The sequence below is a fragment of the Malania oleifera genome, chromosome 6, assembly GCF_029873635.1.
Source record: "Malania oleifera isolate guangnan ecotype guangnan chromosome 6, ASM2987363v1, whole genome shotgun sequence".
NCBI classification, from domain to species: domain Eukaryota; kingdom Viridiplantae; phylum Streptophyta; class Magnoliopsida; order Santalales; family Ximeniaceae; genus Malania; species Malania oleifera.
The window spans coordinates 54595521-54739699 of record NC_080422.1 but is presented as its reverse complement, the minus strand read 5'-3'; the positions used below and the strand labels follow the sequence as shown (position 1 = coordinate 54739699).

The following is a 144179-nucleotide window of genomic DNA, read 5'->3' as shown; positions in this document are numbered from 1 at the left end:
CAAATTTAACTTTTAGTCACAAAATACAAATTCCAAATAACTAGATTTAACTTACAAATTATAAGAAATTAACATGAAATTACAAGGAATTCAAGTTTATCAAAGTTCGAAAGAGGGTAAGAGTAAGGAAATATTAGGGGTGGCAAAATAGGTTAAGAGAGTGGGCTGGGGCTGTGTCATAAATGTGTTGTGTTTAGGTTGATCCATTCAAAATGAGTGAATAAATCATAAACCCATTCATTCTTTTTGCATCAAAATCTAAATGTGAATTAATAATGTTTATTTATTATTGAATTTATTTTTCTCTAAATACTAATTGGGTTGGGTTTGAATTGACTTGTTTATAAGTGAGTCGCCCCTCTTAGGACCAAACTCATTTTAAATAGGCGAATAACAACTCACCCATTGGGTTGTGACCTATTTTGCAACCCTTATGTAAGATACTTCATTTTTGTGCTTAAACAAATGAAATGCAATTAGCCAATGTTCATTGATGGCTAACAACTTTCTTTTGTCATACACTTAAAGTTAGATTTTTCTTTTTAATAACTCCTTTTTAACAAGACGTGAAACAAATTTTACAACAATTTCAATTAAAACTAACCCTAAAAAGTGTGGAATCTTCGCTTGAGTTCTTAATCTTAATTACTTTTGAAATTAAGTTTAATATAAAATATTTTTTGAATAATATTATTCTAGGAAAAGCTCAAATTTATACAGTTGGGGTTTTTACAAAATATTAACAATTGTATGACATTTGGCCAAAAATGTATCGAATTGTGCTAAAGCATCACCGCCTTTCTAAAAGTCGATGACAAAAGCATAACTTACTTTTGGAAAGTTGGTTCTTGTGGGGTCAATTAGCCTAGCCATCCATGGTTTATGCAAGTCCATAGGCCACCTTGAAACCAACTTCCAAAAGTTGGCGTCTTAACAAATTTCACCCCCTCTTCATGTAATTTATATAACAAATCGAGTTTCCATATGTCTAGGCTAGCTCAATCTAAATGTCACTAGTATCTATTGTTGTTATGTTTCATTACAACTATTAAATGTTTAGGGATAATAACATTACTACTAATAAATTTAATTTAAAATATGTTGATTTACATTTAAAGTGTTTGACAATTATATACAACAATATATAATGAATAAAACGGGAAAGAAACCAGCTCCTAACTAGTCATCATCTCTTGTCTTAATGTGATAATTATCTGATAAACAATCAAATATCTTATCCGTTCGTGGCATAATAAGATGCAGGAACAGAGGTAGAGGTATTGCCATGGTAATTGTGAATATACTTTGTTTCAATATCAATACCTTTTCATTTTCCACATTGATTGCCCATACTACCCTTGGCTTTTGTGGCCCATTCTTGATACAATATAAGTCGTTGATCAAGTGTGATTTGGGTAGTTGGTGATGAACAAAAGGACCTAATTTGGAAGTTTCTTGGGAAAGTGTGTTTGGCCACATGCAATGGCATGAATAAATGAAGTGATTTGTTATGATATGAATCCAATATATGATTATCTTTTTGGAAGGAAAGAAGTTAAAGAACATGTTTTGGTTTTGTTTTTGTTTTTTTTTTTTTTGTTCTTTTTCGGTTGTAGAGTGTTTTGGGGTTTTGGTGAGCAAATAAGCTCAATATTTTAATTAGGGTATATGGAGATTGAGTGTAAATACATGTAGACAGATGATTTTAGAGGTTTAGTGGACTTCTATTATGAGTCTTTACAGTCATAATTAATACCAATATTTTCTGTATTTTAGATTGCCAATTCTCTAAAATTGTTTCAAGGACTCCCTTGCTATGCCATACTAGGATGATATGTTTGATTGTCTTCATGACAACTATCACAACCATGTAACAATGAGACTTATGTCAAGGTCATTGCACTTAGGAAGATGTTCTTCAAGACAAACAAATGATGTCATTGCGTCAACTTAATGCATGATAACTTTAGCTGCAAATTATATCTTGGAAGATGTTCTTCATTGACTATTCCTTGAAAATTTGCAAAAGTAAATGACTCGTGTCATGGTCATCCCACTTGAGAAGATGTTCTTTAAGACTAACAAATGGTATGCCACTGTGTCAACCAAACTCACACAATACAAAGGACAGGACTGTGTGAGTTAATTATTTCTTTCAAATTTCCAAATGAGAAGTCAAATTCTTCATAGTATACTCATAATAACTATCCTAGGAAGATGTTTAACCTAGTTACTGCTAGCAAGATCATTGCAAATACTCCCTTACATGCCATATATGGACGAGATGTTTGATTGTCTAGTGACATTTATCACATATTGTAACAACAAGACTTATGTCAAGGTCATTGCACTTGGGAAGATTTTCTTCAATAATAAAAAATGGTATGTTACTATGTCAACTTAAAGTACAACGAATTTAATTGTAGACACCACCCTAACCCCCACTATGCAAGAGATATTGTTGTTGAGTATTTCTTACAAATTTGTAAAGGTGAATGACTTATGTCAAGGTCAAATCAATCTCTACTTATTTGATTGCTATTAGCAAGATCATTGTAGGGACCCCCTTGCTATGCTGTAGATGGACAAGATGTTTGATTGTCATTCCACTTAAGAAGATGTTCTTCAAGACTAACAAATGGTACTTTACTGCGTCAATTTAAAGCAAGATAATTTAGTTGCAGACTTATGGTCAGGGTATGCCACTAACTATTCCTTGAAAATTTGCAAAAGCAAATAACTTATGTCATAGTCACCCATTTGGGAAGATGTTCTTCAAGGCTAACAAATCATATGCCATTTGTTGACTTTACTATAATCCCAAGAGGGGAGGGGGTGAATTGGATTTTTAAAGTTTTTCTTACCTAGGTCAAATAGCCAACAACAGTATTTCACAAATCTAGGGTCAATCTAGAGCAAATATAAAATGAACTAATAAACACAACTAAATTAAATTTGCACAAGTAAATCAACCAAGCATGCACAATATAGTAAAGTGAGTAAAGTAAAGATGACACTAGATATGTTTTCGAGTTTCGGAAAATGTACCTACGTCTCTGCCTCAGCTTGCAAGCCCGATGATTCCACTACAACTCACTTAATGGATGGAGTGGCACTGGTTACAACCAGGTCAAATTACTAGGCCTGACCTCAACCTTTACATACAATCCTTCTGGGCTAGATTAACGCCCCCTCAGACCAGTCCTGGAATACAGCAAATACGCAATGCAACTTTCATGTACAAAAGTACGTGCTTCTCTAATAAGCAGATTCGTACCAGTATAACCAATGCACTTCAAAATAATAAGATCTATAAGCTCAGTGAAGACAACATTATTACAACTCTTAAGATAATGTCAGTGCAGCAATCAAAGTGTGAGAGCGTGCTATGATAATATCTTTGAAACAATATATATAAATATATCAACTACAAATAGGGTTTCAAAGATTTCAAAAGTATAATAAAATATCTCAAAAAGGTTTCCAGAAACTCAAGCACAAAAGATATTTAGAACACAAGCTTGTCAAAAATATTTTCCTAAAAAAGAAACAAGACAGGCTCAAGAGTCTTGCAATAAAAATGCAAAGACTAACAAGCTTATAAAGGTTTCCCCACAAAATAAATTTATGGATTAAATCAATGGGGAAAAATTTTGGGCTTAACTCTCTTTAAAATCAACATTCAATTACAAACATGAGAGTGTAAGCTTGCAATGGAAGTGTAGGTAATCTCAAAATACTCTCACTCAATATGATTTTGCAATACAATGAGTAAAAGTGAGCTATATATGCTTGTATAAGAATGTGTAGCTTAAAGAATTTTAGAGAGAAATTTTCTTAATCAAGGCACTAATTAATTTTTTAATCTTTGCAAATGAGGGTATATATATAGCCTCTACCAAAAAATTGACCATTGGGACATAGAGGGAAATATTAAAAGTGTTTAATGAATTTTTAATCCAATTTACCCTTAATTAATCTCAGTTACGGCAGTTAAAAATATGGCAACCTAAGAGTTTTAGTCGACCATATTCATGGTTCGATCGACCCAATTGTCAAGTTCAGTTGACCGTGAAGATTTTAAACTACGAATATGGTCGACCGTATTCAAGGCGATTTTGAAAACGTTTGAGGTTCAATCGATTATATCTAAAATTCAGTTTGCTATTCATATGGTTTGGTCGACTCAATCATGAATGAATTAGTTTTTCAGTCGACCAAGTTGTTGGGGGTCAGACACGTGCCAGTTCGATTAACTGTGGAAGATACATTCAAGAACTGAACAGTCGACCGAGAAAAGTCAACAAGTTGACTTCTGGTCAGTTCGATCAACCGAGGCATTTTTAATGCGTTAAGTTCGGTCGGCCGAAGCCCTATCAAAGTGATGTGTAGGGACCTAGGGTGGATCTAAGGTCATTAAGCTTATAGTCCTACCATGCATGCAGTGTATTAATTATTACAACCCTTTGATTATTACAAACCCAAATTAATTTAAACATAAAATACAAATATAAACAATTTGAACTTCATTTCCTTAGAGTCACCATACGCCACCAAGTGATAAGATTCTTTTCCATTTCATGCGTAGAGTGATCCTGCACACAAACTCAGGGCATAGGTTAAGTACAAAGATATTTGTCATTATCAAAATGAGATATGACCAATAAGGTCAACACCATTACACCAATCAAATCAAAATTATGAAAGGATAGGACTATGTAAGTTAATTATGCCTTTTAAATTTCCAAATTAGAAGTCAAATTCTTCAAAGCATACCTTTAATAACTCTCTTCGAAAGATATTTAACCCTATTGATGCTAGCAAGATTATTGCAAGGACTCCCTTGAGAGAGGTTCCAATCATCAAGCTTTACTTAAAGTACGTGCAAGCCATCTAGTGCCTCTCTTTGTTGAGGGGAGTAGCCTCTTGATATATTTAAATTGGTAGTAGTAGCACAGTTAGTGGCAATTTGTTAGTCTCGAGAGAGGTTCTAATAATCAAGCTTTACTTTAGGTATGTGTTTGAGTCAACTAGTATGTCTCTTTGTTGAGGGGGACTAACTTCTTGACATAATTATTAGGGTTGTTTATCTTCTAATCCATCTTGGTTCATTCGATTGCTAGCTGCAAGATCATTGCAAAGACTCCCTTGACATAATGGCGTACCATTTTTCAGACTTAAAGAACATTTTCCCTTGTGGAATAACAACATTGTCATAGATTACACGCAGTATGATCTTTCTTTAAATTGGCTCAGTGGCCTACCATTTGATAGTATTAAAGAACATCTTTCCTGGTGGAATGACCACATTTTCTATTTTTTACACAACATGTTATAACTTCATCAGGCTGAAGATGCACAACATTATTTCTTCTATCCATAATGGTTTTCTTTGCCACGATGTTGCTAGCAATAACCAAGTGAACCTAAAACCATCCAATTGAATCGAGACGGATTGGAAACAAATAACCGCAAAACTGTTTCCACTTTCAATTTTATTGGTCATACATATTTCAATTTGTTCCTTACCTTCCAGTCATTGAAATCATGTTTAAATACGAAATGACAATAAAGAACCTCTCGCAACATAAATGAACTAACAACAAGAGTAGATGATGATTGCTCCTATTTATTCCACCTCCCTAGAAAAATACGAGGGTAAAATCAATGATGTAAGAGCTTTTTTTCCAAGTCTCAAGATTCTTCATCTCTAAAGTATGGTGTTCCTTGATGATGACTTGGTTAAATGACTATTTTTTGTTGACTTGTGCTTGAAGATCTTAGTCTAAAGTAGGTAAGGACATTGTCTTTCATGACCCCAACTTTCTGCTATATATATATTTATCATAATAATAATAGAACTCTGATACCATAAACATAATCAAAGTCAACCCGGATCTCAAGGAAATCGAGGATACATCTGTTTATAAATACATGAAAACTATGCAACAGAAACCATAATATACTTAACCTTGTACACAATACTAGAGTTTTACTATTTCCAATACATATATATACCCCAAAAAGGACCATAAATCCTAGAGTCATACCCAAAAATTCATCTTGCTCCTGACTCAACTACTTACCCTACAATTAGGGTAGTACCAACGAACTCCTTTATCTCGAAGCTCGCTTCACTTGTCTGTCAGGGTTTCTTGAAATGTTTATAATGCTGAGGTGAGAAACCTATTAGTAAGGGAGATAGACTAATATCAATGTGTGGCGACATGAGTATTATTGTTTTATAAACATATGTTGTACATGTTAAAATGTATCTGATAAGTAAGGAAATTCTGTACATAGTTTAACTTGCATTTGACAAATCTGGTAAAACTGTTCCGTATAAAAACTGAATAAAACATAATTCAACAAAATATATTGTATCATACTAAATTTCTCTATACATACAATTCACTTGTTATATCCGTATATTACTAAAATCATACCCTGGATGGATAGCTAACTGATGTCATGTATTACCTCCACATGACTGGGTTGTGCATCCCGTATGCGGGATCTAGCAATGGTTGGCATACCACGCTAAGCCAAATCTAATTAGTATGTAAGTACGATTGGTTTGCCCAGCCTGGTCCGGATTGCCAGGGGGGCACACTACACTTCTCTGGGCTCAATCGACTACCTATCTTCCACACTCTATCTGAGATGTGTGGTAGCATTACCAGATCTAAATAATTACGGTACCGTGCTCTAAAACTAAACTAAGCCATTTGGGTTCTACTAGCATATAGTAAACTTTCATAAATACTATATATACTGTGTTCATGATCCTGTATAAAATCTGACATAATAACATTTCTGATTAAACTGTTATATACTTATAAATGTGTTCACGGCATCTGTGTCGGCTGAAATATTACGGCATCTGGGCCAACTGAAATATCATGGCATCTGAGCCGGTTTAATAATCACGGCAGCTGTACCGGTTGAACAATCACGACATCTGCATCAGCTGAATATAATAATATACTGAAAATATAATTTCTGTACTGTTTATAGTTTTTCTAAAAATAAACTGTTATCAAATCACGTTTGTTATGAGAAATCATAAAATATTCTGACAAGCTAATAATGCTGTAAAATATATACTCATGCCACACAAGTGAGTGTTACTATATATATCATGCTCTCTGTCTGGGAAAAGCATATTTTGCTAAAAAAATATTACTAGATATGTTTTAGGGCTTTCTCAATTCTACATCAGTATTCCCAAAAACTATACCAATCACATATATAAATTTCTGAATTAAATACTATACATTCAATAATTAATTTTCTGAAAATACCTGACTTAGTCTATCCCCTTACCTGTTTCCTGAGAAGCCTGTTGAAAAACCCTAATTCACGCTTGTGGCATTCAGAACTCCAAGTCCTGAAATTGCATTTACCCCTAGTTCAATAAACTCAACCCAAGAATATTTCTCAATTAGCATCTCCTAGGCCCTATATACTCCAAACAAGCACTTAAACCCTAAAATACCTTACTTACCCTGATTTTGGGGTGGTGTCCAAGGACTCCAAATCAACAATCCACTCCAGTTAAGTTATAGAGAATCTCCCTACGAACCCCGTGGTGGCTTCTGATCGTCGAAACAAGTTGAAACAGATCCGAAATCAAATAGAGAAGGTGGGCTGGCCGAACCTAGAGAGAGAGAGAGAGAGAGAAAAAGAAGAGTTTTTAGCTGAAAAATATGATTTTTAACATATATATATATATATATATATACAGACTGCTGGCCACGTGGCTTTGTCAACAAGGCACGTGTACTCATCGACGAACCACGGAAGGGCGTTCATCTACGCATGTAATGGGTTCATCGACAAACCCTTAATAGCCTGAAATTCTCTGCTCTCAGTATCTCCTTGTCGATGAGACACATGTACTCGTCAATGAGACTTAGAAGGACATTCGTTGACGAAGACCATGGGTTCATCGAAGAATCCTTGCTGATGCCCCTCATTTTCCTTTTTTTCTTCCACTTTATTCTCTTTCCTTTTATTACTTTAAATTTTTTCGGGTCTCTACATCGTTCCCTCCTTATAAAAATTTTGTTCTTGAAATTTGCTATTTATCTCATATATCAATCTCTGAGGAAAACCCGCAGTAATTTTATTAATTACTCTCACTTATGGCGAAAGAATACCGTGGTTACATTTATGGTTCTAGGAGATTACAATAACAAAAAAAAACTCTCCCAATACTATGAAAACTAAAAACTATAACATACAACTGATTAACTTGCACAAAAATCTACTCACTTACATGATTTCTTACCTGAACATTTTCTTCCTCTGACTAATATTGAATCCCACTAAAACATATATGGGTACTTCTGACACATTTTGTAAAGTCCTGCTTATTTTACCATAATTTTTTTTCTAATAATATTCAATATAAATATCCTAACAAATCATAATCAACCTGATAAAACATAACCCACCTGGACTCATGAGCACCAAGGGTACACCTGACATACAATATTGATACCTACGCAGCGGAAAACGTAAAATCATATACATATCAACTTACCCATCCAACACAATACCAGAGTTTACTACAAAAGTCATATGAATAATTACATCCCAAAATATCCAAAAAGTGTCCTAGGGTCGCCACCCAAAATCCGTCTGACCCTAGCAAAATGACTTACCCTTCAAATAGAGTAGAACAATCGAACTCTAACACTGCGGAGCTTTATCCACTCTTCTATCTGGGGCTCCTAAAATGTTTATATGGCTGGGGTCAGGCACCTCTAAGTAAAGGAAATAAACTAATACCAGTGTGTGGCAACATGAGTATTTTGGTGTTATACATATAACAATACAAAAATCATACTTGAAAAAACCATCTGTATCATATCTGGAAAAACATATTTTATCATAACATGGTATAACATACTGAATTTTTATGCATATAAATCATCTCATATAACTGTACATGAAAAACACCCTGGATGGATAGCTGGTTGGTGTCATGTCTTACCCCCACATGACTAGGTTGTGAGGCCCGAAGGTGGGACCTCACAATGGGTGGCCGACCATGCTAGATCAACATAAGTCTGTAAATACTATGGGTCTACCACTCCTGGTCTGGACACCAGAGGGATGCCTACGCTACAATAAACCACATTGACTGCTGATCTCCTACTGCCCCTTATGGCAAGCGGTAGCACTAACATAAACATCATCGTGATCATATAGCTACGGTACCGTGCTTTATGAAAGCCTAAATTAAATCAACCAAGTTCTGATAACATATAATATATTTTAAAATAATGATACATGACTATTTCATAATAATATCTGTCATATTATTATTTCCATAAAACTTTGCATAACATATCATATAAAATTTATGGCCCTTATGCCGGTATTTGTATCTCGTAAATCACGGCCCTTACGCTGGTATAACATATCATAAAAACCTTCGGTCCTTACACTGATATTTTATATAAAATCTCGGCCCTTACGCCAATATATCATATAAAATCCTCGGCCCTTACGCCGGCATATCATATAAATCCTTAGTTTGAAAATCCCTGTATCATTTTAATATTTTCCTGAAAGCAGTAATAACATGCTTATGTTGAAAACATAATGTTTCATCATCATAATTTCCATGATAAATGTTACTCATGCCACATAAAAGGGGTAATACTCAGATCATAAAACTTGTTCTACAATCATATTTCTTGATATTATACATGAATACCATATTTTTGATCAACAACATATTTTCCAACATAATTCTACAATATACATATTTACCTGAAATTAAATGCTGTAAAATAATAAATACATTTTCCTAAGAAACCTGACTTAGTTTATCCCCTTACTTGACTTATGAAAAAGCCCACAAAATAACTAGCCTTGCACCCGCAGGGTTCCCCGTTCAGCACCCTGAAAACAACATTGCCCCAAACAAAACCTCAGTATTTCTTCAAATGCTACCTTTTCTACAATTGTAGGAAAGCCAAATACTCAATATATAACCTTACCTTAAACTTGGGATGGAGTCCAAGTTAGCCTCACCATCGATCTACTCCAGCATACTTGAAGAGAACTTCCCTAGGAGTAGTGTGGCGGCTTCAAATCGTCGATCCGATGAAGAACAGACCCAAAATCTTAGAGAGAAGGAGTGGGGGACAAAGAGAGAGAAAGAGGAGGGTTTGAATTCCATTTTTGTCATTGAAATCCAAATTTGGCATACTTATACACTGGCCTTCATGGACGAGACACGTCACTTCGTCGACGAGGTCAAGAAGGAATTTTGTCGATGAACTCATAACCTTTGTCGACGAATTTCAAGTCTTGGAATAGCCCTCCCGGTAACTCCTCATCGACGAGACACGTGTCCCCATCGATGATCCCAAGAAGTCACTTCGTCGACAAATGCAAGGACCTGCTGTGACCCTATTTTACAATTTCCTTTTTTCTCCTTCTTTTATTATTTAAATACCATAATTCTTCGGGTCCCTACATTCTCCCCTCTTTATAAAAATTTTGTCCTCAAAATTTACCATCCATATGATTCACCATCCCTTAAAAGGCAAACAATCTACTTATTTTATTAACTACCCTCACTTATGGCGAAAGAATACCGTGGTTACATTCAGAGTTCTTGGAGATTACATATATAAAATAAAATTCTCCCAAAACTAAAATACTACTTACTAACTACTACTACATATGCTGACTATCCTACAAAAGAAACATTTCACAACCACTTACACTTTTCTAATTATAACTGAACCTTGCTGAATAAATGCGGATATTTTTGCCTTATTTTGTCCTCGAGCTCCCAAGAAGCTTCTTCTATTGCTTGATTTCTCCACAGGACTTTCACTAGAGGAATCTTCTTATTACGTAATTCATGTTCTTTTTCTGTCTAGAATATGTGATAGTATCTCCTCATAAACTAGTGAATCACTGAGCTCTAATTCACCATAATTGATTACGTGAGAAGGGTCTGAGATATATTTCCTCAACATGGAAACATGGAATACGTCGTGTATCATGGACAATACAGGTGGTAATGCTAGCATGTAGGCAACCAACCCCACTTTCTCTAGAATCTCGAGCGGGCCTATGAACCTAAGGCTAAGTTTACCTTTCTTTTCTAATCTCATAACCCCTTTTAACGGAGCTATTTTCAAAAACACATGAGCACCGATGTCAAACTCCAATTTCCTGCGGCGGGTATCGGCATAACTCTTATTTCGGCTCTGAGCTGCACTGATTCTATTTCTGATGAGCTGAACCTTATCATATGCTTGCTGTAGTAACTCTGGTCCCACAACTCACCGCTCACCCATCTCATCTCAGTATAAAGGAGAACGACATCTCCTACCATAAAGCGCCTCATAAGGTGTCATGCCAATGCTGGCCTGGTAGCTATTATTATATGCAAACTCTACCAGCAGTATATACTGGGTCCAACTACCCCCAAAATCTAGCATGCACACCCGTAACATATCTTTTAATATCTGAATCATCCTCTTAGTCTGGTCATTCATCTAAGGATGGAACGACGTGCTGAAATATAACTAAGACCCTAGAGCCTCCTAAAAGCTCCTACAAAATTGTGACATGGATCATGGGTCTCGATCTGATACAATAGACACTGGCACTCCATGTGATCATACAATCTCTTGAATATATAATTCTGTTAGTTTGTCCGTGGATTATTTGATTTTAATAGGAATGAAATGAGCGGTATTTGTCAGTCTTTCAACGACCACCCAAATAGCATTCTGACCATACGGTGTCGGCGGTACACCAGTCACGAAATCCATGGTTACATGATCCCACTTTCACTTGGGATGTAAAGAGGCTGCAACTTGCCCGCTGGTCTCTGGTGCTTAGATTTTACCTGCTGGCACGTCAAACACTGTTGTACGAACTCGGCAATTTCCCTCTTTATGTCGCTCCACCAGTAAGACTCTCACAAATTCCTGTACATTTTTACGCTACCGAGATGAATTATGTATAAAGATCTATGAGTCTCCTCTAAGATGGTCTGCCTAATATCAGCATCAGCAGGAACACATAATCTAGAAAGGAACCGTAAAGCTCTGTCATTTGTAATACAAAATTCCTCTCCCTAACCACCCTGTACTTTGACCATTACCTCTGCTAATTCTGGATCCTCCTTCTAAGCAGCTTTAATGCTTTCCTGCAGAGTAGGTTGCACCACTAAACTGGCAATACATGCTTAAGGATAACTTTTAACCAACTTTATGCCGAGTCTCTCTAGATCCATAATGATCGGATACTGAATCTCTATAGCTACCAGCGCTGCTCCCATAGACTTCCTGCTTAGCACATTAGCTATCACGTTTGCTTTTCCTGAGTGGTAACTAATAGTACAATAAAAAAATTTAATAAGCTCCAACCACCTTCTTTGCCTTATGTTCAATTCCTTCTGAGTGAAAAAGTACTTTAAACTCTTATGGTCGGAGAAGATTTCGCATCGCTCGCCAAACAGATAATGCCTCCAAATCTTCAATGCATATACTACTGCAGCTAATTCAAGATCATGGGTAGGGTAGTTCTTTTCATACACTTTCAACTGCCTAGAAGCATATGCTACCACCCTACCATGTTGCATCAATACACAGCCAAGTCCCTTCAAGGACACATCACTGTAGTTAACATAACTTTTACCCCCTGACAAGATGATCAACACTGGTGGAGTGACAAGCCTCTATTTCAGTTCCTGGAAACTCTACTCGCAATCCTCATCCCATTCAAACATGACATTCTTCCTGGTTAGCTGCGTGAGAGGTCCCGATAAAGCAAAAAACCCGTTAACAAACTGATGGTAATAACCTGCCAGTCCCAAGAAACTCTTAATTTCCTGAACATTCTTCGGCCTTTGCCAATTCAACACTGTCTCAATCTTGCTAGGATCCACTGAAATACCATCACCTAAAATGACATGCCCCAGAAACAACACTTTCTCTAGCCAAAATCCACATATATTAAACTTGGCATACAACTTCTTTTCCTTAAGCATCTGAAGTACCAGCTATAAATACATCTCAAGCTCCTCAAAACTCCTCGAATAGACCAGTATATCATCAATGAAAACTACAACGAACTGGTCCAAATACTGGTGGAAGACTCTATTCATCAAGTCCATGAATACAGCAAGGACATTCTCCAGACCAAACAGCATAACGAGGAATTCATAATGCCCATATCTGGTCCTGAAAGCTGTCTTCGAGACGTCTTGTGCTTTTACTTTCACTTGATGGTAGCCTGATCTAAGGTCAATCCTGGAATAGATCCGCGTACCCTGAAGCTGATTAAATAAATCATCTTTACGGGGTAGAGGATACCTGTTCTTGATCGTCACCTTATTAATTTCCCTATAATCTATACACATCCTCAAAGACCCATCCTTTTTCTTTACAAATAACACGGGAGCTCCCCATAGTGATACACTAGGCCAAATAAAACCCTTACTCAACAAGTCTTGCAATTGATCCTTTAGCTCTTCCAACTCTGCTGGAGCCATTCTGTAAGGAACTTTAGAAATTGGTGTCATCCCGGGAAGTAGATCAATAGCGAAATCTACTTCACAGTCGGGAGGTAACCTAGGTAGATCTTCTGGAAAAACATCGGGAAATTGCTTAACCACTAGTATATTGCCCATCCTCAATTTATTTTTTGACACCTCCTTTACAAAATCCATAAACACTTGACAACCATCCAGGAGTAATCACCTCGCTTGTAGAGCTGATACTAATTGTGGCGAGGATTGCACACGCGACCCTATAAACCTGAATTCTGATCTTCCCAGAGTTCTGAATATCACTTCTTTCAAATGACAGTCTATATTGGCGTAATTGGCTGCGAACCAGTCCAGACCAAAAATACATCGAACCCATGTATATCCAATACTATCAAATCAGCTGGCAAGACTTTCCCCTAAATATCAAATGGACAGCCTCGGAGCACTCTACTACACGTTACTACTGACCCTATCGGTGTAGTGACTAACAATTCGATGTCTAACAACTGTCTTTCTCTCCCATATAATCTAATACACTCCATAGACACGAACGAGTGTGTGGCTCCTGAATCAAATAATACAATAAATTTAAATGAAAATAGGTTAATTATACTTGTCACCATATCGCCGGCTATCTTAGCAACTCCAGGCATCAAAGCATAAACCCTCGCTGGAGCTACATTCCTCTACTGGCCTCCACGAGGCGCCTGATAGCCTCCCTGGTATAGTCTCGGAGCATGAGCGGTATCTGGTGGTGTAGGGAAATCTCGCACCAAATGTCCCTGTCTACCGCAGGGATAGCAGACAGCTCTCACCAGTCGACACTCTCCCAAGTGTCTCTTCCCACAAGTCTGACAGACAGGAAAATTCTACACCGCCTGAACCTCACGACCTCTAGTCTCCTGCCTCTATCCTCTACCTTAGTTTCATCTCCTTCACTAACCCTTCCTAGGTCCCTATTGGAAGCCTGAAGGAGCAGAACTCTTCTTCTGTCCTTGCTCCTCTGCATCTATGCACTTACTAGCCTTGGCCAAGGTTGCTCTGTCGACTAACTCAACAAAGTCCTTTATCTTCAGCACAACCACATGCTTGTATATGCTTCACCTCAAACCTCTTTTGATCTATCTCGCCTTCTTTACTTCATCAGGAATAATATATGGAGCAAAGCGGGAAAGCTCTATAAACTGTGTCGCATACTATTGGACCGCAGGGTTCCCCCGTTCAACACCCTGAAAACAACATTGCCCCGAACAAAACTTTAGTAGTTCTTCAAATGCAACCTTTTCTACAATTGTAGGAAAGCCAAATACTCAACATAAAACCTTACCTTAGACATGGGATGGAGTCTAAGTTAGCCCCACCAACGATCTACTCCAACAGGCTAAAGAGAACTTCCCTAGGAGTAGCGTGGCGGCTTCAGATCGTCGATCTGATGAAGAATGGCCCCAAAATCTTAGAGAGAAGGAATGGAGGATGAAGAGAGAGAAAGATGAGATTTGCATGCCATTTTTCTCACTAAAATTCAAATTTGGCATACTTATACATTGACCTTCGTCAACGAGGTCAAGAAGGAATTTTGTCGACGAACTCATAACCTTCGTCGATGAATTTTAGGTCCTGGAATAGCCCTCTCGATAACTCCTCGTCAACGAGACACGTGTCCCCGTCGACAATCCCAAGAAGCCACTAATTCTTTGGGTCCTCACACATTTCCTCCTCAAACTCCCACAAAGCTTCCTCAATTGCATGATTCCTCCAGAGCACTTTCACAAGTGGAATTTTTTTGGTGCACAATTCTTGCCCTTTATAATCCAATACCTGAACTAGTATCTCTTCATAAGATAAGGTCTCACAAATCTCCAATGTTTCATAACCTATTATGTGAGATGAATATGGGATGTCTTTCTTCAACATGGACACATGAAATACATTGTGAATTCTGGATAGCGCTCGGGGTAACGCTAACATGTAGTCAACCGGCCCAACTCTTCCCAATATCTCAAACTGCCTAATATACCTAAGGCTAAGCTTACCCTTCTTCCTGAACCTCCTTACTCCCTTCATTGGCGCAATTTTTAAGAATACTTTATCACCCTCATCAAATTCCAGCACTCGTTGATGGGTATCTGCATAACTTTTCTGTTGGTTCTAAGCTTTTTTAATCCTTTGCCTGATAAGATTGATTTTCTAGGAAGCCTGCTATACCATTTCCGGCCCCAATATTAGCTTCTCTCCAATTTCATCCCAATATAACGGAGAACAACACCTCTGTTCATACAATGCCTCATACGGATTCATCCCAATATTGGCCTAGTAGTTGTTGTTGTAAGAAAATTCTGCTAATGGCAAATATTGGATCCAGCTACCACCAAAATCTAGCACACAGGTAGTAGCATATCCCCCAGTATCTGAATAGTCCTCTCAGTCTGTCCATCGATTTTGAGGATGAAAGGTAGTGCTAAAAGCCAACTGGGATCCCAAAGCTCTCTGCAAGCTTTTCTAGAACCGTGATGTGAAACGTGGATCCCGATCGAAAGTGATGGATAGAACCATTTCATGCAATCTGATTATTTTCCAGTACATATAACTCTGCCAATCTACCCATGGAGTAGTCAACTCTGATGGGGAGAAAATGGGATGCCTTTGTCAGTCTATTAAAGACCACCCAGATGGTCCCCTATCCATGCTGCGTCGGTGGTAACCTCGATACGAAGTCCATAGCTGTATGCTCCCACTTCCATTCGTGAATGTGAAGTGATTGCAGTGGTCCTGCCAGTCTCTAAAGCTTAGCCTTCACCTGCTCGCATGTCAAACACTGCTCTATATATTTCGCAATTTCCCTCTTCATATTGTTCCACCAAAAGGATAACCTTAAATCCCTGTACATTTTTGTACTTCTTGGATGTACCGTGTGGAGGAAACGAAGCGCCTCTTCCAAAATGATTCTTTTAATCTCATCATCCACAGGCACACAGAGTTTGGTACGAAACCTCAAAGCTCCATCATATGAAATACTAAACTCTGCTTCCTGCCCATTCCACACCTTTTCCATAATCTTCATTAACTTTACATCTTTTACTTGAGCAGCTTTAATTCTTTCTAGTAATGTGGAGTGTACCACTAGATTAGCAATAAATTCCTGATGATTACCCTCTACAAAATCCATCCCGACACTTTCCAAATCCATTCTGATATGATGTACAATTACTATCGCTGATACAGATGCGCTCCCTGATTTACAGCTCAACGCATCAACTACCACATTAACCTTCGCTGGGTGGTAACTATTGGTGCAATCGTAGTCTTTAATCAGCTCGAGCCACCTCCTTTTTCTCACATTTAATTCCTTCTATGTGAATAAGTACTTTAAACTTTTATGATCTGAAAATACTTCGCACCTCCCACCATAAAAATAATGCCTCCAAATCTTCAATTCGTGCACCACTACTACCAACTCTAAATCGTGTGTAAGATAATTCTTTTCATATTCTTTCAACTATCAAGAGGCATATGCTACAACTCTCCCCTGCTCCATCAGAACACATCCGAGCCCCGTTAGAGACACATCGTTGTAGATTACATATTCATCACTTCCTGATGGAATAATCAATAGTGGTGCAGTGACGAGTCGCTACTTCAATTCCTGAAAGCTCTGCTCACATTCATCATTCCATTCAAACCTAGCATTCTTCCTAGTTAGTCGTGTTAGAGGCATTCATAGCATAGAGAATCCCTCTATAAACCGGCGATAATACCTCACCAGTCCCAAGAATCGTCTGATCTCTTAAACATTCATCGGTCTCACCCAATTTACCACTGCCTCTATTTTGCTAGGATCTATAGAAATTCCATCTACTGATATCACTTGCCCAAGGAACGCAACTTTTTCTAATTAAAATTCACACTTTTTAAATTCTGCATACAACTTCCTTTCTTTGATTATTTGAAGTACCAGCCTTAAGTGTGTCTCATGCTCCTCGAAACTCCTCGAATAGACCAATATATGATCTATGAAAACCACTACGAACTGGTCCAAGTACTGATGGAACACTCTGTTCATCAGATCCACTAATACATCCAGAGAATTTGTTAGTTTGAATGGCATGACCAAAAACACATAGTGGCCATACCGGGTTCACAATGCTATTTTGGAGATATCCACTGCCTTGACCTTAACTTAATGATACCCAAAGCTTAGATCAATCTTGGAATAAATTCGTGTACCCTGGAGCTGATCAAACAAGTCATCTATATGAGGAAGAGGATACTTATTTTTAACAGTTTATTTATTTCTCCGTAGTCTATACACATTCTCATCGTCCTGTCTTTTTTCTTTATGAATAGAACTGGCACTCCCCAGGGTGATACACTGGGTCTGATAAAACCTTTATCTAATAAGTCCTATAACAGATCTTTTGACTCTCTTAATTCTACTGGAGCCATTCTATAGGGAGTTTTAGAAATTAGTGCCGTCTTAGGAAGTAACTCAAAGGAAAACTCAATCTGACGGTCGAGAGGCAATTCGAGTGGCTCCTCGAGAAAAATATATGAAAATTCTCTCACCACTTGAAAATCAGTAAGCTTCAATTCTTTTTCTGACACTTCCTTTACACAGGCTATATACCACTGACATTCGTCCAGGAGTAGCCTTCTCTCTTGAATGGTTGACACTAGTTGTGGTGAGGAATGCACGCGCGACCTTTAAAATTTGAACTCCTGCTCTCCAGGAGGTCTGAATATCACCTCTTTTTTATGACAGTCAATGCTAGCATTATTAGTAGCTGCCCAGTTCATTCCCAATATCATATCAAATCCATGCATGTGTAACACTACTAGGTTAGGTGATATAACTCTCCCTTGAATATCTATTGGATTGCCTCTAAGTACCCTTCAAAACCTCACTTTTGATCCTGTCGGTGTAGCTACTGATAACTCAGTGTCTAACAGTAGTGTTTCTACTCCACATAACTTAATATACCCCACAGACACAAACGAGTGTGTTGCCCCTGAATCAAATAAAACAACAACTTTAATTGAAAGTATATTAAGTGTAACTGACACCACATCGCCAGCCGTGTCAGTGTGTAGACCCATGCCTAAGCATTATTCCTTTGTTGACCACCTCGAGGCGCATGGATATTTCCTCAGAATGGTCTGGGAGTGGGCGCATTATTCCGCCATGCAAGACAGTCTCATGCCAGGTGACCCGGTCTACCACACCGGTAGCAAACATTTCTCCTCACTTGGAACACTCCCATATGTCTCTTACTGCAACTAGAACAAACTGGATAAGTTTGCTCGCCCTATATTTCTCGGCTCCCCGTTTCCTGCCTCTATCCTCCGCTGTATCCACCTCTCCTCCATGGGCCTTGGCTAGAACCTGCCTGAGATCCATGAGGTGTGGGTCTCTTCCTTTGGTCCTGCATCTCAGCACCCCTTTGCCTACTCGCTTCAGCCACGGCAGCCCTATCTACATGTTTTGAAAAATCCTGTACTTTCAACACTACCACTTGTTCATAAATTTCTTGCCTCAGACCTCTCTTAAATTACCAAGCTTTCTTTGCCTCGTCCGGGACTATGTACGGGGCAAAACGAGACAGTTTAATAAATTTCGCTTCCTATTGTTGGACTATCTGATGCCCCTAGTTCAAATTAAAAAATTCCTTCCCTTTTGCCTCTCTAGTGGTGATAGAAAATATCAATTGAAGACATCTCTTTAAACTGACTCCAGGTTGTGGCTACAGGCGATTTTTGCTCCTCTTCGACTCTCATAGTAGACCACCAATGCTCAGCTTCCCTTATTAGTCTAAAGGTGGCATACAATACTCTCTGCTCGTCGGTGTAGCATAGTACAGTCAATATCTTTTCTATTTCCTGCAGCCAGTTCTCTACTGATTGGTTTGTACTCCGTGAAAAAGTCGGAGGCTTCATTTTGGTGAACTGTTCTAGAGTGTAGCCTGGGCCCGTTGATGGGCCTCCCTGCTCCCTAGAGCTCCGTGCAATTTCAATCATAAACTACTGAGCTACACTACACAGAACTGCATCTGAATCACTGCCGCCCATACTAAAGGGCCGTTGCACCATTATCACCACTGGCATGAGCACTGCTACCCCCAAGGTCCATCCTGATAAGAGAATAAATATAATCTGAGGACCCTATCTTCATAACATAACTATTATATTTATCAAACTGAAATATCATATCATCAATTAACCTAATGTCCTTATTTTCAATTTAAGATTCACTCCTAGCAATTTAGAAACACAACCCTATAATAGTTTGCTACGCTTTCCTGAAATTGTCACCCAGGAAAGACACAGAAACTACTACAGAAATCCTACTACAGAAATCCTAAATTCTCATCTCAACTTCCCAACATTGACTCACTAAAATTATGATCCACCCCATTTCCTATCCTCTTCCAAAATCTATTCCTATACTCGGGTATTGTTTCTGCTATGCAGTAAAGTCTACAAAACCTAGCAACCTAGGCTCTGAGACCAAATTGTCACGACCCCAAATTTTTGCTATATATATATATATATATTTTATCAAAATAATAATAGAACTCTGATAACATAAACATAATCAAATTCAACTCGGATCTCAAGGAAACCAAGGATACATCTGTTTATAAATACATGACAACTATGCAGTGGAAACCATAATATACTTAACCTTATACACAATACCAGAGTTTTACTATTTCCAATACATATATATACCCCAAAAAGGACCATACATCCTGGAGTCATACCCAAAAATTCATCTAGATCTAGACTCAACTACTTACCCTACAACTACGGTAGTACAAACAAACTCCTATATCTCGGAGCTCGCTCCACTCATCTCGGGTGAGACACCTTTCAGTAAGAGAGACAGACTAATATCAATATGTGGCTACATGAGTATTATTGTTTTATAAATATATACTATACTTGTTAAACTATATCTGATAAGTAAGGAAATTTTGTACATAGTTTAACTTGCATTTGACAAATCTACTAAAACTGTTCGATCTAAAAACTGAATAAAACATAATTTAACATAACATACTGTATCATACTAAATTTATGTATACATACAAATCACCTGTTATATATGTATATTACTGAAATCATACCCTGGATGGATAGCTAGCGAACGTCGTGTATTACCCCCATATGATTGGGTTGTGCGGCCCATAGGCGGGACCTAGCAATGGTTGGCCTACCACGCTAAGCCAAAGTTGATTAGTATGTAAGTACGATTGGCCTACCTAGCCTGGTTCGGACTTCCAAGGGGGCACACTACTCTTCTTTGGGATCAATCGACTACCCATCTTCTGCACTCTATCTGAGATATGTGGTAGCACTACCTAATCTGAATAGCTACGGTACCGTACTCTAAAACCAAACTATGCCATCATGGTTCAACTATCATATAGTAAATTTTCATAAATACTATATATACTGTTTCATGATCCTGTATAAAATCAGACATAATAATATTTTTGATTAAACTGTTATATACTTATAAATCTATTCATGGCATCTGCACCGACTAAAATATTATGGCATCTGGGCCAACTGAAATATCATGGCATCTGGGCCGAAAAAATAATCATGGCATCTGTGCTAGTTGAATAATCACGACATCTACGCCAGTTGAATAATCACGACATTTGCGCTAGCTAAATAATTACAGCAGCTGGGCCGGCTGAATATAATAATATACTAAAAATATAATTTATGTATTGTTTATAGTTTTTCTAAAAACGAACCATTATCAAATCACGTTTGTTTTGAGAAATCATAAAATATTCTAACAAGCTAATAATGCTGTAAAATATATACTCAAGCCACACAAGTGAGTGCTACTATATATATATATATCATGCTATTTGTCCGGGAAAAGCATATTTTGCTAAAAAATATTATTAGATCTGTTCTAGGGCTTTCTCAGTTCTATGTCAGTATTCCCAAAAACTATACTAATCACACATATAAATTTCTGAATTAAATATTATATATTCAACAATAAATTTTCTGAAAATATCCGACTTAGTCTATCCCCTTACCTGTTTCCTGAGAAGCCTGTTGAAAGACCCTAATTCATGTCTGCGGTGTTCAGAACTCCAAATCTTGAAATTTAATTTACCCTCAATTCAATCAACTTAACCCAAGAATATTTCTCATTTAGCATCTTTTAGGCCCTATATACTCCAAATAAGCACTGAAACCCTAAAATAACTTACTTAACCTGATTTTGGAGTGGTGCCCAAGGACTCCAAATCAACAACCGCTCCGATTAAGTTGTAGAGAATCTCCCCACGAACCCCGTGGTGGCTTCTGATCGACAAAATGGGCTGAAACGGAGCCGAAATCGAAGGGAGAAGGTGGGCTAGCCAAACCTAGAGAGAGATAGAAAAGAGAAGAGTTTTTTCGCTGAAAAATCTAATTTTTAACATATATATAAATATATATATATATAGACTGTTGGCCACATGGCTTCGTCAACGAGACACGTGTACTCATCGACGAACTACAAGAAAGCATTCGTCAATGAATGTAATGGATTGGTCGACGAACCCTCAATAGCCTGAAATTCTTTGCTCTCGGTATTCCTTGTCGATAAGACACATGTACTCGTCGACAAGACTTAGAAAGACATTCATCGATGAAGACCATGGGTTCGACAACGAATCCCTACTGATGCCCCTTCTTTTCCTTTTTTTCTTTCACTTTATTGTCTTTCCTTTTATTACTTTCATAAATTAAATTTTTTTGAGGGTCTACACCGTTCGCTCCTTATAAAAATTTTGTCCTCAAAATTTGCTATTTATCTCATATATCAATCTATAAGAAAAACCTACTGTAATTTTATTAATTACCCTCTCTTATGGAGAAAGAATATTGTTTTTACATTTTCGGTTCTGGGAGATTACAATAACCAAACAAAACTCCACCAAAATCATGAAAACTAAAAACTATAACATACAACTGATTAACATGCACAAAAATCTACTTATTTACATGATTTCTTACCTGAACATTTCCTTCTCTTGAGTGATGCTGAATCCCACTAAAACATATGCAGGTAATTCTGACGTATTTCCTCCTCTAACTCCCATGAAGCTTCCTCAACTATGTGATTTCTTCAGAGCACTTTCACTAGTGTTATTTTCTTGGTGCGCAATTCTTGCTCTTTATAATCTAAGACCTGAACTAGTATCTCTTCATAAGATAAGGTCTCACCAATCTCCAGTGTTTCATAACTTATTATGTGAGATGAATATGGGAAGTATTTCTCCAACATGGACACATGAAATACATTGTTAATTCTGGATAGCGCTGGGGGTAATGCTAACCTGTAGGCAACAGGGTCAACTCTTCCCAATATCTCAAAATGCCTAATATACCTAGGGCAAAGCTTACCCTTCTTCTCGAACCTCATTACTCCCTTCATCCGCGCAATTTTCAAGAGTACTTTATCACCCTCATCAAATTCCAGTGCTCGTCAATGGCTTTCTGCATGGCTTTTCAGTCGACTCTGAACTGTTTTAATCCTTTTCTAGATAAGCTTGATTTTCTAGGAAGACCGTTGTACCATTTCTGGCCTCAATATCTGGTTCTCTCCAATTTCATCCCAATATAACAGAGATCGACACTTCTGTTCATACAATGCCTCATACGGAGCCATCCCGATACAAGCCTGGTAGTTGTTGTTGTAAGAAAATTTCACTAATCGCAAATACTAGATCTAGCTACCTAAAAAATCTAGCACACAGGCATGCAACATATCCTCTAATATCGGAATAGTGCTCTCTGTCTATCCATCGGTCCAAGGATGAAAGGTCATGCTAAAAGCCAATTGGGAACCCAAAGCTCTTTGCAAGCTTTTCCAGAACTGTGACGTGAAACGTGGATCTCGATCAAAAATGATGGACACGGGCATTCCATGCAGTCTGATTATTTTCTAGTACATACAGCTCTACAATTCTACCCATGGAGTGGTTAACTCTGATGGGGATAAAATGGGCATTCTTCATCAGTCTATCAACAACCACCCAGATGGCGTCCTGTCCATGCTGCGCCGATAGTAACCCTGATACAAGTCCATAGCTATATGCTCCCACTTCCATTCAGGAATGTGAAGTGATTGCAGTGGTCCTGCCAGTCTCTGATGCATAGCCTTCACCTTCTGGCATGTCAAACACTGCTCTACATGTTCTGAAATTTCCTTTTTCATATTGTTCCACCAAAAGGATAACCTCAAATCCTTGTACATTTTCGTGCTTCTTGAATATGCTGTATACAGGGAAGGATGTGCCTCTTCCAAAATGATTCTTTTAATCTCATCATCCACACACACACAGAGTCTAGTACGGAACCTCAAAGCTTCGTCATCTAAAATACTAAACTCTGCTTCCTGCCCGTTCCACACCTTATCCATAATCTTCATTAACTTTACATCTTTTACTTGAGCAGCTTTAATTCTTTCTAGTAATGTGAAGTGTACCACCAGATTAGCAATAAATGCCCAATGATTACCCTCTACAAATTCCACCCTGAGCCTTTTCAAATCCATTCTGATATGATGTGCAATTAGTATCGCTGATACAGATGCGCTCCCTGATTTACAGCTCAATGCATCAACTACCACATTAGCCTTTGCTGGGTGGTAACTAATGGTGTAATCGTAGTCTTTAATTAGCTCAAGCCACCTCTTTTGCTCATATTTAATTCCTTCTATGTGAATAAGTACTTTAAACTTTTATGATCTAAAAATACTTCGCGCCTCCCACCATAAAAATAATGCCTCTAGATCTTCAATGCGTGCACCACTACTACCAACTCTAAATCGTGTGTAAGATAATTCTTTTTATATTCTTTCAACTATCAAGAGGCATATGCTACAACTCTCCCCTGCTCCATCAGAACACATCCGAGCCCCGTTAGAGACACATCGTTGTAGATTACATATTCATCACTTCCTGATAGAATAATCAATAGTGGTGCAGTGACGAGTCGCTACTTCAATTCCTGAAAGCTCTGCTCACATTCATCATTCCATTCAAACCTAGCATTCTTCCTGGTTAGTCGTGTTAGAGGCATTGATAACCTAGAGAATCCCTCTATAAACCGGCGATAATACCTCACCAGTCCCAAGAATCGTCTGATCTCTTAAACATTCATCGGTCTCACCCAATTTACCACTGCCTCTATTTTGCTAGGATCTATAGAAATTCCATCTACTGATATCACTTGCCCAAGGAACGCAACTTTTTCTAATTAAAATTCACACTTTTTAAATTCTGCATACAACTTCCTTTCTTTGATTATTTGAAGTACCAGCCTTAAGTGTGTCTCATGCTCCTCGAAACTCCTCGAATAGACCAATATATCATCCATGAAAACCACTACGAACTGGTCCAAGTACTGATGGAACACTCTGTTCATCAGATCCACTAATACAGCCAGAGCATTTGTTGGTTTGAATGGCATGACCAAAAACTCATAGTGGCCATACTGGGTTCGGAACGCTATTTTGGAGTTATCCTCTGCCTTTACCTTAACTTTATGATACCCAGAGTGTAGATCAATCTTGGAATAAATCTATGTACCCTGGAGTTGATCAAACAAGTCATCTACGAGGAAGAGGATACTTATTCTTAACAATTACTTTATTTATTTCTTTGTAGTCTATACAAATCCTCATCGTCACGTCTTTTTTCTTTATGGACAGAATTGGCGCTCTCCAAGGTGATACACAGGGTCTGATAAAACCTTTATCTAATAAGTCTTGCAACAGATCTTTTGACTCTCTTAATTCTACTAGAGCCATTCTGTAGGGAGTTTTAGAAATTGGTGTCGTCTTGGGAAGTAACTCAGAGGAAAAGTCAATCTCATGGTCGAGAGGCGATCCGGATAGCTCCTCGGGAAAAATATCTAAAAATTCTCTCACTACTGGAAAATCGGCGAACTTCAATTCTTTCTTTGACACTTCCTTTACACATGCTATATACCACTGACATCTGTCCAGGAGTAGCCTCCTCGCTTAAATGGCTAACGCTAGCTGTGGTGAGAAATGCACGCGTGACCCCTAAAATCTTAACTTTTACTCTCCCGGAGGTCTGAATGTCACCTCTTTCTGATGATAGTCAATGCTGGCATAATTAGCAACTAACCCGTCCATTCCCATTATCATATCAAATCTATGCATGTCTAACACTACCAGGTTAGATGATAATACTCTCCCTTGAATATCTATTGGATAGCCTTTGAGCACCTTTTGACACCTCACTACTGATCCTTTCGGTGTAGCTATTGATAACTCAGTGTCTAACAGGTGTGTTTCTTCTCCACATAACTTGACATACCCTACAGACACAAATGAGTGTGTGACCCCTGAAATAAATAAAACAACAGCTTTAATTGAAAGTATATTAAGTGTACCTGACACCACATCACCAGCCTCCTCAGCATCTCCTCGTGTCAGTGTGTGGACCCCCGCCTGCGCATTATTCCTCTATTGACCGCCTCGGGTCGCCTTGATATTTCCTTGGAATGGTCTAGGAGTGGAAGCATTATTTAGCGGTGCACGACAATCTCATGCCAAGTGACCCGGTCCACCACACTGATAGCAAACATTTCTCCCCACTCGGCACTCTCCCATGTGTCTCTTATTGCAATTGGAACAAACAGGATAAGTCTGCTCGCCCTGTATTTCCCGGATCCCCATCTCCTACCTCTGTCCTCCGCTGTATCCACCTCTCCTCCATAGGCCTTGGCTAGAACCCACCTGAGATCCAGGAGGTGTGGGTCACTTCCTTTAGTCCTGCATCTTAGCATCCCTCTTCTCGCTCGCTTCAGCCACGGTGGCCTTATCTACCAGTTCTTCAAAATCCTATACTTTCAACACCGCCACCCGTCCATAAATTTCTTGCCTCAGACCTCTCTCAAATTTCTTTGTTTTCTTTGCCTCATCCGGGACTATGTATGGGGCAAAATGAGACAGTTCAATAAATTTTGCTGCATACTGCTGGACTTTTTGATGCCCCCGAGTCAAATTCAAAAATTCCTCCATTTTTTCCTCTTTAGTGGTGACAAGAAAATATCGATCAAAGATATCTCTTTAAATCGACTCTAGGTCATGGCTATAGATACCGGTCTTTGCTCCTCCAAAACTCTCACAATAGACCACCAACACTTAGCTTCCCCTATTAGTCTAAAGGTGGCATACAATACTCTCTGCTCATTGGTGCAGCATAGTACATTCAGTATTTTTCTATTTCCTACACCCAGTTCTCTACTGCAATCGGGTCTGTACTCCCTAAAAAAGTCGGAGGCTTCATTTTGGTGAACTGTTCTGTAGTGCAACCCTAGCCTATTGATGGGCCACCCTACTCCCTAGAGCTACATGTAATCTTAGCCATAACCTACTGAGCTACATTGCACAAAACTGCATCTGAATCACCACTGCCTATATTAGAGGGCCCTGCTCCATTATCACCACTGGCATGAGCATTGCTACCTCCAGTGTCCATCCTGGAGAGAAAATAAATATAATCTGAGGACCCTTGCTCGGCCGGTGAAGGAGTATCTTAGTGGATTGTAGAATCCTTGGCTTGGTGCTAAGGTGTGGATGTAGGCTTGGTGTCGAACCATGTTAAAATACCGATGTTAAGCTTTCTCTCCTTTCACTCTTTAATTTTTGTCTTGTGCTTGATTTTCATTATATATTGTGATATAATTGCTTGCAATCTTGCCAAGAGTTTTATTTTGTAGAGAAAGCCCAAATACGTCAAATGTAGAGACCCAAAGAATTATAAAAATTAAATAATGAAAGAGGGAGAAAAAGGAAACTGTAAAGGGGGTTCGCGTTCGTCGATGAAATGGCTTATTGGGATCATTGACGAGGACACACCGTCAATAAGGATTTATCAAGAGGGCTATTTCAGGGCCTAAAGTTCGTTGACGAAGGTTATGAGTTCATCGACAAACTCCCTTATTGACCTCATCAACAAAGTGACGTATCTCTTCGACGAAGGCTTGTGTATAAGTACACCAAATTCGGATTTCAGCGCAGAAAAATTGCATGCAGCTCTTTCTCTCTCTAGATTTCCATCCCTTTACCTTTTCTCTAACTTTATGGCCTAATTCTTCACCGGATCAATGATCCGAAGCTGCCATGCTACTTCTGGGAGGTTTCTCTTCATTTCTACAGGAGTGGATCGTTGGTTAGGCTAACTTGTGAACCATCCCAAAATTTGGGTAAGTTAGTTAATTTCAATTTTATTGGGAATTTGGAGTTTCTGTTCTGAAGAGAATATGTTAAGAAAGCAAATACTGAAGTTTTGTTGGGGAAAATGTTAATTTTAGGGTGTTAAGCTGGGAACACTGCAAGTGTAGGAATTGGGTATTTTGTGGGCTTCCCAGTAAGCCAGGTAAGGGGATAAACTAAGTCAGAATTTTTCATGAAATTATTTATTATTTTAAAATATTAAATTTCAGGAAAGTACGTATATTATATAATTATGTTTGGGAAATACTGTTATGAATAGGGATATGATTTAAACGTGTTTAATTAGAAAATATGATTTTGGAATAGATTTTACATTTAGGAGGTTAGTTTAATTTTGTGTGGCATGATTTTAATTTCCATATAATTGTGTATATCAGAATAGAATGTTTTTCCCAAATCAAGCATGATATGATTGTTTTCATGGCAATTATTAAACAGTACAGGAATCATGATTTTACTTATTAAAAAGTACAGAAAAATTACGTTCAGTATATTATGTTATGCCAGTGTAGATGTCGTGATTCATGTTATGTTATACCAATGCAGATGCTGTGTTTCATGTTATGTTATGCCAGCGCAGATGCCAAGGTTCATGTTGGCACAAATGTCATAATCAAGTATGATCAAACATAATTTATGAAATATGTACATGACAGTTATTATTATGAAATACAAAACAACTATGTTTAGTATATGAAACTTATTATATGTTATCAGAACCTAGATGGTATGGTTTAGTTCAATTTCAGGAGCATGGTATCGTAGCATTATGTTCAGAATTATGATACTGCTACCACACGACCAGTAGGGTGGGAGATGGCAGTCGATGTGGCTTTAGTGTAGAGTGGAGTAGTCCCCCTGGCAGTCTGGGACTAGGTAGGGGAGGGCCCATCGTACTTACAGACTTATGTTTGATCTAGCATAGTCGGCCAGCCATTGCTAGGACCCACCTTTGGGCTGCACAACTTAGTCATGTGGGGGTAAGACATGACATCAGCTAGCTATCCATCTTGGGTGTATTTCAGTATTGTACAATTACATAAGATGATTTTCATATGAAGCAATCTAGTATGCTTTATTATGATATGACAAATTATGTTTACCCAATTATGCTACAGATAGATTTTATCAGATATGCTATTTATACTATTTATATGTATAACACGAAAATACTCATATCGCCACACACTGATATTAGTTTATTTCCCTTACTAAGAGATGTCTCACCCCAGTTATATAAACATTTCAGGAAATCCAGGTAGAGGAACAGACAGAGTTCTGCGACAGTAGAGACCGGTGGGGCTACCCTGTCTGAAGGGTGAGTTGTTGAGCTAGGGTTAGGTTTATTTTTTTGGGTTATGACCCTAGGGTACATTTGACCTTTTTGGTGGATGATTGTAAATATAACAGGTTTAGTTGAACTCTGGTATTGTGGTTGGCTAGATGATATGTATGTGATTACGTTTCTTGTTGCATAGGTATCAAAATGGTGTTTTGAGTATATCCCTAGTACCCATGGGTCCAGGTTGTTTATGTTATTTAGTTGAATAGGATATTAGACTTATTATATTAAATGAATTATGAAAAAACATATATATGGTAAATTAGGCAGGTCATTACATGAAAAGAGTCCATTCACCCCTATTTTGGACTCTATATACTGCCAGGTGGAACGATTAACAAGTGGTATCAAAGCGAGGCATTTGCATTTTTTAGAGTAAAATTTAGTGCGTTAAATATCAAATGGTGTATTTGGTAAACACCTCCACTTCCATTGGATGATCCATTTTTGCACCACCATTGCTCGAAGGTACGAACTACCACATGTGGAAAAATCAAATGGTCGTCTTCACTCAAGCATAGGACTTGGATTTGTGGGAGATCTCTCCAAAGGAGACTTCTCAATCACAAAGAAAAATGAGGATATTCCAAAGGCTTTATTAAAACAATCACCAAGTGAAAAAAAGTTAGTTCAACTAAATTTTAAAGCAAAGCATGTTATTTTTTGTGGTTTGAATGATGATTTACATAGTCTTATTTGCGAATGTCAAACTGCAAAAGAAATGTGGGATGTACTTGAAAATATCTATGGAAACACATCACAAAATGAACAATCAAGAATATGCATGCTAGTTAGAGATATGAGATGTTTAAATTAAATGAAGACGAAGAAATTTCATTCATGCTCGAATCACACACCTCATGAACAATTTAAAAGCACATGGTAGAGTTTATTCATTGGACGATTATATTCAAAAAATTCTCCAATCTTTACCCACGTCATCAATGACCATTGAAAAGGCTAGAAATATAGAAAAACCTATGATAGAAAATGGTCTTGCCTTAGATACACTTTGTGCTAATCACCCAAAAATAGGTGAGGATGATATTGCATTCTTCACAAGAAAATCTTAAGCAAAAGAATGCAACAAAAAGAAAAAGAATAATCATGCATTAAATGCCATTTTTGCAATAACTCTAGGCATGATATGATAAATTGCCCCCTAAATCAAAATGAAGAAAATTTTCTAAATGGGGATCATAATGCTATGAATGATGCTACTTGGGATCAAATCGATTGATTAGCCACCGATGATGAAAATGAGAAAGAAGCACATCCTTGCTTCATGGCAAACGAACAAGAAGAGGAATTAAGGTCGGAAGATGAAGATGTTTACACTCCTTCTTATGATGAAGTAGTTGAAAATTGTACTAAATTATTTAATGAATTAGTCTTAATAAAAAGGAAGAACACAAATTTTGATAAACAACTTACTTTGTCAAAACAAAGGGAATTCTCCTTGAAAGAAGAAAATGAGTCCCTTAAAAAGAAAAATGAAGAGCATTAAACCTTAGAAGTAAAAATCAAAAGCTTCGAAGATAGATTGTTAAAATACAAAGGAAAAGAACCTTACCTTTGTCCTTCCTTAAAAGAGGAAATTGGTTTCCTTAAAAAGGAAAATGAGGAGTTTAATGAAAAAACTTGAAGAGACCATAAAATTTTTCAACAACAAGTAGAAAATTTGAAAAATCAAATTGGAAATATTTTGAAAGAAAATACTTTCTTGAAAAAGAAAAAGAAAGATTATGGTAAAACCATTAAAGGAAAAAAAAACCTTAAAAAATTTTGGGAGTTAAGAAAAAAGGTTTTTGCATAAAGAATTTTAAACCACATGGTCATGCCTCAACAAACAAAAATAATACAAATAAGTCAAGACCCTCACACAAAAAGAAATATTGTTTATATTGTGAAAGAAAGGGTCACGTACGATATTTTTGCCCTTCTAGAGGAGCTAGAGGCAAAGAAAAGAAGCTTGAATGAGTTGTAAAGAAGAAAAACCCCTTGTCGCCCAAGGAAGGATGGGTACCAAAAGGAAACACGTGATTTTTGAACAATTGCTTCCTTAGGACCTAGGATTAGAAAATAGGATTTAGGTAGACTTTACTTTACCTAGGTAAAAAGAATAAGATGACTAAGATATGCTCAACGTATAAAATCCCAGATTATGCATCTTAAATTGTTTAATTACTTTGCTAGGAATTTTTAGAAGTTCATGCCAATGTTGATGAAGTTCAAAATTAAACCAATATGATGCTTTAATTTCCTAATTTGATTGGTTTATGTTTTTTTAAAATATTGGCTATTGTTTATGGGATGAAATTGCATGTGCTCAAAACTTATTTTTTAAGGAATAAATTTTTGAGTGGCAAATGGAAAAATCTTTTTTTTCTCTTTGAATTACTAAGGTTTTGAATATAAGTTCAAACGCATGCTATGATAGGTTGAAGTCAACATAGGTAAATTCATCTCTTTTGAAAAAGTGATTTATTTTGATGATATTCACTTAATTTGGATACATAGTAGAATATCTAAAACATCCCATATATGAATATGAATTTTGCATATACTCACCTCACCATCATGGAAACTAATCTTAAGGGGGAAAAAAAAAATTTAAATGAATTGTACCTCTATTTTTCATGATGATCAAAGTGGGGAAGGTTTGTGGTGTTAGGGAGAAATATGGGTGGAATGCATGTGATTTTATGAAAGTTCAAATTGCATATTGTTTTATTCTTGAATGAACTGTCTACCTTTTGAATTGCATGATAAAGCTCCAATAGGTATAAATATCTTCATTATGACTTATATGCATAAAGTAGGGGGGAGCAAATTATAGATATGCACATAGTAAGGGAGAGCATATTTTAGTCCCATTCTAGAATATGCATAATTTGAGGGGGAGCTTTAAATTATACCCTATAAAGAACACCAACGGTTTGCCATCATCAAAAAGTGAGAGATCGTTAGCCTTGCAAGCTATATGTTTTTAATTGTCATGTTTTGATGATAATGAAATTAGAATAGTTTTCCCAAGAGAGGGGGGGGTGAATTGGATTATTTAAATATTTAACCTCTTTTTAACTTTTTACTTGTTTTAATAAAACAACAAGTAAATTAATCTAATGATCACAACTAAATCTCACCACAAAGTACTAAAAAATTAAAAACACAATCCAACCAACCAAAGTATTCAAGAATTTTATACTTTTTGGTAGCAACCCCGTAATTGTTTGCAAACCTTGTTTTGAATGGAATTTTATTGTGCTTCTTTTAATCAAAATTTCCGCAAATTAACCAACGTACTCCCCTATGGGTTTCCGCAAACGGTTAATTAAAACGTACTTTCTAAAATCAAGAGTCTTCTTTGAATTTAGATTTTAAGCCCAGCAACCTGCACTTAGCATACACAAAATATATGGTGCAGAAAGTAAAGAATAAGGAAGAGAGAGGAACATCGAGATTTTACGAGGTTTGGCTTATCCATAGCCTACATCCTCGCCTTTGGCAAACCACCAAAGGATTCCACTAGCTTAGTTCCTCTACCGGGCGGAACAATACCTTTACAACCACTCCTTCAAGTAGGCTAGAGCTCGCCTCTCCAAACGATTTACCCTCGTTCGGTCAACGATCCAACAAGCCTGGAATCGTCCAATAACTACAAGAGAAACACCAAGTAGATGTGTACAAAGAGTGCTTACACACAAAACTGATTAGTACAATTCAAATCTATATACTTCATAATTTAAATATCAAAGATGAAATACAGTTCAAAGCTCAAGATTAGAATTCACCAAGTCCCCTTTTCTCCAGATGAGAAATCAGTATGTAGAACTCAGGGATTGATGTTCAATACTTCCAGAATGTCAGAACTTTCAGATTGTAAGTGGTTGAGCAAGTAGGGACTTTGAATGCAAGAGAGTTTAGAGCAGATTTTTCAATTCTTGGTGTATTTTGATTTGAAAAACCATGTATTTATAGGCTTTCAAAAATGTTTTCGTATTGCCCAAGTTTGCTTGGAGTATTTCCCAAGTTTTTAGAAATTTTGGGGCATAAGCAATTGATATTTAAAATTTAAAACATTTAAAATATTTGCTCGTTAATAGTGTTCGGTCTTCTGAAGTATTGGGGTTAGACGACTGAAGTTCCTTAATGCTTTGAAAATATTGAACTGGACAAAGGTTCAATCGTCTAAAGTTAGCGTTCAGACTTCTGAAGTTTTGAGTTTAGACAACTGAAGTCAGAGTTCAGTCTTCTGAGGTGCTTCTGCCAGTTTCTATGTTTCACTAATAAATCTTCAGATGACTGAACTTAATCTTCGGTCTTCTGAAGTAATTCTTCAGACGACTGAGCTTAAACTTTAGTTTTCTAAAGTTGACACTTTAGTCTTCTGAGCAGTAACTTCAGTCTTCTGAGCAGTATACTTTCTGGTTTTTTTATTTCCATTTCAAAAATATGTTTTGCTCTTTTTTTGTTCTTTTATAAAACATTTTTTGGGGTTTTAAAATAGGTCTCTAAGTCCATATATTTCCAATAAAGAGCTTCAAATGATATTTCAATAGATATTCAACTTTGAATTCTTACATTGCTCATCTTAAAACCTTATACCCTAAACTTAAAATCTTCCATTTCATGGTGACTTTGAAATCCCTTGGACTTTAGCTTGAGTTGGTTTTAGTTTCCCCATGCATTGATCAATCTAGTGTTGCTTTGAGCTTCTTTTGGATCACTTGCTAATGAATGTAGCTTGATGGTCCATAATGATTCTTGTACTATTGTCAAACCTGAAACATCAATACTCAACCATTCCAAGTTAGATTATCCTTTGTTTGTTATCACCAAAACTGATTGAAGTCCAGTTAGGCCAACAATATCCCCCTTTTTGGTGATGACAAACAAGGATCAAAGATAAGAGTTCCTTTAAAAAAAACTCCCCCTTACAATAAGCATCCTTTTACCATTTGATGAGAATAATGATAAAAATTTTAAGTAAACAAATAGCTTATCATCCAACAAGTAGTAATATTTAACAAGTATGTCACACTTTATTCAATATGAATCTGTTTAGCTCATAAAGTATGATTTCTTACTTGCATATTTGTATAACTTATTTATTTTTACTTGCATCTTTACAAGTTATGTGCCATTTACAAGTTAAGTGCCATATTTTACTTCACTTTAGCATATTACCTTTTAGCTTTTAGCTCTCATTTTGTATTATCTTTGCTAACAATATTTTCTACCCCTTTGTCATTATTCAAAAAGAAGCAAGGAATAGGAAAGAGAGTTATATTATAACAGCAAGGATACATAGAGGGGATTTACATTCAAAAAGTGTCAAAAACAAACAACTCAAAAACAAAAACATTCAAACAGTATCATACAATGCAAACAACTTATAACTACATCATCAGCTAGCCATCTATTCTCGTTTCTTCATCTTCTTGTTGTTCTTCTTCTTCACGACTTTCTTATTGACCTTCTTCTTCTTCCTATCCTCCTTCTTCCTCAGATCCTTCTTCTTCATCCTCAGTTTCTACATCAGAGCTATCCGCTTCACTACGAGGAGCTGAGCTGATGTCCATGGGATCACCATCCCAATAGGATTTTTCCTGATGTTCCTCAATTTCAGTTATGCATTGATCAAGTGAGGTAACTTTCTCCTTGATACTCTGAATCCCAGATCGCACTTTAGATGAGAAAATGGAGAAGTCTTGCTGAAAGGATAAAAACCACGAGGGTGCATCGTGTGAAGATCCCTAATCATGTGTAGGAGGAGGATGAGCTGCTGCTGAGGCTGCTGGAGCACGTTGAGGTCTACCAGTTTTAAAGTACCAACCCATATTGCCTTTGTCGCACCCCATTTGTTTTAAGGTGGTAATATTGAAAAGATCATATCGGGTTCTTTTAACAAAGAATTTAGAAGCACTTAAGATATGAAGGTGAGCAAAGAGAAGGGTGAGAACACCACCATAGGGGAGAACAACTTTGGTGGATTCTAGTTTGGCCCACATCCATTTTATAATCAAGCTGGCCAAACCTAGTTTTTTACCTTTAAATGGACATTAAAGAACAAAACATTCCATGTATGAAAGATGTTCGAACGAACCTTGTTTGGGGAGAATATTATAGGAAATAATCTTATATAGAATTTGAGCTTTTAAATTGAGTTGCTTATATAACAGAGGATGCCCAAAGTATACGGGTTCGTTGTCCATAATTAATGGGAGAAAGGTTTCAGGAGTACAACCTTGTTCCAAAATCTAGGATTGAGTGGGAGTAGGACATTCAAATTCTCCTGGAGTGATTTTGAAGATAGGAGATAGAATTTTAGAATTTAAAATAATTTTCTTCCCTTTAACTTTAGATGAAAAAATGCCATTTTCATAAATCAAGTTTGCATAGAATATTTTGACGAGATGAGGAAAGATACCTTTGGGTTGCTGAACAATGAAATCATACCATCCTATATTTTTAAATAATGGGAGAATTTCAGGAAATTCAGAAGTGAAGAATGAGATATCTAACACCTTACCCAGAATAGGATTAATGGTGCCAAGAGAGGCACAATAATGGAGTTTGGCTTGTGGTGCAACAAGCCATTTTTCAATATTTTGTTCATCCCTTCCTGAAGAAGATCCACAATTTGTTGTTTGTTTGGTGCGAGACATGATTGGAGTAGGCGAAAAAACTTGATTGGAAAACCCTAGACTACGTGAGATTGACTTTTGAAGAGTGAATGGAGCTTCAAATTGAAGGATGTTTGGTTAAGAGTGAAGGGAGATAGAGAGAGGTGAGTTCGGAGGAGTGATGAAATAGATCTTAGATGTCTAAAATTAGGGTTTTGAAGGAGTTGTTATATTTAAACTCCACAACTTTAAAAGATTGAAGATTATCTTCAGTTGTTTGAAGATTTCTAGATCCTGAATTTAAAAAGTAAGTTGCCTCCCAGACGTCTAAAGTTCCAAGTTCAGTCTTTTGAACCTACAGTCTATAGTGTTGAGTCATCAAAGGATTTTGGTTTAGACAACTGAAGTTCAGAAAAATTTTATAATTTCTCTCTAAAACAATTCTGTTATGTATTAATCCAAGTTCTCTCCTTATGGTTATAAATCTTTCGTCACTGAGAGGTTTTGTAAATATATCTGCCCATTGATCACTTGTATTGATAAATTCAAGTATTATATATTCTTTTTTAACATGATCTCTTAAAAAGTGATGTCTTATATCAATGTGCTTAGTTCTTGAGTGTGAAATAGGATTTTTAGAAATATTTATTGCACATGTGTTGTCACACTTAATTGGTATTGTTTGGTATTCAAGATTGAAGTATTTTAGTTTTTGTTTCATATAAAGTGTTTGTAATAACCCAGGGAATTTTTCAGCAACTCATCGACGAACACAAGGGATTCATCGACAAGGATATAAGAGGAGCTCATCGACAAGAAAATAGCGAGAGAGGTTTTTGGGGCAGTCTGAAATTCATCGACGAGGGAGGAAGTTCATCGACTAAATGATGTGTCTCATCAATGAATTTGGGGCTATAAATAGTGAAAACCTGGATTTTTCAGTAGAAAACTAGCACAAAAATTCCCTCTCTCTTTCTAAAACGTATCCCACTCCTTCTCTCTTCGATTTCGGGTCCGTTGCTTGCTAGATTGAAGATCTGAGACCACCACGACGCTCCTAACGAAGTTCTCTACAAGTCTGATAGAGCTTATCGTTAGTGGAGTTAGTTTGGTATTCATCCCAAACTCAGGGTAAGGTGTTTTATTTAGAATATGCTTTCCTTGCAGTTATAGGAAATGTTGTATACAGGAAAATACTGATGTTTTGTTCTAGGCGATGTCGTTTTCAAGGTGTTGAGTGAAGAACCCTGCAGGTGTAGGGCTAGAGTTCAGTGAAGGTTTTTCAGAAAATAGGTAAGGGAAATATGCTATGCTAGGCAATTCTAGTAAGTTTTCAGCATAAATTATACGCTTTTACCATATTATTATTTACATTAGAAATTATATATATATATATATATATATATATGCATGTATACGAGTTATTATACAGAATATGAGTTTTTAAAGTATGTGTGGCCTGAGTAGATATTATCTAATATGGAGTTTTCATACAGTTTTTCAGTATATCAAGTTATACAGATATAGTTAGATATCTATTGATTTTTATACAGACAGAATATGTATACATATACAGTTTTATTCAAATGACTACACAGACAGATATATACATATAGCAGTATACAGATGTTTATTCAGATCAACATATACAGAGTATATAGAAAGCTATGCTTTCCTAAATTCCATGAAATTCAGAGTATACAGATAGATTATATAGGCAGAGTATACAGACAGATGATACAATTTTAGCATCAAGATGCTACAAATATTACAGTATTTACAGTACAAAGTTATAGTGTTATGGTTATTTTGGAAACATGATCAAAAAAGTAAAACAATATATATGTATATATATATAGTATCAAATCCTTATGAAAAGATTACAGATAGATACAGACACAAAATATAGAGCACGGTACCGTTGCTAATACAGATATAGTGCAACCACATATCTCAGATAGCGTGTGGGTACCGTCAACTGTGCTCGAAGAGTATGCAGCTCCCTAGTTCACTGGATTGAGGGGGCCAATTTGACGAGGTAGTAGCTAGTCCCGCACCTAAGAGAGTATGTAGTTTGGCCAGGCTGAGGTAGAGTAGAGTATAATGACTTTCCAGGAGGGCCGACCAGGTTAAGTCCTGCCTACAGGCTGCACAACCCTATCATGAGGGGTCAAATCATGACATATAGAGTTCCAGGGATAAAAATACAGTTATGTATATATATATAGTTTTACAGTATTTGATAAATATAGTATGATACTAGTAGTATGAAAAGTAGAAAAATTCAAATGATACAGTTGTGTTCTAAACTACGAAAAATGTAAGATATGCTTTATAGACTTATCATTTTATTATAGCTCAGATGTTATTTGAAGTGTAACTTAGTCGCCACACACAAGTAATAGCATATCCTCACTTACTGTGCATCGACTCACCCTATTATTCTAACATTTTTCAGGTGAGCCAGTTAGCGAGCAGATGAGGCTCGTGAATAGAAATTTCTTGATTTCCTTGGTTGTAGGGTGAGTTTATGACAGAGTTTTGTATTTTTGGGTTAGATGATACTAGAGGGAAATGTTTTATGGCTATAGTTTGTATGTGCTGAATTCTGGTATTGTATAGTATATGTGGTTGTATGACTTATGTTTCTGCTACATAGGTATGATTGTGTGTGTGTGTGTGTGTGTATATATATATATATATATATAAATGATATAATTTTGAGGTCGTTACATTTTTGGTATTAGAGCCTAGGTTGCTAGGTTCTGTAGACTCTAGAGTGCAGCGGAAAACAACATCAGAATTCAGGAAAAATGATTTGAGGTTTTGTTTTGTGGTCTAGATACAGGATTTTCGTGGTGGTTTCTATGTTTTTCCTGGGCTGGCAATTTCAAGAAAACCATAGTAAACTATCGACGAGTCGTCTGTTTGGGTTGTAGGATTGGATTTTCGGGCTAGGATCAGGGGAATGATTAATAGAGGATTTAAAGTTCTGGTTAATTGAGATAAGTTAGGTCTGTATAGGGACTAGGATTCTAAAACGGTGTTCTATATATTTGCAAGATGGACCCAGGAGGCAGTAGTGCTCACGCCAGTGGTGATGATGGAGCGGGTCCTTCTGGAGCAGGGGGTGCAGATTCAGATGCTGTACTACGTAGTGTGGCTCAGCAAGTTATGGCTGAGATAGCACAGAGTTCTAGAGAGCAGGGAGGTCCATCTCCAGTTCAGGGATGTACCATAGAAAAATTTATGAAGATGAATCCGTTGGCCTTCTCTAGAGCAATTGACCCTGCAGTTGCAAAGAATTGGATGTAGGAAATGGAGAAGATCTTGAAAGAACTTCATTGTACGGATGAGCAAAGAGTCTTATATGCTATATATAGGCTGGCGGGGAAGGCCGAGAGATGGTGGATGGCCACTAGGTTGTTGGAGGAGCAGAGGATGATTCTAGTGCCGATGACCTGGGCACGATTCAGGGACGTGTTCTTTGATAGATATTATCCTTCCTCGGTTAGGGAGGCTCGAGTACAGGAGTTTCTAAGTCTGTTCCAGGGGTCGATGACAGTCCAGCAGTATGCTGAGAGATTTATCGAGCTCTCACATTTCTGCCCATATATTGTCCCCGGTGAAGTGAAGAAGGTAAGAATGTTTTAGAGGAACCTGAGGCGAAATATTTATAGACAGGTGGTAGTACTAAGGATCCAGGATTTCTCAGAGTTGGTTGTCAAGGCTATTATAGCAGAGGAAAGTTTGTTGAGGGAGAATGAGATGCAGATTCAGAAGAAGAGGACCGCACCCTTGAGTTTTCAGGTGGGTCCTAGTTGAGGCCCTTGGAGAGAAGGTAAATCTGGCAGAGGCCAGAGGACATTGGTAGAAAACGGGGGATTTTAGGGCAGACAACTTCCTGCCATTTGTCCTTGATGCGGACGAAGGCACCCTAGTGAGTGCCGGCTGGGGGAGAATGCCTGTTATCATTGTGGGAGGCCCAACCATATGGCTCAATCGTTTTAGATGCTATCGAATTATGCATCGGCTCCTAGGCCAGTAGAGGAATACTAAGCCGACGAGGGTCTACGCGTTGACGTCGGGTGACGTTGAGATGGTTGGAGACGTGGTCATAGGTACAATTATTGCTTTCCCATATAAAATAGTTGTTTTTTTTTATACAGGTGCCACCCACTCTTTTATATTAGGGGGGTATGTCCGAATAACAAGGGTAGATACTCAGCTATTAGATGTAGAATTATTTGTGGGTGTGCCAATGGGATTTGTGGTAAAATGCAGGAAGGTGCTTCAGAATTTTCTAGTAAGTATTCTGAAGAGAGTGTTGCTAGCCGATCTTGTGGTTCTAGATATACAGGCATTTGATGTGATACTGGGCATGGATTGGCTAGCAACTCATCACGCCAATATAGATTGCCACCAGAAGGAAGTAATTTTCAGACCCCCGGATGAACAAGAGTATAGATTTTTGGGTTCACATGTACATGCCACACCACAGCTGGTGTCAACCATTTAGGTGAGGAGACTACTGCAAGGTGGTTGCCAAGGGCATGTCGCATACATAAAAGAATTACCAAAAGAAGAATTGAGACAAACTGACATACTAGTAGCGAGAGAATTTCCAGATGTCTTTCTAGAAGAATTTCCTGGTTTGTCGCCTGACTATGAGATTGAGTTTACTATAGATCTGTTGCCGGGATCTACACCAGTATCTAAAGCACCATACCGTATGGCTCTGGTTGAACTGAGAGAATTGAAAGATCAGTTATAGAAGTTGCTGGATAAAGGTTTTATCAGGCCCAATGTGTCGCCCTAGGGAGCACCAGTTTTATTCATAAAAAAGAAACATGGAACCATGAGATTGTGCATTGATTATAGGGAGATAAATAAACTGACAGTCAAGAATAAATACCCTCTCCCTAGGATCGATGATTTATTTGATCAACTTCAAGGGACCCAAGTTTATTCTAAAATTGACCTGCGGTCAGTTTACCATCAGGTGAAGGTTAGAGCAGAAGATATATCGAAAACCGCATTCCATACCAGATATAAGCATTATGAGTTCTTAGTGATGCCGTTTGGGTTAACTAATGCACCTGCAGTATTCATGGACTTAATGAATTGGACGTTCCATCAATACATAGATCAGTTTGTGGTTGTGTTCATTGATGATATACTGGTCTATTCGAGAAGTTTTAAGGAGCACGAGCATCATTTGAGACTAGTGTTGCAGGTATTAAGGGAAAGAAAATTGTATGCAAAATTCATGAAGTGTGAGTTTTGGTTAAGGCAGGTTACCTTTCTTGGCCATGTGATCTCTGAAGCGGGAATATCAGTTGATCCGAGTAAAATAGAAGCAGTACTGAATTGGGAAAGGCCTAGAAATGTTCAAGAAGTTAGGAGACTTCTGGAATTGGCAGGCTATTACCGACGCTTCATAGATGGCTTCTCCAGGTTGACTAGTTCGTTAACACGACTTACGAGAAAAAAATGTGAAGTTTTATTGGACTGACGACTATGAGCACAGTTTTCAGGAGTTAAAGCGGTGGTTAGTTTCAGCTTCAGTATTAGCTATCTCGTCAAGGGAGGATGGGTTTGTGATATACAATGATGCGTCCTTGAAGGGACTTGGGTGCGTGATGCAGCATGGTAGAGTCGTTGCATATGCTTCTAGACAGCTTAAAGAATATGAGAAATATTATCCTGTCCATGATTTAGAACTAGCTGCAATGGTGTACGCTCTCAAGATCTGGAGGCATTACCTATATAGTGGAAAGTGCGAGATTTTTATGGATCACAAGAGTTTGAAATATTTCTTCATTCAGAAAGAGTTGAATATGAGGCAAAGAAGATGGTTAAAGCTTATTAGAGACTATAATTGCACGATTAGTTACCATCTAGGGAAGGCAAATGTAGTGGCAGATGCTCTGAGCAGGAAATCGGGGGGACCTGTACTGGCAGCAATGGAAATTTAGCACTCAATTCTGATGGATTTGGAGAGGCTCAGCATAGAATTGATAGAGGAGAGTCCTCAAGCAGTCATTGACAGTCTAGTGGTTCAGCTTACGTTATACGAGAGAATTAAATCAGTTCAGGGTGATGAAGCAGAGTTAGTAGAGGTAATGACTAAGGTACAAGATGGTTAGTGTGAGGAATTCAACATGTCAGATGACGAAACCCTGCAGTTCCGTACGAGGCTCTGTGTTCCTGCAGATACCGAGATCAGGAGAACTATATTAGAGGAGGCTCATAGATCCCTATACATCGTACATCCATGTAGCACTAAAATGTATCGGGATCTGCGATAGTACTTCTGGTGGAGTGGAATGAAAAGAGAGATAGCCGAATTTGTACTACCGTGCTTGACGTTCCAGCAGGTTAAAGCTGAGCACTAGAAATCGGCAAGATAGTTGCAACCATTGTTCATTCCAGAGTGCAAATGGGATCACATTTCAATGGATTTCGTTATGGGGTTACCACCAATGCGACAGGGGTTAAATGCAATTTGGGTGGTTGTTGATTGTCTAACGAAGATCACTCATGTCATCCCTATTAAAGTGGGTTATTCCATGGATAGGTTGGTGGAGATTTATATTCAGGAGATAGTTCACGTCCATGGTGTGCCAGTATCCATAGTCTCGGACCGAGATCCTCGGTTTACTTCACAATTCTGGAAAAGTTTTCAGGAGAGTATGGGTACACAGTTAGCATTTAGCACTGCGTTTCACCCTCAAACAGATGGGCAGACCAGGAGGACAATCTAGACTTTAGAAGATATGATTCGTACTTGCGTGCTTAATTTCGGGGGTAGTTGGACCCAGTTTATGCCATTAGTCAAGTTTGCTTATAATAATAGCTACCAAGCTAGCATCGACATGGCACCTTACGAGGCATTGTATAATAGGAGATGTCATTCTCTTCTCTTCTGGGATGAAGTAGGTGAAAGGCAAGTGTTGGGTCCAGAGATTGTACAACAGGCGTGTGATAAGGTCCGACTAATTAAAGAAAGAATCAACACTACGCAGAGTTGGCAAAAAAGCTATGCAGACACTCGCCGCCGGAAACTAGAATTTGATGTGGGAGATCGAGTATTTTTTAAAATAGCTCCTTTGAAAGGACTTATGAGATTTGGAAAGAAGAGCAAGTTGAGCCCTAGGTATGTTAGCCCTTTCAAGATACTAGAAAGAATAGGGTCAGTTGCCTATAAGCTAGCTTTGCCGCCAGCTTTGGCTAGAATTTATGATGTGTTTCATATTGCTATTTTAAGGAAATACGTCTCAGACCCATCCCACATCATTAGCTATGCAGAGATAGAGCTTAAGGATTCACTAGCTTATGAAGAAGTACCGATACAAATTTTAGACAGAAAGACACAAACACTGTGCACCAAAGAAATTTAGTTAGTAAAAGTTTATGGAAGAATCACACTATAGCTTCTTGGGAGCTCGAGGAACAGATCAGACAGAGATACCCGCAATTGTTCCAAGAGGTTTAGAGGTAATTAGGTAAAGTATAATAGTTAGATAGTGTTTCTTTTGCAGGTACATGTATTTATTTTAGATAGTGGATAGTTTTTAGTTTTATATGTGTAATCTTCCAGAACATAGAATGTAACCACGATATTCCTTCGCCATAAGTGAGGGTAAGTAATAAAATAAGTAGACCCTTTTACTATTTATAAGATGGTAGAGTGTATAATGGTGTTTAATCCAGATAGTAAATTTCGAGGACGAAATTTTATAAGGAGGGGAGAATGTAATAACCCGAGGAATTTTTCAGCATCTCATCGACGAACACAAGGGATTCGTTGATGAGGATATAAGAGGAGCTCGTCGACGAGGACAGGTTTTGTCAACGAGAAAATACCGAGAGAGATTTTTAGGGCAGGCTAAAATTCGTTGACGAGGGAGGAAGTTCGTCGATGAAATTCCTTAAAGACTCGTTGACGAGATGACGTGTCTCGTCGACGAATTCAGGGCTATAAATAGTGAAAACCCGGATTTTTCAGTAAAAAACTGGCGCAAAATCACCCCCCTCTCTCTCTCTCTCTCTAAAACGTCTCCCACTCCTTCTTTCTTCGATTTCGGGTCCGTTGCTCGCCGGATTGAAGATCTAAGGCCACCACGATGCTCTTGGCGAAGTTCTCTGCAAGTCTGCTAGAGTTGATCGTTGGTGGAGTTAGTTTGGAATTCATCCCAAACTCAGGGTAAGGTGTTTTATTTAGAATATGCTTTCCTTGCAATTATAGGAAATGTTGTATGCAGGAAAATACTAATGTTTTGTTCTGGAGGATGTTGTTTTCAGGGTGTTGAGTGGAAAACCCTGCGGGTGTAGGGCCAGAGTTCAGTGAAGGCTTTTCAGAAAATAGGTAAGGGAAATATGCTATGCTAGGCAATTCTAATAAGTTTTCAGCATAAATTATACGCTTTTACCAGATTATTATTTACAGCAGAAATTATATATATATATATATATATATATGCATGTATACCAGTTATTATATAGAATATGAGTTTTTAAAGTATGTGTGGCCTGAGTAGATATTATCTGATATGGAGTTTTTATACAGTTTTTTAGTATATCAAGTTATGCAGATATAGTTAGATATTTACAAAGTTTATACAGACAGAATACGTATACATATACAGTTTTATTCAAATGACTACACAGACATATATATATATATATATTGCAATATACATATGTTTATTCAGATTAGTATATACAGAGTGTATAGAAAGCTATGTTTTCCTAAATGCCATGAAATTCAGAGTATACAGATTGATTATATAGATAGAGTATACAGACAGATGATACAGTTTCAGCATCAAGATGCTATAGATATTACAATATTTATAGTACAAAGTTATAGTGTTATGGTTATTTTGGAAACATGATGAAATAGCAAAAGTATATATGTATATATATAGTATCATATCCCTATGAAAATATTACAGACAGATACAGATACAGAATATAGAGCATGGTACCATTGCTAATATAGATAGAGTGCAACCACATATCTCAGATAGTGTGTGGGTACCGTCATTTATGCTCAGAGAGTATGCAGCTCCCTAGTTCGCTGGGTTGAGGGGGCCAATGTGACGAGGTAGCAGCTAGTCCCGCACCTAGGAGAGTATGTAGTTTGGCTAAAGTGAGGTAGAGTAGAGTATAGTGACTTTCCTAGAGGGCCGACCAGGTAAAGTCCCGCCTACGGGCCGCACAACCCTATCATGAGCGGTCAAATCATGACATACGAAGTTCCAGGGATAAAAGCACAGTTATGTATATGTATACAGTTTTAAAGTATTTGATAAATATAGTATGATACTAGCAGTATGAAAGGTAGAAAAATTCAGATGATACATTTATGTTTGAAATTGCAAAAAATGTAAGATATGCTTTACAAACTTATCATTTTATTACAGCTCAGATGTTATTTAAAGTATATATGTTACTTAGTCGCCACACACTAGTAATATCATATCCCCACTTACTGAGCATCGACTCACCCTATTATTCTAACATTTTTCAGGTGAACCAGTTAGGCGAGCAGATCAGGCTCGCAGATAGAGATTTCTTGATTACCCTAGTTGTAGGGTGAGTTTGTGACAGAGTTTTGTATTTTTGGGTTAGATGATACTAGAGGGGAATGTTTCATGGCTATAGTCTGTATGTACTGAATTCTGGTATTGTATAGTATATGTGGTTGTATGACTTATGTTTCCGCTGCATAGGTATGATTGTATATATATATATATATATATATATATAAAATTGTAACGACCCAAAGAATATTGGTATTTAAATAATAAAAGAAAGGGAAATGGAAACCAAACACAGAAGGAGGCAGTCGACTTCGCGTTCGTCAACGACATTGTATTTTGGGAAGGATAAATCCCGAGGAATTTTTCAGCTCCTCGTCGACGAATACAGGGGACTCGTCGACGAGGGTATAACATGAGCTCGTCGATGAGGATGGGATTTGTCGATGAAAATATAATTGGGCTTGTCAATGAGGTGACGTGGTTCGTCGATGAAGAAATACCGAGGGGATGATTTTGGGGTTTCTGAATTTTGTCGACGAAGGGGAGAGTTCATTGACGAATTTTGTATTGACCTCATCGACGAGGTGACGTGACTTGTCGACGAAGGCCACAGTTTAAATAGGGTTAAAAAGTGATTTTCAGTCATTTTTCAGCGCAGGAACTCCCTCTTTCTCCTCCCTTTGGTCCCTCTTCGTTCTCTCTTCAATTTCGGGCTAGATTTTCGCCAGTTTGAGGATCTGAAGCCACCATGACGCTCCTGGAAAAGTTCTCTGCAAGTCTGCCAGAGCGGATCGTCAATGGGGCTAAGTTGGAAACCATCCCAAATTCAGGGTAAGACATTCTACTCAATATTTGGATTTTTGGCAGTTGTACAAAGTGTTATACACTTAGAAATACTGAACTTTAGTTTTGGAAAATTCCGTTTTTAGGTGTTGAACGGGGGACCCTGCGGGTGCATGACAGATTTTTTTAGGGGCTTTTCAGGAATCAGGTAAGGGGATAAACTAAGTTGGTTCTTTTAAGAAAATGTATATATATATATATATATATATATATATATAGCATTCGATTTTAACAAATAAATTTATTTATATATGATTTATATATTTGGCAAAATACTGTTGAAAATGATGGTATGTTGAATATGCGAAAACTTGTTAGTGTGGCATGAGTAGAAATTGTTATGAAATACAGTTTTCTGGGAATGTGTTAATGATACAGATTTTATAATGGAAAACCGTCGTACGGGCCGAGATTTTTATATGTTTTGCCGACGTACGGGCCGTGCTATGTGTATGATTTGCCAGCGTACGGGTTGAGCTATGGATATATTTTGCCGGCGTATGGGTCGTGTTATGGATGTGATTTGCCAGCGTACGGGTTGTGCTATGATATGATTTGCTGGCGTACGGGCCGAGCTATGGATGTGATTTGCCAGCGTACGGGCTGTGCTATGATTTGCCAGCGTACGAGCCGAGTTATGATAAAATGTGAAATACCGGCGTACGGGCCGATGATTTTTATGATATACGTATATATGCAAAATGATGTGATTGATTTGTTAACTAATGATATGAAATATCCATTTATCACAGTTTTAGTATATGTTATATGATATCAGAACCTGATTGGCTTGGTCAAGGCTAGCACTTGCACGGTACCGTTGCTATGTGTCTATGATCTTCGTGATCATGATATTTGTGTTAACGCCACTGTATGGAGTGGTGTGAGATTGGATGGCCGATGTGGTTTTTAAGAAGTGTGTGAGCGCCCCTGGTGTATGGACCAGGTCAGGTAGACCCATCAGACTTACAAATTGTACTTTTGACTTGGTAGTAGTCGGCCAACCATTGTCAGGTCCCGCCTTCGGGCCACACAACCCAGTCATGTGGGGGTAATACATGACAACAACCAGCTAACCTACCAGGAATGTTTTTGTATTATTATTATATGAGATGAAATATGGTTATGAAAATGCAGTATGTTCTGCCATGATTTGATGATATATATGTTTTCTGAGATATATAACAGTTATTGAATATGTTCTGTATGGTATATGTATGACATGGAATACTCATGTTGCCACACACTGGTATTAGTTTATTTCCTTTAATGAGAGGTGTCTCATCCCAAATTTCATAAATATTTCAGGAGCCCCTGATAGGAAAGCGGGTAAAACCCCGCTAATCTAGTACGGTAGATCTGCCCTTCCAAAAGGGTAAGTATTTTGATAGGGTCAGATGGATTTTGTGGAAATGGCCCTAAGACATCTTTTTGGGTTGAGTGTTGTGTATATATATATACAATAATTGTAGTAACTCTGGTATTGTGATGTATGGTATGATGAGACATATATGATTGTATGTTTCCTGCTGCTTAGGCTTCTGCTCTATGTTCTGATATATCCCTCGTACCCACGGGTCTAGGTGGGATTATGATCTGCTGAGATTTGTGATATTGATTTATTTATAAAAAAAATGTGAAAATTAAGTAGGTCGTCACAATAATGATATAATTTTGAGGTTGTTATAGTGTTTGTGCACAACAACTCCCGGCAACTATGTATTCGACTTTGGCTATGGATAAAGCTACGAAATTTTGCTTTATTGAAAACCAAGATACTTGTGAGCGTCCTAGAAAATGACAAGTGCCACTAGTACTTTTTCTACCTATTTTACATCCAGCATAATCCACATCCGAATAGCTAATCATTTCAATATTAGTCTCCTTGGGATACCACAATCCTACATCAAGAGTGCCTACCAAATACCTTAGTATTCTTTTAACCACGACTTGATGAGACTCCCTAGGTGCTGATTGAAATTTAGCGCATATGCATACACTAAATATGATATAGGGTCTGCTAGCTGTCAAATACAATAGGCTTCCTATCATTCCTTGATAATGTTTTGTGTCTACTGAATTTCCCTTTTCATCTTTATGAAGGCTTGTTAAGGTGCTCATAGGAGTTCCTATGGGTTTACTTCCTTCCATGTCAAACTTTTTCAACATATCTTTAATGTATTTTGTTTGATTCATAAAAGTTCCACTTTTGGCTTGTTTGATTTGTAACCCTAGGAAATAATTCAACTCTCCCATCATACTCATTTCGAATTCTTTTTGTATGCAATTTGCAAATTTTTTACATAATTCTTCATTTGTAGTTCCAAAAATGATGTTATCCACATATATTTTTACTATTAGCTTATGTTTGTTTTTATTCTTTACAAATAAGGTGTTGTCAACTTTTCCTCTTGAAAAATCATTATTAAGTAGAAATTTGCTTAGTCTTTCATACCAAGCTCTAGAAGCTTGTTTTAAACCATACAAGACTTTGGTTAATTTAAATACATAATTGGGATGTTGTTTCTTCAAAACCTGGTGATTGTTTTACATAAACTTCTTCATTTATATACCCATTTAAGAAAGCACTTTTTACATCCATTTGATATAGCTTAAATTCTTTAAGGGCTGCATAGGCTAGCAGCATTCTAATTGCTTCCATTCTAGCTACATGGGGCAAAGGTTTCATCATAATCAATACCTTCTTCTTGGTTAGATCCTTGTGCTACTAGCCTAGCTTTATTTCTAACAACTACCCCATTTTCATCTTTCTTGTTTCTAAACACCCATTTAGTTCATATGATTGAATGATCTTTAGGTTTGGGCACTAGTTGCCATACTTGACTTCTTTCATACTGATTTAGTTCTTCTTGTATAGCCATAATCCAAGAGTCGTCATTTAAGGCTTCTTCAATGTTATTGGGTTCATTTTGAGATAAAAATGCATAGTGGTTGCATATATATTTCAGTGATGCTCTAGTGGTTACTCCTTTTGATGGTTCTCCAAGAATTTGATCTTTTGGATGACTTTTAATATATTTCCACTCTTTTGGTAGTTCTTGGTTTTCTATGGAGTTTTCATTTGAAGTTTCATCATTGTTTTCTTCTTTTATTTCAAGATTTTCTTCTTTTTTGTGAGATATCTTCCCTTTCATCATTCTTACTTTCTTTGACATAGTGATTTGATTCATCAAAAGTTATATGTATGGATTCAACAATAGTCAGAGTTCTTTTATTAGAAACCCTATAGGCTTTACTATTTGTGGAATATCCTAAGAAAATACCTTCATCAGATTTTGCATCAAATTTACCTAAATCATCTTTAGTATTGAGAATAAAGCATTTGCATCCAAATACATGGAAGTAGGATATGTTCCTTTTCATAGTTCATAAGGTGTTTTATCTAGACTTGATCTAATAGATACCCTATTTATAATATAACAAGCTGTATTTAAGGCTTCCGCCCAAAAGTACGTAGGTAAATTATTTTCATTTATCATGGTTCTTGCCCTTTCTTAGAGGGTTCTATTTTTTTCTTTCTACAACTCCATTTTGTTATGGAGTCCAAGGTGCTGAAAAGTTATGGTTTATTCCATGATCATCACAAAATTTATCAACATCTTTGTTTTTGAACTCTCTACCTTGATCACTCCTAAAGTTAGTTACATTATAGCATTTTTCATTTTGTAGTTTCTTGCTTAGAGTGATTAGCATGTTACAAGCTTCGTCTTTATTTGCTAAGAACAATACCTAAGTGAATCTTGAATACTCATCTACAATTACAAAGGCATATTGTTTGCCTCCTAAGCTTTGGGTTCTAATAGGACCAAATAAGTGTAAGTGCAAGAGTTCTAAGGGTCTACTAGTTTATATGTATTTCTTCTTTTTGAAACTTGTTTTCACTTGTTTTCCTTTTTGGCATGCATCACAAATCTTGTCTTTTATAAATTTTATATTTGGTAATCCTTTTACTAATTTTTTCTTGGATAGTTTAGATAATAGGTCCATGCTTGCATGTCCTGGTTTCCTATGCCAAAGCCAACCAGTTTCATTCATGGCAACCAAACAAGCTACATTTTGATTAACTAGGTTATCAAGATTTATACTATATACGTTATTTACCCTATGAGCTGTGAATAAGGTTTCATTATTCGTAGGATTTTGAATAATACATTTTTCTTTCTTAAAAATTATTTCAAAACCTTTGTTGCTTAATTGACTAATACTCAGAAGATTATGTTTTAAACCTTCTACCAACAACACATCATCAATTGTAAGAGGGGGTTCTTTATCTATTTTACCTTTGGCATTGTCACCGAAGGTCACGTATCCCCCATCTTTTTGTTTTAGTGTGGTGAACTTGGTCCTATCTCCGGTCATGTGTCTTAAGCACCCGCTGTCCAAGTACCACTTTTCCCTTGATGGTGTTGCCCTAAAACACACCTACAATGTAGGATTCATGGTGTTAGTTTTTGGAACCCAAATTTTCTTAACTTTATTTGAATTATTTCTAGTTCCGTTGTTTACTCTCCATTCACCTTGAACTTTAACATGTTTTCTTTTGAGTAGGAAATTAAACATCACATGTCCTTTATTCTTACACATGTAGCAAGTAGTATGTTCATGCATATTGGTTGAGGAAGTACTAGCATAGTACTTTGCTTCTTTAACAAAATATCCCATGAATAAATTCTTACTTCTTTTATTTGTTTTTCCATTGTATCCGATTCCGTCTCTATTTCCATGTAATCTTTGTTGTCCAATCATCTTTTCAAAATTTTCTTTACCTTTAGTAAAGCTATAAATGATTTTCTCTTTATCCTCTATAGATTTCTTGAGTTCAATCATTTCTAAATCCTTCTTATTTAGATTATCTACTTGTATTTTACCTATTTCTTGAGTCATATCTTTTATTTCCTCTTCTAACTTTTCAATACGAGATTCTGTCTTCTTTTCAATGGATTTAGAAGATTCAAGTTGTTTTATTAGTTTTTCATTTTGCTATTTCAAAGTTATGTTTCTTTTGGAGACTTTGATAAATCTTTTATGTAAGGCAAATAACTCGGCTTGTAGTTCTTTATACGAGGGCATGCTATCGCAATATTCATCACACGATTCATTACTAGATTCCATTGAGGAGTAGTAAGAATTTACCTCTTCATCATTTTCCATGAAGCATATATTCGCTATCTCTTGTGTACTTGACTCATTCTTTGTTTCGCTTGAGTTTGAATCATCCCAAGTAGCTTTCATGGCTTCCTTCTTCTTCTTTTTATCCTTCTTGAGTAAAGGGCAGCTTAGTTTAATGTGTCCTGGTTTATTGCAATGATAACATATAGGAGGATCTTTTTTACTTTTGTTTTCTTTCCTACTTGTTTCCCCTTTTTCAAATTTCTTTTTACTAAACTTTCTAGGGAACCTTTTATTTCTCCTATAGAACATGCAAAGTCTTTTAGTGATGAATGCTAATTCATCTTGGTCAAGGTCACTTGATTCACTTTCATCTTCACTTGAGCTTTTACTAGATGCTTTTAAGGCAATGGACTTCTTTTGCTTAGGTTCAGGATTTCTTTCTTTTAATATCATTTCATAGGTGAGTAGTGAACCTATAAGTTCATCTAGTGAGGCGGTCTTAAGATTCCTACCTTCCGTAATTGTAGTGGCTTTTGGTTCCCATATGGAAGGAAGGCCTTTTAGTATTTTCCCAATCATTTCATAGGTAGTGTGGGTCTTTCCTAAGGCATTTAAAGAATTTATTATGTGAGTAAATCTAGTATGCATACTAGTGATTGTTTCATCTGAATTCATTTTGAACGCTTCATACTCACTGGTTAGCATGTCTATCCTATTTTCTCTAACATCTACCGTTCCTTCATACGTTACTTCTAACTTGTCCCAAATTTTTTTGGCCATTTTGCAGGCCATGACTATATTGAATTCATTAGCGTCTAAAGCACAATACAAGCCATTCATGGCACTTGAATTTATTTGAAGCATTTTGTAGTCTATATTGGTCATATCCTTTTTCTCCTTAGGAATTTGTTTTCCATCCACTATTTTAGTAGGAATTAGATCTCCATCCATGACTACTTCCCAAACTTTCCAATCCATATGTTGAAGATAGATTTGCATTCGTTTTTTTCCAAAAAGTATATTTATGTCCACAAAAGATTGGTGGACGAGTTGAGGATTGGCCCTCTCCGAAGGGAGCTACTTCTATATGTGCCATCAGATCTTTTTATAGCTTCTTGTTAAGATTTACTATAACCTTGCTCTGATACCAATTGAAATTAGAATAGCTTTCCCAAGAGGGGGGGGGGGTGAATTGAATTATTTAACCTCTTTTTAACTTTTTACTTGTTTTAAAGCAACAACAAGAAAGTAAATTAATCTTATGATCACAACCAAATCTCACCACAAAGTAAATTAAAAACACAATCCAACTGACCAAAGTATTCAATAAATTTATACTTTTTGGTAGCAGCCCTGTAATTGTTTGCAAACACTACTTTGAATGGAATTTTATTGTGCTTCTCTTAATCAAGATTTTTGCAAATTAACCAACGTACTCCCTTATGGGTTTCCACAAATGGTTAATTAAAACGTACTTTCTATAATCAAGATTCTTCTTTGAATTTGGATTTTAAGCCCTGCAACCTGCACTTAGCATACACAAAATATATGGTGCAGAAAGTAAAGAATAAGGAAGAGAAAGGAACACCGAGATTTTACGGCTTATCCATAGCCTACGTCCTCGCCTTTGGAAAACCACCAAAGGATTCCACTAACTTAGTTCTTTTATCGGGTGAAACAATACCTTTACAACCACTCCTTCAAGTAGGCTGCCCACCTCTCCAAACAATTTTCTCTCATTTAGTCAACGATCCAACAAGCCTTGAATCATCAGATAACTACAAGAGAAATAACAAGTAGATGTGTACAAAGGGTGCTTACACAAAAAACTGATTAGCACAATTCAAATCTATATACTTCGGAATTTAAATATCAAAGATGAAATACAATTCGAAGCTCTAGATTAGAATTCACCAAGTCTTCTTTTCTCCAGATGAGAAATCAGCATGTAAAACTCAGGGATTGATGATCAATACTTTCAGAATGTCAGTACTTCCAGATTGCAAGTGGTTGAGCAAGTAGTGACTTTGAATGCAAGAGAGCTTAGAGCAGATTTTTCAATTCTTGGTGTGTTTTGATTTGCAAAACCATGTATTTATAGGCTTTCAAAAATGTTTTCATGTTGCCCAAGTTTGCTTCGAGTATTTCCCAAGTTTTTAGAAATTTTGGGGCACAAGCAACTGATATTTAAAATTTAAAACATTTATAAAATTTGTCTATTAATAGTGTTCGGTCTTCTGAAGTATCGGGGTCAGACGACTAAAGTTCCTTAATGCTTTGAAAATATTGAACTGGACACAGGGTCAGACGTCTTAAGTTAGGGTTCAGACTTCTGAAATTTCGGGTTCAGACGACTAAAGTCAGAGTTCAGTCTTCTGAGGTGCTTCTGCCAGTTTCTGTGTTTCACTGATGAATCTTCAAATGACTGAACTTAATCTTTGGTCTTCTGAAGTAATTTTTCAGACGACTGACCTTAAACTTCTGTCTTCTGAAGTTGACACTTTAGTCTTCTAAGTAGTAACTTCAGTCTTCTGAGCAATATACTTTCTGGTTTTTTTATTTCCGTTTCAAAAATATGTTTTGCTCTTTTTTTTTGTTCTTTTATAAAACATTTTTTGGGATTTTAAAATAGGTCTCTAAGTCCATATATTTCCCTTAAAGAGCTTCAAATGATATTTCTATAGATATTCAACTTTAAAATACTTACACTGCTCATCCTAAAACCTTATACCCTAAGCTTAAAATCTTCCATTTCACAGTCACTTTGAAATCCCTTGGACTTTAGCTTGAGCTGGTTTTAGTTTCCCCATGCATTGATCAATCTAGTGTTGCTTTGAGCTTCTCTTGGATCACTTGTTAATGAATGTAGCTTGATGGTCCATAATGATTCTTGTACTATTGTCAAACCTGAAACATCAATACTCAACCATTCCAAGTTAGATTATTCTTTGTTTGTTATCACCAAAAATGATTCAAAAGCCTAGTTAGGCCAATAGATAACGACCCATTAGTGGTTTTAGGTGAGCTTATCTTTACATAATAAGCTATGGTAAGTCAAACACAAATGCAAAGATTAAGTAGATTAGTAATAGGTTAGACATCATCAAAAAGGGGGAGATTGTTAGCCTTGATGGCTATATAATCATATTTGATATGTTTTGATGATATTCACCTATTTGTTGTTTCTAGTGCATTCCATATTTGCAAATCATATTTAGTATAGGTAGAAGTGACAAATTCATGAAGTACTAGATCAAAGGCAAAGATCGGACCAAGTTGACGTTGAGAAGAAAAGATAAAAAGGACACTCAATCGGATGGACTCAAGCATAACCAAAGCTTATTGATTGTGTTATTTGTAATGTGGGTTGTGTGAGGTAGTATATTTTGTAACTCTTGCAGTTTTGTTTCTTGCATGATTTCTGAGCAAGAGTTGAGCAAATAAATGCATACTAGGACACATGAGTTTATAGGATTGCACCAAGAGGCTTAAACTCAACTTTTATGTTGATGACATTTTATGATTCAGGATACTAGTCGATGAGTAGGGTAGACCAGTTGACGAGACGCATCGTGAACAATGCACCAACGACTAGAAAACAACTAGTTTCTTTTTGAAATTGCTCCCAACATTCCAATAACGGCTAGTAAGGGTTTTTGGCTTTAAATACAAGCCCATAGACTTGTTTAGTATGGTTTTGGTGATTTATGCAAGTCCATAGTGAAAAAAAAAATATCATTTTATTCAAAACCTAACACTTTGCATTTTAGTTTTTCATTCAAAGTGCTCAATCTCTCTTGCTCACTTATCTTGTTTGAATCATTCCTTAAGAGTGTAGTGTGAGGTTTGATTGTATTTGATATCAACTTATTGTGAGGAGCATTCCTTTGTATTATTCATCATCTTGTAAAAGGTTCTTTGTGAACCGTTGTTGGTGAAAGTTCTTTGTGAATCGAAGGCTCTTTTTGAGTGAGTAGGGATTTGTTCCTAAGTGCAGGGTTTGGTACCCGAGTTGTAAGGCTTGCTCCGCCGGTGAGGGAGTATATTAGGGGATTGTGGAATCCTTGGTTTGGTGTTAAGGTGTGGACGTAGGCTTGGTGCCAAACCATGTTAAAATACCGATGTTAAGCTTTCTCTCCCTTCACTCTTTAATTTTTGTCTTGTGCTTGATTTTCATTATATATTGTGATATACTTGCTTACAATCTTGCCAAGAGTTTTATTTTATAGAGAAAGCCAAAATACGTGAAAAGAGTCCATTCACCCCCCCTTTGGACTCTATATACCCTCGGGTAGGACGATTAACATATTCATCTTTTAAATTTCCAAATGAGAGCTTAAATTATTCAAAACATGCCCTTAATAACTATCCTAGGAAGATGTTTTTACTTCCCTACATGCTAGATGTACATCTTTTTTATTTGCCTTAATCCGTAATCTCGGCTTGCTTGACAGCTAGTGACACTTATATTCTAATGGGGGGAATTTGGTGAATGGTTGGCCATTGATGGCTCAATTTATATTGGATATGGTTGGCATGACTTCTAAGTTGCAAATGACCTAAAGAGTGGAGACACTCACATATGAGATTATTAAGAAAGGAGCCAAGCTCATTATTACATGTTGACATATGGAAAGTCAATTTTACTTTAGGTATGCGCGAGCCATCTAGTGTGTCTTTTTGTTTTAAGGGAGTAACCTATCGATATAATTAAATTGACAACAGGAGCATAGTTAGGTAGGTTTGAGCTTTTTTGACTGTTTACTTGACAACTATCATATTGTATAAAGAGATGACCACATGGTCATTTCATAAGAAGATGTTCTTCAAAAGTATTAAATTAAGTTGGTGATACTTTAACATATTCACTTGGCCAATTGTCATACAATATATTTTTTGAATAAAAAAAGATAATATTTCTATGAAAAAGTTATACTTGATTTGATTTAAGAAAGTTTGATTGAATTGTGGGAGAATCGTTCTTTTTCACATAAATGAGAGAACTAGAGGAAATTGGTTAGTTTTGAAGAACATTTTCTTTGGTGGAATGATCGTGTTGTCTCCTTTCTTTAGGTTGACATAGTAGCATACGAGTTGTCGGTCTTGAAGAATATCTTCCAACAGTGGCATACCATGTATCCATTTCAATGTAATTTATGAAGGTTGATTTCTCACTTATATGTATTGTATGAAATGTATTATTGTTGTTTGCATATTCTAGTACTTTGTCCAACACATTTGTCTTTCAAATTTCCAAATGAGAAGTCAAATTATTCAAAACATGCCCGTAATAACTATCCTAGGAAGATTTTATTACTTCCCTGCATGCTAGAAGTAAACATTTTTATTTTCCTAACTACTAATCTCGACTTGCTTGATGACTAGTGACACTTATATTCTAATGGGGGAAATTTGGTGAATGGTTGACCATTGATGGCTCAGTTTATATTGGATATGGTTGGCATGACTTCTGTGTTGCAAATGACCTAAAGAGTGGAGACACTCCCATTTGAGGTCATTAAGAAAGGAGCCAAACTCATTATTAAATGTTGACATATAGAAAGTCAATTTTACTTTAGGTATGTGCGAGCTCTCTAGTATGTCTTTTTGTTTAGGGGGAGTAACCTTTCGGTATAATTAAATTGACAAGATGAGCACAACTAATCAGATTGTATAAAGAGACATGATCATTTCAATGTTCTTCAGCAGTAATAAATAAAGTTGGCGATACTCTAACATATTCGCTTCGGCAATTGTTATACAATATATTTTTTTAAATAAAAAAAATAATATTTCTGTGAAAAAGTTCCACTTTATTTGATTTAAGATGTTTGATTGAATGGTTCTCTTTCACATAAATGAGAAAACAAGAGGCAAATTATTATTTTTTGTTTCCTGTTTTTTAGGGTACCCTGGGAGAGGGAGAGGCAACTTAGAAGTCACTCTGATTTGAAGTTGGAAATTAGAATTAGAAGCGGCGAAGGCAGCAGCAAAGCAGAAGATGAGGGTGGGTGCAGTTGCATCCTCTTTACCTCCCAGTGGTCCATTCTTGAAACTCACAAAGGCTGTCTTTCACTTTCACTTTCACTTTCCCTTGAGGATTGCCCCGCGACTTCCTTCTGCTTCCCAGAATCCCAAATGCTTTGTTGCCGTTTTGCAATCCAAGAGGCTGAACCAGAAGAAGAGGAAGAAGAATGGGAAATGTGAGGGTCTCAGATGTGACTGTGCTAGTTCTGCAAACGGAAGTGGCACAGAGGCTTATGATGATGACTTTATTGTTGTGAATTTCTACAAGTTTGTGTTCATTTCAGATCCACAGGGGGAGGTTTCCAGGCACCTCTCCTTCTTGCAGGTTGGATTCTCGTTCTTACTTCCTAGTTTCAGCTGTGCGTCATTGAACTTCTTTTCCCCCCCTATGATGCTTGCTCTGTATCACATTTAGTGAGCGAATGATTAGTAGATTTTTGTTTTTTCCACAGGCAACCGAATACCCCCTGGAAATATGATATTTCATGCTATGATTGGTATGAAGGGAGGGAAATAAAGGGAGGAAGGAACGAAATAAATCCTGTTATTTGGTTGAATGAATAAAAATAGAGGAGAAAAATTATTATCAGTCAATTTATTGGAGAATTTTTTCACTCATTTTTTACCACTTTTGGAGGAATTGGTTTTGAAAGAAAACAAAAGTCCCCTTGAAACATCTATTCTCTTTCCCTTTCGCTTCGCTAGATTTCTTCCTTACCAAATGAAGGGAATATAATTTTGCACTATCTTTTCCTTCTTTCTTCCTCCCAGTCCCTTTCCTCCTATCAACTATGCTGTAAGTGTAAATTTAAACTCATTCCTCAATGGATGCAGGAACGAACCTTTAAGCATTCTCAGCCCCCAGGATAATGTGTTTAACGACCTATGAGTGATCAGTGATACAGAACTGCTAGATGGTAGAGCTTCTACGAGACATAGTATCATATATAAGAAGGATCAAGAAACTCCTGGCAAAAGGCCTATCAGTAGTTGCATGGTTCTGTGTTTAATGGCTCAAGGCATGGATGGGGGATTAAGATTCTGTTTCTGCTGGTGTTTATTTTTCTTTTTTCTCTCCTTTGTATTATCTTTTCTTTTGTGTTCCTATTTTGTTCAAGAGGATTTCTTATCCTCATTGCAAATTCTTTTTCTTCTCTTCATGAAGTTTCTTCTTCTATCCCCCAAAGAAAAAGAAAAACAAAAACTGTGCAGGGTCAACTCCACCTGTGATGCACTTAATGTCCTAATTTTTTCACACACAGTCGGTCCCAAGCCCGAGTTAAGGAGGAGGGTTGTGTTAGGTAGCTGACAACCAGCATAAAATTTGTCATATTATTATGATATGAATCCTTACCGAATATTTGTTGGGGCGTCCCCTACGAGCGACGCATTGCACTTGAACCACCCGGGTGTAGTGAAAAGTGGGCGAGGGTGGGCTAGGTCGTCGCCCGGGTACGGTGTCAAATATGCGAGGGTTCTTGCATCATTTTGGACGTGGGCAGGTAAAAACGTTAGTTCAGGAAACTAGGTATCATACAAGGCATACCAGGGACTGAGAAAATATTTATAGGAGGAGATCTGAATGGACACATTGGAAGAGATAATAAAAATTATGAGAGGATACATAAAAGATGTGGATATGGAGACAAAAATGAGTCTGGGGAGATGATCTTAGACTTTGCTATGTCATATGATTTTAGTATAATGAATACTTGCTTTAAGAAGAGAGAATAACACTTAATAACCTTTAAAAGTGGACAAAATAGAAGTCAAATAGATTTTATTTTAACTAGGAGGGTAGATCGTTTATCATGCAAGGATTGTAAAGTTATTCCAGGTGAAAGCCTAACCACACAGTATAGAGTCTTAGTGTTAGATATATATATTAAAAAATGGAAGAAAAATGATAAAATAAACCAGTGTAGGAGAACTAGATGGTGGAACCTAAAAGGAGAAAATATAATAAAATTTAAAGATAAAATGAGCAAAGATGGGGATTGGACCTTAGAGGATGGGATAGATACAAATACTCTTTGGAATAGATTAGCCAGCTCTATTAAAAAGATAGCAAAAGAGATTTTAGGTGAATCAAGGGGAAGATTCTCGAATAGCAAAGAGAGTTGGTGGTGGGATAAAGATGTTCAAAAAATCATAAAGACAAAAAGAATTTGGTATAAAACGTGGCAAAAATGTAGAAACAGAGATAGCTTTGGAAAATATGAGGAGGCAAGAAAAGATGCAAAAAGGGCCGTTAGTGAAGCTAAATATAGATCATTTAATAGTTTGTATAATAGATTAGGTACAAAAAAAGGGGTAAGAGATATATTTTAACTTGCTAAAGCTAGAGAAAGGAAGAGCAAGAACTTGGGAAATGTAAAATGTATAAAAAGTGAGGATGATATTATCTTGGTTAAGGATGAAGATATTAAAGAAAGATGGCGAAGTTATTTTAGTAAGTTGTTTAAAGAAAATCAAATAGAAGACTTAAACTTAGAATTGTCAAATGAGAAAAAGACTAAAAATATAAGATTTATTCGCAAAATTAGAGTTAACGAAGTTAAGTTTGTACTAAAAAAGAGGAAAAATGGGAAAGCTATGGGACTAGATAACATCCCAATTGAAGTTTGGAAATGCTTGGGTGATAACGGAATTATATGGTTAACTAATTTATTTAATACAATTGTAAAAACTAAGAAAATGCCAGATGAATGGAGGAAAAACACTTTAATACTTATATACAAAAATAAAGGAGATATTTAAAATTGTAATAACTATCGTGGAATTAAATTTATGAGTCATACAATGAAACTATGGGAAAGTGTAGTTGAACAAAGATTAAGGTTAGAAACGAAAATCTCAGAAAATCAATTTGGTTTTATGCCTGGGAGATCTACCACAGAAGCTTTTTATCTTTTAATAAGATTAATGGAAAAGTTTAGGGTAAAGAAGAGGGACTTGCATATGATATTTATTGACCTTGAGAAAACATATGATAGGATACCTAGGGTAGTTCTATGGTGGGTTTTAGAAAAAAAAGGTGTATTTTGTAGGTATACCGATGTCATTAAGGATATGTACAATGGAGTAATGACTAGTGTAAGGACTATAGATGGAGAAACTAGAGAATTTCCAATTACCGTAGGTGTACATTAAGGATCTGCTTTGAGTCCTTATCTTTTTGCTTTAGTGATGGACCAATTGACTAAGAGTATTCAAAAGGAGGTTCCATGGTGTATGTTGTTTGTAGATGATATTGTATTAATTGCTGAAATTAGGGACAGAGTAGAGGCTGAGTTAGAATTATGGAGAGAAACTTTGGAATCTAGAGGCTTTAGGATAAGTAGAAATAAAACAGAATATATGAAATGTAATTTTAGTAATGATAGGAGGAATATTGGAGACAAAGTTAAACTTGATGATGAAGAAATAAATAGCACTTGTAGATTTTGATACCTTAGATCTATTATGCAAGCTGAAGGAGAAATTGAAGATGATGTAATGTATAGAGTTAAAGTAGGTTGGTTAAAATGGAGAAGTGCTTGAAGTGTGCTATGTGATCGTAGAATACCCTTAAAATTGAAAGGGAAGTTTTAGAGGACAGCTATAAGACCAGCTATGCTATATGGATCGGAATGTTGGGCGACGAAGAAACATAATATCCAAAAAGTAAAAGTTGCCGAGATGAGAATGGTTAGATGGATGAGTGGTATAACATTGAAGATAAATTAAGGAATGAACATATTCGTGGTAAGTTAGGTGTAGCTCCTGTAGCAGATAAGATAAGGGAGGGACGACTCAAATCGTATGGACACTTGCAACGTAGGCCACATAGTGCACCTTTGAGGAAGAGTGACTTACTTACTGTGGGGGGCAGTAGAAGGGGTAGGGGTAGATCTAAAATAATTTGGGAGGAGATAGTGAGTAAGGATTTAATATCCTTGAATCTATCAAAAGAAATGATCCATGATCGCATAAATTGTCGGAAAATGATTCATATAGCCGACCCCACTTAGTGGGAATAAGACTTGGTTTTGTTTGTTTGTTTGTTGTTAAAGTAATTTTTGCAGTAAAATTTAATTTAATTTGTCAATTTTCATTTTTTAATTTGAGAATCATTTCCAAGCATTGTTAAGACTTACTTTGAAGCCCAAATCATCTAAATTGATGAGAAAAGATATTTGAACTTGGATGTATTTGTGTGTATCATAGAAAATGTTAATTTGATGAATAAAATGAGTTTTATGGATGTTCAAGCACATACACTTCTAGTGTATGGTTTGTGCATTGCACATCTGACCAAAAGAAAGCCATAATCTGTCATTTGGAATAAGCTTGGTTTGACAAACCGAGATGGTGTGTAGCTGATTTTGATCTCTTTTATCTTTCATTTTTTTTTTTTTTGGTCATTTCATATGGTGCAAATTAATGTGAAGTTGTAGTTTGTCACACAAGCTTTCCAACAACATCTCATTTGTCAAATTTGACCAAGAAACGAGATAGATATGGACTTTCAAAACAGGGTCCTTCACAATGGAAACACTAAATACTAAGTAGAATGTATAGGGGTGTGCGATATTTTGCCTTGCACTGCTTGGGGACCAGGATATTCCCCTTCTCACATGCCCATATACCCCTTCCTCACAAACACATTCAAGAGGACTCTCCTTCTTAGAGAGTTTAACTTGAAAGAATTCAAGGAAAAAAATTCCTGCTCCATTTAACTTTTTGGGTAGATGAAAAATATATTTTATGCTAATGGAAGTTTTGGAATGTGTGCAAATGTTGGAAAACAGAATATGTTTTCTTGTATATTTAGTTCTTGGAAATTTATTTTTCATTTTAAAGAATGGTTTTATTTTAATTAATTTATTTGAATTAATAGTAGGTTATTTAGTTTATATAATTAGTGGGTACCACTAGGGTGGCTGTGGGGCTCACCTTTGGGCTCTACCATGGAGAATGGTGGGGACGACCAAGGGTAAGGTTTAGATTAGCAGGCAAACAAGGGAATGTTAGAATGATTTTGAAAGGGATCATCATAGTGATCAAAATTTAATATAAAAAAAAGGCATCCTTGGGCTACAAGGCTCCTTGCTTTATGAGGGTAGGGGAGGGTTGTCACAGTGTACACAGCCTTACCCCTGCTTTTATGCAGAGAGTCTATTTGCTTGGACTCAAACTCATGACCAACTAGTCACAAAAGAGCAGTCTTACCATTGATCCAATGCCCACCCTCCAAATTTCAAATTTTAATAACTGATCTAATTTTGGAATCCAAAAGTGATGTCACCCTACTTATGAGGTGAGGAATACTTTTTTTTTTTAGGTGAAGAATACTTCTTTTTCTTGATGGTAAAATCCTTGATTATTTGACTAGGAGAAATGATGGTAGCACTACTGTCCCAATATTGAAATACTCGGTAATTAAAATTTAATACTTTATTGTGGTAAAATTTACGCAATCTAATGATGGAACATTTTCAAGGGTGTTGTGTTAACAATCACATAGATATGTCTGAGGTGAAGGGACTGTCTACTTGGTTGAAGCATCAAAACAGACAATACCTAAGTAATGGATATATTTTATTGCTGCTAGGAATTAAAAAAGATGATCCTTTAGGGGCCATTTGGTATCGCTGTCAAAAATTACAAAAACGAAAATCAGAAATAAAAAATAGAAACTAAAAACCGTAAATCAACATGTTTTGTTAGTATTTTTAAAGCTAAAATAAATTAAAGATTAAATAAAAATAGCTCATTTATGTCTTTAAATCAAATAATATTATAAAAATATGATTAAAATAATAAAATTGTAAAATAATACACATTAAAAAGGTACTATAATAAAAATAAAAATTATTATAATTATTTTACTTAATTGTTATACTTTAAAAATTTATTGTACGAATAATAAATTTATTGGTATCTTGGTGTATATTATTTGCAGATGATATCATATTAATTGATGATAGTAGGTTTTAGAGTGAAATCGAAGATAGAATTTTGGAGAGCCACATTAAAGTCTAAAGGGTTTAGGATAAGTAGGAATATATGAAATGTAATTTCAGTAATGTATAGAGTAGCATTGGAGAGGAGATTAAACTTGATAATCAAGAGATTAGATTTAGATATTTTGGATCTATCATGCAAGCTGAAAGAAAAATTGAAGAAGATGTAGTACATAAAATTAAAATAGGTTGGGTAAATTGAAGGAGTGCGTCATGTGTGTTGTGTGATCGTAGAATACCTTTAAAATTAAAAGGAAAGTTTATAAGACGACTATAATGTCAACTATGCTTTATGGTTCATAATGTTGGGCAATTAAGAAACAATATGTATAAAAGTAAAAGTTGTTAAGGTGGATGAGTGGTTTAATATTAAAAGATAAAGTATGAAACGAGCATAATTTAAGCATAGCACTGGTTGAAAAAAAAGATGAGGGAGGGGCAGTTTAGATGGTTTGGGCATTTGAAACGTAGGCCTAGTAGAGCACCTATGAGGATGAGTGACTTAGTTATTGCTTCTAGTATGAAAAGGGATAGGGGTAGACCTAAAATAACTTGGAATGTGGTAGTGAGCAAGGATTTAATAGCCCTTAATCTAATAGAGGAAAACTTTGTCAATTGGGTGAATTAGCGAAAAAGGATTTATGTAGCTGACACTACCTAGTGGGACTTAAGGCTTGTTGTTCTTGTTGTTGTGAATACAAATTTTATTGGAGATGACAATTGAAAAATAGTAAAAATATTTAGTAATTGGCTTTATTATTATTTTTTTGAAATTTATTTATATTTTAATTATATTTAAATTCATATAGTCATTTTATTTTAATTTTAATTTAAAAGTGTATAAAATGAATGATTTAATCTAAAAGAACTATGTTATTAAACTTTGTTAAGGATATGTCTTATCTCTTGCTTTTAAATTCTTTTTTTATCTAATGAATTTCTTTTTCTATAAAAAAAAAAAAGGTTTTTGGCAATAAGTTGCCAAAACAACTAAAAACAATAAAATCTGGTTTTCAAATTTTTTTTTTTTTTTTTTGCGAACAATTGAAAATCGACAATAGTAATAGAAAACTGGTAACATAAACAAACACATTTTTATAATTTGTTTCTTCACTGTGCAGAAACAGAAATAGAAAACAGAAAATAGCAATGATACCAAATAGACCCTTAATTTTTTGTTAGACCTAAAACTAAAAACAAAAATACTTGCTGTTTTAGTGAATTTGGGTTATAGTTAAACCTGTTGTTTTTTGTTCGTCTGTTAGGATCCTTGATTCCACGTTTGATGCTTAAGAAAGACCTTGTTTAAGCGAGTGCTCAGAGACCATTGCGGCTCAGTTGCTCCCTGGAGGTCGGCCTGGTCAAAGTGAAATTTCATAGGATAAAACAAAGTAGACATAGTTGGTACGTACTATTCATCCTAGGTCTTTTTCTTTGTTGGTTGCTATTGAATATATAGAAGATGGCAGAAACTAGTGCAGCAGTAGAAGAAACTCTGTCCACACAAACTCCAGCCCCTTCGGCTTCAACATCATCATCGAAGACGATAGTTAATACTCAGTTTGAGGTGGAGAAATTTGATGGTACCAATAATTTTGGTATGTGGCAATGTGAGGTGATGGACATCTTGTATTAGTAAGAACTCGATATTGCTTTGGATGATAAACCAGTAGATATGGGTGACAGAGATTGGGAAAAGATCAATCGTCAGACATGTGGTACGATTCGTTTGTGTCTCGCTAAAAATCAGAAATATTGTGTTATGAGAGAGACACCTGCAAAGAAATTGTGGAAGACATTGGAAGATACATTTATGACCAAGAGTCTGGAAAATCGGCTCTATTTGAAAAAGAAATTGTTTCGCTTCCAGTATCAACCAGGTATTTCGATTAATGACCGCATAAATGCTTTCAATAAAATTTTGGTTGATTTGTTAAATTTGGATGAAAAGGTGAAAGATGAGGATAAAGCCATATTGTTACTGAATTCTCTCCTTGATGAGTATGAACATTTGACCACCACTTTATTGTATGGGAAAGATAAAGTTACTTATGATGCTATTTGTACTGCATTGAATAGTACTGAATGTAGAAAGAAGGATTAGAGGGTCCATAATGAAACAACAGAAGCACTAACAATAAGGGGACGTTCTCAGAGTCGTATGCTTGGAAGGAAGAGTAAATCTCATGGGAGGAGTAAATCTCGTGGGAGACCTGCTAAAGATGAATTTGCCTTTTGTTGTGAGAGAGGGCATTGGAAGAAAGATTGTCCTAAATTATAGCAGAAGAATAAGAGCAAAACACATTCTAATGCCAATATAGCCAATGATGATGAAAGTGAGTCAGATTTTTCTCTTGTTGGAACATGTTCGTCACATTATTTTGGTGAGTGGATTTTGGATTCTAGTTGTTCCTATCACATGTGTCCTAATTGGGAATGATTTTTTAATTTTGAAGAATTAGATGGTGGGGTTATTTTTATGGGAAATGATAATACTTGTAAAACAATTGGAATAGGATCAATACAGTTGAAATGTCAAGATGAAACTATTAAGTCCTTGATTGATGTTAGGTATGTTCCAAGCCTAAAGAAGAATTTGATTTCATTGGGTGCCTTAGAATCCAAAGGGTTTACTATCACTTTGAAAGATGAAACCTTAAAGATTAAATTAGGTACGCTAGTGGTGATGAAAGGAATAAGGAAAAATAACTTGTATTATTTACAAGGTAGTACAGTTATTGGCTCAGTAGCTGTTGTTTCTGAGAAAGATGCAGGTTCAGATACAACCAGGTTATGGTATATGCGATTAGCACATGCAGGAGAAAATTCTTTACAACAATTAGCTAAACGAGGTTTGTTAAAGGGTACAAAGGTGTGCAAACTTGAATTTTTTGAGCATTGCATTCGGGAAAATAGACTAGAGTGAAATTTGGCACTGCAATCCACCAGACTGAAGGTATTTTAGACTACATCCATATAGATGTATGGGGGCCCACAAAAACGGCTTCATTGGGTGGTATGCATTATTTTGTCACTTTTGTTGATGATTTTTTCAGAAAAGTTTGGGTGTATTCTATGAAGCATAAAAATGAAGTGTGAGATATTTTCCTTACGTGAAAAAAATTAGTTGAAACTCAAATTGGCAGAAAGATTAAATGGCTCAGATCAGATAATGGTGGTGAATACACGAGTGACCCGTTTATGAAGGTATGTTAGGATGAAGGTATTGCTCGACACATCACAGTTCGAGATACACCACAGCAGAATGGGGTGGCAGAGCGCATGAACAGGACTTTGCTGGAGAAAGTTCGATGTATGTTGTCTAATGCTGGGTTAGACAAAAGGTTTTGTGTTGAGGCTGTTAGATATGCGTGTCATCTCATCAATCGTTTACCATCATTTGCAATAGGGGGGAAAACACCCTATAAGGTATGGTCTGGAAAGTTTGCTAGTGATTATGATTCTTTACATGTATTTGGTACTATGACTTATTATCATGTTAAATAATCTAAGTTGGATCCAAGAGCCAAGAAAGCAATATTCTTGGGGATAAGTGCAGGAGTCAAAGGATATCGTCTTTGGTGTCTAGAGATGAAAAAATGATTTTAAGTAGGGATGTGACTTTTGATGAACTTGCGATGATGAAGAAAACAATACGCAAGGAGTCACGAGTTGAAGAGAAGACCAGTGGTACTCAACAACAGGTGGAGGTTGAGACAATTTTGGGAAACCCAGTGAGAAATTAGACTACACAAGGTAACTCTCCAGTTACGGTCGGGAATAGTTTACAAGAAGAGGAGATTTCAATTCGAAAATCTTCATAGCAGCAAGAATCAATTGTTTTTCAGAGGCCAATACGAGAAATTTGAAAACCTGCTCGGTATACTGTTATGGTGGCCTATGCACTTCTAGTTGTGGATGATAATGTTCCTTACACTTTCAGTGAAGCAATGAGGAACTCTGAATCAGACAAGTGGAAAAGAGCGATGGATGAAGAAATGCAGTCTCTTCATCAGAATCAGACTTGGGAGCTAGCCCAGCTGCCCAAGGGTAAGAAAGCAATTGGTTGCAAATGAGTTTATGTAAAGAAGAATGATTTCCAGATGCAAATAATGTTCGCTTCAAAGCTAGATTGGTAGCTAAGGGCTACGCACAGAAGGAAGACATTGATTATAATGAGGTATTTTCTCCAATTGTTAAACATTCTTCCATTCAAATTTTGTTGGCCTTGGTAACACAATTTGATCTTGAACTAGTTCAGCTCGATGTAAAAACTGCATTTTTACATAGTGATTTGGAAGAGGAAATTTATATGACTCAGCCAGATGGATTTCAGGTTGCTGGAAAAGAAAATTGGGTATGTAAATTGGGTAAATCGCTGTATGGTTTACAACAGTTTCCAAGACAGTGGTACAAACGATTTCATCAGTTTATGATGGGTCAAAAGTACATCAGAAATAAACATGATCATTGTGTTTATTTTCGCAGACTACAAAATGGATCTTTTATATATTTACTCTTATATGTTGATGATATGTTGATAGCTTCAAAGAATAGGAAAGAAATCAACAAGTTGAAAAGTCAGTTAAATCAAGAGTTTGAGATGAAAGATCTTGGTGAAGCAAAGAAGATACTTGATATGGAGATTCACAGAGACAGAATGAGAGGAAGAGTTAGTTTGTCTCAGAAACAATATTTGAAGAAGGTAGTACAGAGTTTTGACATGTCTGAGCAGTCAAAACCAGTAAGCACTCTTGCTCCTCATTTCAAACTTAGTGCGGCTTTATCTCCTAAATCAGATGAGGAACGTAAGTATATGTCACGGGTTCCTTATGCAAGTGTTGTTGGTAGTCTGATGTATGCAATGGTTTGTACTAGACCTGATATTTCACGAGCTGTTAGTATGGTGAGCAGGTATATGCATGATCCGGGTAAAGGACATTGGCAAACTGTGAAATGGATTTTGAGATATATTATGAATACGATTGATGTTGGTATAGTATTTGAGAAAAATAATAATATTGATCAACGTGTTATTGGATATGTGGATTCTGATTTTGTAGGTGATTTGGATAAACGACGATCAACTACTGAATATGTTTTTACATTTGCTAATGGTCCAGTGAGTTGGAGGTCTACCTTACAGGCTACCATTGCCTTGTCTACAACAGAAGCAGAGTACATGGCAGCTTCAGAGGCTGTTAAGGAAGCTATTTGGTTGCAAGGTTTACTTGAAAATTTGGGAGTTGTTTAGAAGCACATTGTTGTGTTCTATGATAGTCATTCATTTGGCAAAGAACCAAGTCTACCATGCACGAACGAAGCACATTGACGTTCGGTTTCATTTTATGCGGGATATTATTGATGGAGGCAAGATACTTCTTCAGAAGATTGCTACAACTGAAAATTTCGCAGATATGTTGACTAAGATTGTGACAACAATCAAGTTCAAACATTGTTTGGACTTGATCAATATCCTGCAAGTCTGAATATTTTTGGAAGGCGCCGATGATGTGGAACTCTAGAAAATGTTGGTGACTGAAAAATTTGTTGAATTTATCGTCAAGGTGGAGATTTGTTATTTTTTGTCCCACATTGGTAGAATAGTTCCACATTAGTATAAAAAGTTGTTTTGAATTTTTTGTATTATTTGTCCCACATTGGAGAGAAGTGTTTTTTGGACTTGAGGTCGAAGCTATATAAAGAGCTCAACTCTTCATTTGTAAAACACATTTCAAAGTTATACTTTGTCAAGAAGTAGTGGATTAATCGTAGGCGCCCGAGGACGTAGGTAATTCTATACCGAACCTCGTTAATTTCTTGTCTTGTTCTTTTTACTGTTTTATTATTAGTTTCTGTATTGCTTTAGTTTCTTATATATTCAATAGCAATAGTTGTAGTATTGGTGTTTGACACAAGTGGGGTGCCCGGCACAACAAAACCTTCTTTAAAATTGGTAGAGTAATTAGGTGACACAATCATACCAAGGAGAAAAACTTGGTGGAAACTCTATCTTTTAAAGCAAGATAATTTTTATTTATTAATTTATTTATTATTATTTTTTTCAGTCAAGCACATTGTGATATCAAGAAAGGCAATGCTGTAAATAAATCCGTACAGGAATAGAGGGTTTGTTCCACTTTGCGTCAATCAAGTAAAATTTATGGTTCTATTTAGTGGATAGAGAGAGATGATGATGGCCTCGTTGTAAACAATCCATGAGCTTCTAAAAGATTCACTTATGGCTAACTCAAAATGATGCTTCTGCTTAGATTGTTGCATGCTATAAAGTACTTTTCTGAAAATAAATCTTTATGTATTTGTCTCCTGTATAGGAGATTAGTCCATTATTTTCTATAAAACAAAATCTATGGTCATATATTCTTTAAGAAATGTTGTAGAAAATTATAATAAAAAATTATAAATTAAATTCATGATAATGACAACTTAATGCACAACTAAAAGTATAAAATTCACAAAATTCCAAAAAGAGCATGCAATTCATATCAAGCAGGGTATGTGACTGGTGTATTTCGCATTTTGTTTGAATATTGCTGAATATTATTCCATTACTGTAGTGTTCTAAAATCAACTGATAATTCCAATTTCCTCACTATTACTAGGGCCTTGACATCCATGGTCGAATATATTTGAATGAGCAGGGAATTAACGCACAGGTACAATTTCCTTCTTTTTTAATCAAATCTATTCATGCTTGTTATTCATGCTTGTCTTACTTTGGCGTATGCAACCTCCCTTTAAAAGGAAAAAGTGTGGCTGCCATTGTTGTACCTTGAAGGAACTCCTAACATAAGTATAGCCTGCCTGCTCCATTACAACAGTCATCAAAAGAATCCTCAATTAGAAGAGTAAATTACAAGTAAGAACTGAAACCAGCGAACTGCCATTTAAATCCCTCTAATTTTTTTCCAAATGGTCAGGTGATGCCTTGGAAATCTTTTGAACTAACTTAGATCGATTCCTGTCCACTTTGACACAGACACAAAGTTTCAACAAACACTTCTATGTCGCAATTCAAGATTATTGTTTAAAAAAATACAAAAAAAATATGGTACTTGTGGTTTTATGTTGCAGTTGTATGAAGAACTTGCTTTTGCACATCAAGTGGGCCCCATTGACTGATAAACTAAGAGAGATTGTATTTTATTTAGGGAATATGTCGTTGGTTTGATTAATGGTCAAATATATCTTTTAATAGAGGGAGACCTTGACTAAGAATATTTCCACAAGAACAGAGTGTAAAATTTTAAATTTAATAAATTAATTGTGAAAAAAATCTTGTTCTATTTTTTTTTTGGATAAACTAAGTAAAGACCTTGTTTCATCTTCAAATTTGTAAAATGTAAGATTTCTGATTTTCCACTTCTTTGAGTTGAGGCATAACTAGTAAATTAGAAGGGGACTAAGAGAGAACAGTATCTAACCTTAAAATGAACCTGTGTTTCATGCTAGAAGATCTATGATCCAGGATTTAAAGTTCTAAAGTTAATCTTTATGCATGGAATTCAAATTTGTTGAATTAAGAAAGTTGTTTTATAACCTTTGAAAACGAAGAGTGCATCAGTAACAGTTTAAGATAATGACCTATACTCGGGAATTTTCAATCAATAATTTATTTTTTGATAGAAAAAGAAATATTAACATGTATATATATATATATATATATATATATATATATATATTTTCTAGAAGAATAGCAATCCTCCAAAACAAAACCCTGCAGTATATATGAAATATCATGTTAATAAAGCTAACCAATCATGTTCAAGATTAGAGAAATGAAATCCACTAAAACAACCAGAAGAGAATGCCTGGAATGATGGAAAAATAAGATCCCATACCAAATCAAATGATAAGGCAGGGTATGATCAGGAAACACGAGTATTCCTATCCAGCCAGACCACCGAAAAATCAGCTGATATTGTCATGATATTTGTGAAATTTTGTGACTAAATTATATCATTCATAATGGTATAATTATGAATGTTCTTTTATGAATCACTTAATATTATTATACAATCACATTTGCAAGTTGAACTGTTCTTTTATTATCTCTTTTGGAATAATAAATGGGTACTACAACAAAATATAAGAATGAAAAATTCCAAAAGCATCGTCATTGAAAGATAAAGTTGTAATGCCTTGTTAATCCTCCATGAGCATTTAATGATACTAATACCAGGAATTAAGGATTCATGGGATGCTGAGTATAACATCCTTTGCAATAGTTCACCATTGCCCCTTTTTTGTTTCCATTGTCAAATAACAATGGGATTGGGCAGCACAAACTGTTTGTTGTTGCTGCCCTTGCCCAGAAAACAAAAAACATCGAGGCAAGTTGCTGCAGCTTAGGAAAAAAAAAAAAAAAGTGCAAAAAACACTGACCTCCCCTAAGATTTGGCAAAAAGACAATGACCTCCCCTGAGGTTTCAAAAATTCTAGAGACCTCCCCTAACGTTTTAAGAATTCCAAGGACCTCCCTTGAGGTTTGCTAAAAAGACACAAACCTTCCCTTATATCTTACAAAAAGACAAGTTTATTGAGGGAAGGTTTGTGTCTTTTTGGCAAACCTCAGGGGAGGTTTGTGGCATTTTGCAACGTTGCAACATGCCTCAAGATGCCTCTTTATTTTGTCTGCCTACCCGTGCAGCATCAGTGTTGACAACACCCAAACCCTTCTTCATCGGCCACCATCCTGCCTCCACCTCCAGCATTCCTTACCTCCATAACCCATCCCAACAGATTCATATTTGCAACTAATCTTGGCAATAGATTTACCTCCATGTCTCATCGCTACAACTCATCTTCTAGGTTTTGCTTAATTCCATATTTTAATTACTTCTAGATTTCATCAATTTGGTTTTATGCCTGGGAGATCTACCACAGAAGCTATTTATCTTTTAAGAAGATTAATGGAAAAGTTTAGGGAAAAGAAGAGGGACTTGCATATGATATTTATTGACCTTGAGAAAGCATATGATAGGATACCTAGGGAAGTTCTAAGGTGGGTTTTAGAAAAAAAGGGTGTATGTTGTAGGCATACCGATGTCATTAAGGATATGTACGATGGAGTAATGACTAGTGTAAGGACTATAGATGGAGAAACTAGAGAATTTCCAATTACCATAGGTGTATATCAAGGATCTGCTTTGAGTCCTTATCTTTTTGCTTTAGTGATGGACCAATTGACTAAGAGTATTCAAAAGGAGGTTCCATGGTGTATGTTGTTTGCAGATGATATTGTATTAATTGACGAAACTAGGGACGGAGTAGAGGCTGTGTTAGAATTATGGAGAGAAGCTTTGGAATCTAGAGGCTTTAGGATAAGTAGAAATAAAACAAAATATATGAGATGTAATTTTAGTAATGATAGGAGGAATATTGGAGACAAAGTTAAACTTGATGATGAAGAAATAAATTGCACTTGTAGATTTTGATACCTTGGATCTATTATGCAAGCTGAAGGAGAAATTGAAGATGATGTAAGGCATAGAGTTAAAGCAGGTTGGGTAAAATGGAGAAGTACTTCAAGTGTGTTATGTGATCATAGAATACTCTTAAAATTGAAAGGGAAGTTTTATAGGATAGCTATAAGACCAGCTATGCTATATGGATCGAAATGTTGGGCGACGAAGAGACATAATATCCAAAAAGTAAAAGTTGCCGAGATGAGAATGCTTAGATGGATGAGTGGTATAACATTGAAAGATAAATTAAGGAATGAACATATTCGTGGTAAGTTAGGTGTAGCTCCTGTAGAAGATAAGATAAGGGAGGGACGACTCAGATGGTATGGACACTTGCAACGTAGGCCACATAGTGCACCTGTGAGGAAGAGTGACTTACTTATTGTGGGAGGCAGTAGTAGGGGTAGACCTAAAATAACTTGGGAGGAGATAGTGAGTAAGGATTTAATATCTTTGAATCTATCAAAAGAAATGGTCCATGATCGCATAAATTGGCGGAAAATGATTCATATAGCCGACCCCACTTAGTGGGACTAAGGCTTGGTTTTGTTATTGTTGTAATTACTTCTAGATTTCACATCTGCAGCTCATCCTGCTACTCATCTTTTCAACATATCTTCACCCCCCACCACAAATAATCTTGAGTTGTCTTTTCTTATTGTAGATGTAGATCATTGATCTTCAAGTTCACATGAGATAGATGGAGATTGATATGAAGTAGCATTGGATTAGATGTGTTGTTTTGCAGAGATTTATACTATCAAGAACATTGAAAGTGAGAGAGAAATAGTGTACAAATATCACCAAACCGAACTTGTTACAACCACTAGACAAGGTAGGCTTAAATAAAGCGTTCATGAAAACATTGCCTAACTAATCTAGAGCTCTTGCAACCTTCTTCAACATAGCGTCCCTCATAAAACGATAGTAAATTTCTATGTGCTTTTGCCCCTAGGGTTTTGGTCAAGTGGATATGGGTGGGCTACAAGCTTCCTAGTAAAGGAGCACTTGGGTTCAGTTCCACAAGAAGGCTAATTCTTAATTTATCATGAGGGAGTTGTGGGCCCGGTCACATCCTCCCCTAGTTTGGTGCCACTTGGGGGGGGGGGGGGGGTCTAAAAAGGCTTGTTTAGGTTGAAGTTCCAGGTTAGGAAAAAAAAAAAAGAAGGAAAAAAGCTTCAATGTGCTTTGTCCTCTCATGAAACGCTCGGTTACTTGCAAAGTAAATGGTAGCTTGATTATCAGAAAAACATATATATAGGCTTCTTAACCAAGAATCCCAACTCTAATGTAAGATTTCAACCGCATAGCTCAATCACAACATGAGGTATTTTGCTTCAGCACATCTTGCTGTAGTAGTTCGTTTCTTGCTACACCAAGTAACAAGATTACCTCCCACAAATGCATAGTATCATCAATTAAGCCAAATCATCTTTGTCAGAGTATTCCATGATCTTACAATTTTGATTACATTTGTATATCAAACCTATACCAAGAGAGCATGTCTTAGAATCCTACAAAAGCATCCGTGGTTGTTTGGATTTTCTATAAATTGATTAACCATCCCCAGAGCAAAAGATATGTCAGGTTTAGTGACAGTTAGGTATATTAACTTGCCAACTAACTACTTATATCAACATTTGTCTTCAATGTCTAGTCCAATATCCCTAGATAGCTTAAGATTTGGATCCATAGAGTATCAACTGGTTTAGCTCCGCCCATCTCACTTAGCAAGTCCAATTATTTTCTCTGAGATAGATTTAATACTTACACTATACAATCTCAATACCAAGAAAATAATGTAGAGCATTCAAGTCCTTGATTTGAAATTTTGCTTCAAGCCACTGGTTGATACCCACATTCTCACTTTGGTCATTGATGATGTCATCAACATAAACTACTAGAAATATCACACATGTCTCATTTTGATGGACAAAGATCAAATGATTATAGTAGCACTGAATAAAACCAAATGCTGAGACAACCTTACTTAATTTGTCTAAGAGGAGATTACCTAAGATCATAAATGTCCTTATGCAGCCTACATACCTTAACCATCCTTCCCTTGAGCAACAAACCTTGGAAGTATCTCCATGTATACCTCTTCTTGCAAATCTCCATACAAGAAGGCGTTTCTTAACATCCAATTAGTATAAGGGCAAACAAGAATTAACTGCCGGCATGATCAACAACAACAACAACAATAAGCCCTTAAGTCCCACTAGGTGGGGTTGGCTACGTGAATCCTTTTTTGCCAATTCACCCGATCAAAAGTGTTTTCCTCTATTAGATTAAGGGCTGTTAAATCCTTCCTCATTACCTCATTCCAAGTTATTTTAGGCCTACCCCTACCCCTTTTTCATGCTAGAAGCAATAACTAACTCACTTCTCCTCATAGGTGCTATATTAGGTTTGTGTTTCAAATGCCCAAACCCTTTAAGCCGTCCTTCCTTGTCTTGTTTTCAATTGGCGCAATGCCTAAATTATTACGTATATGCTCATTTCTTACTTTATTATTTAATGTTAAACCACTCATTCACCTTAACATTCGCATCTCAGCAACTTTTGTCTTTTATACATGTTGTTTCTTAGTTGCCCAACATTCTCAACCATAAAGCATAGCTGGCGTTCTAGTTGTCTTATAAAAATTTCCTTTTAATTTTAAGAGTATTCTACGATCACACAACACACCTGACACACTCTTCCATTTTACCCAATTTGTTTTAATTCTATGTACTACATATTCTTCAATTTCCCCTTCACCTTTCATAATAGATCCAAGATATCTAAATCTATCAGTGTTATTAATCTCTCAATTATCAAGTTTAATCTTCTCTCTATTGCTACTCCTTATATTACTGAAATTGCATTTCATATATTCTGCCTTATTCCTACTTATCCTATTCCCTTTTAAACTGTAATGTGGCTCTCCAAATTTCTAACTTAGATTCCACTTAGCTCCTACTATCATCAATCAACACGATATCATCTGCAAACAACATACACCAAGGAATCTCATTTTGGATATTTTTAGTTAGTTCATCAATTACTAAAGTAAAATGGTAAGGACTCAAAGTAGAACCTTGATGTACACCTAATGTGATTGGAAAATCTCTAGATTCTTCTCCTACAGTCCTAATGCTAGTCACCACTCTATCATACATATTCTTAATGACCTTTGTATATCTACTGCAAACTTCCTTCTTTTCTAAGACCCACCAAAGAACGTCCCTAGGTGCTCTATCATAAGCTTTCTCTAGGTCAATAAAAACTATATGCAAGTCTCTCATCTTTTCCCTAAAATTTTCTATTAAACTTCTTAAAAGATAATTAGTTTCCGTTGTTTATTTCTCAAGGCATAAAACCAAATTGGTTTTCCAAAATCTTCGTTCATAATCTTATTCTATGTTCAATTACCCTTTCCTATAGTTTCTTCGTTTGACTCATAACCTTAATTCCACGATAGTTATTATAGTTTTCAATATCGCCTTCGTTTTCGTACAAAGGTACCAATGTACTTTTCCTCCATTCTTCTGGCATTTTCTTGGTTTCTATGGTAGTGTTGAATAGATTTGTTAGCCAATAATTCCTTTATCCCCTACACATTTCCAAACTTTAATTGGTATTTTATCTGGTCCTATAGATTTCTCACTTTTCATCTTTTTTAATGCTATATTAACTTCAAGGACTTTAATTTTGCGAATAAATCTCCTATTTTTAGTCTTCTCCTCATTCGTCACTTTTAAGTTCAATTTTCATTTTTGTTTTCATTAAACAACTTATCGAAGTATCTCTGCCACCTCTCTTTTATGTCTTCTTCTCTAATTAAGACATTATCATTCTTGTCCTTTATACATTTTACATCACCTAAATTTTTGTATTTTCTTTCTTTAGCTCTAGCAAGTTTATAAATGTCTTTTTGTCCTTTTGTATTTAGTTTAGTATATAAAGTATCATAAGCTCTATGTTTAGCTTCACTAATAGTCTTTTTTGCATTTTTTCTCACTTCTGTGTACTTTCCTAGATTTTATTTATTTCTATAATTTTGTCATATTTTATACCAATTTATTTTTGTCTTAACGGCTTTTTGGTCTTCTTGATCACACCACCAACTCTCTTTATTACCCGAGTATCTTCCTTTGGACTCACCTAAAACCTCTTTTGCTATCCTTACGATAGAATTTGCCATTTTATTCCAAATAGTATTTGCATCAACCTTATCCCCTACTATCTAATCACTCTTTGTTCATTTTATTTTTGAATTTTACTATATTATCTCTCTTCAAGTTCCTCCATCTAGTTCTTTTGCGTTGATTTATGCTACTCCTTCTTTTCCAATTTTTAATATGTATATCTAATACTAAGTGAAAAACATAGAGTAGTTTGGGAATGATTTTCTCATTCATTGAATTATAATTCTGACTTACACTGATTCCTACTTATAGAAATTACAAGGGTTCTAAACTAAGAAAAGAATCACCAATTAGTTTACCTAATAAAAATGCATTCCTAATTTATAATCATTGATTAATTACTGCCTAATTTACAGCCATACAATCTTGCCTAATTACTGCCGAATATCTTCCTATTTACAGCCATACAATCTTGCCTAATTACTGCCGAACATCTTCCTAATTTTCCAACACTCCCCCTCAAGCTGGCTTGAAGATATCTTCCATAGTCAGCTTGCCCATCAAAGCATCAAATTGCTTCTTGTGCAGCCCCTTAGTAAATGCATCAGCAATCTGTTCAATAGTTGGGATGTATGGCATACAAATCAGCCCACTGTCAAGTTTTTCCTTGATGAAGTGTTTATCCACTTCTACATGCTTTGTTCTGTCATGAAGAACTGGATTGTGGGCGATTGAAATCGCAGTATAACTTCATGGGCAGTGAATCTGAAGCCTTCAACTCTTCTAACATTCTTATAATCCACATAACCTCACAAATATCATGAGCCACGACTCTAAATTCAGCTTTTGCACTGCTTCTAGCGACCACATTTTGTTTTTTACTTCGCCAAGTAACAAGGTTTCCTCCAACAAAGGTACAGTATCTGGATGTTGATCTCCTATCTAATATACTTCCAGCCCAGTCAGCATTGGTGTAGGCTTCAATTTGTAGATGTCCACGTTTTTTAAAAAGTAGACTTTTTCAAGGAGTTACCTTCAAATATCTTAGAATTCTGTAAACTGCTTCAAAATGCTCCGGTCCAGGCGTATGCATGAATTGACTAACCATACTTACAGAAAATGCTATATCCAGTCATGTATGAGACAGATAAATCAACCTTCCAACAAGTCGTTGATATCGTTCCTTGTTCACTACACTTTCAGTCTTAGCAGGTTGTAATTTTGTGTTGGGTTCCATTGGTGTTTCAGCTGTTTTACAGCCAAGCATACCTGTTTCTCCAAGCACGTCCAGTACATACTTGCATTGATTGACAAATATACCTTCCTTAGATTCAGAAAACTCCATTACGAGGAAATACTTCAACGCACCCAAGTCTTTGATCTCGAATTCATCAGCAAGCTTTTCTTTTAGTCTTTTCAGTTCAGTACTATCATCTCCTGTCAAGATAATATCATACACATAAACAATCAAAATAGCAATTTTACCTTCTTTTGAGTGTTTATGAAACATGGTATGATCTGCTTGATTTTGACAGTATCTGTGACGTCTTACCGCTCTGCCAAAGTGTTCAAAACAGGCCCTTGGTGACTGTTTGAGGCCATATAATGACTTTCTTAATCTGCAGACTTTATCTACACCGAGTCTTTCTTTGAGCCCCAGTGGAAGACTCATAAAAACTTCTTCTTCTAAGTCTCCATAAAGGAACACATTTTTTACATCCAATTGGTGTAAAGGCCAATTAGAATTCACGACAAGAGACAATAATACTCGAATTGAGTTTATTTGGGTTACAGGGGTGAACGTCTCTTGGTAGTCGATTCCATAGGTTTGTGTAAAACCTTTTGCAACATGCCTTGCCTTATACCTCTCTATACTGCCAGCAGGCTTATATTTCACTGAAAAACCCATTTGCACCCTACAGTTTTCTTGTCTATTGGCAAGTCAATGATCTCCCATGTGCCATTTTTCTTAAGAGCATTCATCTTCTCAAGAACTGCCAATTTCCAATTCGGATCATCTAGTGCTTCCTGGATATTTCTTGGCACAACAATAACTTGAGAAATGATTGAAATAAATGCTCTATGATTATTGAAAAGTCTTTGGTAGGAAATATATTTGGCAATAGGATATTTAGTGCAAGTCCGGGTTCCTTTTCTTATGGCAATTGGAATTTCAAGATCTGAGGTTTTATGTTTGGAGATACTATAGGATCTGAATCCGAAATAGGAATAGAATCAGATATAACAGGAATGGGAGAAGAGTTACCTGAAATGTTCCTGGAGCCATTGTTCAGGGATTCTGATTGATTCTGTACTGGGATGATAGACAAGTTTTTATTTTCTTTGAGGGATCCTCTTTCTAGTATAAACCAGAAGCTCAGAATTTGGATTAAATGTATCCTTTTGTAGTATTTCCTTCTCTGTTGGTAAAAAGCCAAATCTGTCAATACCATCAACTTGAATTTCGGTGTCTTGAGAAGGAAAGTCAACAATTGTATTGGGTAAAGGTGTAGATTTTTTTAAAAAAATTATCTTCTTCACCTATTTTCTCCCCCTGAAGAAATTTTTTGGTAAAGAATGGAGTATTTTCCAAAAAAGAGACATCTATAATAATATGAATTTTTTTGCTTTGAGGGTTAAAGCATTTATATCCTTTGTTGTTAGGAGCATATCCTAAAAAGACACATTTTTCAGCTCTTGGATCTAATTTGGACCGAGATTTATGTAGTATGTGAACAAAAACTATGCAACCAAAAATTTTTAACGGTAATTTTGAATGAATGCGAGATTCTAGAAATTCCTTTTTAAAGCAATCTAATGGAGTGATATACTGAAGAACACGTGTAGGCATCCGGTTGATCAAATAGGATGCAGTAAAAATAGCATCTCCCCATAAATATTTTGGAATATTCATATAAAACATCATAGCACGAGCTACTTCAAGCAGATGTTTATTTTTTCTTTCGACTATTTCATTTTGTTGAGGGGTATCACGACATGAAGATTGATGAGAATACCTTTTTCTTGTAAAAATATTTCCAAAGCTTTATTAAAATACTCCGTTCCATTGTTAGATCAAAGTATACTAATTTTTCTTTGAAAGTGATTTTCAATCATATTGTAGAAATCTTTGAACAATTTTGCAACTTCAGACTTCTCACACATTAGATAGATCCAGCAAAATGAGTATGTCTATAAATGTCACAAACACTGATACCACTAAAGCCTTGAACTTTTTTATTACTAGATAGATTATCATCAAAATAGTAAAGACCATTTATCATCCTAGCACTGCCAATCATCCTCCCCGAGCTCAGGTCCTGAAAAATACAAATAGATTCAAAGAAGATAATACAACAATTAGAATCTTTGGATAATTTGCTTATGGACAAGAGATTGCAGGCAAGTTTAGGAACGTGAAGAACAGATTTAAGATCTATTCTGTCTGAGATTTTTATTAAGCCTTTACCTACAATAGATGAAAAACTACCGTCTGCAATTCTAACCTTTTCATTTTCGGGACATGGGAAATAAGATTCAAATAAATGTGAAGAACTAGTCATATGGTCAGAGGCTCCTGAATCAATGATCCAAGGAGTGGAGGAATTTAGACAACAAGATAGAGCATTAGTTTCATTACCTGTCTGAGCCACAGAAACACTAGGAATACCAGATGATGATTTGGACTTCAGCAGTGTAAGAAGATGCTCCAACTGCTCTTTAGTAAAGGAGCCGACCTTGGCTTCATTGGCAGTAGGGAAGGCTCGGCCAGATCTGTCACCAGGCTTGCTGCTCTTCCAATTTGCTGGTTTGCCATGAATTTTCCAGCAAGTCTCCCGGGTGTGGCGTGGTTTGTTGCAAGAATCACACCAAACCTGGTTTGTCATCATTCCTGTGCTGGTAAATGATGGATTTACTGGAATTTGCATCGGCAGCCACTAAGGCAGAGCTTTCAACAGCAACACCAGGTCCTTTCTTGCCTAGCATCACATTACTTCGACTCTCCTCTCTCCTTACCTCCGAGAAAACGTCACCAATTGAAGGAAGAGGCTGTCTGTCTTCCAATGATTCTCCCCCTTACTTCATCAAATTCAATGTTGAGACCAGCAAGAAATTTAAAGATCTGATTGTCCTCCACAATTTTCTTGTGATGATGGCTATCTTCCACAGATTTCCATTCATAGGTATTGACTAGATCGAGATCTTGCCATACATGTTTTAGAGAGTTGAAATACTTGGTGACACTATCCTCTCCTTGTCGCATCTCACCAAGTTTGAGAGTCAACTCAAAAATTTGAGATTGATTACCCAAATCCTAAAACATTTGGTTCACATTCTCCCAAAGCTCTTGTGCTGTTGGATAGCACATATAGTTAGAGCTAATATCCTCTTCCATGGATTTCACAAGCCATGTCATGACCATGGAATTTTCAGCATCCCAAGTCGCATAGGTTGGATCAGTTTCTGCAGGGGCTTTTTTTCCACCAGTCAAATAGTCCATCTTCCCACGCCCCTGAATGTACATGCGAACCGATTGAGACCATCGCAAAAAATTATCACCATTCAAGCGGATAGTGGTAATTTGAACAGGGTGGGACTCGGAGTTGGTTCCATTACCTTTTAATGGGTTTGCAGTAGAGAAGGATGGTAGGACAACAGAGGGCTTACTTGAATCCTCAGTCATGGTGCTATAGCCAAGACAGAAAACAGGAAGTAGAAGAGGAAAAACAGAAGAGGGAGGAACAGGAAAGAAGCAATCAGCAAGTACCATGAAAAAACAGAGAGTAGTTTGGGAATGATTTTCTCATTCATTGAATTATAACTCTGACTTACACTGAGTCCTACTTATAGAAATTACAAGGGTTCTAAACTAAGAAAAGAATCACTAATTAGTTTAACTAATAAAGATACACTCCTAATTTCTAATCATTGACTAATTACTGCCTAATTTACAGCCACACAATTTTGCCTAATTACTGCTGAATATCTTCCTATTTACAGCCATACAATCTTGCCTAATTACTTTACTGCTGAATATCTTCCTGATTTTCCAACACTAAGACTCTATACTGAGTAGCCAAACTTTTACCTAGAATGACTTTACAATCCTTACAAGATAGATGAACCCTGTTCCTTGTTAAGAAGAAATCTATAGGACTTTTATTATACCCACTCTTGAAGGTTATTAAGTGTTAATCTCTTTTTATAAAACAAGTATTCAATATAACCAAATCGTAAGACATGGCAAAATCTAAGATTGTATCACCGGCCTCATTTTAATCTCCATATCCATGGCCTCAATGTATCCTCTCATAACCTATATTACCCTTTCCAATGTGACCATTCAAATAAGCTCCTATCAATGCCTTTTAAGCATTATTATGTACAATACTATCCGTATCTTCCCAGAATTGTATTTTAAGATTTTCTGCTAATCCTATTTGGGGAGCATATGCACTAATGATGTTCACTATCTCCAGGCCTAAAGCTATCCTGATTTTAATGATGCTATCCCCTGTTCTTTTAACATCCACTATATTATCTTTTAGGTCTTTGTTTACAATAATACCTGCCCGTTTTAATGTTTCTTTATACTAGTGTACCAAAGCTTAAAAGCTGATTTTCCAATTTCTCTAGCTTTCTCTTCTACCCATTTTGCCTCTTGAAGACAGATTAAGTTAATTTTCCTTCTACACATTATTTCCACTATTTCCATACTTTGTCCCGTAAGAGCCCCTATATTCCAAGTTGCTAATCTAATCTTATTTTCTTGTGCAAACTTATTAACCCTTTCCCTTTTAGGCTGACCCAGTTTATTCCCTTGACCTATGTGAATTTGGTAAGATATCGTGATAATAAGATTTGACAAAGTTTTACGCTGGCTATCAACTACCTAACAAAACCCTCCTCCTTTACTCAGACTTGGGATTGGCTGCGTGTACAAAGAATTTTTGTTACACAGGAAAAGTACACGTTTTCGTATTTTTTTTTCTTTTTCATATAGACAATTTTCTACATCACACCCTACAACTAGTAGAAACCATACACACAATACAATGCATTAAATTTTTTTTTTAAAGCATACAATTTTGGGTGTGAATCCAGCTATACTATAATTAAAGAGAAGCATGCAATAGTACTTTTTTTTGAAAAATTTTGTACATTCCAAAACCTGCAAATGAAAAACTAAAAAAACACAAAATTGCATATACTAAGCCTACAAATCACAAACACAAAATCTCCACTACTAACCAACTACTAGAAAAATTTATTAGTAATAGTAATAAGAAAAGAAATAAGAAGAGAGGAGAAGATCTCACCGGTGGCTGAAAACTAGAGGGAAATGACAACCTCTTGAAAAATACTACTGTAAATATCCTTTACCGCAGGGAATTTGATGCTGCTAACGAAATCAATCGAAGAATATTTAAGCAACTAGGGATTGCAAGAATTCTTTGATCTAAATTGAAGATTCAAATCGTAGAATATTGAAGAAACGAGATTCTTCAACCTATAAAATCTTTATTGATCTCTTGATCCATGGCATGCCACAATTGAATATGAATCCTCTGAAAGCCGCCAAAGCCGAACGGATTCGAATCCGAACAATGGAAGATGAATAAAAGAACACAGTTTTCGCAATAGCATAACCTGAAGAATCTAGAGAAGGCGCATGTCTCAAAATCCAAGAGAATTTTTATAGAAGGCTGAACTTTCTTGTTGCTACCATTAGACCTAGATCCCCTCCCCCCGGCTAGTGGAATCGAAGAAAGAGATCAAGAAAACGAGAAAACCCAGATCAAATTTTAGGATTTGAAACTCGAATTGAAGAATTAAAGTTTAAATGTAACTAATGTAAACTTGCTTTTGAAATTTGAACTGCCCTCGGTAGCAGCTAGAGACCTCACAGGACAACACAATCAAAATGGGAAAGAAATTTGAGAAAAGCAAAAAAAAAAAAAAAGAAAAAAAAAAACACCAGAATATGAAAATCGAAAGCTCCAAAAGCTGGCTTGCTGACATGATCAATACACGAAGGGAATTTAGTCTAGCAACAGTAGGAAAGGAAAAATAGTCAAGTAATAAATACCATATATTTAAGGGTGCACCCCTTGGCAAACAATTGAGCCTTAAGCCATTCAATAAGGCTGTTAGGAAGATATTTGACGGTGTAGACCCATCGATGGTAACCAACTCCTTACCATGAGGAAGATTCACTAAATCTCATGGCCCCAAGTGGTCAAGGCATCCATTTCTACATCCATTGCATGCTTGCTCCTAGGGTTAGCAAGTGCTTCAACATGTGAGGAAGGGATAGAGTCACAAGACATTGACAAGGCACAAGAACATTTAGGACTAAGAAGGTGAAGAACTTGAAAGAAAATGAACAGTAGGATGATTGCCGAGTACATGTTTGGATGTATATATATATATATATTGTGTGTGCAATTGGCAAATCCAAGTGGGATGGACCTCCAGAACTACAAGTTGAAACAGTGAAGGGTAGAAGAGGCGGGTCTATGTTGGTACCATCGTTTCTCTTTCGTTGTTCATAAACTCTTAATTATTTCTGTGTTAGCTAAACACAGTTTGTAAAAAAATGAATGAATGATAGATTATGTCTTCTCTTGGCCCTATAAGGTTCAATTTATACAAGATAGATTGCATGGGTTAATTCATACAAGGTATGTACACACAATTGTATTACACACACATGAGTCACATGGGTTAATTCATACAAGGTATGTACACACACATATCTTGCTAATATCCCCCCTCAAACTCAAGGAGGTAGCTTGAGTTTGGAAACTAAGTGCTGAAAATGACTGGGATAGGGTGCTTTGGGCTTTTATTGATCAAAAGAAGGAAGAAACATTAACTGAATAAGACCACAACAAATGTGCTATGGAATGAAATGACAATCTATCTCAAATATGTTTGGTGCATCAGTGGAAGATATCATTTTGTGTGATTTGAATTGCACTACGATTGTCACAATGAAGAATAGTTGTGGTGGAGAATGAAATACCCAAGTCGGTAAGTAACCAACACAACCATATGAATTAGAAGCCGTGTTTGCCAGAGCACATTATCAACCTTAGTACTCGATTGCACTGTCAAATCCTATTGCTTGCTTCGCCATGATATTATAGAATTTCCATGAAAGAAGCAAAAACTAGTGGTGGAACGACGATCAATAGGACTGCCAGCCCAATTAGCATCAAAATAAGTGTGAAGATCAAGAGAGGAATTATGAGAAAAATGAAGTCCATAAGACACAGTTCCCTTTGCATATCAAAGAATTTGCATAACAATGGTAAGATGTAGATAGCAGTCATAAATTGACTCAATAATTATATTGCATATGTGATATCTGAACAAGTAACCGAGAGATAGATTAAGCTCCCAACTGATTGCCGATAAAGTGTAGGATCAGAGAGTGGTGAAACGACCGCCATATTGAGCTTAACATGGAGGAGTTGAATCAATTTGTGATTTGTATGGCCAACATGAGAGAGGAGATTAGGGGCATATTTGGCCTAACTGCCTGAGTGAGATGATAACCATCATCGAGAGTAGAAACTTAAAAGTCCCAAAAAGTAATGAAGGGGACCAAGATCCTTCATATCAAATTTGGAATCAAGAATGCACTGTAATGGTAGGATACCCTCAGTGTTGTAAAGTTAGAGACGGAGGAGAGAAGAAGAAAAGAAGAGATGAGGAGAAGAAAGAGAAGAAGCGAGAGGAAAAAGAAGGCGGTAGTTTCCCGGAGTATGACAGTCATCTCCCGCTCTGCTTTCTTATATATTAATAAAAAAACTTGAAAGATATAAATAGCCTCACTTACACCACATAATTACTAAAATAGCTTATCTCTTCTCACATAGGTTATTGTAGCACTCCCCCTTGTGCTGGACTGCAAATATTAAAAAGTCCTCACTTGTTACATAACAACATGGCTTAGGGGTGATCCCTTTGTAAACAAATCAGCTAAATAATTTGAGAAGAGATCAATGGAGGATAGATATCTCAATTCAGGAGTTTTTCCCACACAAATTGAGGATCAACCTTAGTATGTTTAATGCATTCACAAACATTAGATTGGAAGCTATATGGATGGCATCATGTCATGATTATCATAACAGAATTTCATTGGTAGGGCAAGACTAAAACCAAATTCTTGCAAAAGATGCTTCAACCACATTTGTTCACAGGTGGTTTGACAAGTGAGGAAAGTAGTTCATCTACGAGAGTGAAGTAGGAGGCAATTATTGGTATGTAAGTTGAGGGATTTTTTTGGTTGCTTCAGAGCAAGAAAGATGACAGATCATACAACCTTAGGTCACCTGCAAGGAAGGGGAGTGTGGTGCAAGAGGTTGTTCTTGCTTGTCGTGGCTTGGTTGGTGATTGTGGTACTGTGTATGAGGTTGAGGAAACTTGGGTTGAATTGTAATGGTGGCATCGTGAATCAGGCAGGAAAAATTGTTGTGGCCAGGAGAGTTTTGAATTTTGATAATATATTGCGCATAAAGCAAGAGAGCCTTGTTGTCACAGAAAAAGAGACTCTTGTTGCTGCGAGCCTGCGAATTAGGGAATCATGTAAGGGCATCACAGTAATCAAATCCTGAGGTTCAGTCAATGGGGTAGAAAGCTTCAATGATGGGCAGGAATATGTCACTGGGGGAAATTTTTGATGATCTTGTTGGGTTTGAGGTTTAACTCTGGTATTTTGGAGGCGGATGGCTGTAGCTTCAAGCCATGATTGAAAACAATACAGGCGCTATGTGTGACTTTTAGCCAGAACAGAGAATTGAGACTTCTATTTGGAGGGTGAGTCTGTAGATGAGGAGGGTCATATATTGGATGCATTAAGAACTCATGAGGATGTATATAACTGTCCTTTTTGGCTGAAGTTTCTCTTTCTTTAGAAGAGGCTCAGTGTATGGACTGTGATCAAGTTGTAAAGGGTAACATGCGGATGATTGATGTGGCTGCAACTGGGTTGCTAAATTCTGGTCAGAATTGTTTTGATTCCTTGATTGATGCAAATTTATTGAAGGAAATGTAGGTGGAGTTGTCGTGTTAGGTAATTCCTGTGGGCGCCCTTAATCTTTCTCGCCAAATTCTTTACTTTTTGGTGAAAGGTAACCATGTTTAGTTGTTCCTGACTTTGTTGCAGTGAATTCTATTCATAGTCTCCATCCTTCTTTGGGTACTTTAAATCTGTTTCTTGGTCATCCTGGTAATTTGGAAATAATAGCTTTGCTTCTGGTTTGGGTGATGATAACCCTGAGTGATGCTGTGTTGAACCAGTCAACTTGCAGGTAATATTATTTAGAATTCTGTGCACCCTTTGCCTTGTTAGTTGCAATAATGTTTATTAATTGTTGTTATCTAGGGGTCATAATTATGGTCTAGTCAACTGTGTCATTTGCCGAGTACAATATTATTATTAGCAAAGTTGATTTGCAAGGCTGGTTCCTGTTATTGAAACAGAGGAACATCAACAGCAGTATACTAGAAATAGACTATAACTGACTTTCACATCAGCTAACCACCGTGAAAATAGACAGCTTCCTACCAAGGATGATGCGCAGCCTAACTGAGAGGAAAGATTTCCCCAAATGACACTCAAGCCGGTCCCAAGCCCGGATAAAGGAATAGGGTTGTGTTAGGTAGCTGACAACCATCGTAAAACTTTATTAGATCTTTTCATGAATTCTTACCAAAATCACCTAGATCATGGGAATAGACTGGGTCAATATAAAAGGGAGAGGGTTAATAAGTTAGTACAAGAAACTAAGATAAGATTAGCAACTTGGAATATAGGGACTCTTATGGGAAAAGAAGTATGGAAATGGTGGAAACAATGTGTAGAAGGAAAATTAATTTAGTTTTTCTTCAAGAGATGAAATGGGCAAGAGAGAGCCAGGGAAATTGAAAAATCAGGATTTAAACTTTGGTACATTGGCCAAGAGAAACATAAAAACGGGGTGGGTATTATTGTAGATAGAGACCTAAAAGATAATGTAGTAGATGTTAAAAGAATAGGGGATAGGATCATTACAATCAAGTTAGTTTTAGGCCTAGAGAGAGTGAATGTCACTAGTGCATATGCTCCCCAAATATGCTTACTAGAAAATCTGAAAAGATAATTTTGGGAAGATATGGATAGTATTTTGCAAGGGATCCCGATGTTTGAAAAGACATTCATAAATCTGATTTGAATGGTCACATTGGGAAGGATAATATAGGGTATTAGAAGATACATGGAGGCCATGGATATGGAGAGAAAAATGAGTCTAGTGATACAATCTTAGATTTTGCCATGTCTTACGATTTGGTTATGTTGAATACTTGCTTTATAAAAAGAGAAGAACACTTAATAACTTTCAAGAGTGGGTACAATAAAAGCCAAATAGATTTCTTTTTTAACTAAGAACAAGGACTGTCTATCTTGTAAGGATTTGTAAAGTTATCCTAGGTGAAAGTTTGGCTACACAACATAGAGTCTTAGTATTAGATACACATATTAAAGAATGGAAGAGATGGAGTTGCATAAATCAACACAAGTGGATTAGATGGTGGAATTTGAAGGGAGATAATATAGTAAAATTCAAAGAGAAAATGATCGAAGAGTGTGATTGGACAATAGGGGATAAGGTTGATGCAAATACTGTTTGAAATAAAATGGCAAATTCTGTTGTAAGGATATCAAAAGAGGTTCTAGGTGAGTCCAAAGGAAGATACTTGGGTAGTAAATCAAGTTGGTGGTGGGATCAAGAAGTCCAAAAGGTTGTTAAGACAAAAAAGAAATTGGTATAAGATAGGGAAAAAATTGTAGAAATATAGAAAACCTTGAAAAATATAAAAAAGTGAGAAAAAAATGCCAAAAAGACTATCAATGAAGCTAAACATAGAGCTTATGATACTTTATATTCTAAGGTAGATACAAAAGAAGGAGAAAAAGACATTTATAGACTTGCTAGAGCTAGAGAAAGAAAATGTAAAGATTTAGGTTTTGTAAAATGTATAAAGAACGAGAATGATAATGTCTTAATTAGAGAAGAAGACATAAAAGAAAGGTGGTGTTGATAAGTTGTTCAATGAAAATCAAAATGAAAATTGAACATGGAAGTGACAAATGAATAGAATATTAAAAATAAGAGATTTATTCGTAAAATTAGAGTCCTTGAAGTTAAGATGGTATTAAAAAAGGTGAAATGTGGGAAATTTATAGGACCAGATAAAATACCAATTGAAGTTTGGAAATGTTTAGGGGACAAATGAATTATTTGGTTAACTAATCTATTCAATAATATTATAAAAACCAAGAAAATGCTAGAAGAATGGAGGAAAAGTACGTTAGTACCTCTGTATAAAAACAAAGGCGACATTCAAAACTGTAATAACTATCGTGGAATTAAGATTATGAGCCATACGATGAAATGATAGGAAAGGGTAATTGAACATAGAATAAGATTAGAAACGAAGATTTTAGAAAATCAATTTGGTTTTATGCTTAGGAGATCAACAATGGAAGTTATTTATCTTTTAAGAAGTTTAATGGAAAAGTTTTGGGAAAAGAAGGACTTGCAAATGGTTTTTATTGATCTAGAGAAAGTTTATGATAGAGTACCTAGGGAAGTGCTTTGGTGGGTATTAGAAAAGAAGGGAGTTGCAGTAGATATATGGAGGTCATTAAGGATATGTATGATAGAGTAGTGACTAGCTTCTAGATTGTAGGAGGAGAGCCTGGAGAGTTCCCCATCTCAATAGGTGTTCATCAAGGTTCTACTTTGAGTCCTTATCTTTTTTACTTTAGTAAGTGATGAAATTATTAGAAATATCCAAGATGAAATCCCTTGGTGTATGTTGTTTGCAGATGATACTGTGTTGATTGATGATGGTAGGAGCGACGTGGAATTTAAGCTAACACTTTGGAGAGCCACATTAGAGTATAAAGGGTTTAGAATGAGTGGGAACTTAAGACTAAATATATGAAATGTAACTTTAGTAATGTAAGGAGTAGCAACAGAGAGAAGATTAAAATGGATAACCAAGAGATTAATAGCACTTATAGATTTAGATATCTTGGATTTATTATGTAAGGTGAAGGGGAAATTGAAGAAGATGTAGTACATGGAATTAAGACAGGTTGGGTAAAATGGAGGAGTGCATCAAATGTGTTGTGTGATCGTAGACTACCCTTAAGATTGAAAGGAAAGTTTTATAGGACGACTATAAGGCCAGCTATGCTTTTATGGTTCAGAATGTTGGGCAACTAAGAAACAACAAATACAAAGAATGAAAGTTGCTGAGATGTGTATGCTAAGTTGGATGAGTGGTTTAACATTAAAAGATAAAGTAAGAAATGAACATATATGCAAAAATTTAGGCATAGCATTGACAGGAATGGTGTAATCGGGGGTGAATTGGGTATTTAATTAATTAGGTTGTCTTTTCCCTAACTTCAAAACCACAATCAGTATATCACAACCTAAGGTCTTTCTAAGCAATCTCAAATTCCCAAATAATCAAGTATGTGAATATTTAAAACAGATATAGCATTCACAACAAGTCAAATATTAGCATACAAGTGCGGAAAATAAATAGCATAGGGAAAAAGAGAACGACACAATATTTTTATCGAGGTTCGGCCAATCTTGCCTATGTCCCCGCCTTGGCGAACCACCCAAGGATTCCACTACTTTGCTCACTTAATTAGGCGGAGCGGCGCTGTTTACAAGTTCTCCTTACAGGGCGGAGTCTCCCTAGCTTACTTATTGGGTGAAGTCAAGCGGTTTCTCTTTACAGGGCAGAGTCTCCCTAGCTTACTTACCGGGCGAAGCCAAACCATTTCTCCTTACAGGGCGGAGTCTCCCTAGCTCACTTACCAGGCGGAGCCAAACCTGTTACACCTTACAGGATGGTGCCCTCCTAACTCAATTAACTGGGCTAAGCCAAACCGGTTCACATATATGAAAAATTACGTTCAAATAAGATTCTTCTGAAATAAGTAAAGAAATTCAAACTGAAGCACTATATGCACTCTCTAATGATATGAAGTTAAAGCTTAGTAGAGTATGGTAATTTTCTCAATCAAAACTTTTGCAATCTTTGAGTAAAAATATATATGATGAATACTTCAAAGATTTAACCCCAATAAATATTTCCCCAAAAAATAATTTTCAATAAGGATGTAAGAGAACCTAGGGTTTTGCTTTCAAATGATTCTTGCACAAAGAAATGTATATGATCTTTAATAAAAATGAATGCACGATAAAAACCTCCAAAGATCTTAAAATCCCAAGTGCTTTCTTCAAAAAATAATATTCAAAAATATTGTTTCAAGAAAACTAGGGTTTTTGCTCAAAAATATTTTTGCAATAAAAACAAGATGAGCTTTTGAATCTTGCAATGAATGTGCAAAGATTCACAAGCTACAAAAGTTTCCCCAAAAATATTTATCAAGAAAATATATGGGAGATACTTTAAGCTTACTCTCAAAAATAATTTTCAAAAGTAAAAGCTTGAGTGAGAGAAAGTGCTTTCAAATAATATGATAAATGCCCACAATAATGATTCTACAACAATCTTCAAGAGCAATGAGATTTGCAAATGAAGAAAGTGAGAATATAATCAATGCTCTCTTTCAAAAAGAATTTTCAAAAGAATAATGAAAAGAGAGTGAAAATCTTGCTTGAATGTAAAGATATTAGAATATGAAGCACAAATAATTTTAGAGTATTTGCAAGATAATCAATTAATTCATTATGCTTATGAGTGGGTTATATATGTACTTCCCAAAAAATATGACCGTTAGGGACACAGAGGGCATTTTTAATTTGTTTAATTACAAATTAATGATCGATTTTCGGCCAAAAAAGTTGCCAACCTGAGAGGTTCGGTCGACTGGGGAAGGTCCTAGTCGTTGACCTTAGGCGATTTTCCAACCCTTCAATAGTTCGGTCGGCTGGCCTCAAGAGCCGGTCTTTCGGTTCATTAGGCTGGTCGGCTGAGGCTTTTGTGTTTTAAAAATGGTCGGTTGGCGGGCTTCAAAAACTTAGCCAAATATGAAGGCCAGTTGGCTAGGGCTTACAAGGTGTTTTGGGCCGGTCGGCCGGGCTTTCTCAAAGCACGTTAAAATCATAGGTCGGTCAATCGGGGCATTTAAAATGTAAAAGGTCAGTCGACCGAGGTCAGTTAAAATAAAAGTTTTAGCCCTGTTTTTGACCCTAAAGTTATTCCAAAACCTTTGTATAATTTTGACTTTTATGAAAAAGGTTTTTGATGAAAGGTTAAGCGTCCTAAGGTCTGTCTATGGTCGGTTATTAAGTTTAGCATCATATCATGCAAGACATGCATTATTATAGGCCAAATCTAAATGCATTACTGATGTATTCTTTAAGTCCCTTCTGGCTTCCATTTTTCCTTTACCATATGTGCATGTTAAGATATAGATTTGTTTAAACACTAAATGCACACATGAGATACTTGTGCTTTGCCAGCATCAAAACAGGGATCAGACTCAAAAAGTCAACAAGCACCGGTTGAAAACAAGATAAGGGAGGGGTCACTTAGATGATTTGGGCATTTAAAACGTAGGCCTAATAGAGCACCAGTAAGGAGGACTAAGTTAGTTATGGTTTTTGGCATGAAAAGGGGTAGAGGTAGGCATAAAATTACTTGGATTGAGGTAGTAAGGAAGGATTTAATAGCCCTTAAATCTAATAGAGGAAAATGCTCTAGATCGGGTGAATTGGCGAAAAAGGATTCATGTAGCCGACCCCACCTAGTGGGACTTAAGGCTTGCTTTTGTTGTTGTTGTTGTTGTTGGTTGTTTTAGTTTATGCAAGGACTAAAATTTGATTTCAATTGAAATTTCGAGGGTCTCAGTTTATGGAAAACTTGATGGAAATTTTGATTTAATAGAAATTTCAATTTTGATTTAAAGAAAGAATGGAAACTTGTAATAAAATAAAATTGAAACTTATAATAAAATCAATGTTTTAAAAGGCTCAATTGAGGCTTGTCTGAAGACAAGGCATGCCTAAAAACGTCTTGAGGATTTATTGAAACCAAATCCCAAAAGGCTAACGCATTACGCTTTGAGGCTTATGCATTTACAAAAGGCACGCCTTTGGTGCCTTTTTTGTTGATGTTTGCACATTTTGAGTTTGTGATTCTCAAGTTCATTTTGGCTAGAAAATTTTAACTACATGTTTATATAAAAGTCAAAATATGAGTTGATTTCTAAAACTCTTGAACCTTAACCTTTCCAAATTAATTGAGAGTTGTATCTTAAATCTTAAAGGTAATTTGAACTTTGTCATAGCTATCTCTTGTCATGATTTACTTGATGAATTCAAGTAGCAGTTTTTGAATGGCCAACAAATAGTTTGCAATATGTTTGTTATTATTTTTTTGCATTATATTTGTGATTTTCTTTTTTTTTTTTTGAAATATATGCACCCGATGTTTGGGAGAGGCCTTAGACTTGGATTTTTGTGGATTTGTACAAGATGTAGTACAAATTTGTATTGAATTTTGTCCAAATCCACCCAAATCCAAATCCAAATCTAAGGCATGAAATCTGTGCTCCCAAACATAGCTGTAATTTATTTACATATTTTTATCTAAAAATGACATTCTAAAAAGGCTTATGCACCAATGCCTTAAGGGTTACACCTCATCTCTTAAGGGTTAAAATGCCTCACCTTATGTCTTCGCCTTTTAAAAAACTAATTAAGTTATAAAAATTACAGGTGAAACACTGGATAATATTTTGATTTATGATTGTGGATAATTTAGGAATAAAATTAAAAAACCCCAAAATTTGCTGGCTTTTTTATGTTTTTAATTTCAAGTCCCAATGTTTTAGCTGGCATATCCAAAACTTCAGCTGAAATTTCTGATGTTTCAGCTGAAATTATGAAAATTTCTGAACTTTTGGCAGAAAATTTACGACCAATTGAATCTTGATTTCCTTTTGAACCCTCCAAAAGTATGAATTTCTACTGGAATTTTTGTTAAATTTCTGAAATTTAAAACCATGAGTTTATGTACTTATCATCAGCTTGGCAGTTGGCACACCCTGTTTTTTATTTTGATTTTTTTTGTCTTTATGCAGTACAGCGGGCCGTCAAAAGTTGCTCATGCATATGTTGAATGGTTGAGAGACGACCACAAATTTTCTGATGTATTTGTTCAGGTTTCTCCCGCTTTAAATGGTCATGCCTTTCCAGGACTTAGGCTACGGTATAAGCCCTCCCTAGTTCAGGCAAGCCATATGTTTACTACTTCACCCATATGTTTTGATTCTAATTTATGCTTTGAAATTTTTGTCTTTTACATGAATTGTTTGCTCACTATTATTTTCTTTTGAGTGCTCCAGAGTGCAGTCTTTATTATTGTTATTTTTATTGCTTCTGGTCAATATCTCCATATAATTCATTTTCTCAATTACTACCTCTTTTCTTCTTTGCCACTGAATCTCCAAAATGAGTGTGTTTTATTAACCTATGTTTTGGGTGGGTTCTTTTCTATACTAAGTGTGTATATGTGCATTTTATGTATGCATACAAGTAAACATGCATCTTTCCAGTCGCTCTTCCCTTTCTTCTTCTTTTTTCTTTTTTTTTCTAAATGTAACTTTATTTTTAGTTACTGCTATTATTTTTTCCAGCTGGAAGGAGGTACTTCACATCTGCCATTGCTTGACCCTTCAATGCAAGCTACACCTCTAGCAGCGACTGAATGGAGGAAAAGGTTGGAAACAGTTCCCAAGAATGATGATGCATCAAATGGAACTATGAATTATGTTCTATTGGATGTGAGAAATGGTATCTGCCCTCAAATTTTCTTCTAGAAAGAAGTATCCTTGGATTTTTTTTTTTGCTGAAAATGTTTCCTGTGATATGGTTCGTCTTTTCTTTTTCTTTAAAAAAAATGTATATATATATTTGAAGGCATACTACTGTAGTTTCTCTTTATAAAGTTTTGCAGAAAAAGCATTTCTGTGTGGAAGATGGCCCACTATTGTCATTTTCTGTAATTCTGAATTTTGGCCCTTTTTAGGAAGCATACTCATCTCTAGAATACAATGAAAAGCCACATTCACCATCACTAAATGAATATGGAATGTATGCAGCCATCAAATAAAATTATCCAAATTGATCTTTTATGGAAAAATAAGTATATTAAGAAAAAGGAGAAAAAAATTACAATACAGGAGAGAACAAGACATCCTCATAACAGTGGGGGGGGGGGGGGACTAAAGATAATAAAAAGAGAATAAAAGCAAAGCAAAATAGAACTAACAGAACCTAATTAAGAAAATCCATCATTAAATCTGTTAGATTATCACTTCACCTGAAAGCTTAAGCTATTAGGTTGTGGGCCAACAATGTATATCAAGTGTTAACACTCCCCCACATGTGCAGCCTGACAGCATGTGGGAAGATAAACATGTGATAACACCCATTACAGGGAATAGAATAATTTTTAAACAGCACACAATAAATGCGGGCAATGACACTAGAATCCAGGACTCTTGTAACCAGTTCTGATACCATGTTGGATAACCATTGTACCCAAAAGCTTAAGCTATGCCGAAAATTTATATCAAGCCTTAACAAAGCCCTTTCCTTTATAACTGATAGAGCTCTGAAGCCTTGCTAATTCCCGGTGACCTTTATTCACTTTTCTTCTCCATCGGATCAAACTTCATTCCTTCCAGGATCAGCTAACCACAATCCCATCCTGTCCAAAATATTTTGGGCAGCAATATCGTGCTCACTAATCTTCTCCACAGGAGTAGGAAGAATCCCATCCTTGCACTTATCACCTACAGGTACAGCCATGTTCTCACCCAATCTCCCTTCTTCAAAAGTAGATATATTCTCTAAACCTTGAAGTGGGAAAGGGGGCACATAAGAAATATCCTCCAGTGCATCATAAAAGTTGGACACATAATCCAAATCATTGTGAGTCTCATCTAACAATAGACCAATATCAGATGCAAAGTCACTATCCCTTTCTGAGATATTTCAAACTCCATCCTTGCACTTATCATTTACAGGTCACAGCCATGTTCTCACCAAATTTCCCTCCCTCAAAAATAGATATATTCTCTAAACCTTGTGGGAATGGGGGCACATAAGAAATATCCTCCAGTGCATCAGAAAATTTGGACGTGTAATTCATCTTTTCCGGTCTCAGCAAACAATAGACCATTATCACATGCCAAGTCACTATCCCTTTCCAAGATATCTCCCCACTTCTTCTCCTTCTGTTGACCTTTTTATCTATGTCAGACATAGAGCAATTTTGAGATTCCTCAACATAAAAATTCCCAGCGCTATCCATTGTAAGAAGAGAATAGGTTATTTCAGCAATTTGGTTGTGTTAGTGGGGGTATTTTTGTCCTTAGGAATTAGTTGTTATTAACATATAAGAGGGCAGACCTGGAGCTGTACTTAACTCTCCAGGACACTGCCACTTCCTCCTTTTTCTTACTTTCTTCTTCTTTTCTTCTCCTCTCTTCCATCTCTAACTTTACAGCAGGGTATCAGAGAATTAATCACCTCTAAGTCTGATTTATCACAGCTGTTTCTTTAGATACTCTGTTTTTCATTTTTTCTCTTATCTTACCCTAATTAATTCTCAAATCTGATTTTCGGATTGGGTTGAGAACCACTTAGGGACCCTTTTTCATCGTGGTTTGGCTGTGCAGCGTGCTTGATAAGATGCTGTCTGCTTGTGGTGATTTGGTCTTGTGAAGCAGTTATGCTCTGTTTTGGGTATACTGCCTGCACTGTTCTGCTGTTCTGGCTGGTGTTGGCATGATGAAGCTGTTTTAATTTTACATGTTCACGATTGCTTGCTTGCTCGCAATGTTGTTTCAGTTATGGGTGGTTTTGGTTGGTGTTCAATGACTTTGCGCTTTCTTCTAGTTGCTGCCAGCAAAAATTCCTGCAGCTGCTGTGTTACCATGTAGTTTATTAAGTGCCTGTTGTGCTTGTGTGTGCTGTCTGATTCTCCATAGTTGCTGCATTATTCATTTTCGATTCTGGTGTGTGCTGATTGTAGTGTCTAAGGGGTGGTTTTGATGGCTCTATAGAGAGAGCTTGAGCTGATACTGCTAACACGCAGATCACAGCCATCAAATTGGTCGGATCCTACAATTACCTGCTGTGGTCTCATGCGGTTCGCGTGTATATTAACGTGAAAGGGAAGTCCAAATATTTGTTGCATTGTCCACCATCTCTAGACTCCAAAGATTATGAAGATTGGATGAAAGAGAATGATGTTTTGCTCGTGTGGTTATGGAATAGCATGGAGCCACGAATTGCTGCAAATATGATGTAACAGCCCAGGCTGTATGGGATGATCTTCGTGAAACCTTCTCTCAAGATAAAATCAAACTCGTATTTTTGACCTATATGAAAAGTTTTTCAAATATGACCAAGAAGGTAGGTCCATTAGTGAGTATTATAGAACTTTGAAGGGTATGTGGGAGGAACTAAACATCTACCATCCAGTTAGTTCCGACATTGAGATGATTAAGAGGCGAAGGGCAGAATTTTTGGCTGCTAAGTTTTTGTTTGGGTTGAGTTTTAGAGCTTCAACCCATCCACAATCAGATTCTTGCTAGTGAATCCATACCATCTATGAATGAAGCATACGCTAGAATCTATTGGATCACCAAAGATGGCTTTTAATCTTCTCCTCAAGCTTCTTCCTGTGATAGTTCAACCACGTTTAGCACCACTTCCAATCGTAGTGAGGGAAGTGTGGGAGGACGATGATGGGGTTCAAAAGGTAGAGGTAGTGTATCTGGAGGAGGAGCCCGCCATGGCAATTCTTGCATTTGCACACATTGTGGCAAGTAAAACCATACTATTGATCACTGCTTGGATCTCCACGGGAACCAACTTGAGCTAATAAGTCTGTTGCTGAGGGTGACTCCATTGTTGAAATTTCAAATGCACCTAGCCACTCCATTAGGGAGTTGTGTACATCATCTACCATGTCCCAAGAAGAGTATAACAATCTTGTTCACATGGTTCAACAAGTCCAAATTCATTCGTCTACATCTAATGCTATTGTGGCCCATTCAGGTTCAATCATGCTTCTTGCCTCTTCATCCTCTTCAACTTGGGTTATTGATTTTGGTGCCTTCTCCCACATTACAGGTAGTACTAATTTATTTTAGTCGTTGAAACCCACTACTTTAGCAATGGTTTCTGGTTTTGGTAGTATTCTCTCGTTTCCTTCTATTGCCTCTTTCCTCTTTCCTCTTTCTTATATGTGCCTAAATTTCCCTTAAAATTTTTGTCAATTGGTCAATTGACAAAATCTGTTTTGTGACCTTCTTTCTTTCTCATTGTGTTATTTAGGATCTCCAGACGAAGAAGAGGATTGGTGGAGGGCTTAAAAAGAACAGCTTGTGCTATTTTGATGGTGGTGATGGTTGATCCAATTCTTGCCGCTCAACCCTGGACAGGCAGTGGAAACTACCAAGCTGGAGTACACGGTAGGGGCAGAGGGAATATCCGGTGGAGCATTGACATGCGTAGAGATCGGAAAGTATACCGCTTCCTCAATTTCTATTTATGGTGTTTCTCTTGATTAGTGGCATGCTTCTTTGGGTCATTCATCCCTTCAAAAACTACAAGTTTTTCCCATGTACAAGTCTATTTGTCATTTTGAGTGTACTACATGTCAGTTGGGAAAGCATGTTAGGACTTCTTTTCCGTATAGAATTGAGTCTTGTAGTAAATTGTTGTTTTCTTTTATTCATTTCAATATTTGGGGCCCGTGTAGAGTTAAGAATTTGAGTGGTCATAAATATTTTGTGTCCTTTGTGGATGATTTTTCGCGTATGACCTTGTTTTGTTTTTTTTTTTGAAAGTTAGGTTGGAATTTTTGAATGTATTTACTCAATTCTACCAAGAAATAAAAACTCACTTCAGCATTGGTATTCAAATTTTTTGATTTGATAATGCACTTAAATTTGTTCAGAATGAGGTCCAATCCTTTTGCTTGGCTGAAGGAATTATTCATCAAACATCGTGTATACATATGATACCCTTCAGTAGCACGGAGTTGTTGAAAGAAAAAATAAACATTTGCTTGATGTAGCCTAGTCTCTCATCTTGTTCCTAAAACAGTCTAGATTGACGTTTCTTCTTACAACTTGTTTTTTGCTCAATAGGATACCCTCCAGTGTTCTAGGGGGAGTAAGACCCTTCTCCATAGTGTATCCAAAAACATCCATGTTCTCTGTTGTGCCTCGTGTCTTTGGTTTCACATGTTTTGTTCATGTTCCACATATTGGACGAGACAAGTTCTTTCCTCATGCTATTATGTGTCTTTGTCGGGTACTCGAAAACTCAGATAGGTTATAAATGTTATGATCCCCACACTTGCTATGAATATGTTAGTCCAAATGTCTCTTTTTTTGAAGGTACACCTTATTTCTTTAGTGCATCGTTCTCCTTTGGATGAATCTATTTTGAGTCTGTCAATGGTTTTTGAATTTCCTTTCGTTATCCCTCTTCAAAAATCTTTAGTACCTTAGCGAAATCCATCAAATACAGACAAAGATAAATGATTGAGGGTTTATGAATGGCGGAAAGCAAGCATGGACACCATTACCACTATGCAACTGCCTCCTCTACCCATCACTATTTCGACATTTGATTTTGGAGATCCATCCTAGTGTGACTTGGAGTCGCCCATTGCTCAATGAAAAGGCACTCAAACATGTACACGGTCCTTAGTTACTTATCCTGTTGCTTTTATCTTTCAATTCTTCGCCTTCCTAGCCCTATGTATTCTTTTGCTTTGTCTATTTCCTTTGTTTCTGTTCCTTCTTCACATGTTTGCTATCCCGGGTTTGGAAGCATGCAATGGATGTAGAATTGATGCTTTGACTACTCGAGGGATATGGGACTTGGTGGATCTTCCTCTCGATAAGGGGTCATTGGATTTACACTATTAAATATCTTCCTAATGGCTCCAGTGAACAACTTAAGGCTCGATTGGTTGCCAAGGGTACACTTGAACACATCTATTGATTATTTTGAGACCTTATCTCCCGTTGCTCGACTAAACTTTATTCGTGTGTTGATCTTGTTGGCAATTAACTTTTTTTGGCTGTTATACTAGTTTGATGTGAAGAATGCCTTTTTATATGGGGATTTGCTGGATGAGGTATACATGGAGCAACCTCCAAGGTATGTTGCTCGAGGGGAGGATGGTAAAGTATATAGGTTGGTTGCATAAAGCAATTTTTGGTCTTAAGCAGTCTCCTCGAGCTTGGTTTGACAAATTTAGTGTGGTGTCTTCAGATTTGGCTTCATCTAGTGCTATTATGATCATTTCGTGTTTGTTCACAAAACAGAGGTAGGTGTGGTACTTCTAGTAGTTTATATCATCATTACTGGTAGCAATCATGGTGGGATTGCAAATATTGAGCTGTGGCTTCAAACTAAATTTCAAATCAAGGACTTGGGTACTCTACGTTACATTATTGGTATTGAGATTCTACAGTGTAGGAAGGGTTGAATCTATCTAGCAAAAATATACGTTGGACTTGCTAATGAGACTGGTTTGTTGGGAGCTAATCCAATTGATACTCCGATGGATCCTAACATGAATTTGTTTTGGGATGTCGGACTGGAATCTAAAGACAAACGTTAATATAGGTAATTGGCTGGAAATTTGATCACTTTATTGTTGCTTGACCTAGCATATCTTTTGCAGTAGGGGTGGTGAGTCAGTTTATGGAAAATCCTAAACAACTACATTGGGATGTTGTTTGTAGGATTTTGCGGTATTTCAAAGGCTCTCCTAGCAAAGGTTTGATATATAAATGTAATAAAAATAATGAGATCATGGGATACTCTGATGGAGCTTGGGCTGGCTTTGTTGATGGTGGAAGGGGTACTATTGGATATTGTACATTCGTGGGAGGTAATCTTGTTACTTGGCGTAGTGTCACGGGCCGACTATTTTCACACCTTTGTGAAAGGGCCGTGCGGCGCTAGCTAAAGCACTCTTGCTTAGCTAGCCAACCTATCGTTTACCAACATTCATCCACGAAACACTTTCATTAGCATTCAATCAAATGGCAGCGGAAACAGTAAGCGATTATGAAAGCAGTGGCAAACAAATAGTAAACATTGAAGCAAAGCAATTCATTAACAACACCTTCGTTGACATTGTGTGTTTAGTGAGGGAGGCAAGTAGGCTAAACACATTGACAATAGCTAGTGAATTTTACAAGACTGATGAGCACTCACCCTCCCCTAAAGAGGTTTTTATGTAAATATCATCCTGGAGCTAGGAAACATCAAAGTGATCAAGGAGTCATATTGCCTTATTTGGCATACAATGAAACAAATACTGGAAAATAACTCTACATTAGCATTTACATGATGGAAACCCATCCTAAGCACACGAGACAAGCGGTCACAGGCAAGCATAATGCCCTGAACAAGCTTAGCTTGTGACAGCTAGCAAAAATCAAACTTCTTTAGCTAGATCTAGTGCTGAAGCAGAATACCGAGCTATGACTCATATTGTGAGTGAGCTTATGTGGCTAAAATGTCTTATGTTAGAGATGGGATTTTTGCCAACGATACCAATGGATATGTTTTGTGATAATCAAGCTGCAATTTATATCACTAGCAATCCAGTATTCCATAAAAGGACAGAGCACATTGAGGTTGATTGTCATTTTGTGAGGGATGCTGTATTGAAGAAGGTCATGAAGACTCCTTTTGTGAAATTTGTGGATCAATTAGGTGATGTTTTCACGCAGCCTTTTTTTAAGCCTGCCTTGTCTAACGGTTGTAACAAGCTGGGGTTTAGTGATATTTATACACATACAGCTTGAGGGGGAGTGTTAGAAGAGAATAGGTTATTTCAGCAATTAGGTTGTGCGAGTGGAGTTATTTTTGTCCTTAAGAATTTTGTTATTTTTAATATATAAGAGGGCAGACCTGGAGCTGTACATAACTCTCCAGGATGCTGCCATTGCCTCGTTTCTCTTGCTTCTTTTCTTATCTTCTTTTCTTCTTCTCCCCTCCATCTCTAACTTTAAGATCCTTTTTTAAAGATCCTTCCTGCATGTTTGATTCATGTAGTTGTTAGCTAGCAGATTTTCTTAACTTTCCCCTCCTTTTTTTGACCATCGCTTGTACACCTTTGGAACCACAACCATCTTACATTTATTTCCATTTTGTAAATTCCCAGAAATGCGTACCCCTTGGCACGAATCATTGTTAAGACTCTCATCATTCTTTCCTCCATTTGATTGAATTTTCTGCTCCACCCAAGAGATTCCTCCTTTTGTATCTTCGACGAGAACTCCCTTCTCAAACCATTACTCCCTTCTGGCTCATGCTTTCCTCTTAAGCCTTGGTTCTTGCCATACTTGGGCCTAACTACTGCCTGAACCCCAACTTAAAGAAACCTCTTGACCCTTATTAGAAGGTAGATTGGACCGTTGGGTTTCAATACCTTCCTCTTGGGCTAAGACAGCAGTGCCTGGAGTGTGGATCTGATCCTTAGAGTGGTCAATTTCCTATGCGCAAGAGCCCTCCATTTGTTTTCATTTTTTCCAAAAATCTATTCAAGTCTAACCCTTTCATGCAACGGGCCTTTTCAAGAGCCTGGCCCAGCGTAAATTGTAAGGGAACTCCTCCTTTATCAAATGACTGGCCCAAGTCTAATACACTCAACAAGCTACCCATCCCAACCTTCATCTCCTCATCCTCCCCAAAAGAAACCCTAGCTGCCTCTGCCACCCTTGAAACTCCAGTTGAAATACTAGACGCCTTGACTATAGGAGTCGTGTCTTTGTACGAGAACTGATAGCTTTTGGGGCTGAATCCTTTCAATTGTAACCAACACATTGAGAAAACATCTGTCCTTTTCCTGTGACTACACCACCTTCACCTTCAACATTCTTCACTGCTATCACCACCCAACTCTGTGATGGATGATCTCCTTGATTACCTTCATCTTTGTGACTATCCTCATGATGAAGATCCCTTGCCAATTGACAAAAGTCACAAAACTAATTTTGAAAACATTGTCATCCATCATCTTTAGATCCACCAGGGATGAACACTGAATCTCTTCCCATCCACCCGTGACCCTGATTCCATAAATTTCTGCACCTTTATTAAATGGATTGCCATCCAATATTGCACAGTGCACACTACCCAATATAATTCTATTTTTAGGCTTCTGGTGGGCATCTCTTATCGTTTGATTAGGTATTGTGTTGTGTGATATTTGATGACAATCTGTATAACAAAGGTGAGAAATTTCTAGGAGGTAATCTTGTGGGTTTTTTGGAATTCGGTGATGAAGAGGGTCTAAGCATTTGAATGGTTGGAAAGGTGGGTCATTTTCCGCAAGGGATCACATTACTCTTATTCGGGCTTGTCTGGTTTGCATTCCTCTTTGCTTCTCGTCTATTTCTAGCATTTTGGCGGGGATAGCTAGTAAGCTATATTAATACCATTGGGACAAATCTGTCCATCACCTTTAGATTTGTTAGATAACCACTTTACCTAAAAGCTTAAGCTATTAGATTGTGGGCCAACAATGTATATCAAGCTTTAACACTTCCCTGCACATGCAGCCTGATAGCACGTGGAGAGATAAACACATGATAAATAACACCCATTATAGGGAATATAATAATTTTTTAAACACCACACAATAAACGTGGGCAATGAGACTAGAACCCAGGACCTTTTGTAACGGCTCTGATACCATGTTAGATAACCACTTTACCTAAAAGCTTAAGCTATTAGGTTGTGGGCCAACAATGTATATCAAGCTTTAACACTCCCCCGCATCTGCAGCCTGATAGCGCGTGGAGAGATAAACACAATATAATAATTTTTTAAATGCCACACAATAAACGTGGGCAACGAGACTAGAACCTAGGACCCCTGGTAACAGCTTTGATACCATGTTAGATAACCACTTTATCTAAAAGCTTAACCTATTAGGTTGTGGGCCAACAATGTATATCAAGCTTTAACAAGATCCGCCAGGGACGAATCCACCATAACCACATCCCAACAATCTTGAAAGAAAAACTATATTAAAACCATCCGGACTTAGAGCTTTACCCCTCCCCATACCAAACACAGTTACCTTTACTGCCTCTTCTTCAAAAGGTCCTTCCAACCAACTCACTTGATCTCTAGAAATGGGATTCCAATCTAAACCCTCAATCATAGGCCGATAAACATTCTATGGATAAAGATCTGAGAAAAAACTCAGTGATCCCATTTGCAAACAAACAAGGATAAGAAATAACCTCATCTACTCTCAAATCCAATTCCCTAATCAAGTTTTTCCTCATCTTCCCATTAACTAGCTTGCAAACAAATTCCTTTGAAAGGCTTACAACTTCTTTTCTATCTAAATAATCTAACTCACCCAAAGTGCTAGCATTCTTTAAATTAATATCCCCCAAAATGTCCCTGTTTCAATTCTTCAGTATGTTTAAGACGCTTAAGCTTCTTCATGAACCTGAACCCTTCCCAACCCCTCTCCAAATCCTTACTCCTAGAATCTCTTACTGAAGAAGGAAAAGAATCATGATCAAGACACATTTTCTTAAATTGAAAAGGGGAGGGACCCCACTTAACCTTACATGAGTCCAACTAGACTAGAAAATGATTAGACACAAGTCTAGACAAAATAGTTTGAGTGATTAGAGAACTCATCTTCTCAATCACTATGAAACAAAAATTTGACTAATTGATTAACAAAATTCCTCTCACCACCCTCCTGAGCAAGGGAATTGCGCATTACCAAGGTGCAGATTCCTCAATCCACAGTCTCTAATGAATCTAAAAGTTCTGTGTACTCGAAGAGAACTTTCCTTCCCTCCTTTTTCTCCTTGGGAAACATTACAACATTAAAATCACCACCTACTATCCATCTTGGGGAACAAAAGATAAAAACAGCATATAACACATCCCTGAAAAGTGGGTCTAGAAGGACCATAAACAGACGTGACCTGCCATTGGCCGCTTCCTTTAATATGATTATATCTACCAAGATTGGAAGGGAGAAAAACCCAACAAGGCTACCAAATCTGGAAATGTATTGAGTGCCCCAAACAATAAGAATGCCCCAAGGTGTTCCATGAGACGAAAGAAACTCCCACTCCTTACACCTACCCTCCCATTTTTTCCTAATATTACAAAAAATCCTGGTTGCTTCCTTTTAAACAAATCTGTTTGGAAAGCAAAGGTTACGTTTAAAATCCAAGTTTTCATCTTGACAATAATTTTCAACAGGTTCAATATGAATGATGTGTTATAGTCTTATAGATAAGGAGGCTGTACAAAGCTCTTAGTCCAGAAATATGCATGCTGTGCTATGGAGTCAAATGAGACTTCTAGCCATATCTTCCTTTATTGTAAGGTTGCAAGATATACATGGAACAATTTGTTTTCATGTTTTAGTGATGAGTGGGTGGCTCTTGAAACTATTCATGGCTTTTTGATGGTGAAGTTTTGGGGTTTTGGAAAGAATAAAAGAGGAAGGATTTTTTGGGACTGCAGTTTTTACAATGCTGTGTTTATTTTGGCTCGAAAGGAATGCTAGAATCTTCAAAGATTGGAAGGCTTCTCCAAATTTTCTTTGGGGAAAGTTACTTTTTTTGTTTCTTTTTGGGCACATCCTCTTGGGGTTTTTGGGGTTCTATTGCTTTCTGATATCTGAAGGGATTGGAAGGCATCCTTTTGTTGTAATATTTTTTTTATTTAGTTTGCTTGTATTTTGTTCTCTTTCTCGCATTCTTTTTCTGGGAGGATTTCTTATCCTCTGTCCATTGTAAGTATTTCTTCTCTTTATGATCTTAATATTAATCTCTCTTATGTGCAGTGGCAGTCAATTACTCTTCTCTGTGGTCAAATCTACTATATTGGGATGTTGGGTATAAAATGGGCTGCTACTTGCAGGTGCAGAGGAGTCTCTCTTGCAAATGAGTTCTCCCTCATAAACAGACCTGGAATAGGCTTTATGCCTGCAATAATGGGGGCTTGAATGATGATTTGAGATAGGATTCGAGAGGAGAAGCATTGGTGGAGGGGATGCAACAATGGAAACAGTGGTGGCTAGAAGGGCTTCTGGCAGCCAAGAGTTCTGGAGGAGGTTCTGGCAATTGTAGACTCTGGCATAGGTCTTAAAAAGTTCAAGCAAAGGTCTGAAGAAGAAATTCCGATTTCACATGACAAGCTTTGAAGTAGAGATATTTTTTTCCCCCTTTTTAATTGTTGCTGAAACTTTCTTTGGATTTCAGACTGGCAGCAATGATTTCTTTAATGTTTTTTTGTTGGAGGCTTCTCTGAATTTGAGACCTGGCAGTATTGTTTTTCTTTTTTAATATAAATCGAAGGGCTCTGCAGATCCACGGGATTTTCTAAAGGGGAAATGGATTAGGGTTTTGGTTTTTGGGGATTTTGCCTGAGGGCAGCAGTGATGGCTGTGGTGAATGGTTTGTGGATTGATGATAAGCTCTGATACCAATTGATTTTAGGAAGGTTGAGAAATAAACAGATTATGGAGAGGAAATATGGAGAGGAGAGAATAGACAGAGAAGAGGAAGAGAAAGCAAAGAGGAAGAGGAAGAAGAAAGATAGCAAATGTAACTCAATTAACAATCAACAGTTAATTACCCTTATATCACAAGCCTATATTTATAGGCGCAACTAAGAAACCTGAAAAAATAGAACTAACAAAAATTACAAAATAATTTCATGAAATAACTCCCAAGTAATTTAAAATCCCTGAAATAAAAATAATATCTTCAAACTAAAATCCATAAATTATTTAAATATATGTTTTTATATAACTGTTTAGAAGGCAGAAAAAATGGTCTTCCATCAGCTATGCCAATGAAATGTGTACTGGTTCCATTTTTTTGCACATTATATGATGGAGCTCTTTTTTGTAATTCTATATTTTTATACAAATATGATGTTAGAAGGAAATATCTTATATTTGTAATTAGGTTGTGTGAGTGGGGATATTTTTGTCCTTTAATCTTTTTATTCTTATTAATACATTAGAGGCAGGCCTGGAGCTGTACGTAAGTGCTCCAGGAAAAGCTGCCGATTGTTTCTTTTCTCCTTCTTCTCGTCTTATCTTCATCTCTAACCGTGAGTTCTGTATTTTCTCTTTGGTTCTACAGTTTATTTCAGATTTACAACACCGTATCAGAGCTGTTTCACTGAACGTGATTAATCAGACCTAGTACAGCCTTCTCTTCCTCTCCTTTTCTTTTTCTCTCCAATGTCATCCCTTAAGTACATATTTTTTTCCCCTGGTTTGAAAGTTGTTTAGGGTTTGTTTCTCTCTTAGCCGTGAGCCCCTCTTGTGGGTGTTGTATGGCTCTTGGTAGTTTGCTCATGTAAAGACAGCTCCCTTCTGTTTCTTGCAGACTGCTGTTGCTGCTCTGATATTTTCTCTGACTGCTGGTCCAGTGATGATACTGTCATGATGTTCTAGCTGCTGTTGTCGTGTCTGCCTATGCTTCTAGCTGCTGCCAGGTTGGTTTTGGAGTGTCTGCATTGCTGTTTTAAGTGCCTGTGGTGCTTTGTTGTGGTCTGCCCTGTTCTGTGTGGTCAAAAGTGTGGTCTTCTTTGCTCTGTGTGCTCAAAGCTGGCGGCTTTGACAGGATTAGTGAGAGACTATTTATGCCTATGATTCATCCTAGGATATTGTAACTTCAGTTTTGTGGTGGTAGCTTCCTGCCCAAGTTCTGTAACTTCTAAGATTTGGAGTGCTGTTCTGTGCCTGTGTGTGCTGGCTGAAATTGCAGAGTTTGTGTGTTATTCATTCCCTATACTGGTGTGCACTGATTGTAGTGTATAGGAGGTGTTTTTGATGGCCTCTGCGGACAGAGTTTCAGCTGATGCTGTTCATGTACAGATCACAGCCATCAACTGGCTGGATCCTTCAACTACCAGTTGTGGTCTCAGGCAGTGTGTGTGTATATTAGCGTGAAAGGGAAGTCCCAGTATTTGTTGCATTATCCTCCATCTCTGGACTCCAAGGATTATGAAGATTGGATGAAAGAGAATGACATATTGCTGGCGTGGTTGTGGTATAGCATGGAGCCACGAATTGCTGTGAACGTGAAGTTTCATTGAACAGCCAAGGTCGTATGGGATGATCTTTGTGAAAGCTTCTCACAAGATAAAAATCAAACTTGTGTTTTTGATCTATATGAGAAGTTTTCAAATATGACCAAGACGGTGGGTCCATTAGTGAGTACTATAGCCATTTGAAGGGTATGTGGGAGGAACTCAACATCTATCAACCAGTTAGCTCTAAAACTGAGATGATTAAGGGGAAGAGGGCATAATTTTTGGCTGCCATGTCTTTTTTTGGGCTGAGTCTTGAGCTTCAACCCATTCGTGAATCGTATCAAATTCAGTGAATCCATACCATCCATGATTGAATCATATGATAGAATCCAATGTATCACCAAAGACGGCTCTCAATCTTCTTCCCAAGTGTCTTCTCGTGATAGTTCAACCATGGTTAGCACTACCTTCAACTGTGGTAAGGGAAGTGTTGGAGGATGAGGATGGGGTTTGAAAAGCATTTATAGCAGAGGTAGTGTATTAGGACATGAAGTTTGTCATGGCAATTCTTGCATTTGCACACATTGTGGTAAGGAAAACCATACTATGGATCATTGTTGGGATCTTCATAGGAAACCAACTTGGGCCAATAAGTCTCTTGTTGAAAGTGATCCCACCATTGAAACTTCAAGTGCACTTGTCCACTGTACTATAGAGTTGAGTACATCATCTACTGTGTCTGGAGGAGTATAACAATCTTGTCCTTATGGTTCAACTACTCCAAATTTAGTCTTCTACATCTAATGCTACTGTGTCCCATTTAGGTATAGCTACACTTCTATCCTCTTCATCCTCTTCACCCTAGGTTATTGATACTGGTGCGTCCTCCCATATGATTGTTTGTCATAGTCCTAATTTATTTGAGTCCTTGAAACCAACTGCTTTACATTCTAAAGTTACTCTTGTTGATGGTTCAATTCATGGTTCGAAATCGTGGTAGCGGGTAACGTCGCGTAACGGTTGCGGGTGTTGCGGAACGCGGGAGACGCGGGTGTTACGTTACGGGAAGCTGGCGTAACGGCTGTGAATTTTTTTCACGCATGCACAACCATGCCAGAATCGAAAAATAAGCATGAAATCCATTAATGCATGATTTTTAATGAATTTTGACAACCTTCATTCAACCTACAAATGCTTTTTAATAGGCATTATGATTTTTATATTAATTTTAGTGCGCTGCTTACAAAAAAAGGCATATTTTTTTAAAGTTTGCATTAGTTTAATGGGTAAAAAAGATGTAGAAATGTAATTAAAATGAAGAATCAATTGATTAAAGAGATAAAGTTACTTAAAATGAGTCAATAGACCCAATAATTTATATTACAATACAATAATTTATATTACAATTTATAATTTAAAAAAATAAATATGGAATTGTAAATCTTACAATTTAATTATTTAAATGGTAGTGTACTTGAGTCACTTGAGACTTGACTAATTGTGTAGAAATTAGGATTTATTATAAATTTTAGATCTAATATTAAATTATTAATAGTCAAGGTATTTAAAAAAATAATTATGTAGAATATTAATTAATAATTTTTTACTAAATTTGTACTCTAACTCTCTATCTTTATAAATTTTATGTTTTAATAATTTTATACTAATTTTTTTATTGTAATTAATAAATTCTACTTATATAATCATTTATAAATTTGCATACTAATTAAATAATAAATATAAACTGAAATTATAAAATAAACTAAATTATTAGTATAGAATAAATTGGTAATTTACAATTACATTACCCAATGAAGTAGAAGAACTGAAGAAACATGCCCACTCCTGAGTCCCAAGTCCCCATCGAAGCTGCGAGAGAGCTGCAACCTGCAAGCCCCCAAAATTTGGGGGAATCGAAGGCTTCAAAACTTATTTTTGGAGCTGCGACTGCGAGCCTGCGAATGGAGGCGACCTGCAGAGCACAGCTCCTTCAAGCGACAAATCGAAGATTGGAAGCTGATTTTTGGGTTCTTACACTGGACAAAGGAGACGAACTGACGAAGAGGGAAAAATCGAAACACCTTCAAGGGAAAAATCAAACACCTTCAAGATGAACTGCCAGTCAGCTGACCTGCGATGGCTGCGAACTGCGAAGAACATCTTCAAGGCAAAAATCGAAGCTGATTTTGGGGATTTTGAAGCTTCAGATCCGTAGATTCAAGCTGTACGAAAGAGACGAAGAGTGAAAGAGGGAACAGCACAACAAATCGAAGCTTCGAAGCTGCTTTCGTTTCTTTGGAGGCTTCAAATGAGGAGATCTAAGCTAGATGATGGAGAGAGACACACAGAAGGTACGCAGTAGTGTAAGGGGCTGTCGGCTGTAATGTGTTGTAACGGACGTTACGGGTTGTAACGTTAGTGTAACGGCCGTTATGGGCCGTTACGGTTCCGTAACGGCTGTTATGCACGTGAATTTTCTGCTCACCGCTAATGCGGGCTGTAACGGAATCGGAGAGATGATTTTCCGTTACGTAACGGCTGTTACGCTACGTAACGGCCGTTATTTAATACCATGGTTCAATTACACCAGTTTCTGGTTGTGGCAATATTCTTTCATTTCCTTCTATGCCTCATTCCTCTATGCTATATGTGCCAAAATTTCCCTTGAACCTGTTATCAATTAGTTAATTAACTAAATCTCATAATTGTTTTGTGACCTTCTTTCCTTATAATTGTGTTATTTAGGATCTAGATGAAGAAGAGGATTGGTGGAGGGCTTGATAAGGATGGCTTGTACTCATAGTGTTCCTGTTGATGAGTGGCACGCTTGTTTGGGTCATCAATTTCTTTGAAAACTGCAAGAAGTTTTTTCAGTGTTCAATTGTTCCTTTTGAATGTTTTGTGTGTCAGTTGGGAAAACATGTTAGGACATATTTTCCATCTAGGATCAAGTCTTGTAGTAAATCATTGTTTTCTCTAATTCAGTTAGATATTTAGGGTCTATGTAGAGTAAATAATTTGACTAGTCATAAATATTTTGTATCTTTTTTGGATGATTTTTCTTGTATGAGCTGGATCTATTTGTTAAAGGACATGAATGTATTTACTCAATTCTACCAAGAAATAAAAAACTCAATTTGGCATTGGTATTCAAAATTTTTGATTTGATAATGCATTTGAATTTGTTCAAAATGAGCTTAAGTTCTTGTGCTTGTTCAAAGGAATTATTCATCAAACATCATGTATACATACTCCTCAACAAAATGGAGTAGTTGAAAGAAAAAATACACATTTACTTGAAATAGCATGGTTTACTCCTTCACATGCATTTTCCTAAAACCTTTTGGACTGAAACCCTTCTAACAACCTGTTTTTTGCTTAACAGGATGCCCTCCGGTGTTCTAAAAGGACAAATTCCCTTCACCATTGATTACCTAGAAACATCCATGTTCTCTATTGTGCCTCGTGTTTTTGGGTGCACATGTTTTTTCCATATTCCACATACTGGTTAAGAAAAGTTCTCTCCTCGTGCTGCTAAATATATCTTTGTCGGGTACTTGAGAACGCAAAAGGGTTATAGATGTTATGATCCCCTCACTCGTAGGAAATGTGTTAGTGCAGATGCCACCTTTTGAGGGAACACCTTATTTCTCTAGTGCAAGATCCCCCTTGGATGAATCTATTTTGAGTCCATCAATGTTTTATGATCCCCCCTCGTGTGTTAATCCTCCTGTTCCAACTATTATCCCTCTCTAGAAATCTTCTACTCTTCCAAATCCAATTGTTAGTGATCTAGAGAAACAATTGAAGGTTTATGAATGACGGAAAGCAAGCACAAACATCACTGCCATTGTGCAACCACCTCCCTTGCCCATCACTATTTTGACTTCTGGTTTTGGAGATCTATCCAAATGTGACTTGGATTTGCACATTGCTCATTGAAAAGGTACTCGAACATGTACTCAACAGTCCTTAGTTTCTTATCCTATCGCCCATTCTGTTTTAGTTCTTCACCTTCCTAGCATTATATTCTTTTGCCTTCTCTATTTCTTCTGTTTCTATCCCTTCCTCACATGTTGAAGCCTTTGCTAACCCTAGGTGTAAGCATGAAATGGATGTAGAAATGGATGCCTTGACCACTCAAGGGACATGGGATTTGGTGGATCTTCCTCCTGGTAAGGAGTTGGTTAGGTGTCATTAGGTCTACACCATCAAATATCTTTTTGATGGTTCTATTGAACGGCTTAGGGCTCAATTGGTTGCCAAAGGGTACACTCAAACATATGGTATTGATTAATTTAAGACCTTCCTTCTGTTACTCAACTAAATTCTGTTTGTGTATTGATCTCATTAGCAGTTAATTTTGATTGGGCTTTATACTAAAATTTGTTGGGTGTGAAGAATGCTTTTTTATATGGAGATTTGCAGGAAGACGTATACATGGAGCAACCTCCAGCGTATGTTGTTTAGGGGGAGGATGGTAAAGTATGTAGGTTGCATAAGGCCATTTATGGTCTTAAGCAGTCTCCTCGTGCCTGGTTTGACAAGTTTAGTGTGGCTGTCTCTACATTTGGCTTTGTTCAGTGCTACTCTGATCATTTGGTCATTGTACGCGAAAAGGAGACAAAAGTGGTACTTCTTGTGGTTTGTGTTGATGATACATTACTAGAAGCGATTGCAGTGGGATTGGGAGCTAAACTTATTGGTATTCCTATATTTCCTAACATGAAGTTGTCTAGGGATGTCGGATTGGAATCTGAGGACAAACTTCAATACAGGCAATTGGTTGGTAATTTGATCTACGTGACTGTCACTTGACTGTCAACCTGACATATCTTTTGTAGTAGGGGCGGTGAGTCAATTTATGGTAAATCCCAAAAACAACCTCATTGGGATGTTGTTTGTAGGATTTTTGGTTATCTCAAGGGCTCTCCCAACAAAGGTTTGATATATAAATGCAATAAAAATTGTGAGGTCATGGGATACTCTGATGTAGATTGGGCTGGCTCTATTTATGATCGAAGGTCTTTTATTGGATATTGCACATTTGTGGGAGGTGATCTTGTTACCTAGCAAAACTAGAAGCAAACTACTGTAGCCAGATCTAGTGCAGAAGCAGAATTTTCAGCTATGGCTCATATTGTGAGTGAGCTTACGTGAATGTAGTCTTATGTCAGAGATTGGATTCTTGGTAACGAAGCCAATATATACTGATAACCAAGCTGCTATTTATATTGCTAGCAATCCAGTATTTCATGAGAGGAGAAAGCATATTGAAGTTGATTGTCATTTTGTAAAGGATGCTAAGTTGTGAAGGGTAGTGAAGACTGAAGACTCCGTTTGTGAAATCTGTGTATCATTTGGGCAATGTTTTCACAGAGCCTTTATTTAAAAGCCCATGTCTAATAGTTGTAACAAGCTGGGGTTATGTGATATTTATACACCTCCAGCTTGGGGGGGAGTGTTGGAAGGAAATATGTTATTTTAGTAATTAAGTTGTCTGAGTGGGGGAATTTTTGTCCTTGAAATATTTTTATTCTTGTTAATATATAAGAGGCAGGCCTGGAGCTGTACATGAGTCCGATTGTTTCTTTTCTCCTTCTTCTCTTCTTGTCTTCATCTCTAACTGTGAGTTGTGTATTTTCTATTTGGTTCTTCAATTTATTTCAGATTTACAACATATGATTATCATAGCATTGCACAGGCAGCGCCAGCCTGTGGCTGTGGATCTTGCCCTTTTGTGATCAGTAATTTTTAGAGGAATTCTTGCACAAAATTTTGGCCACTATGATTTTAAGATTTTATAATTTTTTTGTAATCAGGTTATGAATGGGATATTGGTCATTTTCAAGGTGCTCAGCGACCTGATGTGGAGTGCTTTAGAAGTACTTCATTTGGGCTATCCGAGTCACAGGTTTGTCTTTTTAATAAGTATATCTTGGTTTGTATTCCCTTAATGTGTTTTTGGGTATGAACTCTTTTTGAACGAGGAAAATAATGGATAAGCTGATATCCTCAATGACTTGCTGTAGCTTGTTTGCCCTGCATCAATTTAATTCATCATAAATAAAACCTGTGAATTTCTACTACTGAGTAATTTGGCTCGTTTTGGGTCCATCATTTTGGTTTTGCTACTGTTAAGTAAATTATAGAAGCCACAACCGCTACTATGACTATTTTTGCACTGTTTGTAGCTACCGTCAGTTATCATTGATTGTTTATGCTTATGCAAATGTAGAAGTATTGTAAATCAATTTGTGGACAAAAGTATTATTGTATTTTAAAATAAGACCAAATACTTCTAAAAAGAATTAAATTCAACCAAAATTAGGTAAAATTACTGTTAATATTTTGATTAAAATGAAGACCTAACTTGAAGATAGGTCTCTCCCTCTATTTATAATACAAATTAAATACATTCTAATGACAGTAATACCCTTACTAACTCTCACTAATTAACTATTAACACACTTAATAATAATAATATTGAAAGGCATATATAACCTTTAACACTCCCCCTCAAGCTGGAGCATAAATGTCATATGCTCCTAGCTTGTTACAAATAAATTTAACATGAGCACCCCACCAACGCTTTGGTAAATAAATCAGCAAGCTGCATATCAGACCACATAAGCGGTAGTAATGAGCAGCACAAGTTTATCTCGAACAAAGTGACAATCAACTTCAATGTGCTTCGTCCGCTCATGAAAGACCAAATTGGAGGCAATTTGAAGAGCAGCTTGATTGTCACACATCAACTTCATAGGCTAAGAAAGAAAAATACCCATTTCTTCCAACATGTTCTTCAACTAGACAAGTTCACTAATAGTGTGAGCCATAGCTCTATATTTTGAATCAACATTTGATCTAGCCATCACAGTTTGTGTCTTACTCTTCCAAGAAACCAAATTCACCAACCACGATATAATACTCGGTTGTGGATCTCCGTCGGAAGGCGACCCAGCCCAATCTGCATCTGTATATCCATGGATATAAGTGTCACCTTGATTATGATATAAAATACCTCTTTTAGATGCACCTTTGAGATATCTCAAGATGCGAATTTCTGCGACCCAATGACTTGTCCTCGGAGAATCTAGAAATTAACTATGAGATAATTCAACTTTCCAATGAGTCTCTAGTATTTAAAGATTAGGTAGAAAATCACCCATATCCAACACTAACTTGCTGTTAGGATCCATGGGTCTATCAGTTGGTTTAGATCCCAACAATCCAGTTTCAACCAACAGATCAAGAACATACTTCCTTTGTGACAAAACAATTCTTATACGAGATCTAGATACTTGTATACCCAAGAAGTATTTTAGCGGTCCCAAATCTTTAGTTTGAAACTAAAGTTTGAGACTCTAAATACCTTTATCATCATCACCTATAATAACAATATCATCCACACAAACAACAAGAAGAATCCTACCTGATGAAGTATGATGACAAAATACAAAATGATCTGCTGCACATTGTCAAAGACCAAACTCAAGTACTACAACACTGAAACTACCAAACCATGCTCTAAGAGACTGTTTTAAACCATACAGAGCCTTTTTGAGCCGACACACTAAGCCTGACTCCCCCTTAGCAACAAATCCAGGTGGTTGCTCCATATAAACCTCCTCCTCAAGGTCACCATGCAAGAAGACATTATTCACATCTAATTAATGCAGAGGCTAGTGACAAGTAGTAGCCAAGGAGATGAACAGACTTACTGATGTAAGTTTGGCAACCAGAGAAAAAGTATCAGAATAATCTAGACCATACACCTTAGTATATCCCTTAGCAACAAGACATCCCTTTAGACGAGCCATAGAACCATTAGGGTTGAATTTCAGAGTGTAAACCTAGTGACAACCAACCACGGACTTGTTAGGAGGAAGAGGTACCAAGTCCCAAGTGCCATTGTCATGTAAAGCATTCACCTCTTCAACCATAGTGTTCCTCCGCCCAGAATGGGCAAGGCTTCCGAAATAGATTTAGGAAGAGTAGTTGATGATAGAGCAACAACAAAACAATAATAGGAGGGTGATAAGGAGTCATAAGAAACATAGTTGGAAATGGGATGTTGTGTACATGTGCGTTTACCTTTCCGAACAACAATAGGGGAATCAACATCATGGGAAGTATGATCATTAGAAGAGGAAACCAAAGGCGTGGTAGTAAAAGCTAGAGGGAACTCTCTTCCTTGGAGCCACTGTCGTGAATACACTTGCAAATTAGGATGATCAAGACTATGAGAAGGACTTGAACTACATGGAGACTCTGCTGGTTGGTCGGGCAAGGACAGCAAAGTAGAATATGGAAGATTAGGCAAAGGAAGAAACTCATTGAGCTCATAAGTTCTTAGGGACTAGGTGTAGTAAGGTGTAGACTCAAAGAAGGTAACATAGGTAGAAACAAAGAAGCGATGCATCACAGGACTATAACAACAATATCTCTTTTGAGTATATGAGTAGCCCAAAAAGACACATTTTACAGTAGGAGGATCCAACTTATCCACCCTAGGAGTTAGTTGATGAACAAAAGACACATGCCCGAATATAGGAGGGAGAGAGAATAAAGGTGAATTAGGAAAGAGAATGGACTAGGGAAATTTTACCACAGAATAGAGGATGACATCCTATTGATCAGATAACAAGCAGTGAGTACAACATCACTCCAAAACACTTTAGGTACATGCATTTGATAAAGTAAGGTGTGAGTGATTTCAAGAATATGTTTATTTTTCCTCTTTGCAACCCCATTTTGTTGAGTGTGGGCACAAGATGATTGATGAAAAATACCAAATTGAGTCATATGAGTAGTGAATTGTGCACTGAAATACTCTTTAGCATAATCACTTTGAGGCATTAGAACTGGAAAACCAAAATGAGTTTTTACTTCAGAACAAAAGGCATAATATACATGAAATAACATAGAATAGTCTTTTATTAAATATAACCATGTCGTTCTTGAATAATCCACGAAGGTTACAAAGTACCAGAAGCCCCACTCGAGCACAACCCTACAAGGGCCCAAAACATCAGATGAACATAAAAGGGCTTGCAGCTTGTTTATTGACTCGAGAAGTGAAAGGTACACGATGGTGCTTTTCCAACTGACAAGACTCATAATCAAGACTAGACACAGAACTGAATCTAGGAACAAGACATTTTAACTTTTTCAATGAAGGATGATCAAGTCGACAATGAATTTGGAAAGGTGTGGCAGCAGTTGTGCAGGTGGTAGGAGATAGCGGCTTAAAGTGATAGAGTCGACCATCTTCATGCCCTTTGCCAATCGTCTTCCTTGTCTTTAAATCATGACTAACCACAAAATTAGGGAAAAATGTCACTGAACAATTCATGGATTTAGTAATCTTGCTAACAAACATAAGATTGAAAGGAAATATGGGAATATGCAAAACCAAAGGAAGAGAAATTGAAGAAGTGGGATTTATAGTATGAGTTCCCTTGACTGCCGTGGTGGATCCATCAGTAAGAGTTACACAAGGTAAATTTGCAGGATATTGAAGAGTGGAGAAGAAGCTAGGTATACCCATGATATGATCAGTGACAATAGAGTATATGACCCAAGGACTAGGACTAGAAGCACTAGATGATAGACATACTGTGGGATTACCTATTTGGGCAAGAGATGCAATGGGAAGAGAAGCTTGTTGTGATGCTTGATACTTCTGGAACTTGGAATACTCTTCCTCTGACATGGATACAATACATTGCCCCCACTCGGTCCCAAAGGTGAGGAGTCGGTGGTGGCTGCATTGGCAATGTGTGAAGGTCTACCATGGAGATACCAACACTGTTCAATAGTATGATTCCACCGTCCACAATGAGTGCACTTGTGTGGAGTACCTCTATCTCCTTCGTCTCTACCACCACAACCACTTGAACCACCTCGATAACTTTTGCGGTTGTGTGGTAGAGAATTAGAATCACCCTGTGTAGCAAAGGCTGTCCTCTTAGAGCTAGATGCAAGAGTAAGAGAATGCATGCTAAATGAAGCACGAAGGACACGAAAATAAACATTTGCAAATGATGGCAGCTCAACACTACTAAGTATTGGAGTCTGGGCTGCCTCAAGCTTGGGTCTGAAGCCCCCTAGAACACGAAGAACTGTCATCTGCTTCCTATGCTTCTGCATCTCATGAATGTCAGTAGTTATAGGTTACATGATGTTAAGCTCTTCATGAATACACTTCATCTCTCCAAAATAATCTGCAATACTCCTATCTCCTAGTTGTAATTGAAAGTACTCTTGGGATAAATCATACATACGTGTAATGTTATTAGAGTATAAAAGTTTGACATAATCCCAAATCTCCTAACATGTATCTAGATGCATACACATCTGTGCAATCTATGGCTCCATTGAATTCCATAAGAGGGAAACAATCAAGGCATCTTCTTGAACCCACACTTCTTTTCTCTTCTCATTAGAAGGATTAGATTGGAGCAAGTGGGCAGATTTCCTAATCCGGCTAAATAAACTCGAACAAATTTAGACCATTGAACATAGTTCTTTCCATCCAACTTTGGAGTCGTTATCTGTGGCAGCGATGTAGGAAACAAATTTTTGGGATTCATAGATTTTCATCCCAACACTCACTAATCAGCAGCCACACCAATGTCAAACAAAAAGAACAATCAAAACTAATCGGGACAATCGCAAAGTAAGCACGGACACAACCATAGTCGAGGTGAACGACTCACTGAAGGATATAGCACTGCCACAGCCTCACAACTGGACATACAAATGCTGCCACTGCTCCAAACAACTCACAAAGAAGCCTTCACAAACCCCGAACAGAAATTAACGGAGTATTGTGAGTGCATGGTCGAAAAAGGTTGGATTTTTGAGCAAAAAACAGGCCCAACAGCTTGATAATAATGTCTAGAGAAGGAATTAGAACATGGCAGCGGCAAAAAAAAAAAAGTTGGCCTAAAACTCACTCATGTGCCGGTGCGTGGGGTTGGCACTACTAGCATTTGCTTGGTGGTGGCGACATGTGGGATCTCCGCCGGCGATTAGGTTTTGTGGGGTTAGGCTTTGGAGGGTTCTGTTTTTGGGTATATGGTTTGTTTTGTGAAATAATGAGGGATGGAGGTGGATCTGGGAAGGACAGCTGTGGGAATGGCTTTTCTGGCGACAATTGAGCCTATAGGGTTTAGGTTGGATACGCTTTGATACCATGTTAAGATTTTGACTAAAATGAATGACCTAACTTGAGGATAGATCTCTCCCTCTATTTATTATACAAATTAAATACATTCTAATGAAAATAATACCCTTACTCTCACTAATTAACACACTAACACACTTAATAATAATACTAAAAGACATAAATAACCTCTAACAATTACATTTAAAAAATTTATTTTAGATTTGTTGAGGTTTGAAGCTAAAAATCCATTTAGTTAAAAAATAAAACTGGAAGTTACAGCGTCAAATACTAATTAATGAAGTAAAATCCAAGAAAAAATGCAGTATAGTTACTTCACGGGCAAGGTATCTAGTCAAAGTCTTGGATGGCCATTTGATTAATGAGAGAGAGACTAAGGAGCTTGCCCTTTTTATTAATTGTGACAATAGTTTGGAACTTAGATTGTTTTGAGGAATATTCTTGCTAGTCTTTCTTTTTTCATCTGGTTAGTGATCCTAATGTCATTCCTTTTTGCGCTTTGCTCTTTAATTTGGAAAGCTAAAGGGCCATTTAGTTGTAAAATACATTTTCCATTTTTTAGTTTACCAAAGAATTACAAAAGTTAGCTTAATTTTTAGTTTTTCCAGATTTGTATTAAAAAGGTAAAAAATAGAGAGCTTTTTTAAATGTGCAAAACAATATTTTATTTTTTATTTTCAGATTTCAAAATAATAAACACAAAAAAAGACAGCTTGCTTTTCAATTTTTCCAAAAATTATAGAAGGCTGTGTTTGGGATCATGGATTTTGGGGCTTGAATTTCGATTAGCATGGATTCGGAAGAAACTCAATACATAATCCACACAAATTAAAATCCAATATCCAATTTCCATGCTCCCATATGCGTAGTAAGAGTAAGAAATCTAGAAAATAATAAAAAGATATTTTCCAACTTTTCTATATAAAATTGGAACATTGGAAAATAAGGTGGTATTTTCGTAATTATTTGAAAAATAAAATGAAAAATAAAACTATTTCCACAAGAAAATAATGTCAAAGCTTTTTATTGTTGTTCATTTATTTTATACTAATGTGGTAAAATGAAAAAATTAGCTAACTTTTTTGGTAATTTTTTGAAAAACTATAATGAAAAATGAAAATTACTTTCCTAAAATAAACAAGCCCTAAGTTCCTCCAAAGTTAAGGCTTTTACTTGACTATGTATCAAATGACTTGCATTAGAAGTGAATACCTAACAAGGCCATGTTGTTTGATACTTGCGTCTTTTGTTTTAGGAGTGAGGAGATTTGTTCACATTTATTCTTACATTCACTTCACTTGGGCTTTTGGGATAAGAAGTTTGGTGTTTTTGGTGAAAATTGGGTCCGCCCTTCTTTTGGGAGGCCATTTTGTGTTGGAAATATAATAGAAGGAAAAAAAATTTACTAATAAAATTAATATTAAATAAAAATACAAATACTTAGCAGAAGCTGAGACGTAGAAGGACCATTGTTCTTAAAGTCGATTTCGCGCCTATGGAGAACATTTCTTGGTGCATATAGTCACTGCACGCACAATCTCTAGGATAACTTTGTTGGCTCGGTTTTGTGTGCACTCACAAACACCAGAGCTATAGGAGATGTAATGTCATTTAGTTGCCTCCAACAAAATAAAAAAATTCAAGAAAGAGTAGAAGATAATGTTATTTCAAAAAAGAAAAATCGTATCTTTAAATGAAGCATGACACAAATTATATAGTTAAAATTAAGTATAACTTCTAGCATCATAAATGCGAAATCGTTTAAGTAGTAGTTAATATTCTAAAAACATTAAAACTAATAAATTAAATTTAATATATACTTAATTAATATAAAACCAATGACTGTTATATAATATTTTATTAAACAAATTTTTTTTTTTTTTTTTAAATTTGAAACATCCAACATTAATACGGTAATACCAACAATCCCCTACATGGTTCAAATTAAAAAAAAAAAAATGAAGAAAGATAAAAACTGGTGTTGGTTAACCAGCAGATGTACACAATACCTTTCAATTTGAATTGTACTAAGAGAAAACATGTTATGAGTTTCAAGAACTTGGTGAAGATTAAATTCTTGAACCAAATTCTTTTAGCGTAACACTATAAACATATCACTCACATAATATCTCTAAACACAAAACTCTTGCGGGTTGGTATGAATAGGCCATGCACCATACTTGGATATTCACAAGTGTTTTAGAAAGTTTTAGCCCAATAAACTTTCATAGGAATAAGGGCCCCACTTCCACACTAACATAGGTAAATCCATCAAGTGTGTAACTGTAATTAAGCACACCACCTAACAAAGGATATGGATTTATTAAGAGATAAAGTCAACCTCACAATCGTTACATTTGCACCATTCAAACATCATAGGGATGATCAAAACAAATAATAGTGAGCACGAAACTACTTAATGACTTGTTTTTACCCATTGAACCTAATACATGGGATCTCTAATCACATAGGTTGGGATGCCATCATTTGTATTTTATATTAATAGCTTAAGATACATCCCCCTCAATGTTTATTTTCCATTAGCTTTTTAGCTAGTCCTTTAGTTAAGGAATTCATTAATCAACAGATTTTTCTCAATTCTCATATTTTAATCATATTGGTATTAAGTACCCCCACATTTTTGTGATCCCATTAATAATAGCCCAATTTGACTATTCAATTAGTTCAGGTTAGTCGACAAGTATACTAACCAAAGCCAATTCTATGGTTGTGTGTTTGTTATCCACTTGGATAATGTACCACAAAATTACACATCTATGTGTACTAATTATCATACTTGAATTAATTTTTTTGTGCCATTTAAGGCTCGTAAATTTGGTGACTCCATTGCCACACTACTGTTCTCATGTAAATATTGTCTCATTTGCACTTATCTTACTTTGTAAAAACATTAATAATAATTATCAAGCATATTAATTTAATTGCATATTTATGCACCATTGTCTATTTCACATATGAATAGAATATCAAAACACTTCAATTAATTGCTTTATGCCAACAAAATATAGATGCATCCATAAGTAATTACAAATAAATACTTAGATTTTTAGTAGCACTCTTGCCCGATTCTACTATTATTTTGAAATGCATCTCCAATTATATGAACAATCATCTAGAGAATTTAGAAAAATAATTTCAATTCGTCTCGAAAAAGAAAGAAAATAAATTAAATTTTATGTCAATCAACACTTCCAAAAAAAAAAAAACAGGTGTCGTAGAGTTTGGTTGATTAAAAAAATAATAATTTAACATGAAAATTACATTATGAAAAATCATGTATTATGAAATTCATGATTTACAAATAAGATAATATAGTAGTCTCAAATTTAAGTGTTCAAAATTTAAATATTTAAACAATTGAATAAATAAATGGAGACATGATTGTGCCTATTGCAAAATATAAAATAATACTGACAATTCAAACCAACCTTAATAGCGTTTGACTTAAGATTCTTGGAAATATAATAGAAGGAAAAAATATTTACTATTAAAATTAATATTAAATAAAAATGCAAATACTTATAAGAAGCTGAGACCCTTAAATTTGATTTCACGCCTATGAAGAACATTTCTCAATGCATATAGTCACTACGCACATGACTTCTAGGATTACTCAGCTGACTTGGTTTTGTGTGCACTAACAAACACCAAAGGTAGAGGAGATTTAGTGTCATTTAGTTACCTAAAAAAAATATAAATCTCAACAAAGATTAAAAGATAAAGTTATTTTGAAGAAAAAAATTGTATATTGAAATGAAGTTGGATCACAGTTTATATAGGAAAAATTAAGTGTAACTTCCGGCATCATAAATACGAAACCAAGGTTGTTAGAATCGGGATCCTAGATAGGATCATTGGGAGGGTCTGCAGGATCGGATCATAGGATTGGATAGTGGATTGTAAGATTCTACTTACAATGTAAAGTAAATTTAAAATTTATATATTTGGCAATTTATGACAATTCCTAATAAGAAAACCTTAAAAACTTGGTAGTAAATTTAAGAAGTTAAAACAAATTTTAGGAATGTAGCTAGCTTGCTAGCTAGCACCTAGTAGGTTTTTCCTTCAATAATTTGGACCCTAAAAAAAAATCTAAGTAGCCTGAACTGCAAAGTGCTCTGCAAAGGGTAGCTTGTTGCTAGCTTATTTATTTAATAATTATAATTAAAAACAAAAGCAAAAAGAATGCAGAGAAGAAGGAAGAAGAAATTGCTAATCTTAATTCAATGAATTGATGTAAATTTCTCAGTTTCTGCGGTTTTTGTCATCAGACTACAAGAAGAAGAAGAGAAGCAGAGAAAAAATATAAAAGGAAGAGGAAGAATGTTTGTTAGTCGCAAAGAAAAGAAGAAGAAAAAGAAAGCTATATGCTCTCTGCTTTGTGAAAAAAATTGGTCTCTGGCTTGTCGATAATAAAAGAAAAAGAAGAGGAAGAAAGTAAAAAAGAAAAAAAAAGTATAAAGATAAGGCATAACTACTACAAGCCTGCAACTTTAAGCTCTTAGCCTCACTGTGCAACTCCCTATTTGTTGAAGCTCTTTGCTGATCTCAAGGCTCTTAGCTGGCTTCTGCTATTGCTAGGAGAAGGAATAGTCCAAGCCTAGTGATAGACAAGCTAGGATCTGTCTATCAAGAACTCTAAGCTCTCAAAGAGCTTTCCATTTTGAAGGAAGAGAGCTTTCAAGAGATGCTCAACTGCTCTCTTGACAGATTGAACAAATCCTAGAACATGCTCATTATTTTGCCCTAATTTTAATGCATTTGAGCAGACCAAATTTTATGTCTTTTGCAAAAGTGTTTGGGCCAATAAAAATTTATATATTTGGCCTTTTTCTTTAAAATCCTAATGCTAAATAGCAAAAAACCATATTCCATTGCAAAAGCAGGACCGGTAGGATGGTGAGTAGGATCACGATCCTAAGATCCTAATTATCTAGATAAGATCGTACTTTATTAAGATTCTACTTAAGATCTGAATCGATTAGGCAAGTATGGATTGTAAGATCGCAGAATCGCATGATCCAGCTTGGGATTTTGATAACCATGTACGAAACTATTAAAGTAGTAGTTCATATTCTAAAAACGTTAAAACTAATATATTAAATTTAATTTATATTTAATTAAAATAAAACCGATGACTGTTATATAATATTTATTAAACAGATATATATATATATATATATATATATAGTTAATTTGAACATCCAACATTAATATGGTAATACCAACATTTTGCACTATTATGTTTAGGGGGTTTGGCAAGGGGGAGGGGAAAACTTGTGTGGCAGTGCATTGTTGTGGCTTTCCTTTGGTGTATTTGGTTTGGACAGAAATGCCATGATCTTTTGAGGGTTTGGCGACTTCTATTAACTTGCTTTGGAGCAGAGTGTTGTTTCTTGCTTCACTCTAATGTTGAGCAAAGGGCTTCTTTCGACATGTACCTTTTGTAAGACTTACAGCGTGGCTTTGCTTCATTCGGTTGTCTAGTAATTCTTTTATTTTTTTCTATTGCTGTTTTCCTTCTGTAGGGGGAGGATACCTTGTTCTCCTTGTTTTTATTTTCCTTTTTTGTTGTACTCTTTTCTTTCTTTATCTAATACAATTTTTGTTCATCAAAAAAAAAAAAAGGCGAGAAATAGGAAAACTGATGGCAATAAGTTTTTGTAATTTTTTGTTTGAGCTTTTTCTGAACTTAACATTATAGACATTAGGTGTGATGGTTAGGAAGCCTCTCATTTCTTTTGATATAATTATATATATATATATACGCACACAATGCCAATAGAACAAACAGAATCACATCATCACCTGAAGACAAAAAGCCTCTCTTTTTTTGTTTTTTTCAAAGAAAAAATTTGGAACCTTACTGTAAAAGAAGGCGGATAACAGGCTGTAGGGTTTATGGATAGAAAGTGGATTGGAATGTAAAACAAGGTGGATAACAGGTTGTAGGTTTTATGGATAAAAAATCGATTGGAGTGTGCTATGGTTTGAAGCTTCAAAAGACACAAACATTTTACTCTTGGTACTTCTACTTGAACAGTAACAAAAGTTCTTTTGAGGTTTTTAACACACCGAATGACAGAAAACAGCAATTTCTATTCCCTTGGGGCGCCATATTTACTTATTTAGTCTTAGTATTGCATCACACAATCATCAAACAGCATAATTGCTGAAAATATCTCTAAATATTGTTAGAGTTGGAAGAGTACATATATGCTGCTGGAAGGTTTCGAATTCTAATAGGATTAGAACTTGCGAAAATGGAAATGGAACAAACTAGAAATATTATTTTCTCCAACAACCTAACTGCGCTGAAGGCCACATTCGAACTCCAATTAACCTAGCTGAGCACTGAGACGAAGGATCCTTGGGCAGAAATTATAGCCCATGTCCATAAATATATAGATTATTAAACTAACCCCACTCAATGAACTTAAATAAAACAAGATTACCATCATACTAATATAGACTTAATATTAAGTAGATTAGGTTGTGGAAGATCTCAAAGAGGCACCATGTTTTTTACCATAATTCCAAGTTTCTTTGGTCTTTATACTTAATTTTTCTGTTAAATTTCTTGTAGCTCAAATCAATGGATACCATCATGATTTCCTGTTATCTGAAGCATAGTGTTTTGATCTATAATATTTAATAGTTCATGAGTTGGTCCTGTTAGTAGTAATTTCTCTTATTCTTTTAGTTTTCTTGTTAGATAGCTAAATGTATTGACTATTGTGTGCTATATTTTATGATAAGTATCACCATCTGACTTGTCCTAAATGGATTTAATTTGTGAAGAATTATTTCTGAACGGCTGTATCAAGGATGGAAATATATCCAGAATTCAATACATCTAAGCAATCCATATAATTATTCAACAGCTTGTTTGGTTAAAATTTCCAAGGGGAGACATTTATGGGTCAAGGTTCCATTGTGGTCAAAGTGCATCATTCTACTGGTATAGTTTTTCGAAGACATAGCATCTTAAATTTTCAGCAGATTTCAGAAGATCATTAGTTAGTTCAATTCCATGGTTTTGATGGATAAATTTACTTTGACAGGATCCTCTTCCCATTTTGTTAAACATTATTATTGATAGGATGTTATTCGATGATCCTCTTGTAGCTATTGCCACAAGCCTACATCCATATTCCCTTAATATTTTGATTTATTCAGGCCATTGCTCCAGATCCTTTGGCCCATGTCAACAAAGAAGAAACAGATATCTTGATGTATTGTACAGGAGGCATCCGATGTGATGTGTATTCAGCAATCCTTAGGTAGCTATCGGTTCCTTCTTTTGCTTTCTTCACCACCCCCCCCCCCCCCCCCCCCGGCCCCCAAAAAAAAAAAATCCCAAATATTCATTTATATTTTTTATTTACATTTTATGCCAGATGCTGGATGATCAACCTGGAATGAACCCATCGGACTTTTTATTTATTTATTTTTAAAGATTCTTGTATTAGTTTGCATTAAAGAACTCAAATAGGTAAACCTGCCAAACCTAAAAAGGGTGTCCCTGGGCCACAAGGCTCCCTGCTTTGTGAGGGTAGGGGGAGGGTCATCGCAGTGTACGCAGCCTTACCCCTATTTTTATGCAGAGAGACTGTTTCTTTGGACTTGAACCCAAGACCAACCGGTCACAAACAAGCAACTTTGCTGTTGATCCAAGACCTGCCCTCCTAAAATATCAAAATTTAACAGCAATTTCAGATATTCACAGAAATGTTTGCAAGTAGCAAACAAATTTGTGCATTGAATTGATCAAAGTATGCAGGTAGGCTGGTCAAAATGTAAAAATATAACTAGTGCCCATTGGTCAAAATTGTTGAGTATATTACTTGCATGCACCTATCAAATTTTGTAGGCACCAATGAACTGAGTTAGTATACAACAAATATACAAAAAATGGAGAACTGCTTTTATATATAACTACTGTATAAAAATACAAAATAAAAAAACTTAAAATAAAACTTGTTATATTTAAAATAGGATAAGCTATTTATGTGTATGAGACAAAGCATGCCAACCTTGGACAATACAAAATGGCATTATAAATATTTTCTTCTATTTTGAATTACAAATTAGGCTAGTTTTCAGAATAACTGAAGAGGGGGCTTTGAAAAAATTTGTACAATCCTTCAAAACACCACAAAACATGTCCATGTTTCTTATATTGTGAATTATTAATTGGGTTAATTTTCCCAATAATGTAAGGGTGGTTAAAAATGTTTTTACAAATTAGCTATGTAATAGAAGGATCTAGGCAGTACTGCTCCCAATTATTGGAGATGCTGACACTTGGACTTAGAGCTCCGCTGCTGCTCTTGGATAGATGAGCACTTGGCATCACGCTGAGTCCAATCCTCGAAAGCCTTTCATGCGACGAAATGATAATTAAATAAAGGTCAATTACACTATCATGCATGGTCTGAAATGTCCATGGAAATTTCCCCTTTCCACCACCCTAAAAATCAAAATGATATTCAATTTTCATTTTACAAAATTTACATGAATCACCTAAAATTTATCAAAATCGCAAGATTTCAGAAAAATTTGTCGAAATTTTAACTATAGAATGAAATTACCTTGAAATTCAAACTTGAGATTTAAAACCCAAATTGAAATTTCCCTCTTAATTCATCTTTTTCTTGTTGAAACTAGAGATTATTTACAAAAAGGATATGAATAGTTTTCAACCTTTTGAAATTGTGTGAAACATTAAGCTTAGATGTCGACAACAACATTTTGTTTGCCATTTATGTTTAAATACCTATGTTTTTATAACGTAGAATATTTAACTGATTTTATGAATTTCATCTATTAATTTAATGTGTTTAATATTTTTATTATATTATGGTTATTGCACCTTATCCAAAAGAGAGATTCCTCTGTTGACAATCTTTGGATGGTTTAATATCCTACAGAATGCCATGCAGCTTGTCCACCCATCTGGTTGGAAGCTAATCCATCTGACGACCTGATGCTGCTCATTTCAACCTGTTACTAACATCTGCCTCTCATTTACTTGGAAGCAGCCAACTGATGTGGATGCTATATGTTAAGTTAGAGAAGTCCTTGAACTGTCAACTATCAAAGCTGCGTGCCATTTTTAGTTACTATTGTATGCACTGTGATAATACATTTCCATGTGAAATGTACTATCTCTGTTATAATAATCGCCAAAGTCTCAATTTCCACCCATGTTGTAATGTTATCCACCTTAACTAGATATTTCTTGTGACCTTTCGCTTTTTCAAAGGGTCCTAAGTGAGCATTACCCACTTGCTAAAAGTGGTATAGTGTTAAAAGATAAATTAAGAAATGAGCACATTTGTGGTAACTTAGGCATGACATGTGAAGACAAGGGAGGAATCGTTGAGATAGTCTGGGCACTTGCAATGTAGGCCAAATAATGTAGCAGCAAGGAGTGAGCTAGTTACCATTAGTGGCATTAGAAGGGATAGTAATAGACTTTAAGTAACCTGGAATGAGATGGTGACCAAGGATTTAACAACCCTCAAATTGTCAGAGGAAATTGTCCAAGGCTGTTTAGTCACCTTGGCTTGTAATGATATTCTCTCTAGGCAAAGCCCTTCTTTATCTTCTTCTCTCTCTTCTCATCTATTTTGTAAACTCAACCAAACCTCTAACAGTCAAGTTTTTGGTTTGCAATTATTATTGGAACTTGATTGCACTAGAATTGGAAACAGAATGGCAGATTCCTCCTTCGTGTTCGGTTCAACATAGAATCTGAGTAGAAATACTTTTAGTATTTGGTATATGCAGAGATGAGAATTGAATCATTCTAATTTAATAGTTTTGCTCTTGCATGTTATAAAAACATGTTATTTAAAAAAAAAAAAAATGAGAAAGTAGCATAATAAGTGAATAAGTACATTATTTGATTATATAATAAATCTAGTTACGATAAATATCATCATTATCATGTACTTTGTTATGTTTTTCATATTATTTTTATTATATTCTTAACATCACTGTGTTATTACTATCTTGTGACATTTTTATTTATTTTATAATAATTATATTTTATTCTATTTAAGTTTATTAAATTTACATATTTTAGAATTATATGACCTAATATGATATATTATTATATTATATGATTTAATGTAAAATAATAATTATATAATAAATTAATTATTGTACCACAATAATGACATTCTATTTATTATACAACTACACAACAACAAACCAAGCCTTAAGTTTCACTAGGTGGGGTGGGCTACATAAATCATTTTCCACCAGTTAATGCAATCATGGACAATTTTCTTCAACAAATTTAGGGCTATTAAATCCTTATTTATTATTTCATTCCAAGTTATTTTAGGTTTATCCCTATTGTTTCTACTACCCCTCACAGTTACTAATTCACTCTTTCTCACTGGCACACTATGTGACTTACGTTGCAAGTGCCCAAACCATCTAAGTCGTCATTCCCTTATCTTATCTTTTACAGGAGGTACACCTAAGTCTCCCCGAATATGTTCATTTCTTAATTTATCTTTTAAAGTTATACCACTCGTCCATCTAAACACTCTCATCTTGGAAACTTTTACTTTTTGGATATGTTGTTTCTTCGTCGCTCAACATTTTGATCATATAGCATAGCTAGTCTTATAGCCATCTTATAAAACTTCCATTTGAATTTTAAGGGTATTCTACGATCACAAAGCACACTCAAAGCATTAATCCATTTTACCCAACTTGCTTTAACTCTATGTTTTACATTTTCTTCAATTTCTCCTTCAGCTTGCATAAATCCAAGGTATTAAAATCTACTAGTGCTTTGATTTATTCATCATCAAGTTTAACTTTGTCTCTAGTATTCCTTCTACTATTATTGAAATTCCATTTCATATATTCTGTCTTATTTCTACATATCCTAAAGCTTATAGATTCTTAAGTTTCTCTCCATAATTCAAACTTAGATTCTACTGCACCCCTAGTTTCATCAATTAAGAAAATATCATCTTCAAACAACATACACCATGGAACCTCATTTTGGATATTCCTAATTAGTTCATCAATCACTAAAGCAAAAAGATAAGTGCTCAAAGTAGATCCTTAATGTACACCAAGTGTGATTGGATATTCTCTAGTCTCTCTACCTATAGTCCTAACACTAATCATTACCCCATTATACATATCCTTAATGACATCAGTATACCTACTATATACCTCTTTTTTTTTTTTCTAAAACCCACCACAGAACTTCCCTAGGTACCCTATCATACCATATGCAGTTCCTCGTCTTTTTCCGAATATTTTTTATTAATCTTCTTAAAAGAAATATAACTTTTGTAGTAGATCTCCCAGGCATAGAAGCAAATTGATTTTCAGAGACCTTCATTTCTAGCCTTCATCTTTGTTCAACTACTCTTTTCTATAGTTTCATCATATGAATCACAAGTTTAATTCAACAATAGTTATTAAAATTTTGAATATCTCCTTTATTTTTCTATATAGGTATTAAAGTGCTTTTCCTCCATTCGTTTGACAATTTCTTAGATTCTTATAATTGTGTTAAATAAATTAGTTAATCATATAATTACGTTATCACCTAAGCATTTCCAAACTTCATTTGGGATGTTATCCGGTCCTATAGCTTTCCATTTTTTATCTTTTTTAATGCAAGCTTAACTTTGTTAACTCTTATCTTGCGAATAAATTTAATATTTTTATTCTTTTCCTCATTTGTCAATTGTAAGTTTAAGTCTTCTACTTGGTTTTTATTTAATAGCTTAAAAGTAACTTCACCATTTTTCTTTTATGTCTTCTTCCTAAACCAAAACAATATCGTCCTCACTTTTTTATACATTTTATATGACCTGTCCTTACTCTTTCTTTCTCTAGCCTTAGTAAGTTTAAATATGTTTTTTTCTCCTTTTATATTTAATCTAGCATACAAATTATCAAATGATCCATGTTTCACTTAACTAATGACCTTTTTTGTATCTTTTCTCGCCCCTTTATACACTTCAAAGTTTTCAATATTTTACATTTTTGCCATGTTTTATATCAAAATCTTTTTGTCTTCACAACTTTTTGGACATCTTGATCCCACCAACTTTCTTTGCTATTTGAGAATCTTCCTCTTAATTGACCTAAAATTTCTTTTGCAATCTTTTTAATAGAGCTAGCTATCGTACTCCAAAGAGTGTTTGTGCTTGCACCATCTTCTATAGTCCAATCATCATCTTTGATCATTTTATCTTTAAAATTTATCATATTTTCTCCCTTTAGTTTCCACCACCTAGTTCTCTTATACTAGTTTATTTTATCCTTTATCTTCCATTTTTTAGTACATATATCTAACACTAAAACTCTATTTATGTGGTTAAGCTTTCACTTGGGATAACTTTACGATCCTTACATAATAAACGATCTACCCTCTTAGTTAAGAAAAATCTATTTGACTTTTATTTTTTCCACTTTTGAAGGTTATTAAGTGTTCTTCTCTCTTTTTAAAGCAAGTATTTATTATAATAAAATCACATATGATATGGCAAAGTCTACGATCATCTCCCTAGGCTCATTTTTGTCTCCATATCCATATCCTCCACATATCCTCTCATAACCTTTATTATCCTTTCCAAGGTGTCCATTCAGATTTGCTCTTATGAATATTATCTGAGTCCCTGATATGCCTTATATAATACTATCCATATCTTCCCAAAATTGTCTCTTAAGGTAAGCCTACTTGAGGGGCATAAGCACTAATGACAGTTATTATCTCTTGGCCTAAGACCATCTTGATTTTTATAATACTATCCGCTACTCCTTTGACATTTACAACACTATCTTTTAAGTTTTTGTCTACATTAATTTCTATCCCATTCTTATGTTTTTCTTTTTAGTTGTACCAAAGTTTACATCTTGATTTTTCAATTTTTCTAATTTGCTCCCCCACCCACTTAGTTTCTTGAAGGCAGATTAGGTTAACTTTTCTTCTATTCATTGTGTCTACAATTTCTATATTTTTACCCATAAGTGTTCCTATATTTCAGGTTGCTAATCTAATCTTAGTCTCCTGAACTAACTTCTTTACTTGCCCATGTCTAGAATGATGCGGGAACCATTGCATATTTGACACGTACCTAGGTGCCGAAACGGCACGTTGCTTCCAAACAATGATCTAGCCCACCCTTGCCTACTTTTTGCTACACCCGGGTAGTATAAGCGCAACACATCGCTCGTAGGAGACGCCCTTGCAAATAATTGGTAAGGATTCATATCATAATGATGTGACAAGCTCTATGCTGGCTTTCAGCTACCTAACGCAACGCAACCCTCCTCCTTTACTTGGGCTTCGCACCGGCTGTGTATGAAAAGATTAGTACATTAAGTGCATCATAAGCGGATGTAAGTTTCTGACATGTGTTGGATACCGATACTTCAGCCTACTAGAAGTAGGTGTTCCCTAGATGGATATGTTGTGCACATGAACATGGGTGGATGCTGTTATTTTTGGTCTGAATACCCTTTCCATCAGGTTTGCTTTCATTATATAGAAGAGATTTACATAGTTGTTGCCTGATTTTCAGCACTTAAATGCTGCCAGATTTTCAGCATTATTTACAGCCTAATCAGCATTATTTACAGCCTAATTGCCTGATTTTCAGCACTTAAATGCTGCCATATTTTCAGCATTATTAACAACCTAATCAGCATTATTTACTGCCTAATTGCCTGAATTATCTCTGTTAACATCCCCCCTCAAATTGATGCTAGTAAATCAAGAACCATCAATTTGTCTGCAATTTGACGTTCAGTGGAAATGTGAGGAAAAGTAGTCACTCGTTTGTCAAAGGATTCACGTAAGGAATGGCAATCGACTTTGATATGTTTTGTATGCTCATGGAAGACATTATTAGCGGCGATTTGAATAGCACTAGTATTATCAGCATGAAGAGGAGTGGAACGAAGCTAAGAAAAACCAAGTTCACCCAATAACCCACGAAGCATGTGATCTCAGAGCATGCAGAAGACATAGCACGATACTTAGACTCAGTGGAGGACTTGGAAACTATGTCATGCTTTTTACTCTTCCAAGAAATGAGTGCATTGCCTAAGAGCATGCACCAGGCAGTAACAAAGCGACGAGTATCCGCACATTCGGCCCAATCAGCATCACTATATCCCACCAACTGTAAGGAAGATTCTTTAGGAAAGAACAACCCACGTGTAGTGGTGCCCTTCAAATATTGGATAATGCAGCGGACAGCGGCTAAATGTAGATGTCGGGGAGCTTGCATAAATTGACTGAGTTGTTGCACAGAAAAAGAAATATCAGGATGAGTAATCATTAAGTAGTTCAAACTCCCATCAAGCTGCTGATACAAGGATGGATTTGATAGAAACTCGCCTTACTCTTGACGAAGCTTAAGATTTACCACCAAGGGAGTAAGAAAAGAATTACCCGATTGGAGACCAGCCAATGAAATCACTTCCTGCATGTATTTGTGTTGGTGTAACAAGATACCTGTCAGAGTAAGCTGCACCTCAAGGCCAAGAAAGTACTGCAGGGGACCAAGATCTTTCATGTGAAAAGAGGCCTTGAGATGCTATTGTAATTGCTTAATTAACTCAACATCAGAGCTAGTTATTACAATGTCATCAACATATACCAAAAGCAATACAATTCCTCCAGAAGTCTTGCGAAGAAAAAGAGAGAAATCAAACTGACTCTGAGTAAAATGAAAAGCAAGTAGGGTAGAGCGAAATTTATCAAACCGTGCACGCAGAGCCTGTTTCAGTCCATACAAGGATCGTCATAGTCGACAAACCTCAGAGGAAGGTGTAGCAAACATGTCGGGAGGTGGAGACATAGATTTCTTCCTTCAAATCCCCATGTAGAAAAGCATTGTTCACATCCATCTGCCGGAGAGACCACCCCTGCAACGCAGCAAGTGCCAAGATAATATGCACAGTAGTCATTTTGGCAACAGGTGCAAAGGTCTCTTCATAATCAATACCATACTCCTGCTGGTTCCCAAGAGCCACGAGACGGGCCTTATATATGTCCAGTGACCCATTAGACCAAAACTTGACTGAGTACACCCATTTACAACCAATAGGTTTGACACTAGAGGGACAAGTCATAAGATCCCAAGTAGCAGTAAGCAACGTATGAGGAAAACCATACCTATTTGATAGATGTGTAACCTGAGTGGAGCGCTGAGGAATGCAGAATCAGATGACGGATCAATGTTTAGAAGGGGCATTGAAGGAGGAGGACATCGATGATACACCACATTTGGTTTAAATCGCTTAATTGAAGAAGACACATCATCAAAAGTGGGAAGAAGAGTAATAGGAGTATTAGAAATAACCTGAGACTGAAAAAAATATTGATTTTCAAAGAAAATCACATTCCGAGAGATCCAAAATTTGTTTGCATGAGCATCATAAAAAACAAATACTTTTTGAGTAGGACTATATCCCATAAAGGCACACGTGATAGACTGAGCAGCAAGCTTGTGACGCTCAACAGGTGGTAGATGAACAAAACAAACTCACCCAAAGTATAAAAGGATTGATACTCAGGAGATATGCCAAATAATCGAAAATTGGGAGAATCATAATTTTGAGTGGCAGTAGGCAAACAATTGATCAAATAGACAGCAGTAGATAAAGCTTTACCCTGAACTTAGAAGGTACAAAAGAATCAATCAACAAAGTACGAATGGCATCTAAGAGATGACGATTCTTACACTTATCGACTCCATTTTGTTAAGGGGCATAAGGACAAGAATGCTGGGAAATGATCCCCTTTTGTTGAAGAAAAGTTTGAAAAGAATGAGACGTACTCCCCCACCCCCCCTAAGGCGGAGCGTAAAGTTTTGATACAAGTAATTATGTCTCGATAAACGCAACAACTTTTTGAAAGACAGAAAACACGTCAGCTTTAGAGTGGAGAAAATATATCCAAGTGAATCGACTATAATCATCAATAAACGTAACAAAATAATGATACTAACCATAAGAAATAACAGGACTCACACCCCAAACAGCGGTATGCACAATCTCAAAGCAATTAGAAGCACGACTACCATGTGCAAGAAAAGGTAAAGTTTTACTTTTACCAAGATGACAAGTAGCACAATCAAAAGATACAAGAGAAGAAGAAAAGGAATCTTTATTGCCCAAAAAACCAAGTTTCATAAGATGAGCCAAGACAACTGAATTAGGATGACCCAATTTCTTATGCTAGACTTCATTATTATTGGCAGTAGTCGTACAAGCAAGAGAAACGACATTAGGAATAAAAAACTATAAAGGGAATAAACGTCCCACTTTAGGCCCCTTCGCGATTACCATCCCCGACACCTGATCCTACACAAGACAATCACCATGAGAAAAATTAACATCACATTTATTATCTACCAATTGTCCAATAGAAATCAAATTGGTAGATAATCTTGAAGAGACAAAAACATCACAAAATGAAGAGCCCAATTACCAACAACAGTAATTGGAAGAGTATTGCCATCAGCAATCTGAATATTTTGCGTGCCTCTATACTTATGAACACCATGGAGACCCATCATATCGAGTCATATGATTAGAAGTGCCCGAATCAACAATCCAAGAAGTTGAATTAGTAGTCGTACCTTGCAGGCCCAAGGTTGTAAAAGCAAACACAATCATCTGTTGGACCATTGCTGGTGTGAGAACAGACAAGTCAAAGCTTATAGTGGGTGGCGCAGAAGAAGAAGAAGAAGAAGAAGAAGAAGAAAAGGACTGAACAGCAGCCTGAAAAGCTTGGGATTGGTGATTTTGAGGTCGCACTCGACAATCTTTGATGATATGGCCTTTCTTGCAGTCGTTAGAAACTTTCTTAGGACAGTCACGAGCAATATGACCAAACTCCTTGCAACTGAAACGCTGCAACTTGTTCCTTCCTCTCCTTTGTGTTGCATATGCTACATTCACAGCCTCAGAAAATACATTCTTAGAAGTCATACCCATCTGAGTGGATAACCTCTATTCTTCACGCAATAAATCTCCCAAAAGAATATCCAAAGAAGGAATCGGATTACGATTCAATAAACTGGCTCGAACAAGCTCAAATTTAGGTAGAAGTTTCATAAAAAACTGTTTGCGTTGACTCTTAGCAAGAACTGCTTGAAGAGCTGCGAGTGCTGTAGGGGGAACCTTAGTGTGAACAATAGCAAAATACTCGCTCCAAAGATTAATAAAACCAGAATAAAATTGTTCAATAGGTAAATTACCTTGACTGTAATTACTAATTTCCAACTCCAATTGGAACTTACGAGCACTGTGATCTTGGTGGTAAATACGGTGGAGATAATCCCACATAGCCTGAGCCGTAGTAAAATAGCAAGATTGGTCACAAGGTGAGACGTAATCGTCCCCAACAGCCAAGAGATCACCTTAGCATCCTTGACCTCCCATTGTGCAAATTCTTTTTCATCAGTGGGAACTTGAGCAGAACTATCAATATGATTTGATAATTCGTTCCCTTTCAAGAACATTTTAAGTTGGAATTCCCATATAGAGAAATTCTTTCCAGTAAATCGAACAATAGTCTTTTCAATAGACATGATGAAAGGCACTAAAAAAAATAAGCCCAAGCAGTCAACCAAATAAACGGCAAGCCTAACTCAAATCTGGTCCAAGTCCAAATAATTAGAGGTCCACAGACAACCAGATTACAAAAGCTCAGCAGAAATAAAATAAAATAAAAAACCCAGATCAAACACGGAAGCCTAACTCAAAATACCTGCCCTGTGTGAAAAACAACACATTGGAGGAAGAAACACAACACCTTCGTTGATCACACCAGGAGTCATCGAAGCTGGTGACCACCACAGAAACTGCCGACAGCCACATAGATGCGCAGCCACCACGAGAAAAACACCGAGATGAGTAGCCTGTAACGAAGGACTGCGTGCGAAACTAAAAAAAATTCCGGCAGCCCCATACAAAACTCAAAACCACCAAAGTGGAAACCACAAAGAAGGCCGACGCCCACGAAAAGCAAGAAAGAACTTGCTGAAACCGAGAGGAAAAACAGAAAACAGCGATGAGAATCGTACCCTGTGATTAAGACCAAAATGACTGAATCAGAAGAGGGGCTCTGATACCATGTTAATTTTTGTCTGAATACTCTTTCCATTAGTTTGCTTTCATTATATAGAAGAGATTTACATTGTTGTTGCCTGATTTTCAGCACTTAAATGCTGCCAGATTTTCAGCATTATTTACAGCCTAATTGTCTTAATTATCTCCGTTAACACGTGCATGTATGCACACACACACATACACATTTATATATGCATGCATCCATGGATGGTGGTTGGTGTGATGCATTGATGTATGTGTATATGCATGTATGTTCAGAGGGGCAAAATTGGGTCCTTCAAAATGGAAATTCAATATTGGGCTAGGAGGCTAGAGTAAATAAATGGACAAGAGAGGGACTCCAATTCAAGTAGAGACGTGGAATTGCAATGGAATTCCTATAAATCAGGCGTAGCAATTATAATTGAGTAATAGAGCATTTTGGTATGATTCCTGCTGATTCCCAATTACCGAACTCCACCTTTGACCTTCAGGTTTGCTGCAACGCGCCTGCAAAATATATTCTATTTCTGTTACAACTTGTAACGTATATGTACCTCTAGTTCTTATTTGTATGCTTAAGGGTTGGGTGGTTTTTAGCAAAATTAGGATCCCTGTATCATCTACAAATAGAGTTGGATATAGGCTATTTTTATCAAGTTGAATGGGGTTGGTGGTTAGGGATTGGTTGCAGAATCTCTGGACTTAGGAGAGTTTGGAGTTTAGTACTTTACTTCTAATCATCACCTTGGTCTGAGTGGGGATGTAGTTGTCAATTGTCTGATATGTATTTTTAGCTCATTCCCCAATTTTCCAAGTTGTAGGTTTGATTTTCTTGTTTGTGGAGTTTTAGCCTGCTGCTCCCATCTGTCTTCTGTTATTTGTTATTTCCCTTTTATCTGCCATTTCCATGCTTAATGGGGCAACATGTGACTGAGTGTCATTCTGATACATTGTTACAACTTTCTTAAGCTTTTGAGCCAAGTGGTAGGTTAGCATGAATATTGCTTGTCAATCCACATTGTATCCACATGTTTCTTTAATGGAAACAGAGAAGGAAAATGTATTTAACTGGACATGGTTCATCATTTGTAGCAAAGTGATGGTTAGATTATTTTGCTTCAACAAACTAGTGGCCAGTAATACTCATTTGAATTTCTTTGCTTCTAAATTTTTCTGAGTCAACTTAATGAGTTGTTTGAATTCCTATGGAAGACAAAAAGGGTTCAAAAACTTGTACACGTTGAAGGGAGGTGTGTCTAGTTACCTCAAGAGTGAAGGTCCAGTTCATTGGATTGGGAATTTGTTTGTCTTCGACTCTCGCCTTTCTCTCCCACCTTCTACCTACAAGCCTGAAGCTATAACTGAAACAGACTGGACTGAACAAATATATAAGGATACGACATTTGCTAGATGCTACATATGTGGCTCACAGGTCGGTCATCTCAAGCATCGGAACTGTGCAAATCCTGATTGCAACCTGCTCTTTCTGTAAGTTTTCTTTTCATTTTCCCACCCTCTCTTTATTTTTTTGGGAAATTATATTTTTTACTTTCTTTTATATTTCTAATTATGATAAGGCTTACAAAGACCATTTAGATAAAAGGTATGACTTCTACTAATTTTCCCATTCGTGAATTCCAACTTGCCAGTGTGCTGTGTCAAATGGAACAACAGAGTTCTTTTTGCTTGCGTTAACATTTTCTTCTTGCACTTATCCTTTAGGTTGGAAACCAAGGCATTTTTCCTACAATTCAACATTAATTTCCACACTTTTCAGATTATAAATTGTAAAATTCTATTCAATTTTTTTTTTTTGGATTTTATTATTGGTTTTCTTTTTCAGTGAAGGACTACAAAGACCAGCATGAATTCTCATTTCAATTCATTACAATGCTTAGATTTATTTTTTTCTAGAGGACTCTGGGGAGCCCAAGGATCAAACCTGGTTGAAAGATGCAGAAGCAAACCCACATGATGGATTGGCTGCCATGGGAATGAATATTAAGAATTTTACTAGTGTTTTTAGATAATAAGATGCCGGTAATGGCATTCTTAATGTCATTATAATATTAAAATAAAAATATGATAAACAGGTTGGCAAGTTTAGTAAGGGTCAGTGATTCCAAGCAACTTCAGTTGCTACAGTAAGAATGCAAAGCAATGATCACACAGTAAATGTGATCATCCTATTCTATTTTGATGGTCATTTGACTGCTGAAAAGACGTGGCGATAAAATAGACCTTAGAAGATTTTTTCTCTTTTTTGCGCTCTCTTCTCATCTCAATGTGTGTTCATGCCTTGTTTCAGATGCTGTGCAAAATGTGTGAATGAACTAAGAGGATGCTGCTGTTTGGACTGCACAGCCGCCCCTCGGCTGAGGCCAGTTTTGCCCAGCAATCAAAGATATGGACGATGGCATATCTATCGAGATATGCACTTGTGAAGCTGGTTATAGATAGCTTGATTGTTTTGAAGTCGCTATTCATCTGCAGCCAAGTCTTCTGGCTATGATTAAGCTTGCTTTCTTGAGTGAAGGATTCTCAGCAGCATTTGCTAATGAAATATTCATTGTAAATTATTTAGAAACTTTATCCTGGAGCTTTAAGTTGTATGGGCATCCGCCTGAAGCTTCCAAGCTTCGAATCCATCTTTTCAGAAAACAGTGGTTATGTGAATGCATAGTCCACAATTGCTCAACTTTGTGCGTTGTCCACTAATAATAATAATAATAATAATAATAATAAAAACCTTCTTGTTGAAATATGTTTTTATTTTTTATTTTGATTTTTCTACAAAAAAAAAAAAGCTAACTAATTTTTTTAAAAAAAAATTACAACGCTTTTATGAAATGAATGAATAAGAATAAACATATTTGATTCTGAAAATAATTTATTTTTATTTTCTATTTTTTTAAATAATTACAAATAATTATTTTTCAATTTTAAATTTATATAAAAAAAAAAATTGAAAAATATGTTTTTATTATTTTCTATACTTTGAACTCGTATTTTGTGTAAATGAGCATGAAATTCAGATTTTAAACTTTAATTTTTTGCAGGTTTTTTATAAAGTTTTTTTTTTTTTCAAAAAAAATCACACATTCAAATTCAAATATCGAAATTCTTGATTTTAAATTGTCTTATATAAATTTAGGAAAATTGGCAAACAAGGAATTGTTTTGTGATTATTTTGAGATTTAGGAACAAAAAATGATTTTTTTTTTTAGACAAATTCTTCATCTTATTGGCAAAAAAAAAAATGTCATTATTCTGAGGTTTAGAAATGAAAATGAATTTTCTTTTTCTTTTTTTGCATATTTAGACAAATTCTTCATTTTCCTTCTAATACGAATTGTGAAAAATTTTAAAAATAAATTAAAAATTTTATAATTTTTTTGAAAAATTAAGAATTTAGAAAATAAAATATAATTTTCACAACTAAATTGGCCTTAGTTTTGTGGTTATGGCAAAACAGATCAATAGGCTAATTAGCCAACAAATACCAACTCAAGGTAAATATAATCGATGTTCATATCCATCCAATTAATTTTGTGCATTTTAGGAAAATTACAAATACTACCTTTGTGGTTTGATTCAGTAACGGAGGTATTTTGTGATTTTACTATAACTGAAAGAACCTGAATTGTGATATATGGGTTAAATTAATAAAGAAGAGGGTAATAAGGTAACTGAGTAAGCTTTGTCGACGAAGTCAGAGTTTGTTGACAAATGTCCTTTATTACTCGGCGACGAATTTTAGGTGCTCGTCGACGAGGAGAACCCAAGGGGTTTCGGGAAACCAAGAACCTTAGGCACGTTGACGAGGCCACCGTTTCGTCGACGAGCTGTCTACTTTGACTCATCGACGAAGTCGCCATTCGTTGATGAGGTCGGCCGAGTCAAAGGGGCTATAAATATCTATTTTCATTACTTCCAAGTTAAGAAATCTCGAATCCTCTTTCTATCTCTCTAGAACTTGAAAATACTCTCTCTCTCTCTCTTTCTCTAGATTTCTTCGTCGTACGTTGTTGGATTCGTCAATCCGATGTTACCACGAGGATCAGGAAATGATTCTCTTCAAGATTTGTGGATTAGATCTTCGTTCTGAGCATTTTTTGGGTTTTGGCGAAAAATCGAGGTAAGGCTCAGTTTTCATTTTCGTTTCGGTAGTTTTGTAGAGAACGGAGTCGTGAGTATATTTTGTACTGTGTTTTGTAGGTTTTGAGAACTCGGTTCGCTGTTTAGGAGCTATAGAGTTTGAGATTGGTCGTTTGGGGGAAAGATAAGGGGATTCTATTTGTGTCGGTTATTTTTTAAATCAAACTCTGTAGAACTGTGGTTCACAGCCCTGCGTGCGTTTTGGTTACTCATTTGGGGGGATCTAACAGGTGAAATTATGGGTTTTGCATATTACAGTTTTGGGAAAAGGGGGCATTGGGTTGCATCTCTGGTTTTGTTAGAAAACCATGAATATATTGTGTTATATATAGTGTTATGGAGATGGTTGTGCCTTGACTTGTTATAAACTGTATGTTGAAAATCGTGATTTTAGATTACCAAATTGGTGTGGTTTGATTGGTTATATGATCATGCATGAGTTCTGTTTTGCTGTATGGAAATAGGAATGGGGTTCTGAATTGTTTCATGTTTTGAAATCCGGCTTTTGCCGAAGAGTGCGCAATACCACTATATCAGTCAGCTTTTGCCAAAGGGTGTGCGAACACCAGATTTGCACCAGTTTAATGTTGTGGGCTGATGCTATGCCAAGTTACTGGGGGCATCGGCGTTTGCTGAAGGGTGTGAAATATCACCAAACTATCGGCGTGTGCCGAAGGGTGTGAGATATCACCAGATCACCGATTTTTTATCGAAGGGTGTGAAATACCACCAGACAGTCCGGCTTCGAGCCGAAGGGTGTGGCAACACCAGATTGTATTACTTGTTTTGTTGCGAAAATACTGGAATTGCTTTTACTATTTTACTATGCATGTTAGTATGTCATGATAACACTCATATGTCACACACAGATATAACCTAATTCTTCCCTACTAAGATATGTCTCACCCCTGTTGTACGTACATATTTTTTAGGTCCTTCAAGTAACTGGAACTAGCGTCCTTGAGTTGGGAGCATAGTGGTCGGTGTACTGCGGATAGCATTTGTGTGAGTGTTAGGACTGTTGTTTTCGGGTTGTCATTTTTTGGGATATGGTTGGCAACCTGGTTTATGTTTTATGTTATGGAGCCTGGACTCCTATTGTATAGACTCTAGTATGGTACTGTATATGTATAGAAAAATCTTTTTCTGCTGTGTATCTGTAATGTATATGAATGTGTATAGGGTGCTTGGGAACCCCACGGGGTCGGACCCTCGTTCATTATCGTGTATCTTGGGCTATTTGTATGATACAGGGACAGGATAGATTACATATTCATCCCTGGGTCCCTTTACCGAGTTCAGGGCGTGACAACTTGGTATCAGAGCTAACTAGATTGTTAGGTCTTGTAGACTTGGTTAGACGTAGTTATGTGTACATATATAGGATGTGGAAAATGGGTAGAGTAGGTCGAGGGTTGTTTTGTTACTAGACAGGGACTCGTTGGCTGTGTTTCGTGTTTTTCCTAAATTGACGATTTCAGTAAAATCATGGCAAACCATTGATGACTTCTGTGTTAGTGTGATAGGACAGACCTAGACCTGAGAGGTGGTAGTTAACATGATTAGTTGTAAATAATTGTTTTAACTGTATTTGCGTAGGAATGCTAATAGGTTCCTATTGAATTTTCAGAATGGAGCCCAAGAATAATAACTTGGAGAGTGGCTCTGAGGAGACTGCGAGTCTATCGGTGCCTCGAGGTTTGACGAGGTTGGTCATGCAGGAGATTGGGTGGAGTGTTAGGAGACGTGAACGTTCTCCTACAAATGCGGGGTCTACCATCGAGAGGTTCACACGTATGCACCCTCTAACGTTTTCAGGAGGACCTGATCCGACGATGGCTGAAGACTGGGTCGATTCTGGAAGTCCTCTATTGCACAGATAAACAGAGGGTCCTATACGCTACCTTCCAGCTGGCTGGGGAGGCGGGGCGTTGGTGGACTACAGTGAGTCTACTGGAGAAGCAGAGAGCCGGTGTTTCAGAGATGTCTTGGAGCCGTTTCAAGGAGGTGTTCTTGGAGAGATACTTCCCGGCCTCCACTCGCGATGTGAAGGCGGATGAGTTTTTTGCTTTGTCGCAGGGAGATATGACGGTGCAGGGGTATGCTGCTTGGTATATAGAGCTATCCCGTTTCACATCGTGTTTGATCTCTAACGAGTACGAGAAGACTCGGAGGTTCGATAAGAGTTTAAGGAACGATATCCGCAGGCTAGTGGGTATACTTCAGATCCACGAGTTCTCGGTTTTGGTGGATAAGGCCACGGTGATTGAGACTGGCATCCGGGAGGATGATATAGGGACAAGTTAGATTACATATTCACCCCTAGGAACTCCACGGGGTCGGACCCTCATTCATTATCATGTATCTTGGGCTATATGTATGATATAGGGATAGGTTAGATTACATATTCATTCCTGGGTTCCTTTACCGGGTTCAGGGTGTGACAGTAACTACTAAACCAACTTGTGCCTTAAATATATATATATATATATATATATATATATATATATATATAGGAGTTGATGAAAATTAAAAAAGAAAAAGATATCAATAGCATTTAACT

At 36.4% G+C, this 144179-nt stretch overlaps 1 protein-coding gene across 3 annotated transcripts; it reads left to right on the top strand.

Annotated features, from left to right (window-relative positions):
* The first annotated feature begins 57141 nt into the window (after positions 1 to 57141).
* LOC131157127 (rhodanese-like domain-containing protein 8, chloroplastic) lies at positions 57142 to 140156 on the top strand. Of its 3 annotated transcripts, XM_058111027.1 has the most exons (8): positions 57168 to 57674; positions 69981 to 70034; positions 94113 to 94262; positions 94668 to 94824; positions 113946 to 114037; positions 126518 to 126621; positions 138671 to 138946; positions 139767 to 140156. In XM_058111027.1, the coding sequence occupies exons 1-8, from the start codon at positions 57324 to 57326 to the stop codon at positions 139900 to 139902; spliced, it is 1320 nt and encodes a 439-aa protein (XP_057967010.1). In that variant the 5' UTR covers positions 57168 to 57323; the 3' UTR covers positions 139903 to 140156. The 3 variants fall into 3 exon arrangements, with proteins under 3 accessions (XP_057967011.1, XP_057967010.1, XP_057967012.1); XM_058111028.1 differs by lacking the exon at positions 138671 to 138946 and having other exon boundaries at positions 57142 to 57674; XM_058111029.1 differs by lacking the exons at positions 138671 to 138946; positions 139767 to 140156 and adding an exon at positions 128272 to 128548 and having other exon boundaries at positions 57175 to 57674.
* Positions 140157 to 144179: the final 4023 nt, after the last annotated feature.

Excerpts from the sequence above, each read along its gene's own strand:
- LOC131157127 (XM_058111027.1), top strand. The coding sequence starts at position 57,324 with ATGAGGGTGGGTGCAGTTGCATCCTCTTTACCTCCCAGTGGTCCATTC. Across the intron at positions 94,825-113,945 it reads TCTATTGGATGTGAGAAATG|GTTATGAATGGGATATTGGT; the intron begins GTATCTGCCCTC and ends TTTTGTAATCAG. Across the intron at positions 138,947-139,766 it reads GATTGCAACCTGCTCTTTCT|ATGCTGTGCAAAATGTGTGA; the intron begins GTAAGTTTTCTT and ends GCCTTGTTTCAG.